This window comes from Dermacentor variabilis, chromosome 3 (assembly GCF_050947875.1).
Source record: "Dermacentor variabilis isolate Ectoservices chromosome 3, ASM5094787v1, whole genome shotgun sequence".
NCBI lineage: Eukaryota > Metazoa > Arthropoda > Arachnida > Ixodida > Ixodidae > Dermacentor > Dermacentor variabilis.
Window position 1 is genome coordinate 130669139 of NC_134570.1, and position 144179 is coordinate 130813317.

Below are 144179 nucleotides of genomic sequence, written 5' to 3' on the forward strand. Positions count from 1 at the left end.
ACCGCGTAGGGTGACCTAGCACACCTCTCCTCCGGGCTTCAGATGTTTTTTTTTTCTTTTCTAGTGCTTCTACACCTCATAGAAGAAATACAGCGCTTGGCACACCTCTCTATCATTTCATTTAATGAGATTAGCATTCACTCTACTTCGGGCGTTTCTAAACTGTCTGTCTGTCTGTCTGTCTGTCTGTCTGTCTGTCTGTCTGTCTGTCTGTCTGTCTGTCTGTCCGTCCGTCCGTCCGTCCTCTCCAGCCGACCCAGTGGCCCATACTGTCTACTCTCTCGGGCCACTAGTTAAGGGCTTGCGGTCGCAGTGCCGTCGTGATCGTTGCATCGTTGCTATTCTAGCTTTGTTGTCCGGCTCACGTCACGTTCTCATCGCCACGCCTTTTAGGCGGACACAGTCGCCAAGTTGTTGAATACCTTCTGCCACTTTAGGTATGCGCTAGTGGTCATGATGCCACCGTGTCCATTGCATCATCCACATTCGAGGTTTGTCATCCGACACCCGTCTTGCCGCCTTCGTCATACAGTGCTTATGCATTAGTTGTCATGCCGTCGTCCCGTGATGATGTCGTAGTCATTCCCCGATTGTCATTCGCAGATTCGTCATACGATTCCAATCATGCCATCGTCGTCGCACCATCTTCGCAATGGTCATACGCATACTGTGGTCGTCACGTTATCGTCGTCATACCTTCGACGCTATCCTATTGTCCTCATGCTGTTATCATGACAGCGCCGTCATTGGTCATCGCTATACACTGGTCGTCATTCATTCGTGGTCGTACTATTGTGTGATGCCGTCTCAGTTGTTCCATGATCGTCATTTTACTTTAGTCGCCCGAATCTCCTCATGCCGTCATCGCCATGCTGTCATAGTCACACATCATACCAATGTCGTCACGCCGTAATCGTCTCTCAATCGCCTTACCTGCGACATCACTCCGCTAACGTCATCCCACTGTCACCATACCATCATCGTCCTACTACATTTGTCATTCCACAGTCGTCATTTGTTCTTCGTCATTTTATTGGAATCACGATGTCGTCAATCAATCGGGATTATGCCCTCGTTGTCAGCTATGTCGTCATTTCATAATCGTCAGACAATCACTATCGCACATTCTTTGTCATACTGTCGTCGTCAAACAATAGCTCGTTCCGTCATCATCGTTCCAGCTTTGTCTTCTGATCGTCGTCATATCATCGTCGTGACGCCTACTCTTCATAAACACTTCCTGAAGCAGTCACCGCGATGCAATTGTCGTCATGCTCTCGTGGTCATCCCATTGTCGTCATGCAATCTTCGCAACCCTGTCCTGGTTATACCATCGTGATTTTTTAAAATTTTTACCTCATTGTCATCCTGCTGTCATCGTCATAAGCCTTCGTCGTACCATCGATGCCGTTCTTGCGTCGTCATTGCTCTTTGTCGTGCAGTCATCGTCATGCCGTCATGCTCGCGGCCGACCTCGGAAAGTGAGTGTCAGCAAAGTCGGCTGGGTATACTAGGTCCTGTGCAGGTGGCATGTAACCGAATCAAGTTAGTCTCAGAATATTAGCTGCAGATTCTAGATAAACGTGTCTTCAGAGATATTGTTTGTCGTTACGTTGCTGGCACGCTAATCGCTTTACAGGGCATCGTTACATGAATCCTGGCAAACTTTTTGTTTGTTGACATTTGTCCAACCAGCCGCCTTATTCTTACCCTATCTCGCGTAATGTGTTAATGCATTTGCTTTCCGACCAACCAACCGATTCTCAAAGCGGTAACCTTGTAGGACTGCGCTGGAAGAAGAAGAAGAAGAAGAGAGAACGGGAGTGAGGCGACCGCTTATTGCATCTCCGCTTTCGGTTCATGCCAGTATCTCCAAAGATCTGCATCTACACCTACGTCTCCGCTGAGATCAACAACATCTCCGCTAGCTACCGCGCCACATCAGTCAGTGCATCGCAAGGTCCGTCAATATATCCCGAAAGAAAGCAAAGCGCACCGAGACACCACTGACACTCGGGATGACCAGTCGAGCAACAAAGGGTCCGAGGCAACCGCGGCAACAACTGGGCGCAGCGCCTAACACGCAGCACGCCGCCCGAAGAGCCAGACCGGAAACGCGACCGCACCATCGGCATGACGCCACGGAACCGATCGCTCCGTTAGGCAACGACGCCGCTGACTACGACGAGCAGCTCGTCCGTGTTCGACCGGATTCGGACGCCGGGAGACGCGCAGATTACGACATTTCCTCGTCGATCTCGGAAACCTATCCCCGGCACCGCAGACGACGCTCCCGCGCGTGCATCGGCACGGTGTCAGCCTTTTGCCTAGTGGGCGCCGTAACGCTCGTTGTGCCCGTGGCCATATTCCTAATCCCTTACATCAGGACCAGCCTCTTCGTCAGCGCGACCTCGGAATATTCCGGCGAAACGCCGGCTGACGTGTCGCCGACGATTTCCTCGATGCCTCCTTTGACGAATAAGATAACAGCGGCGTTGGCGCCGGCGACGAAGCCGATCGAAAACACATCGCCGACTAAGCTAGACACCTGCCAGGGGTCCAGCCCAGACGTGCCCGACGCCGAAAACTTGACGGACGTACTTCACCAGTACCTGGTCAACCAATTTAAGAAACCGCCAGGCCCGCCTCAACCAATATACTGTATTTATAACGTTTCGCGATTTCGACGACCTAACGCGTACGGATTCCTTCCGGCGGACATTCCGATGGCGCTCTGCCCGGGCATTGTGTACTGGTCTTGGAGGCTGTCCGGCGGTACGCTGGCCAGCAGGGCGAAGACATTCGACATAAACTACGGACTCGCCGCATTCAAGAAAGTCGCTCGTCGTCAGCGCGCCAACGTTGACGTCATCCTCACGGTAGGCGGCTTTCGTCAGGACAGCGCCGACTTTCACGAAGTTCAGCGTGACGAAATTACGCGGCACCGATTAATTCAGAGCGCGTACACGACCTCCCAACAGTACAACCTGTCTGGCATCAACCTGCACTGGATTCGAAACGAGGACAGCTGCGAGGACTTACTCGGCGGTCGAGCTCCACATCTGGAGGAGTTCGTCATGCGACTCAGGGCGCTGTTCGAGCTCAACGGGCGCAGCAAGGGGTTCAGCGTCACTGCTATGGTGGACCCCAGAGATGCATCCCAGATGGAGTTCTTTCGAGGGCTCGCAAACCAGCTAAACCTAACCTTCTTCAGGACGCACGATTTGGCGCCACTCAGCGAGTTCGGCGAGTACTGCGGGAACTCGCTGCCCAGATTCCGGTCTCACCTTCAGGCTCTCACGCCTTTCTTTCGCTCCCACGTTCGCCCTTCCGCTAGACCTGCGGCACCACCTCCCCATAACAATAAACTCTGCATTAGCATGTCCCTCGCTTTGTACGCCCGGCAAGGCTACACAATGGATCTCCCGTCGCCCCCGCAAGCAGTGTCTAGAACGCCCGGATACATTGCCCTCTTCGAAGTGTGCGACTCAAAGATTAATTTCGGAGAAAAAGTCCGCCACGTTCCGGGCTGCATCGTGAAAAGAACCACCAGCGTATTACTAGAGGTGACGTTCGCGTTCGAAGACTCGTCGACACTGAGCGCTAAGCTGTCCGCTCTGGGGCCAAAAAATGAATCGTGCGTACTCTTGTATGATGTAGACTTTGACAATTACCGGAGAGGATGTTACGGATCGACGGAGTATCTCATGCTGCAGCACTTCTACAGTGCCAGAGCAAAAAAGAGCACGATGAATATCACTAACTTTCTACCCTGACTAATTTGAGCCTGGAAACTGATCTCAGACTTATAATGGTATTGTTTCATACTTGTAGGACACGACGGCTTTGTTAATGCACTGTGTCTGCTTTGCTTTTTTTTTTACTCTTAGAAGCACTTTTCTTCCGCTGTCTCCCCCAGTAAGTTTCGGTGAGAGCATGAAGGGCTGCGGGGCATTTCAAGAGCTGGGAATTTGCTGTAATAATAAATAATTCACCCTTCCTCATAAGTGCTGCCGTATATGTAGGGCGCTTGCATCTGAATATTGTCACAATTGCCATTTCATACCATAATACATTTGCGTGTACTGAACTCTGTGCCATACAGCGAGTTTCAGTAAAGTCGTACCAACTTAAAATAATTAACGTGTTTCAGGGCGCAGCATTGCTTAAGTCGGAGAAGCACCGACCAACAGACGCCGAAAGGTCGTCTGAGTACGAAATGGTGGACAAGACGGGTATTGACGGCCACTCGGGCCAGCGGCCGAAAATATCGAAGGCAGGTTAACAGCTTATTATTATTTTGTTGTTGTTGTTGTTGTTGTTGTTGTTGTTGGTGGTGGTGGTGGTGGTGGTGGTGGTGGTGGTGGTGGTGGTGGTGGCGCGACCCTGACATCCCGAGAATCTTTTCTAGGAACCCCTGTGCATTATCTGCCCCGCACGTGCATTGGGAAGGTTGCTAAGCCGGGAAAGGTTGCGAATGCCTCGAAATATGTGGTGTCTCCTTTTAATCCCGTGTCCACGAATTGCAAACAGCGTATGTGTTGTCAGGGGGCTTGGCGCCGTATGGCTGGTTGCCGTTGTTTCTTCTGCGTTTGTCAACGGACAATAGAGTTCCGCCTGCCGACTGAAGGGTGTGCGCGTGTGTCGGTGTGGTGCTAAGCAAGGGCGGGACCTCTAAAAGCGCGGGTGTGGGGGCAATCACCAATTCCCGCGCCCCTAATTAAAAGGTGCACGGCCAAGATTTGAGGAAGAGTCGTGCTACATACAATTGGGTGAACTGGATTGGATCGCCACCCAGGGAACTAAGGAAAGGAACAGTTGTTTAAACGAAGGTTTTAGACCGAGCTCCGCAGTCTAAAAGCTGAGCATATAATCTGCTGAGAAGCGTCGAGGTGCTAGTATCGCCTGGGCATCCTAGCCGCGTCATAACTCCGAGTGACTAATTGACGTAAGAGGCGACAAACCAACGCCTGCAACGAAGCTCACAGTTTTCGCCTGAAGTTCAAACGCACTCCAGTATAGGTAATGCCTGCCGTATGCACTCCAACCAATTCTTATTCTTTTATAAATTTGCTTCTCACGGGGGATCAGTGTCCCCTGAGAGTAATTGACCTACGTAAGCGTACTCCTGTACAGATAATGCCTACCGTATGCATTCCAACCCATTTTTACTCTTCTATAAGTGTCCGTTTCGTTATCAGGGTCCGCTGCAAGTAACCTAACTAGATAAACCTACTCCTGTACAGGTAATGCCTGCCGTATGCACTCCAGCCCATTTTAATTCTTCTCTAATTTTCCTTCTCATGATCAGTGTCCCCTGTGAGTAATTGACCTAGATAAACGTACTCCTGCGCAGATTCTAGAGACTGACCGGCGATCCTTGTCTTGTCTTGTCTCGTCTTCCAAATACTGTGCACGTCCACTATGGGGGATTGGCAAAGGGCAGGCTGTTTCCTGGAATCTTGTTCACTTCTTCAGGCTACTGAACATTATCTTTGTCTTCTGCAATCATTTGCTGTTATTCGTCCCCTGTGCTGCTGAACAGGACAATGTTGTCTACAAACCGAAGGCCGCTGAGATATTCGCCGTTGGTTCTCAGTCCTAAGTCTTCCCACTCTAATAGCTGGAAAATTTTTTCTAAACATACAGTGAATAGCGTTGGCGAGATTGTCTCTCCTTGCCTGACACCTTTCGTGATAGATAATTTTTGTTACTTTTCTTGTGGGGAGCCAATTCGTAGCTGTGGAATCTTTTTACATATTTTCGAAGATATTCACGTGTACCTCTTGTACTTCTTGATTACTGAATTATTTCATAATTGCTGATATCTATATGGAATCAAATGCCTTTTCATAATATATGAAAACCATCTAGAGAGGCTTATTGTACTCCGCAGATCGTCAGTTACCCGATTGATGACGTGGATGCGACGCATTGTAGAATATCCCATCCTGAAGCCAGCCCATTATCTTGGTTGATTGAAGTTAAGTGTTTGCCTTGAATTAGTAAAATAATTAGTGGCAATTGATTACCCAAGGTCATAGTAAATATGGTTCAAGTTGCTCATTAGGACAGTAAACAATACTAATTCGGTGCATTTTCGTAACTCGCACGTGATATTTTTAAAGCTTGGCCCGCCTAAGCTTATACACCCTGTTAGGTAGATCTTCAGTACTTGGAAGCACCGAGTTCGGACGTACGTGGCATCCTGTTAAAATTGATATTGCTTCTCTTGCGTAATTATTAATTTTCTAGAAAAACAAGACCCTATGTGCACTTAACTTTTAAAGTACCGCATTAACTCGATTGTAACGCACCACGATTGTAACGCACCACGATTGTAACGTGATGACTTAATCTTCAGTCCTCGCATTAAAAAATGAATATTCAAACCCCGAATGGAAGCCAAGATGAACGGAAAGAAAATTGGTATCTTTATTCAAGGAATCAATCCGAAAACGGAACTCTATTCACTTATCGTCGCCTCAGAAAGAGGCGGAACTTCCCTTGGGCGGTATTCTCGTGCGATCACTTGGGGAGATAGTTTGACGTGCGCGAAATTTTCGCCTGACTCGGTACGAAAGCGACACCGACAAGCATTTCTGGCGCTGAGCCGAGTTCATCAGTGCCAAGAGCGCTGTCGGCCGTATATTTCCGAGGGATTTGGTTGCCGCAACGAGCCAAGTCTCGTGAAATCGAAACAATTTCCGAAAGTGGTCTTCCGAGAATCAAGTCAGCCGTGCTGTTGGGCTCGTTTGAGACTAAGTACTACTTAAAAGACCGCACCATGCAACCGGCCGTCAAAATTACTCGTCTCTAGAAAGGGCCGTCACACCGAAAGTTCTGCGTCACCGTATAACGTTGCGAACGAACGCAGTAGAATCGCGAAAGGCCGCAGGGTAACGCAGCACCGTAACCGTAACACAAGTCCCAAGCACGGCGAAAATGTCGCCGATTCCAACGAAAAAGAAGTTTCGACTTCGGTCCACATGTCTATGGGTTGGATCGAGACACAAAGGTACAGGTTGCCAACGTAACGCTAAATACCGCGGAACCTAGAATATATGTTTAAAAATCGCAAATTTTCACGTTTCAAATGTAACGCGAGGGTCGCGTTCGAACAACGAAACTCATGAGAAAACTCGCGTTACAGTCAAGTAAATATGGTATTGCACGAAGCCACACCGATCGTAATACGCCTACTCATTGCAGTAACTTACTTATAAGGCGGACACATATTGCTGACAATGTTCACGTACGAATTCTAGCCAACTACGCAAGGACAATTCGTGGCCAACAGCGTAGCAGCGCTAGCCAAGCACACTGAAAAACGGCATGCCAAAACTATGTTCATGTAAGTGTCAAGGCCAGAAGCTGGATGTTAAATCCTACTTACCTTTAGAGGTTTCATAACTAGCCACGATAAGGTATATAGCATGTTCACATTAAAAGACGATGGATATACATTACTGAAAAGCAATAATTTCACCGGCGATCTGCCTCATTGAAATTGACTGCATAACTGAACACACCCAGCGGTATATTTTCAAATTTTAGTTTACAGCATTGTAGCAGAAAGCATGTCAAACATGTTGCGCATTGCCAAAATAGAAGTGCGAAGCATGCATGGCCCTGTCAACTAAACCGCTGCCCGATTGTAGCTCAGATTGCGCATAGTGGGTGCATCTTGCAGTAAGTTCAGTTTTATGCTATTTGCGAGCCTCACTTGCCCGTTTCGTTTTCTCAATAACGGTGAGGTGCACGTTAACTTCAATGACGCAACCAAAAATATGCGGATTTTGATGCAACGAATAGCTCCGAGTTGATATGCAATTATTTTTTTTTCTGTTGTGTCGCACAACACGGCGGGCACATGGAAACACCCGTGAGCAAAAGTATACGGACCACAGGGTCGCCGAAAAAGCTAAATTTCTTTGTAACTAACATGCATAAACTGAAATTGTCGAGTACACTGGAAAGTTCGCAATGCCAAGTTTGGACTGCAGTGCTCAAATTCAAGTTGCATTCACAAGCAGAGGAACAAATAGGCTTTGTCGGGCAATCCCTGGTCCGTATACTTTTGCTCAGGGGTGTACATGTGTATTTGGTAGATAAACTTCCATGGAACGTAATATGTTCGAAACATGGCGGTTCATAAACGGTTCGTGGAGCTTAGAGACATCTGCGTTTTGAGGGAGCATTTTCTGCGGAACAATAAGAGGGACATTTTTGTTAACACAGGCGCGATTATTATGTTGGCCTGTCATTGGGACCCGTACGTAGGTCCCGCAACAAGAATTTATTAGGGCATCAAGTGCAGAAGATATTCCTAGCTCGGAAAGTGGTGCCGCGAGACATCCAGCCGGTGTACCCCGAAAGTATCCAGTGTTCAGTCATTTAACTAAACATACGCTTCTAAATACACTATCGCAGCTCTACTTTGCGCTCCATGATCAATGATTAACCTTTGATTGGCCATAAAAATAATGATGCCAGGAACAACGCTTTGTATTCGTGGGAAACATAATAAACGCCGTAATATACACCGATGCAGGCTACGGTAGTCATGCGGATTCCACAGCCTAATCCTTATGGAAGGAAATGAAAGCCCCAACGAGAAACATTTATTTATCTACAAACCATGCTGGCGGGTGATATTTGCTTTAGTGGCCACTTCTTTTGCTACACGATAGTGTAGTCCAATTGAGGTCGGTTCACCGACGGACGGTATCAAGATTGGGCCGTGCTTTGACCTGGTGTCTTCCTGGTAACCCCCACCTGGAATAGAAGACAGATAACAGTTCTTCAACGCATGCAACAGAATGCCTAGTCGGAAAATACCTGGTGATTGGCAGCTGATTCAAACAGTTAGCAGCATTGCTATCGTGTCCCGGTCGTAGACACAAAACACGTAGCAGTTTAGCGGAGCACAGTTGTCACACCACAGTTGTTAGCTCCACCAGCGCCAAGCTGACAATAACGATTTCAGTGTACGTACTGTGGCGCAACGTAATTCTAGCCAAGCGCACGATTAGGCTAAGTTTAGCGAGAGCCCCTTTCCCGTCGTCTAATTCATGTTCTTTCAAGCATCCATCTCTCTAGAAGGATAACAGGACATATGCAGCACGTCAGCGTGGCCCGTCTAGCATAGCGGACTCGTATATGCAGCTGCCCAGCATATACGATGTGCTAAATATAGCTTAAACAAAATCGGAGAACCTTCAAGGATAACTTTATAATTGTGCGCCCAATTTTAGCAAGCAGCTTCAGAACTGACCCAGAAAAGCATGGAGGCCACAAGCAGACTCGCTGCTGACACCTTGTTTCTTGCTGTGGCAGAAACCTTCAGTACCTTTCGTGAAAAAACTACAGATACGTTGTCTGGTGTCTTCTGTTGTGCCGCTCCGAGCGTCCACTTTCTTACAGCGCCCACGACGCCAAGCGCCTCCGACGACTGGGAGCATAAGCCCACCGACGGGCGACATGTGGGCCGAGCCGATGACGTCATACATCACACAATAGCGCACTCGTTGTCCCTCGAGCGCCTGCGCTTTTTTTTTTTTTTTTTTTGTTGATGGGGTCACGTTCTCCGCCACCACCGCACACTGGCTACCGTGCTGCTCACTATGATTTCTGATCGTGGCTACGTCTTACCGAAATTTTGACAGCGCTACACAACAGTGCCTCGTCGTTCGTGTTTAATATTGAATTGTCCCGTCTTGGGCGCTGCCAAAACTTAAGGAGTTACCAAGTTACAAAATTTAACACCTTTGCCGTACGTCTTACCCTCACGAGGTGTTTTTCAAGCCTGACATCGGCGCTTAGAGGAACAAGTGTAAGTGCGTTCAAAGTTTTGCAAAGTTGTCTTGTTTGCAGTGACGCACCAATTTCCAGTATGCGCGGTTGAGAACGCCCGCACGAAGACTTCCTTACGAAATGTCCAGACTAGGCACAGAAGGAAACCTAGCTTTATTTTGTGGTTGTATAGATCGGTATGCCATGATGTTGAGAACCTGGAATGGCATATTTTTCAAAAAGCCAGGACACTGTGAAGTCACCTGAGGAAAGCAAAGTCCCGTCTGTCACAAGACTTCCTTCTTTACAAAAACAGCGTGCAAAATGCCCATCTTCCTATGTCGTTATCTGAAAATAAAACAGAACTTGTGCTGGCATCTCTGATTTTTTTTTTAAGTATAAACGTTAGCGGGAGTCGCTAAGCTTGGAAGGTAAGAAGATCTGCGCTCACTGCGCGTCAGTTTCAATCGTCTCTTTTTGCTTCCATTACTTTCTTGTATCCAGCTTCAGCAATCAATAACGACCGAAAAGAAATTTTACATGATTGCGTTCTATGAAATTACGATATCTGCAGAAATGACCGTTTTAGGCCAAGCCAAAGTCGAGAAGAAGCCTTGCGCGCTGGCACCCCGGAATTTCCATTGGTGGCACTGCGCATGCTGGCTGTTACCAATGCACATTAACGGCGAGACGTTGGAGCGGCCATCTCCCGCGAGTGACGGCAAGGCTAAGACGCCGTTCGCTCTGGCTATATCGGCTGCCGCGGGCGCTCGCGAAGGCTAGGAACCAAGTAGGCGCGGGAGCCATGCTTCCCAAAAGGATGTTCTGGGTGCTTGCTGCTGTCCCGCCAGAAGTGGTTAGATTTTTTTCGATACCGGGCGACTCGCAAACACTTGGAGGCTTAGACATTGGAAGCTTCGCAGAGTTGAAGATGTCTATTGGTCTTGCAATGCACGGGCGCCCCGTGTATGTCGGTAATATTTTGTTTTCTTTATAAAAGAAGGTCCGCAAATCCAGTGCGTAAATATGTGTAAATTATTTTGTCGCACTTGAGAGAAAAGGCAAACTGCAGCAAGTCTTGGAAGCAGAATATTGATTTAGAGCCACGCAAAAAAAGTTACAGGAAATGAGCAAGTTTAGAAATATACGTAGAAACACAATGTTTACTAATCCATAACTCTGCCCGAAAAAGATATATCGCAGTTCTCTTAATATATCCGTTAGACCTTCTTAGGTGGACATACCTTACGACAAGTTTACAGTTTAGATGAAATTGCTGGTCTTTAGTAGCGTTTTCCCCCTACTGACAAATTAACAGTATATTTCAAAGTATGTTATAATACATCTCTTTATAGGCAATATTCCTTAGGATATAGGAAATAGCAGCGTCGAGCTGGGCACGCGCGAGACGCTATGACAGATTTTCGCTTTGTGTCGTTCCGCTGTTTCGGGGAATTTAGCGAGAGAGGCTAACGCTCGCGAGTCGCAAAGAAAGTTTCGCGTGGAAAACATGCGTTATCTGAACATTCTTTCTCGTGGCTTTATTTATTTACGGTGATATTTCATTTGCTTCGAACTCCGTTGATGCCCACTGCCAATGCTGCCTCGTCGCGCGTTCTCTCCTCATTTAGCACTGTTAATCGGTTTCTACGTTTACTCCGGCATCTGCGCTCTTTGATACAACGAACGGGTTTTGTTGCCTCACTACACCATTTCCGGGGTCGGCGGTCAGGCAAACGCCGCCAGCGCAAAGGCGCGCCTTGCGGGTCTTGTTCCTCGCCCAAACTCCAGCTAGCTATTGGGATGCACCTGCTGTCGCAGGTGATCTATGTGGCGTTTGAAGGTTTATGCGCTAGTTAAGCTCCCGGGAAGTACTGCCCTCCTCTCCTCCCGCCGGTCTCTCCCCACGTGCATAGCAGCTATGGCAGAGGACTCCGGCTAGGAGAGGAGGAGAACGACAGTCGCACTCCGCGGCGGCGCTGCGCGAGGGCGGAGACAATACGGCTAAGACGAATCGGCTTATAAGAAAAGCCGCCTGTGCTAGCGCTATATGCGTGGTGGTTCAAGAACCTGCTCTCCACGGAACTGCGCAATGAAAAAAACAAGCGCCGACCAAATGTCATCTCTGTAACGAACATACACGCCAGTGAGCGCTTCATTCAAAAGAACAGCTTTCTGTGTAGAAGCGTTCGCCTATTGGCTTACACTACAAATCATTATCGATGGCTTCTGCCCTCTTGATCTTCGCAAGGTTCCCGCTTCTTGAGAGGCGGGAGTGGCTTACAGTTTTGGATGTCAGAATATGGACACAAATACTGCTTAGAATAGTGGATGATACTTTGTTGCATTTGTCGCAACGATCAAGACGAGTGGCAACTGGACCACATTTATTGCCTCACGACAGGAGAACGAACGTCAGTCATTACATTGCTGGTTTGCTGAAGTGATTACCGATAACGAGCGAATTTTCCTTTGCGCGACCATTCCTTTAGTCAACCAGCGTCAGCAAGAGAAGATTGCTTCAGGAATGCAGGATTTCATGGGCAACATAAATGCCTCCCAAATAAATAAGAAGTGCCCCTCTGTAGGAGCACAAACAATCAAATTGGAAGTGTAAAATCTGGTCACTTTTACTGTGAGGTGGAGAGTTCGCCACACCATAACCCAGGAGTACAAGACAGCTTTGTTTAGGCTGTACTTATGTATAGCGAAGTACCAGGAAGACTCAATAGATGGAGGAGGAAGTACTTGGCAAATTTCTGAACACATATTTTTCTTTACAAGCTTTAGCATTAAGCCAACTGAATGGCTTTAACAGTCGTCAATTCGAGCATCCGTCACTGCAGACCACTCGGAGCATATCTTGACTAGAAGGCAAAGACTGTGCCTTAAGGCAGAACAAGACGAAGTCCCAGATGCCGTCTCTTCTGTGTTTAGCAGAAAAAACATCCCAACGAGAGATAAAATTTGTATGTGTTGCCCGAGAAACTAATATGGCGCGCAGGTGCGTTCCTTCAATACCTACGCGGTGACGAGGGCTCAATGTCATTCCGCGTTAACACAATTTAAGAACGCGGCCTGTGGAACACATCTCATTCCAGACGTATTGTAGGCGTGCAGACGCCAAGCATTGCATGTTATAAGTGCATCAGGCGATGACAGCAGATATGTAGTGCAGCTATCGCGCTGCACGAAATCGGGGCCGGTGGCGCCATGTTGCAGTTGCGCCAGAAAGACATTTCATGAGATTCCCGCTTTAAGGCAATCTTCTCTTACGACACGCCCGGCATGCTGTCATGAAACACAAACGCCAAGTCACACCTACCTGAGCGAAGAGCTTTTGCAAGTATTCGGGTGGCGTTGATGGCGCTCGACGCGCCATTCACCAGCGTTTTGCCCAGGGAGATCACTGGTGGCTCCACCACCAGAACACGACCCGCGTCGACGCTGCGGCGCACCCTGGACCCGCTTTCCACGTCCGCAGCCGAGGCTGACGGCATCTCCGTTGACGGTTCAGAGCCGCCAGCCGTTTCACCGGCAGCACTGGGGTCTGTGACCGGGGCTTCTTTCGCGCTCGGCGCGTGTTCGTCACCGTTGCCTTGTTGAGAGCTCGTTGCCTTCTCGTCAGAGTCTTTTGAGGTATGTTCGCCTCCGTCCGGAGGCGGGGATTCGGCCTTTTCAATTTTTTCGGAATCCTCGGACGACGTCACCGGTGCGTCTTGGGCGTCAACCGCGGCGTTCGCATTGACTTGAGTCGTGGAGTCCTTGACGGCTTCTTTAGGCTCAGTCAATGTTTCACCTTGAGACACCAAGTCTTTGTCGGGGCTCGCCATCGTGTCCGTGGATACATCCGAGGAAATTTCGCCACCGTTCACATCTGTGGAGTCGGGTTTTTCAGAATTCTCTGTACCCGGTGACGATGCTGAAACCACCTCGTCGTCCGTGGACGTAGCGTCCACGTTGACGGACTCCGTCACAGATTCGGCGTTGGTTTCTGCTGTTTCTCCGGAACCTGTCAATTTGGAATCTTCCGACGGCGAGTCTCCATCCGCGACACTCACGCTGCCCGTGTCAGGTTGAGCGCTTGCATCCTCAGTTACGGGCTCGTCTTGGGCAGAAGAGCTCTTCTGCACAGTGCTTTCTGCAACGGGGCTTGAACTTGCGTCGCCTCCGGAGGGATCTGTCGGCTTAGTGGAGTCTTCTCGTGCTCCGTCGTCTGTGCTAAGACCATCTGGATGGTGTGCTGGGCCAGGTAGTGAACGCGGTGCGCTTGCGCTGTCGCTTGGATCCTGTGCATGTCCGCCCTCGGAACCTAAAAAGTAAAATCATTATGTTTCGGTAGCTTTAACACCATAACTTCCTTTTCAGTGTCTCGATGCATGCGTTTCAAGACGCATAGTCGCTTTGAATGCACCTACAAAAGGCCTGGGACGTTAGGATGTTCAATGAGCAGTCATCTTCCATAATGCGGGTAGAGATCTGCGACAACTTTTTCATTGTGATGAAAAATTATGCAGACGCGCAAGGTGCTGTTATCATTGGGGACACCGCCGTCGCCTTGTCACGACATCAACACGCACGTGCTGCCCGCGCGTGCAGGCTTAGAGGGTCTTTAAATATTAGAGACGCGCAACCAAGTGGATGCACCGTTAAACTTGGCCCCCTCGGCTCTGCCGCATCCTTGGCAGCGTTCTGGCTTCGGCTGCTGGCATGAGCGTTGTGTGCACACGTACTAATGAACTGCTGAGCAGCAGCGTGCCTACCACACCGGGCTGCATACACTGGTATGAGCAAACAAACAGTAAACTTCAAGCTAAATAAATCAAGCCCTCGCTTTGGACGCTGACAAACGACGATGGTTTTCCTTCGCTGTAATCTCGTGCACCGTCGGCGTGCGTAGGGAGCCTGCATAGGCCTTCTCTAAAAGGGAGCCGCACGCATATGTAGGTTATCTATGGTCGGTGACAACGTAAGAATTACAAACGTGATCCGCCGTGAAAAACGCTGTGGACCTCCTCTTTAGCTGTGTAAGAGAGCCAAGCTAATTGGGCTTTCCTTTTGTGGTGTAAATGCTGGGCTAATCTAGAAAATAAAAGCTCGTTGTTTCAAGTTAAAATAAAAACTTTGCTTGGGCAGCGATATCAGGATCAGCCATTAAATTCGACAAAACATTTACGTTTCACCTGAAATCATTGCCCCCCCTATGGTGTTGGGCTGCTGAACACGTGGTCGCGGGATCGAAACCGGGCCCCGGCGGCCAAATTTCGATGGGGGCGAAATGCGAAAACACCCGTGTGGTTAGATTTAAGTGCACGTTAAAGAACTCCAGGTGGTCAAAATTTCCGGAGTCCTCCACTACGGCGTGCCTCATAATCAGAAAGTGGTTTTGGCACGTAAAACCCCAAATATTATTATATTATTAAAAGTGACTGACGTAAGAAAGATAAAGGCAGTTGACTTTCCGGTGTCTACATTATAAGGCACATATATTCAACTATGAATTAACCAGCTCAACAAGTGCTGCTGCATTACATTTACCAATTTCAGACCTAGTGAATCCATTCGCAAGAATATGGTTTAGCAGCCTACAAATATGCTCAAATTACGTTTTTCAAAGCAGAACTAATATAATGTTAAAGTTAAGACATTTATTTTGGCATTCTGACAAAGCTTCCGGCACCAGTGGTGTGCCGCCGTGTGTTTATTACAGCAAAAGCTTTACTTCGACGGTATTTTGAGGCCATGCATGCACCACCTCACGCAGTTCTTTTCGTTTTTTTTTTCGTTTTTCTCTATATGGCTAGTTTCCACGGATCGATGTCCGTAGACAGAAATTGGAGGACGCTTAAGCTTCGCCTTCAAGAGTAGGACGTGACAGCGTTATCGAGGGTATTGGGGCATCCTCGCACCGGTCCCCGCTCGGCCCCAATGCGCTCAAACGAGACGAAGGGGAGAAGCGGGCGAGTGGCGCGCCACCTGTCGGGGCAGCGCCGTACATTGCGAGGAGGGGTCTTCTGTGTTTGCCGCAAGATGGCTCTGCGTGTGCGCCAAGCGCAGAAGAAATGTAGCGCAAACGTACTTTGCTACTCGTTTAAATGCGAATTCTGTAATTTACATGCTCATAACTACCGATATACACCACAGTATAACTTTCTACGGCACGTTTCTAACGCAACACCGCATTCACTAGAGGCGCTTTTGTCCCATTTCGAACAATTGAACTCATGGCTGAGTGGTAGCGTCTCCGTCTCACACTCCGGAGACCCTAGTTCGATTCCCACCCAGCTTATCTTGCGATTTGTTTTATTTATCAATTGCCTTCCGGTATTTTTCGCTCTCGGCCAACGCCGCTGACGCCGACGACACCGGCTTTTCTGCGAAACAAGAAGTTTCTTAACACTGTCGTGTTAAAAACCGTGGATCAATCCCGAAGATATTGTAATACTCGGCTGAACGGTGGTGGAGGGGAACCTGGATCCAAGCACTCCGTCATCTTGCGAAAATGCATTTAAAATTTAGGGTCCAAATAGAACCAATATCAGATATTAAGCTGAAAAGAACAGATACTACACTTTGAGACCCGCGTCGGCCATGAATATGTTCGCACCGCCCTCTTATTGTCGACTTTCCAAGCGTCTAGTTTCCTCGGGGGCGGCGTTCCCGTCGTCCACGCGAATTTATATAAAGATCGCGGCAAATGAGTGAGCATTAATGTTCTAAATTCTGTCACACCTGTGTCGCGTGCTAAACAGCTTCGCCGGTCATCCACCTTCAGAGTTGAATTGCTCGTGGTGTTTTCTTTTGAAACTTTAGCTAAGAAAACACTTTCCGAATTTTTCTGCGGATATTTATCCTTACTGAGAGTCCGAGACGGAAGAAAAAAGCAAAAGAAAAATAAACACAGCCGCATTATAAGTATGTTAGAAACAAATACTCGTTGATCTTATTCGAAACGTCTGAAATCAGCGCGATTCTAAATGAAATCATGCTACACAATTTAGCCCGTCTAAGTCCACAGTGAATGGTATTTTACCGATGTTTGACTCAGTAAGGCCTAATCCATAAAAGATATAATCGTAACTGAAAGGGTTACATGGACTCACCATTCCCGTTCTCTGGCATTGCTGGACTACGCTTGAGGACAGGGACTCCATCTGGAAATGGAAGTCATATTGAGCCATCCAGGAGCAACGATACCTTTTTTATGACATGCAATGTTTTAAAATTACAAGGAAATGAGGGGGGGGCGAGAGGCGGTTGCTCTTGCATCAATATCAAAGTTGTGTGTGGACGACGTTTCTCTTGCTTATCAAAATCAAACGTAGACGTAGAACTTAAATATTCTGCGCGTACATCCATTGTATATCTGGTCCGACGGCTGACCTTTGCGAGGTTACGTCGATTTCCCACGTGAACAACACCGCGTAAGCTTTTTAACCGTGCCCGAGCGTAATCACTAAATGTTTGCCTAGGTGCACCTGTTTCGCCTTTTAACGAAATACACCCTCGCCAAACTTCGTCGCGATTATGCTAATCACGTCCGCGCGATCGTTCCAGCACGTAAGGCAATTGAACCTTGATCCGTTTTACCGGCGCCGAAGGCGCAGCGTTATCCCAATAACGGTTGTACGGTTACGCTCTCCGTACTCACACTTTGTAGCTGGGCCATATTTTGCAGCCTTTCCGGGATAACTTGTCCTTACAAGTCATCCGGCACCGCATGACTCACCGGATGACTCACAAAGCTCACTTGTAAAAGCGAAGCCTCACGCTCTTTGCCCCGCATGTGTTCGTCGTTCAAGTTAATTCTCAAATATTGCCCTCAATAGCTAATTGCGTCAATTGCGTCAACATAATGCGTCATGGATTTCTTACCGGGCACACACACCACATTCTCTATAATATGCATTTTTGCGACACTTGCGCGACAAATCCACGAAGTACAAGTATGAAACACACAATTTTTGTGATTTGAGCTTGTTAGTGACGTTCCGTGATGATGGGGATGAAACAACGCAAACACGGGACAACGGCTTGGGGAAACATAACACAGCGTTTTCCAGTATCTTCTCAGCCGTCGTCTCACGCGTACGCTGTTTCTTCACCGCTAAGTAGCATTGATCCCTACTTTTCAAAGCAAGATCAAGATGTGTGAAAATGCGCAGTTACAGCAGGAAACCTGCAGATGAACGCTCGTGCAAAGCATGTGAAAATTGCGCCCCATTGCACACATTCTGCTAGTAGGTCGAAATATTGCGAGAGGTACTGCGATCGATACCCCGCACCTCCACCCCAATGTTACGCGAAGGACGAGTCAGTAAGACGAGTAACTATTTACAGGTTATATTTACAACAGCGGTTGCAGCGCTGATCAGTTAGATTCACAGCGCGCGCCCAGTTCGTTCTTCCTCTTTTTTTCTCGAGTGATGGCACCCACGCGCCACGCTCAAACAATGAAATACCACACGCGCGTAACAATGTCTAGCCAGCGAATAATGGTGAATGAGTAGGCTTGACAAAGGCGTTTGGTTTTGAGGACAGTATGGGGGAAAAGATAAATGTAAGTGGCCGCGAATACTAGTAAGGACGACTGGTAGATAAGTTGCGCAGAAGAAGGGACAAAATTTGAGAAACTCTTTTACCGTTTACACAGTAATGACGTAAATCATTATAATGTTTGCGTGTTAGAGTTTGGAGAATGTGGCTTACAGTGCCCTTCAAATATAGTGGCACCACCAGCTGGCATCAATATTGCTACTCTTAAAGCAGTTTCGGTAAATGAACATTACTACAAAACGCACAAGACAACTAATACATGGGTTCAATGCATGTAGCGATTTCCGTTATAATAAAACGCAATACATATATATATATATATATATATATATATATATATATATATATATATATATATATATATATATATATATATATATATATATATATATATATATATATATATATATATATATATATATATACATGACTACTACTACACAAGAAGCCTCCTTTTTCATTGCTAAGATCGCTGCTAAGCAGACGCGACCGGCAATTTGGTGTCATCACATTTACACTGCTACGGAAGTTCGTTTGATGGCCTACAACGCGTGCGTCATGCTAAAGTATAAAGGTAATGAAATAAATAAATACGACAAATCTTTAACGAACGAGTTTGGTGGCATGTGTCACCGGCCCGACTCAAACCGGGTGTTCATATCAGAGCAATAATGACCATTATTATAAACAGTTATGTGTAAGTGCTCGGCAAAACTTCACCATGTGCGTGGCTAGGGTCGTTGTTTACGTTCCACACGTGCTCAGAACAGCGCCGAATACACGGGTGAGCGAGCAAACGACCGTTGCGTTGAACAATTTTAGCATGAAGCAAGCGACCGCACATAAAAAGGAGAAGATGTCGCAAGTCGCTGATGCCCCAAAAGTGTCTCGCAGGTTAATCGATCTAGCTGTGAGGGACGTTGGGATATGTACCTGTCGACAATGAAGCGACCCACGTTTATTCGACTTTCCTACATATTCAAATGCGGCAAAGCTCACTTGCCTTTACTGTCCGTTGCGTTGTCTTCACCTGCGTAGAGAAACGAGTTTTGTACGTGAATGTCTGGTGCTGCTTCATGATAGCCTTAACAGAGAGGCTGACTATAGTGAGCTTCTTTGTCTTAACCAGGTTGTTGCATTGAAGGGAAGGCGGCGCGATAGCACTTATGCGAGAGCACTGTGGCCAAGCATAGAATTTTGAACTCAGCTGGACACTGGTGCGTATAAGAACAACAACAAGAAAAAAGAAAGCGATAACAAAAGGATAATGGTTTGGATATGCACATACGTTAAACTGACAAGGTGCAGGTAAGGAGGGAAATATTTCGATGTCTTCGGTGCTAGCTGAACATGAACAACTCGATGCCATGCAGTGTAGATATACCTTTCAATAATTTGTTCCTATATTACTACCATGATGTTGTTCTATTTTTCCCTAAAGTGCAATTCAGAGGGCTGCCAAGCAATCAGGACTAAGCTCAGAAGGAATATTTCAAGTATTCGCCTGGGGCATAATTGCGAAAATAGCTCAACAAGTGTATTCAATAAGAAAAGCAGCGGCACATGCTATGTCAGCTTAGATTCAAGTGGCAAAGCCAACGGTAAAAATTAAAATACTGGTCGAATAATTTCAGCACTTGTTCCTGGTGATCACAATGAGGTGCTGCGTGCAATCGCTCCGTTGCCATTATTTTTCAGTATGGCGCGGACAGAACTGCACATTTGGAAGCACGAATGAAGCCACCGTGACACGATGTTACGTATGCAGAGGAAGCTGAAGTGCGGCAAGGCGGCCTAGCCACTGTTGACGTTGGCGCATTTGTATTTATGCCAGTAGCACATAGCTTGAAACGGTGCCACGGAAAGCGAACAATGCTAGAGCTCACTGTGCCTTTCTTTGCTTCATTTCTATGCTTCCCCTATATATCACCGTATCGACTGTAATCGATGTCGGCTCTTTGGAGCATATTAGATATGGCGTCTATAGTGTGATGTTCTCTTACAGAATAAGAACTAACGTTTATTTTTTTTCTGTAAGTGGAAAAGAATCAGTGTTTGTGCGGTAACAACTTTCTGTGGTAGCGCACCCAAAGATGGGTAAACTTCTGTGCATGTGTTACTAGCTCAAGTAGTCGCAACGTTTTGCTGGTGCACTAGCGCAAGCTCTTGGGCCAGTTGGTGCATGATTAATTTGAAAAAGGGGGTACCAGCGAAACACAAAGGACGCGAACACAAGGAAAAGGTGTTAGACACGGACGGACGCTGGACTTTCAACTGCACTTTATTGAAATTTACATTGCCGCACGTAATCTCCAACGCATGTGGTTTAGGTTATGGTTTGCCAGCGTGTTCAGCACTACAACTTTTTTGTAAGTGATCTTTTTTTATATGTATAGGAGCCTGTTTAATGTATCTGTACTGTCTGTGAAAGAGTGCCAAAGTAAATCTGATACGGCAATCCCCGATCAAAAGCGAATGTAAGTATTGACATAATTTATGAATGGTGCGCTGAAAGGACAAATAAATCGAATAGGGTATACTCAAAATGTCAAGTGCGATTCTGTCGACTCGCAGAAAAGCGCCGTCCGCCATTGTGTGAAAACACGGCAAAATGGAACCGTTCCCTCGACAGCATTTCCACGCACATAGCTCTTGCTTTCATGCACGCTCTGCAGTGTCCTTCCACTGCTATTAGATGCTGTCTGCGAAGGAAGGGCTTCGTGCAAAACACTGCCACGAGCTGTACGCTGGAGCTGTAGCTGCACTTAAACAAAGAAAGTCTACGAATAAAATATAATCCGCATGCTACACAGTTGCCAAAGCAGGTGTTTTCCATGTCGTTCCCACGTGTCTTTTTGTTTACTGCGACGTGCGTAAGCCCCCATCACCCCACCCCCCCCGCCGCCACCTATAAAAAAAATAACCTTTTTTCCCCCACATCGGGTTTATTGAACTTAGCACTCAATGGCAACGCTTGCTTCCGTGCGAATAATTGTTTGGGAGCGCGAACGCCTGTTTCACTTATATGAGTGCAGCTATTTGCGATAAATCTTTATGTGAAGGCAACGTTTTATATACGATGAACTTAGATATTTGAAAGCGTTTAAACACATTTGCTGAAAAATAACTTTGCAAAAGAAATAAAAGCACCTCACGAATAGTTGCAGAAGCCATTTCGCTATAAATACTTTCCAAGTCGAAGCAATGATAAAGAAAACTTCTGACAACACAGCGTGATGTTCAAGAAATGCTATTTTGATTCATCCTACAAAAAAATTATGCGGAAATAAAGAACAGTTTGGCACGTTATGTAAGCGTGCAGGTGGAGCATTTATTAATGCAGTTTATTCACTGAAATGTCTTAACAGGTCAAGACTGTTGACCAAAGCCAAACATATGCCGTACCAACAAGGCCCTATAGCTATTATCCTCGATCCCAATGCAGGTTTTACCATACCAGAACAAAAAAAAAGATATCGGAATAACGGGTATGGTAGCGGGTGCACATAGCTCTAGCATACATGTTCACGGCAGTTCGATAACGTCATACGGAAAAGTGACACACACAGCGCTGTGTGTGTGTCACACGTGCCTCTCTGTTGTCCTTGGCGTTCAGCTTGCGCTACAACAAAATAAGATATGCCGTTCAGCACAATGCGTTGGCGGGCTAGTTGGTGCGAATCCACGAATACTTTGTTTAGCGCAAAACGACATGCACAAGAAAGACGACCAGTTCGTCTTTCTTGTGCCTGTCGTTTTGCGCTAAACAAAGTATTCAAAGATATGCCGTACCAACAAGCCCCTATCTTCTAGCTCCAGCTTCTTTACCACGCAGCGCGCTGATGAATCGCATGTGCGTTCGTTTTCCGTACCTCCATTTGGCATTCAAATAGTGTGTGTTTTTTTCGTTTTCTGCTCCAGTAGTTAGACGACAGGTTACATTGTGCACCTAACAGCGCCTTTGCAGGGTTTCTCGTGTTATTGCGGTGTTTGCGAAGACAGAGCGTCTCTAAACAGCGAAGTCCGCAACACTTACCAACGCCTGCAGCACAAAAGTAGTGCGATATATGATTAAGCAGTGCACTAAACACGAGTGAAAGAGAACATGCGCAACGCTCTGTGGTGTGAAAAGTTGGCACTTGCAGAAGCGAACGCGGCCCGAAACAGTGCACGGAACAAGTTGACACCTGACCGTCAACTTGTGGATCACGTTTGCCATTAGCTTTCACAGGACTTGCATGTGCGACCTGACTCGCACAATTTCAGTTAACAGGTTCGAAGCCAAAGAAACCCAAAGCGAACGAAGCAAACGCAGTGCTCATTAGTTGCGTGTGCGGTGATTCATCAGCTTTGACGAACGGCACTAGTACCGGTGCTTCGATTTTTCACAAGGCATGCGTTTGCGTGGGGAGCCAACGAATCCGCGGGAGCCGTAATGCAATGCAATGTGGTTTTAGAGGCGTCAGTCGAAAATGCGAGTGCGCATGAGCAATTGCTTAGGGTACGCAGCTCAGGTTCGAAGCGCACGTCGCCGCGAAAACACACTCGGCAAAGGTTCGATTTTAAAGCCGTGCGCCCCTTGAATGTGCCGTCCGCGTGGACATCCAACGATCGAAAAAAAAAGATGACCAACGAGCATAACTTCATTATTACGTGGGGGCACAGCGAAGCTGACCGTTCATTAGGCGCTACACGATGACGCCTACTGTTGCAGTTTTAGTCTTGAATAGCTACATGGCGACGATCGCTGATCCGCACAAGAGACATGCGCTTAGCAACTACGCCTAAGTACAAATGGTGACACGGCTAGTGTTGCCAGGTTACTATGCATTTTGAAAACCGTCTATTGTTTGGAGAGCTCCTCTGTAGAACACTCACTGGAGTACCATCTGATCTTATGCTTAGCTGGGCGCTATTCAACCACACATGCAAAGGCGCAGAATGCGCTACAATAATGTTCTATGGCAAGCGATACAGCATTTGGTATGGCGCAGTAGCGTAGGAAGAACTTTTGCACAGCTGCTGGGGGGGGGGGGGCAACCTAGGGTAACTTTCCTATACAAATAAGAGGGGGGAGGGGAGTGGTGTACCTTTACTAGTACAAATGTGAATAATGCCCCGCATTGAGCATAAAGATGTAAGAGAAATGTAATAAGGCGTACCTCACAGGTACGCCAGTGTGATACACCTTGACAAATAAGGAACCACATCAAGTGGACTCGCGCAGGAAAGAAGCGCAAGAACAACACTTCCAAAAACAAGTCAACAATCGAAAATGTAAAATAAAGATTTCTAGTACCGTTCTTTTTAATCAGCTCTTGAAGAATTGTTCAGAAACATATATTTGCGGAATAATTACAGTTCTTTTGGAACCCTTGTTTGCAGCTATACCAAGCGCCAAAACCGACTCATATAGTTATTTGGGAAGTTGCGTAACGATGCGTGGCGGCCAGTCCCGTACAACCGCGCAGAGAGCACGACTCAGCGGTTCTAGACGTACTGCGCCCACCACGAAAGGTTAGAAAAACACCTACACAAGCACACCAGAAAAGTGGCTACGTCAGGCGGTTCGACTGATAAATGTAGAAACATCATTCAAAACACACGGAATCATCTTCCGCTTCAGGCGGCGTTTTCTCTACTTGGTTCTAAAATAAAGATATCTTGATCCATAAGTATTTTCACAAACAATGGTTAAATTTGTTAAGTTTCGCTTTTCCTTCCTGTTTAGCTGTTGCCTCGGCTCTTTCCCTCTGTAGATCGCATAACTTCTCATTTCCTTGAGACTCTGGTTTCCAGTTGCCAAACTTGCACGAAAAGTTCTGTGCAGTTCGGGAAAATCGAGAAGAGGTAACGGGTGAAATTGATATTGCCAATGGGTTTAATGGCTATTGCAGGGTTTCATGATGGACGCTGTTTCGCATGATTTTATTTTCCACCTTATCTAACCGATATCGCAGGTATATGTTTCCGAGGATCTGCCAGCATCACGGCGAGCCGTATCTCGAGGAAATTATGGAGCAAAAAGAAAAGCTAAATGCAATTGGCGTTTTCTCTGGCCGCAACTCGTTCCACGTGCATACAGACTAGCTGACCACGAACCGAATCCCTTTCCTGGTCCCTGGACCAGTCTAAACAAAAAAGGTTGAACTAACAAAGGAACAGCGATGCGCGTGGCCGTTTCAATAGATGGTGAGAACTGAACGCATCTCGAGTTCAGTCGCGCAGGAACCGAATCGATAAGAAAATTGGCCTTCACACCCCAGGAGATGCCCATAACTGCCGCCATCTAAACGGAGAAAAAAAGGCAGCAAAATGTTAACCGCCGAATAGCTGTCGTGTCTCAAGATTGAGTTTGCGGCGCTTTAGGAATGTGTGTGAGGAGTAGTGGCGGGGGAGGGTCAGCGAGGGTGGGGGGGGGTATGCCGCTTAATTTCAGGGGGGGGGGGCTTGAGTAGGTATCTGGCTGGACTCGCTGAAGACGGCTAGGTTGCCGGCGCCAAGGTGTTCATCACGACCAGTGACGCACTTGCACTGGTGGCATCAGCTGCATACAACGCAGCTTTTATGTATTACAAAAAATCTCGAAAGAAAATCATTTCTACGGTATCCTTTTCTACGGCGTGGTCTACAGATGTGTACATTCGCGGACCGCGTGCGTGCGTAGTGAACAAACCCTTCCCCTACCGGAAAATGGGGGTAAAACGAAGCTTATCTTGCGTGCACCCAACCTCCGTAACGGTTAAGTAACCCACAAGTAATGGTGCCGGATTTCTTCGGCCTCCCGCTCCCTCAGCTAGGGGTCTTATTCTAGTTGCTGTCCGATTGCCTGGGCTCGAGTGGCTCTAACGGCTGGATCGGCGCGTCGACGGCGAGCCCTTTCACTAGCGAGTTCTCGCTGCCGCTTGTCGAAGACTGCCCGTTCCTCGGGGGAACGTACAACACATGGCAATTGCGTGGCTTTCCGAACTGAACTGAACGGTAACGAGGCCGAGGCAGCACGTGTGATACCCTTTCCTGCCATTTCGCTCTCCGGCGGAAGCGAAATGGCTCTTATTGGTTGCGTGCGTGGCATGAGCGCGCGCCTATGCTGCAAGAATGCTTGCCAATGACTCACGCTTAGGCGCCGCCGCAACTGTAAACTCATCGAACTGCCCTTTCCTGCAGCTGCTCTGTTCTGGGAGCAACTGGGTTTCTTCTTTTTCTGGTGACTATGACAGCGTCACTTGTGAGCCAATACAAGCTTCGATTGAAAAAATGTGCTTCGGCTCCGTGGATTTCTATATACGCCACCACAGAAACTTGTAGGTATAGTTCGAAGAATCTCCACTGAAAAATCCGCGCATGCCCTATCACTACCTTATCTAATAGCATCATATAATATACAAGGAGAACGGGCTTATATATAGCATACTGTATGTTTCATATCAGATCATTGGATATGAGAGTTATGGGGCATATGAGCTTTCTGTCAATAGGGATGGCCCATGAACAAGAGCACACGTTTCAGAACCAGGCCTGTCAGTAGATACTAATGTAATTTAAAGGTGTAACTAAGGTACCGCCGTCTAGAAAAGAGGCCATAAAAATGGCACGACTTATTGAACGGACGCACGCCACTGTCAGCGCCTGTGTCAACGTTTGCTTTAGCCAGATGTATTCGACCAAGCTCTGTCCAAGGTCTTTCGCATTGCGGAAGCACATGCGCTGCTACGCCCTAGTATTGCGGTGCCCAGTAAGGTCAGGAGCTGGACCCGTGCACCTAAAGTGGAACGGTGAATTTTCTGATGCAAAATTTCAGCATGAGGCACTGAAAACTCTTTCCCATTCTTGCTAGGAAACGTGTTATGGCGCTGCTGTTACTCTGATTAATACGCGCTGTGTGACCCTAGGTAGCGTACGCCTCCCCGCAGCGTTTCGAGTTAAAGTGAACAAAAGCATCAAGCAGTCAGCATTCGAGTAACCAAGAGACATTCAGAGCATTGGTAGAAAAAGTAAGAACTAGATTTACACGACCGGATCGGTTACAGGAATAAGTAGCGATACAAGGTAGGCTGATAAGTTTTGAGAAAGAGAACGAAGATTAAGGATGTGTGCACAAAAATGCTAGAATGAAAAGCATCTATAGCATACCTGGGGCGCTATAACGTAAAACTATTCCAAACTTTCCTATTCCAGTTCTGCAATCAGCCCACCGCGATTAGTCAAAAACTTTTTTGCACCACCCCCACTTCACCTGCCTGTCACGCGACGTCACGAAAACCGCCTTAGCTCCCCATCTGATATGACGTATAAAAACTGATTATGTATAATTTTACCGAACAAAAGAAAAATTGTTATTTGTGATTCGACGCCTTTTTGCCTTTAGCTCTCGGCTATTGGTCAAAAGTTTTCGGGCTGCAGCCACTTAACCTGCCTCTCACGCGACGTCACAAAACCGCAAAACCTTACCGTGTCAAAGTGACGCGTGCGCGTTAAAGATTCATTAACATGCCGAACAAAGCTCAATTTTCTTCTGAATAGCCGCAGGCTGCCCCGTTCCGAAAGGAATAAAATATGGCTGCCGCCGATCGCTCCGGCACTGGCTACTCGGCCCTGCCGGAGAGCATGGGTTAATTTGAGTGAAATAAAACTTTTTGCGAACTTTCGGCACGTTTACGACTTCGTTCTGTCAACTCATCTTTGCTTAGGATCCGTTTTAGCGTCATTTTTAAGATTTCGTTGCATGCCGCCGCGATTGTCGACGAGCCACCGCAAGGCAAGCTAGAGAAAGCGGACCAATCGCAGACGCCGGCACAACCTTCTTCATCCGGTTATCGATATTCAGTGCAGCGGCTCGGTCCCAACGGATCCCTCTCCACTTGAGCATGCTCATCGCCTCTTGTGAGCCAATTAGATAAGACAAGCCGCTCAGTGCAGGCAATGTTATTCGTTTTTCAAGCAAACAAAAGTGACCGCCTATGAACGAGGGGAACATTTGATTGGTTTGTTCAGGCAACCTTGCGGGTGACCGCCCGATGCTTGCGTTGACGGTTACGCAAATGTGACGTGAGGAGATTGGAGTAAAAACATATTGGAATAGTTTTACGTTATACGGCCCCTGATTAACTCAACCAGGCAAGGTGCGTATTTTTCGCCGCCCTGTTTCAAATGAGATGCCAATAAATAATGATTGTCGTCATCAGTTTTCCGGCAAAGCTTAAGCGCTGGTTGACTACAGAAGCCATCCATTACCTGCTGTCTTAACTGCTGAAGATTTATCCTGCTCAACGAAGAATTTCTAAGTTTAATTCGTTGAATAGTGTCATGGGAGGTGTCTCGGGTAAATTTCTGAAGAACTGAAGGTTTTGTTGGGGCAAATCGCGGGCGTTGTGTTGAGTTATCCGGGAGAGACATTTGGCGAGAATTCACCGAGGCACCTGAAAACTCTACCGTGCGCCATCGCCATCCTAAAACGACTAGATATTTTGGGCGAAAAAGTATGAAAGAAATGACCAAGAGCGAGCGTGCTTTAAATTCGCAGCATGAATACGGGCTGTTCTGTAAACCCTCACGAGGGCCTCTACTGTTTTTTTTAACGCCTGCGCTCAAAGCAGATGCATCCGCATATTCTTTCTGTGTAGCCTGGTGGAATTCCCAAAATGAAGCTATGAAAAGAAGACGTCCCATAAATTGGAAACTGACAGGTTGCAGCCGTTGGTTGGCAATGTTGCGTCGTGTAACTGATCCCGTTTCGCTTTACACATTTCCGTACACAATTATGTACCGGCAAAATATAAACACAGGAAATGGAAGGTTTTGTGGCAAGTGAATGAGAGTACTGTTGTATTTTGTATACAATCTGCAAAAAAAAAGAAAGAAAAGAAGAGAGTGCCGGTCACTGTTTCAAAACATTTTTTTTTTCATGCCCATAGGCTCACATGTTCAGACTTCACTTACATTTTGGGAACATAGGAGGTGCCATGCATTAAAAGGTTCTTTTCAATTAATCAGTTCTGGGGAAGCTGCCAAGGCGTAGGAAGGTTCAGGAAACGCGAAATTGTGGTCCCTGCGACTGTAGCACGCAGCTACCAAGAAAAAGCATACGGGTTTCCTTTGTAACTTCGTGCTTACACGTGGATGACACTCTTCTCTTTCAATTACGATCCTATACAGTATAGCCCCATTCATGGGTGCCTTGCCGTGCCTTACAGTTTGCGTTTTAATTTGAGGATGATCCTAGTTCAATTCCAGGGTCAATACATTGTCGTCACAGGACATGCGGGCGTACGCATGGCGTCAGCGTATGCATGGTATTGGGGCAAGCTTTCGAAACGATTTCTCTATAGATAGCCGTATCATACAGATGCGACGGGCACAGTGTAGGTCTTACCAAACATATATGAAGATATAATCACGTGATATTATTAGCTTTTATTGTTTTTGCACAATAGACTTCCCGTCACCGAACGTTAGGCGTGCAACATTTCTCTTCGCTCTAACAGAGACTCATATGACGGGTTCTGTCCAATAGACAAGGATACCTTGTCTCCCACGTACAAACCAGTCAGTGAAACACATACAAAATACTTTTTTGTGCCTAATATTTTCCTTCTTTGCACTACAACAACATTTCACGCTGTCTATGTGCTCCCCGCGTGATGAGCTATTGCCCATTGGTAAAAAATGTCGAAATATTGACTAGGCTGGTCATATTTACACGTAGTGCTTAATTCTCATGCAAATAAAGTTCCTGCTTTACACAGTAGAAATCATCCGAGCATAATGTCAGTCTGCACCCCACAAACAACCCAAAAGCTTTTACGAGCATACTACACTGCGGAAGGACAGACAGTAGTTTTGGTCAGAAATACGACAAGGCAATGTAATTCGTGTAGCCAGGTTTGATTATAGCCAAGAATTACACGCAACCTTGTAATCATGATAATGAACCCTTCTGACTATTTGTAGAAACAGCACGACATCACGCTAGAACCGAGCACCCTCGTCAAAACTGCGAGCAAGTATGTAACATATTTTGTTTGATGTCTGTTACACGTTGAAGGATAGGCTCCACATGTAGCAAATGACAACAGAAAAATGTTGCCTCGTCTATATGAGTAAGGTAGATATAAAAGGACAGGATTCGCGAAAACTTTCATTGTTCCAGCCACCCTCTGGCGGTTGGTGCTTCGCAAGCAATAGTTCAGAGAGTACGTAGTTTAATGCACAGGAACCGCTTACCTTTGTCGGCATCGACTTCAAGAGCGCGTCTCACTGAAAATGAAGATAAGCACAAGTTGCACGAAAATCATCCTCATAAACCTTGAGCAGCTTCCTAGCTGTCAAGGCTGCCGCTGCAATAGCTTCACATTTGTGAGACGGCCAGACGACCAGAATCACAAGGCGGTGGCCGGCAGGCTTGGTGCTTTGGAACACTTTCTATGTAATGAAAAGCATGACATTAGGCTCGAAGGCAAGGAGCATCAGGGGAAATTGAGCTCGATGCCCTGCGAAATTCTCTCTCTTCGCATGTACGGTTCAGTGAAACAGCAGACTAAGTATTTTTTTTTATCCTTTCAAAAAAGACGAATTATGCCAAAGGAAATTGCCCTTGGCATGAATGCGTTCTCTCCACATTTCTAGGAGAAAACAACAACGTCAAACGTGATCTAGTCATCGTTGTAGCAACGGTAGCAATAACCGTTAATTCTCTGCGCCCTCATATTTGGTCTGTGATCTAAGATCTGCCACGCTTGTGAAGAAGGGAACGACGCGCACAAGCCCAAAAACAATACGAAGAAAGTTTTACAAAGAGAGAGTTTTTATTGCGATAGCGATTATATGGACACTCCAGGCGCATTTCTGCCGTCAGCGTCGCCGTGAGGTTCCCTATGAGAGAAAGCGTGTGAGGGTGAGTCTATTTCCTACGCCAGTTTCGGTGATGCTTCGACGTCTGCGGGTAGATCGCCTCGGTGGTTCTTTAGCTGATTTAGGTGTCGTTTCCAGGGGCTGTGCTCCACTTCACAAGCCATGATCGGGGATTCAAAAGATTCACGAGGATACACCGGCCCTCGTCAGGGCCCTTTCCGAATTGTTTCACCAAGACGAGTTTTGGCTGGAACCTTCTGTTCTTGGGCAGCTGTTTGTTTTTGTCAGCTGTTTTACATTTTTCGGCAAGAGGAGATCAATGAGCATCCACAGCTCGCGCCCTGACTTAGCTCTAGCTGGTGTAACTCCAGTTGTTTTGGTAGGCCGTAATATGTGGCCGAAGTAAGAATCGCTTAACTCTAGGTTCAGGAATCATGAGGTCTCTCGGGTTATTGCTTTCTTCAGTTCACCAGCAAATCTTTCCGCTTGGCCATTTGTTGCGGTGTGAGAGGGCACACAATTGACGGCCCGGATTCCGTTGTTCCTACAGAGTTATTGAATTTCCCCAGAAATAAATGCTCTCTCGTTAACTGGCATTACCTTGCGATGTATGACAAATGTCGCAAAAAGTGATCGCAGCTCACAAACGATGCTGCTAGGGTGTGTTTGTTTATATAGTGAGATCAAACGTCGTTGACCTGACATGTAGTTGCTGGTAGGCTTGTGCTGTGTTCAAAGCCAATTAATACGCTGCCTCCTGGCAGGATGTTGAACACATCTTCAGTTGTGGGCAGGGTGTAGGAAGCCTTTTAGTACTTTCGTTCACATTCCTGCGGTAGTCACTGCAGGCACGCCGATTTTCATCGTTCTTGCGTCCCCACACGAGCTGAGTAATCTAATCGGAGTTTTGAGTTCTCTCCCAAATCCCATACTCTGCAAACTTCTCGATCAGGGCTTCAACTGCAGAGCGCAGTTCAAATAGGACAGGGAGTGCGTTCAAGAGCTTGAACTTCGCTATTTCGGCTAGTTCCAGCTGCACTCGCGCCAAGGTGTGTTCTGCGATTTCTTCATAGAAGACAAAACGATATTTTTAAATCATCTGTGTCAGGTTGACACTACCGGTTGTACGGTGAGTGACAGTCACTGCCTTTACAGAACTTATAGCCAGCTGCGTCCCAGTAGGTTGCGATGATATCATTGGACTACAAGCGAATGCAACTTGCTTGGCTTGTACTTGAGGCACCCATTCACCGTGGCAGATCCGAGTACACCGGCTAAGCAATTGTTCGGACTATGTGCGAAGATGAACACCTTACGTATCAAGCTGAGGCGGGTTCGTTAGCCTGGTAGCGCAATGTACGTCATATGGCTGGCCACGCTGCAAGCCGCATCTGAGCCGACCTCCAAAGTCACTGCTCTGCCATTCAAACAGACTGACAACGTAATTTTCGGTGCAGTCAACTCCCCTGTTACAGCGTTGAGGTCACGGAGCATGACAGCTGTTGCACGATTTTGTCGTGTCGCCAGCGTTCTTCCAGTCACTTTTGAAAAATATTACACTGGTAGACTTTCTTCGTAGCTCTTTTCATTTTTTATGCACGCCTTCTCCAGGGTCCTTTTCCTGGACAGTGGTTACACGAGACTACCTACAACTTGCATGTGTTTGAACGGCGCCATTAATAACAGCGCCAGGATCGCTCACGAGCTGTCCATTGGCTTGATTGGACAGATTTTATAGCGTTTCCTAAAGCTCCACTCTTGGAAGCCCTGTTAATTCGTGGAAGCCCTGTTAACTTCAGGTAGGCTCACCATCACTTATTGATTAACAGCAAAATCGGCGCGAACGGCGAGATCAAAAGCCTTTTTAAAAGTCAGATCTTTTTCCGCAAATAAATGTTGGCTGGTGGTTTGCGCCACGTAGACGACGCACGAGCCGGTCGCGGATCATCACTTACAATGATGGAACTGTGGAAATCCCCACCAAAGCCCCTCATGTAGTTGTTGACGTCAACGCTGACGCAACATTCCCGTCTCACGTCGGTGTTGTCGTTGCCCGAAGCGTCGTCGTTGCTGTCGTTTGTGGTCGACCGAAGTCCTACAACGTAGTTAGCTTTCATAGCGCTATTACGCAGTTGTTCACAAGATTCATCCAGCCACTTATCATGTTTCTGGAACATTGCTCGAACAGCCTGTGGTGAAAGCGTTCTTCAATTGCTGCGGCAATTCCGTCGTACCTAACCGCGCATGGCGTGCTTGGCTGTACTAGAGCAGACGTAATACCATAATTTTTTTTATTATTTATTTATTTGTTTCCACAAGCAAGGAGGTACATGGTTGTGGCGGAAAAACAAGGGGAAAAAAGCTGCGGAGAAGCAGCTTGACTGGCCCCAGGTTCCGTTTACAGTGGCAGCAGCAGGGCAGGTGGGAAACGGTAAGGGGGAAAAAAAAGAGAAGAAAAGAAGGAAAGAAAAGAGAGAAGAGCAAAAAGCACTAAGGGCAAAAGATCACTAAGTACAACGGTACACAGTCAAGATTGGAGGAACATATCACGCAGATTTTTCGCGGAACAAGTCAACACATCGATATTGCATCTGGTAAGATCATTGAGTAGACTGGGCAGCCAGTAGCATAACATTTGCTGGCCATAATTAGTCCGAAGTTGAGGAACACACCAAGTCTCAGGAGCTCGAGTTGTGTAGGGGGTTTCTCGTTTTGTGAGATTAGCGAGAGAGCTGAGGGCACCAATATTTTTCTCATATCTTCTGTAGGTTGTCAACAAGCGCAGGTTTATTAGGGCAGGCAATTTAAGGGTTTTAAGCGCGCTGAAAAGAGGAGCGGAATGAAAATCACGAGGCTTATTACAAATGACACGAAGAAATTTCTTCTGGATAACAAACAGCTTTTGAATATTTGTGGCTGAAGTTGTCCCCCATACGAGGCAGCCGTAATTTAGATGACTGAAAAAAAGTGAGTTGTAAATCAGCAATTTAACGGATTGCGGGAGGTATCTAAAGGAAAAGAAGTTCTCACCACAAAGCTTCAGCAAGTGGCCCTTGTTTGTGGGGTCGATAATGCCATTCACTTTGAAGAAAAACTGCAGGTGTCCGATCCACGACTCCGACGAAAAGCCGTTGAAATGTGGCATACCGAAAGAGGCGTGCGCAGACATGTAACCCTGACCTACCGCAACGTAAGCTCAGTTTTACCTCGTCGCCAGTATGACTACCGCACCGACCACGCTGGATCACACAGCTCTACTCTTGACTTCTCCCGCCAGAAACCAGACAAGGCGGCTGAATTCCATTGCCATATCAGTCGTCATCTGCCGGCGATTATCAGAAGCATCATCAGGTCTGGAACACCACGGCATGTTCCGCCACCGGCGCGACATCTCGCCCCGTGCACGAGTGTCACGTGACCGTGCACGCAACACTGCCACGAACACACGAACACCACAATTAAACGTATCACTCACCGTGCACCGCAGATGAAGAATGTGTGGCGTCATTTGACCCGGGCGTCGGTGAAGAATTCGAGTGGTCCGGCGTACTTGAGTCCACTGTGCGCGAGATTTCTGCAAAAAAGTACAGCTTGCGTTATTTCACGATTCCTGATTTCAACTACACGTAGAATCACGCTCTACACTTTAGCGATAATGAAAGCATTTGTCGCACTTTTGAACGTACTTGAAGAACCTTGGAAGTGGGGGGGGGGGGGGGGGGGGGGTTGGCCGGAAAGATCACTTCTTGAATAAGTCTGTTAGCCGCAATGTTCCATAGAAGAATTTCACAGCCACAGGCTGTATGCCAGCAGGATACCGCCGACTTCGTGATTTTCAATTGGCACAGCAGCAATGACAAAAACTGTCAGGTGCTCGATTTGTATTGAATTCCAATGCAAGCCTTATCGCCGCTTAGGTAGCAGAAAGAACTCTGTACTGCACAGATAATGCAGCGTTCTGAAGCAAAATTACTGAAGGAAAAACAAAACATATTTCGTCACCTTGCTATGTTTTACAGCATATTCATCTGCGTTGCATACAGCTGTGGTAAATTCAACGCTGTTTCATTGCGACTGACCATCGGCGCTTTCTTATTTACATCATAAGCTTGCATTATTGTGCAAAAGAGATTTGAGGCTTATGTCTTTAATGTCCTTCCCGGGGAGCCGAGTTATTACTTCAAAGTGAGACTACAACTCGCCAGCCACGTACCGGACCTGTTGCTGGGGTAAAGCGGTCGAACAAGAAGCGCGGCTTTATGCCCCGTTAGTGCAACGTCATCATGCCAAGGTGGAACCGCGGCTCGCAGCGACACCTCGCGTTTCGTGCAGAATGTGTACAGGCGTCCGTGATCGCGAGCGGGAACAGCTATCCGGCGCCGTTGTTCGACCACTGAAAATCGGTGTTACAAACCGCAGTCTGAGCCACGAATGGAATTATCGCGGTCGTCGTTCCGCTCTACAATTGTTCAGCCGCCTTGCTCAAGCAATGTGCGTGATTTGAACGGAGATCTACGGAAAGAGTCGGTCCTCGATTGTTTCGGGCCGCCGAGTTGCGGCAAGTGCATTGACGTGATGGAGCTCAGGAACACACTACTCAGGGTCGTCTAAAAAAAAAATATCAGCCAACATAGAAGTAGCGCATGCAGACAAACCAATTGAATTTTTCGATGCCATAACCTTTTATTGTTCACGCAATGAACCCCGTGATACTGGAGTGCTTGCATAGCCATAAAAGAAAATTAAAAATGCCGAATAAGCTACAGGCGTATGTAATGTCGCATCAGTAATGGGAAAAGTGCATCCGATACATTTACTTTGTCTCTGTTTACAAAAACAGATAGATCTCTCGCGACAACGATATGTAGAGCATGCTGTATGGTTGAACACAAAGAAACTCAACCGAGTGCAGAGACTTCATCATTTCGACTCCTCACTTCAAAGGCGCACAATTTACCCGCATCTAATATTAGGGCCCATAGCGCTGTGGACATTTCATAAGAAAACCGTCAAGCATGTCAATAGCCGCCTAATGTTCGTGTATTCATTTTGGAAACAAATGTGACCATACGCTTGTTGAATACCTCGGAAATTTGGCTATATGCTCACTTGTTGCGAAAGAGAATATTCTGCTTTGGGGGACGGACTACAAGGGCATTGCTATTCCTTCGATGGGACATTGTTGTTACGATGGGAATAGTGATGTTTGCTTCACATGTATTCGCGTACTCGCACGTAAAGCTTGTGGACCAGCAAGCAACGGAAACCATCCCTGGGTAGCAGCGCGGAGCAACGTGTTTTTTTTTTTTTTCTTGTGTTGGTGTGTTGGGCCAGGTGTCCTTAAGCTTGCCAGTTTATGATCACGTTAAGGCTCTCAATAAATGAGGAGTTCTTCCTGTGCTTAAACCACACCTCCCGTAAATGAAAATTTCTTCCGTAAATTGTTTCGAAAATTCCACATGGCACAAGAATATTTTGCACACGGCGCCAAGTACGAAATGAGATAAAATGTGAAAGCGACATGCATTCTGCATGTGACCTCTGCATAATGGATGAATCGATTGGCGTGGTTCTGGCCGCGAAGCATGTTGAAGAAGTCACACCGTGTGATTTATTTCGCTATAAGCTGCGACTACATCTATGAGTCTTTCAGCAACTCTCGTTCTGCACATCAAAGCATGACACTCTAAATTCGCTCAACTTCGACTGTAGACGTCGACGATAGCGCCAATTTCTAAGCGTCGTATTATACATTATTGTCATAGGAATTATGTGTGCCACTAAGAAGCAGTCATGTCGTCGGCGCCGGCGCCGTTGTGCTGTCACCGCATTGGCGCGCATGCGCGGTACGCGCATCGAGCGTTACGTTTCCAGAAACATGCAGTGCGTTAGGCTGCGAAAAGAACGGAACTAAGTGTGTGCACCGTCACGATCCACTCAGTAGGCTTTTGTCGACGTTCTGGCTTCCGCTGCTGGCATGAACGCGTGCGTTTCACATACGTTAGTGTTCCTGCCTGACAGGATATATCGGGCTAAATGCACCGAATCCTATCTTCGGGCGCTCACAAACGCCGACGGTGTCCCTTCGGCCTCATCTTGTGCACCATGGAAGTGCGACACCTGCATTAGCATGTACTAGATGGGGAAGTAGGTCCAGCGCGGGCTCCCCGCTGAGGCTTCTTTTATGGAAAAGTTGGTGGCGCCACCGCCGCCTTCAGCTGAATGAGCCGTCTTACGCGCCGGCCACACGCTTGTTGCGTCGGGGACCCTACCGCCGCTGTACGGAGCTTTGACAGGCGTTTCACTATGCTGCATCTACTTTTGATACTCGGTGGCAGAAACACTGATTTTACTCCCCGCCGCTCTGTGGTAAATAAAATGGATAAAGAGCGACGAAAGCAATGTCCACGACGCAACAACGATGGTGCGTCGAGCAAGCACCGGCTCAATTTCAGCGTATTTGAATCGCCCTCGGTGCTTGCTAAGGCATCCGCTGCACCCAGTCCCCCATTCCAGTGCAGTCGGGCTGTAGCGCCGCCAGCGGTGCTCCGCATCACGCCAGCTAACGGCGAGGAATGGCGCGATCAAGGGGCTCCAGCCAGCCTTCTGAGACGTCTCCAACAAAACGCTAAACATTGTCTGCTTTCAATGCTTCGCCTTTGAGAGAAACAGACAATTTTAACAGTAATCTCCGCTTCTTGCCAATATCAGGCCCCTTGAGACGATAGTTAGCGGTGCTACAGAAAAAGAGAGAATAAAAGAAGTATCTCCTTTTAAAAGGACGATGAAATAGCAGCCATCTGGTAGGTACCTACCTACTGGCGCAGATGTCGTGACTGATGGTTGCACATGACCACTTTGAGGAACTGCATATTTAGTGTAGAAGCAAAAAAAAGAAAAGAAAGAATGTTGTAAAGCAGGCAAGAGAAAACACAAGCAAATGATGTGCTGGGCATAAGGGGGGAGGGTTATTTTCTTAGACTCGGAAAACGGTCAGGCTGGTATGAATGTTCAGCGCAATATTTCTAAACTTAAAGCTGCGTGCGCTGGCGCAATGTAGGTAAAATAAGCGATAAAATAATGCTCCTACATGTACATAATTTCCAGTCTAAGGTGCGATTCCCACAAGCTGCTACAAAAAAGATAGGCAAATTAAGCTTCAGTGTTCCCCATGAGAGGGAGCTACAGGTGGCAGCACCGTCGCCGCGTTAGCGGTTGGCGGCACACGATGAAGTATAAACGGCGGAACTTTGGTGTAAAGGATTTAAGTCCAATTTTACGGTAATCAAATGCCTTGATGGCAACATATGAGCCTGCAATGCCGAAATTTCACACGAAGCGCATCGAAAACTTACTCTTACCTGAAAGAAGCTGAACGCTTCATTCAAGCGGCGATGGACACTCAGGCCAAACAATGTGTGTTTCGGTACTTCCTTGGGGCTGTTTGTGCACGTTTCGCTGGCGTTCCCATATTCTACTAAAATTGCTGTACACCATAATTATTACCACATTCTCTGGGAATCTTGTACTGGTTATAAAAATGTCAGTATCTCGGTACAACGAAGTCAAAGCAGCAAGGTAATGCGCACTTCCTCATCATATGCAGGCATACATCTCGGTTTCCTCTTTACTTTAATTCGCAGCGAAATGCAGACGGTTAATGAGTTGAAGTAAACAAGCCAGGTCACTGCGAGTGACAGCACGTCCGCAGGATCTCTACGTTGTTTCAGACGAGAGTATTTTGATAGCAGTAACACTTAAAACGCTTAAGCGCAAAACTAGCCTTGCGTCGTTCAGCGCAAAGTAACACTTCAGAAGCCAATATCATCAGGTTGTTTTATTTTAGGTAATGATGATCGCTGTTTTCTGTCAAGCTAACAAATCCACACTGAAGAGTGACAGCAGGAAATTATAGGAATGACCTTTAAACTAAGTGATATGGCGTCCTCCGTTTAGGGGCTGCTGTCACACATGAACCTCCACTAATACCCTACATATCAACTTTGTTTTGCAACAGCAAGTCAAAGCGCGAAGGTCCCTCATTTACTTGCGAGTCATGCCCTCGTCTCATTACCTTACCTCACCCAACCTTCACCCCCCGCCCAACCACTCATGAAAAGAACACCTCAGGCCACCGCGTAACCACTAAACGAAGGTTATGTAAGGATCGCAATAATCATGGTGCAGTTACCGTTTCACGACGCCATAATAAGTGATCGCTAACAATTCTGTCTTTTCCCTTTTTTTTTTTTACTGATGAGTGATGTTCACGCCACCTTGTTAATGTTGCGTATTATTACAGATATTGCGCAATTGCAACACATCGCGAAAAGTCGCAAAATCGCGGCATTCACGGGTCGCTGCAACCACTTGATTTCTTAAAAACGAAGGAAGATACTTTATGTGGTTTACTCGAAACATGAAGCGACAATAAAATTGGTACGATTGCGGCGAATGGAGGGCGCAACGATCACACATTGCGCGGTCGATGTGTGCAGATACTAGAACTTACAACAGCGGAAAGATGACAGCACACACCTAAATGCTTTTGCGCATCGCCAAAAAATGCGCACCAATATTTGAGGCCGTACTACAACCATGCAAGAAACAGTCTTTAGATACATGGCGCGCCATACCGGCACATATAAACACGCAGGTTGTAGCACATGACGCAAGGCGCAATCCCTAATATCCGTGGTTCAACCAGTGCCCGCCAGGTGGCCTCTTTGCTCCATTTTGCGGCCAATAGCAGATCTCTTTTGCCGTGGCCACTTAAGAACATTTTCCTTTATGCCCTCAATTCTTATAGCCGTGCACCCACATGTACGAGAATTATTTCACCACATGGGTCCAAATTATTGCTCGTGGCCCGCAGGACGACTGTGCGGACATTAATTTGCCCTAATAATTAATCACGTAATGTCTATAGTGTGTCTATAAAGTGCATACGCATAAAAAAAATTTCATATGAATTTATATTTGGCTGTAAGGATATCTGCATTCATAAGACAGTTTACGCACTTACCAGCACTGTGAGTCTGCCTGCCTGTCTACCTGTAACTGTTTTCCCGCGATCCTGGGTCACTGGGTAATCTATAGGCCAATGGTTAGAGCATTGAGCAGCTGTGCTGAGAGAACCTAATTTGAAACCCGCTACTGGACCAATTTGGGTCACTTGGTACGTGGCACTGGGTGTGTGCCGCTCTTCAGTGACGAAGAAAACGGAGAGAACCCCTCTCATGATGAATGCCGACGTTAATTTCCATTAGCGTTCAAGCACTTTGGCGCCGAAGCCTATAGCGGCCGCCGAAACTCTTCCTCTTTGAGACGTGTGCCGATACTGTGGAACTTACTTCGCGAATGCGACTAATTGCGGGAGACTATTGCGGATGGCGCAACGGCCGCGCACGCATGAATCTCGAAAGAACGATGCTCACTCGTCGGGATTTGCTTCAAGACTTAATGTGTGTTTTACAAGATGCATAAGGCGACGGTGAAGTACGCGTTTATAAACAGAAGAGCAAATAAAAAGAATCACCGACCATTATGATACTCGCTGATTCAAAATTTTAGCGCAGCTCAATTCGTGTTTTCATATCGCGTTATATACTGAATGGCATGGAGAGTCTGTCTTGTGCGGTACATTGCAAACGGAGTGACGTTTGGCGCGACTGCCTAGCTAATCGGGAGGTCGCGGGAGGCAGCGCGTGGGTGACGTGTGAACGCGATTCACAGCAAGCCGCCGCAGACAAGCCTCCGCTCATGCAGCGCTTTGTTTTCGTACATGATATCGGACTACGGGCTCGTCGCACGCCAACGGTGAACAGATGACGGTGCGCTACTTTGGCCCCATCTCGTAGAGGTCATCGCCGCAGAGCCCGTCTTGCTCGGCACCACGCTTTTCTTCTCACACTTTCGCCATTAGCCCTGGGAACGACCTATAGGGGCGCTGCGAGCGCCGCTCGCAGCATGACGTCATCATCATGACGTCAGCATCGCGCCTGCCGTCTGCTGCAGTTCGGGTGGTGTCCGGGTGCATTCCGCAGTGTTTCCGTTTGTTCGCCCAAGTTCCCTATGCTTGCATACTTATGCACGGTCGTCTCAAATATATTTTTACACTGTCTTCTTTTGCAAAAATTAAAGTACTTACTTCCTAGACGACAACATATGCATTCCGCAGTGTTTCCGTTTGTTCGCCCAAGTTCCCTATGCTTGCATACTTATGCACGGTCGTCTCAAATATATTTTTACACTGTCTTCTTTTGCAAAAATTAAAGTACTTACTTCCTAGACGACAACATATTTCTCAAAGTTAACGCTGCAGTGCGAGCCGAAGAAGCTCAGACCAGCCCATTGCGAGTTTTTCGTTCGTGGATCTACACTTTACAGTGGTAACTCACGTGAATATTAAAAGCACAACCCCAAAAACAGTACATAAGAATGCAGTTAGCATATCATGCCTGACGTGATGCAAGAAGCACCTCACAAGCGCTGGCTATATATGACTTCCGCAACATTTACCTTGATTTTAATCCGCTAAAAGATGTTTGCTCACGAGAAGTAGTTCATGGTACAATATCGAATTTTGCATTTCTTCACAGTTACACTTGACAGTAACACGAGAACTTAACACTCCAGTTTAGATTTTACCAGCACCAATTGCTTCTTTAACTGCTTCTCAAAATTAGGCTGCTCTTCACCGTTAGCTTTAGGCGGCTGTAATTTCAAGGAAAGGTAATTGAGCCTTAGGAATGTTTGCAGCGTACAGAACGGAATGCACCAATATTTATTCCCTTTTCCGTGCTACACGTTCGACAAGTGGACAATTTACTGGTAATTCTTGATGTCTGAACAGACACGAAAAACCTGTTTGGCGAACTGACACAGGCTGCTCGGCCCAAATGTTTGAGTGAAATATGCCTTTAGACCGTATGGCCTGCAGCCAGAAAGAAGCCGAAGCCTCATTCATTAGTAGTGTTGAAGAATCCAGTTAAGGATATTGTCAACATCCCCTATTGCGTCGATTTCGCACGCAACAGCGGCAATGGGCGCACGCTTCAACGTTGCCTAATTTTTGCCCAACTACTTTGCAGAAGCATCCGCTGTGCTATCACCGTCACCTGACCTACGGACCGGATAAGAAGCTACTGGCTCGGCGAAAGTTGCATGGCACCGACAGCATCGACGACGGACGCTGTGAGCGTATAAAGGAACGGACCACCGGAGGCCCTGACATTTCGCACGCAGCAGCGGCAACGAGCGCACGCTTCAACGTTGCCTAATTTTTGCCCAACTACTTTGCAGGTTGGTTGCTTTTCGGCCCTTCTGTACTATAAGTTATTTCTTGTGCTACCGTTGCTGCTGCTGCTGCCGCTGCCGTTTTCTCTGCAATGTCTAAGGAAAGCTTGATAGAGTGCCTAAAGTGTCATGACCAAGTGTCTGAGGGTGATTTGTTCAAAACGTGTGCTTCCTGTGATTACCCTTATCACCTTGGAGATTGCTCTGGCCTTAGCGCCTCTAAATTCCGCAAACAAAAGGACTCTTTGAAAGCTACTAGGAACTGTGCAACCTGTGTAGTGGCTAGTAGTAGAAGCGCATGGTGTCCCTGGTGAATCAAACGCCTCCAACATTGAGCGCAAACTAACTGAGCTTAACGATAAGTTTTCCATGCTCCTTTCGCTTGTCGCAAAAGTAGACGCCCTTCCTGAACTGGTCACGAAAGTGACCGGCATTGAATCGTCACTCGCTCTTATGTCTGAAAAGTACGACCAAAAAATGGACGAACTTAACAAACAAGAGAAGGATGTTACTTCCCCGAAGAAGTGGGTAGAACGCATTGAATCGGGTACCTCGCCAGTAGTTGAGCAAATGAAGCATCAACTGAATGACCTGGAGCAGTACAGCCGACGCCTGAACATTGAAATTCACGGTATTGTAAAAACTGAGAATGAAAACTTGCTCGAAAAGATTAACAACCTGGCCCGAACACTGGAACTGCCCGAGATAATGAGCTCCGACGTTGACGCCCTTCACCGACTGCCAGCACCGCCCGGTAAAGAATCTGCTGTAATTGTTCGGTTTCGTTCAACCACCCTTAAGGAAGCGTGGTTACAGAGCCGCTCTGTCCTTAAGTTAAAAAAGCCTAACATGCGTATCTTTGAAAACATGACTGCTTTCAACAAGCATCTCCTGTGGCTTGTGCGAAAGAAGGCGGAAGAAAAATGCTACCGTTTTGTGTGGCAAAAGAATGGGCATGTGCTTGTCGGTAAGGACGAGGGCGATGACATCATTCGTATCCGTAACGAACATAACCTCGAAAAAATGGTATAGGTGGTTAAGCCTTTGTTCTTAAATGCGATAGGGATTTCCAATGCCCGTCGCAAAGGATTCCTGCCGTTATCATGATATCGCATCTTTCTGCAACGTTGTATCTGTGCAACCGAAGCAATCAAGTTCTTTTTCTTATTACCATTTAAATGCGCAGAGCTTAAGGAATAAAGAGGACGAACTGCACTCTTTTTGTCTTCTGTACACTACAATTTCGATGTACTGGCGTTTAGTGAAACGTGGTTTACTTGTGACTGGGATGTCTTACATCTCGATGGCTACACTTGCGAGGCACTATGTAGAAAAAACAGGAGGGGTGGTGGCGTGGCGCTTTACATCAAAAATGAATGTTCATATAATGTTATACCCGAATACTCTGTTGTTAATCCAGATTTTGAGTCCCTTTTCATCACAGCTAACGTATTCACACTTGGAGTTATCTACCGCCCGCCCTCTGGATCCTTAGAAGAATTTTACCGCTTTCTTGAACCAATGTTGGAGTATTTTTCATCTTTCACATCGGCAGTAATTATTTTAGGGGATTTCAATATAAACATTTTAAACCAAACGGATTTAGTTACAGAATTTGTCCATATTATATCGCTAAATGGTTTTTCGAATGTTATTCATGTTCCCACACGCGTAACGGCCACTTCTGAGACTCTGATTGACTTATGTCTCACAAATCTTGATAAAAGCGATATTAATGCTGGTGTACTTACTACTGCTATCAGTGACCATATGTCTCTTTATTGTTTTGCTCCGAAACGCTCGGTGCATAGGGTGACACCCATAGCTACAAGCATTACTGTTAGGCCTATATCGTCGAGTTGTATTGATAATTTTCGACAACATGTATCGTTGATAGACTGGTGTAGATTAATGCAAGAGACTAATCCTAATGACCTCTATGATGGATTTATTGATAAAATTATTGGAACATATCATCGCGCGTTTCCGATCAAGATGGTTAAGAAATGTAAGACAGCAAGAAATCCTTGGATAACCCGAGAGCTATTGTGTCGAATAAAAGAAAAAAATAAACTCTTCCATAAATTTGTAAAACACAGAGACTTGGCAATGCTTGCAGAATTTAAAAATATCAGAAATAAGCTGAGCTCAGATATTAAGAAGTCCCAAAATTTTTAATTATGCTAGTAAATTTGCCGAAATATATTATGACCCTCGGAAAACCTGGCGCACTATCAAAGACTTACTACGGAAAACGCGAACTGACGTCCCTCAAGAAATGAAAATAGATGGGCAGAGATGGGCAAGGCTCTCGCTAACGAGTTTAACCACCACTTTTTGACTTTTGGAGCGTCGGAAGGGACCACCTGTGAGGATTTTCAAACATATATGGAACACAATTTGCCACAAACTTTATTTCTTTACCCGGCTACCGAAGTTGAAATTGCTGCTATAATTAACAGTCTTAAAAGTAATGTTTCGTGTGGTTTCAATGGTATTAAAGCAGCCCCAATTAAAGCGGTCTCAGATTTGCTATCCGACCGTAGTTTGCCACTTAATGAATACTATTTTGTTGACAGGAATATTTCCGGATAAAATGAAAGTTGCTAGGGTTTCAGTTCTGCATAAAGGTGGTCCTTTTGACTGTACTTCTAACTACAGACCAATATCAGTACTTCCGCTATTTTCCAAAATAGCAGAGAAAGTTATACATTCTAGAATTTCTCAGCATTTATGTAAGCACAACCTAATATCCGAATATCAGTACGGATTTCAATAAGGTAAATCGACTGAGTCAGCATTGTTAAACATCAGAGAAAAAATTGTAACTAATATAGAAAATCAACTGTATACAATAGGCATTTTCCTAGATTTTAACAAACGCTTAGATTCTATTAAACATCCCATACTGCTTGCAAAGTTGCCTTATTATGGAATAAGAGGACTTGGATCCACTTAAGTTACTCCGTATTTACCTGACTAACCGTACTCAGTTCGTTGTAATTAAGAATGTACAGTCGTATACGGAATTCATAAGTTATGGAGTTCCGCAAGGATCTATATTAGGAGCAACAATATTCTTGCTCGACATAAACAATATTGTCAACATCTCCCTGACCACAGACATTGTCCTTTACGCAGATGATACAAATGTTTTCTTCCCATCTAATAACCTCTCGTCTCTCACTCGTACTGTTAATTTATGGCTTCAAGATTTGTCCTGCTGGTTAGATGCAAATAAAATTTTATTGAATGTTAGGAAAACCAAATACATTGTCTTCTCATCCGTTAATAAACCAGTTCACCTTGATAGCTCTATAACGTTTAAATCATGTACATTAGAGCAGGCTTCAAAATACAAGTGTTTAGGGGTAATATTTTATGAAAATCTTCGATGGACAAGTCACGTGAATTTTATAAAAGGTATCATTGCTAAATCAATTGGAATGCTAAATAGATTTCGGACGTTGTTGCCAATAAGATTAAAACGGCAACTTTATTTTAGTACTGTACATTCCCGTATACAATATTGTCTACTAGTTTGGGGGGTTACATCAAAGTATAATTTGGAACGACTATACATAATGCAGAAGAAAAGTATAGGATTCATTCAAAACCTATCTAGTCGTGATCATACATCCCCATACTTTGCGGAGAACCGGATACTTCACATAGAAATGTTTATAAACAGCGTTTGTAGGAATTGGTATTTCTCGAATTAAAAGCAAATCGTGAGCTGTTTTTTCATACATATACAAATACGGAGACACCATATTATTTCAGAAATAAAAACTTTGTAAAGATTAAAACGAGAACTAGATACGGTGTGCAATTATGAAAATGGCAAATTCCGAACCTACTGAATTGTTATCCATCGTTTTTAGATACAATCGAGAGTTCTCCGTCCTTGCTTGCCTTCAGAAAACTAACTAAAATGTATTTCCTCCAACAGTTGTAATTTTGTTGTACATTTGTTTTGTTCTCTTCAAATCCAATTGTAGTCCATTGGCCTTAATAGTTCTGTGTCTTGTTGATGATGACTGTGTTAACAACTAATTCTGTCATTCTTTCTTATCTTGCTTTATCGTGTTTGATACTCTGCACATAAATTTTTATTTGTATGTGTTTGACATTTTGCAGTGTGTTTTGAAGAAAGTTGCGCTCATGTTGTGTGCTGCGCGTGCTGTCTGGTGTCAAAGGCCTAGTCAGGTGGCTTTTAGTGCCGCCTTTTGCTTTGGCACCAAGACAAACCGCTCTTGAGCGTTGTTTTGTCAATAAACAGATGAACAAACAAACAAAACGAACATCATTATTCCTCAGTTGAGTTCAATAATAAAGTGAAGTCGTGTGAGGTTTGTGGTGTGTTTTTTATGAGGCGGGTATGCGAGGTCTCCTTTTAAGTACTGACGAAGCGAATAGTGCTCACTTTGCATAATTAAACAACGCAGAATCGAGACGTGGTGAGGAAGAAGGTGTTGGAATTTTCCTTACGAAGGCGGCAATTGCAATGCCTAAGTGTACCGTAGGCGTTGCAATTGCCGCTGTGACAAACTCCATCATGATTTCAATTCGAAGTTACAGAGCAGATGCGGGGTTTCAGCCTTTCACGCTGGTTGTGTGGAGCCGTTGAATTGCGTTTCCGGGGGCTCCGTGTCCCTCTCCTTCTTGCTTGGAAGGGGTGACAGCGGGTCATAAAACACTGTCGCCCTGCTGTCATCCCGCCCACGGGAAGGTTAATGGGCTTCACCCATTGGCGGACATTTTGGAGGGATTCGGGCCCTGCTTGCGTGCGCTCCGGGAACGCGCGCGCAATACGGGGGCCCGGGGACACAACATCGGGGCGTCTGAAGGTGCGAGGCGTTCCTCTCTGCCGGCGGCGGGCCCATTTGTCTGCCGCCGGCCGATGGTTACATCGGCTCGTCGGGGTCCCTGCCTCGGCGGGAGCAGGCACTGTTCCGTCATCTCGATGTCCCGAGGCAGCGTCTTCCGATCGTGCCCCCGTCTGTTCGTCTGTCGTTTCTTTCTATTTCCATTTTCTATGCCGTGGGGCGCGCGATGGCAGACGCTGACCGAAGGATAGGCAGCCTCTTTTACTGCTGGGGTTCTTTGTTCTTTGTTCTCTCTGTCGCGGTGCGCCGTTAGCAGCTACCGGCGACCATTTGGCCATGTTTTATGTCTTAATTAGCTTCAGATTCGGACGCGATGTTAAAACGTGTGTTTGTAATGAGTCCCAGCTTAATAAATGTTCTTTGTGGCTTCTAGGGAGCCTTGCCTAGGGTCTCTCTTGCTGCACGCGTGGTCTCGCCTTCCCCTATGCTGGGGCCGACGGGGCGCGCACGCGCGCAGCGGCGTGTCGGCACACGCAGCGGGCTGGAGCAGGCGCGCACGCGGCGCCCTGTATATGCATAGCGGCTCGGAGTGCTCGAACCCGCGGTGGTCGTCCGGCGCGCGCGATATCAGAGCGTGAGCGCCGTCAGCGTAGCGAGGAGACCACACAGTAAACAACAGATCGGCTTCGAGAACAATGCGTGCCTCGCCATAACGACAGTCGGTTGCTGCCATTGCGCGAGGCGTATGCCATATTGCCGATAAAAGCTGCTGAGCGTCACTATGAGACCCACAGTGATAGGATATACCTAGCGCCCATTGATTGGCTCTCGATCTTAATTACGAATCTTTTCTTTCAGGTGATTGCTGTTATGGTATTCGTGAAGCATATACATACTATACATGGCGCGCTATCGTGTTATCAGCCATTAGCAATGCACGTTCTACGTGCTTGTTTCAGAGAACAGTAAAAGTATAGTTGCAAACTTTTTCATACAGAACGCCTAACTCTTCCTTCTACGCATTAAGAAAATGGCCGTATTTGTCTGTAAAAGCTCACCAGAATAATACGGATCATGATCAAAGCTTCGGTGGGCATGTGCTAACACAGATTTATAATGTTGATACCATATAGCAAGATTTTTCTTCTGTGCAAAATGTAATGTCTCCCATAGCTAAGTACTAAAGGAATTTTAAGCGTTTAACGCAGCATCGCACACAACATCCCGTGTGGAATTTGCAGACACTCTATTTACGCAATATTTATGGACAGACACGGCGCATATATGCATTGAAAAACCAGTAGACCCCTTCAATACTACATAGCTTGCGATATGCAAACCGCAAATTTTCTCGGCTCACGCGGTTTTGAAGAAGAAACTGTGGTTCGGGCATGACAACATAAAGAGGACGACATATCTCTCAATAAGTACGGCTCGAGACACCAATACGCCAATCATGCAAGGGAGCACGCACGCGCGGCTGCCGAGCGAGCCGGAGCGAACGGCGTCCTGGCCGTGACGTCACTCGCGAGGGGGGACCACTCCAACTTATGGCCGCTTTTTTTTACTCCTCCGCTTTCCGCCTCCGCTTCCATCGTCGCGCTCTCTTCGATATCAGCGTTTTTCTTTCCTCGCTACGCTCTGCGTTCGCCCTTTCATCATTCGCTATGCTCGTTCGCTCGGTTACGCCGAGGAAGAACGCCAAGCGACGATGACGGCGCGAAACGCATCAACGGGCGCCTACGGGCGAAGCTATAAAACGCGGAATGGCAAGTTCTAGTTTGCCGCACCTAGGAGCTAGTCTTTAAGCCAGTTCACAAAGGTTCTTTGGGAACAGCAACCAGACGCTTTAGCAGATTGCTCCACAAGTGCACTGGGTATGTGTCGCTTTTCAATAAGCGTCTTTCACGTCACGGCTTTAGCCACCAGGGCTAAGAATGCACTGGATATGGGGCGCTCTTAAACGAGCGTCTCGCCAAATTGCGTCACTGAGTGTGTGCCAGCTGAGTGCGCAGCAAGCGAGGGAACGATTTTGTCTGGTCGTAGGCACCGTCGCGCCACACTTCTCAGAGTTGACGCGTGGACTTCAAGGGAGCGCCACTAGATGGTGTAGCGTGTTCAGGAAGAAGCGCCAGAGAAGAGCCGCTTCGCGGCAGCGCTGCTAGATGGCGCCAAGTGTTTTTAGGGAAGCGCGAGAGATGAGTCCCGCTGCAGTACACGCCTCATACATAACTTGCTTCGACGGTGGCAATACTTAATTGTGTCGCTGTATTGACTCAATGCTAAACGTATTACCATCGACAGTCATCGTTGGGTGCCAAATTTTTAACGCGCTTTGCATTCTATACTTCAGTCATTTTCAATCTATCTATCTATCTATCTATCTATCTATCTATCTATCTATCTATCTATCTATCTATCTATCTATCTATCTATCTATCTATCTATCTATCTATCTATCTTACGCCGGCCCAGTGGATCAAGCTGCCAACCAGCTTGGGCCACTAGTTACCTGCATGTTGTAGTATGTGGCAATTTTATCGCAGGCATTCGAGCTTCGTTATTTGACTCTCAATGCGTCGTCGTAATGCCTTCTACGCCGACCTAGCGGCCCAGTTTGTCCAGTAGCTTGGGCAACTAATTATATTTTAGTGGTGACGACACCCTCGTCGGAGCTTTCTAACCTGACTACCGTCGTGATCACGTCGTCGTCGTCAAACATTCGTCATGCGTCGGTTGTCATACTTTCTTCGTGATACCATCGTGGTAACTCCATTGTCGTCATTCTGCCTTGTGATCCGACTGTCGTCCTGCGGTCGTCATCACGCTATCGTCCTTATTCGTGACGCATTCATTGTTGTATCGCCGTCGTGACATAATTGTGGTAGTTCGATTGTCTTGATTCCAGCTTCGTGATCCACCTCCCGTCATGGAGCAGTGGTCACGTCATTATCGTCATGCAGTCGTCATTCATTCATTGTCATACCGTTGTCGTCATGCCACTGAGGTAGTTCCATCTTGGTTATTTCAACTTCACAATCTGACTCTCTTCATGCAGTCGTCGTCAAGCCATTGTTGTTACGCTATCGTTGTCGTACTGTCTTTCCGATACAGTTGCCGTGAAGCCATCGTCGTCATACATTCGTCGTTACCTCACTGTCCGCACACCATTTTCATGACCTCCATGTCACTACATTGTCGACATACATTCGTCATGCTGCAGTTGTCATACCATTCGACTCTCGTCATGACGACGTCGTTATGCCGTCGTCGCCATAACATTATCGTCGTCCCGTCGTCGTCATGCTGTCGTTTTACCACCATCATCGCTTAAGAAACATAATCAAATTCTGGTCATACCGTCGTCGTCCTACCAACTTCGTCCTTCCATTGACGTCATATTTTCTGTGTCATTCTAACGTAATCACGCTGTCCTAATTCAATAGCGATTTGCCAGTGTTGTCTTTCTATAGTCGTCAGACAGTCGCTATCATGCATTCGTTGTCATGCCATCGTCGTCATGCCGTAGTGGTCATGCCATCGTTGTCATTACAGCTTGGTCGTACAGTTGCTGTCATACCATCGTGATACACTCGTCGTCATCACAGTGTCCTAGTGCCATCGTCATTATTCCATCGTTGTCGTACCATTGTTGTCGTCCCGTCGTCGTCATGCTGTCGTTTTACCACCATCATCGCTTAAGAAACATAATCAAATTGTGGTCATACCGTCGTCGTCCTACCAACTTCGTCCTTCCATCGACGTCATATTTTCTGTGTCATTCTAACGTAATGACGCTGTCCTAATTCAATAGCGATTTGCCAGTGTTGTCTTTCTATCGTCGTCAGACAGTCGCTATCATGTATTCGCTGTCATGCCATCGTCGTCATGCCATAGTGGTCATGCCATTGTTGTCATTACAGCTTGGTCGTCCAGTTGCTGTCACGCCGTCGCCATACACTCGTCGTCATCACAGTGTCCTAGTGCCGTCCTCGTAATTCCATCGTCATCATTCAGAACCGCCATCTAATGGCAGTTCTGCCGTCGACGTCCAACCACTTTTCTCGTTCAATTCACATTCATCGCTTCTTTGTCATACGATCGTCGTCCCTGCGTCGTGGTCATGTGGTCATTTGCATGGCTGACCTCGTCAATCGAGTGTCATATCAAAACGGGTCGATACTTGAGACTGTGTACATATGCCACATATAGCCGAGGCGACGGAAGTCTCAGAATGACCACTACAAATTTTAAGAAAACGCGATTTGAGCAATACGGTGTGTCGCTACATTGCTTGAACGCTAATCTCATTACCATCGGCAGTCAGGCGATGTGATTTGTCGCAATTGATTTTCACTGAAGAGTGGCACATACCCTGTGACGCAAGTTAGCGCCTAATTTGAACCCAGCTCCCCTATCGCTGCAGCCCGAAGTCTCTTTCCGATCACACCATGGACATCCATTGACTCATGTTGGTAGGAAAATTGTTAGATACATAGATAGCTGCGTAGACCGAGGCACCAGAAATTGCATGAAGTATCTTAAAAATGCAAATCTACGTGATACATATTCAGCCAATGCCTGAAATAAAGGTTATTTCTACGAAGACATTATTTCGGCGACCTGCCGGGAGAGTTGGCCACCACCGGAGGACGGGCGATACATGGAAATTAGTCGTTAATTAAGAAAAAATTGTGTATTACTTTTAAATATTTTAGTTTCAGCGGGCTCATCATGATTGGGAAATTGAAGCTGCGGCTCCGTGCTCCTCGTTGTCGCAGTGCGCTAGCTGTCCGCTGCTAGGTGACGTAAGCAGAACGAGAATTACGATGTGTCTGCGAAAAGTAAAAGTTTAGAAGCTAAATAGTGAATTCTTGTTAATTAGCGACTAATTACCACGCATCATCCGCGACCGCGTGGTCCCCACCATTGATGACATGTGTCCGAAGGAACCGTACTTGTAGTTCATAACGTCTATACTTAAATTTAATGTCTTCGTAGAAACACCCGGTATATTCACAAACGCACCACGCGTGGACATCGCGGCTTCGTGGCTAGGTGGAGCACGAGTGCAGAGGGAAACGCGAACTAGGAGCGCGGCTGCATACACGCCTCAGAAATGACGCGTCCCTGCGCTGGTAATACAGTGTGTCATCACACTCTTCCAATGCTAATCGCTTTAGGGTAAAAATTTGGGAGGTGGGTTCCGGTTATTATTTTATATTGACCAGCTAAAGAAAGCCTTAGTCATTATAATGGTTCAGGAAAATGAACGCTGCGTGACTGTTCAGATACTTGAGTCCACAAGTTATCATTCGGTTGGAATACAAGCCAAGGCGTGCGACTAAGTCAGCACCCGCCACACGTCGCATCTGCGCGGTGAACGAGAAGAGGGGAACCGTTGGTATAGATTGTTTGTAAAACACGACCACGTGAACCAGACAGACAATGAAGCAACAAACATCCCGTATCTCCGTTAAGCGCTTTGTTAACAATGGCTGGTAAAATTTAGCGTTCTTGCGGCATCACTTAAGGTTTTAATGTCTCTATTTCCTGAGAAAAAAGAAAACCCCGTTCTGTCCACCATCATCCTATTATTGAGGGCTAATTTGGTTGCGAGGCTATCTGGCGAGAAAATAATTCAGTCTTGTCTCCCGTAAGATTATTTCTGCGGAAGCGCGCATTCTCGTCTCGTTCTTAAGTCCAAATTGCAATGAGGGATTACCAAGGCCAGCGCCGTGCGCGTTCACCTTTGTTTTTTACCCCTCACTACGAGGTTATTGTTGCTCAATATAGCAGCTGCGCCAACCTAACCATGGTTCTCGTCGAATATTTATACCTCATTATTAAACGAGGCTTAGCAATCCTGAGTAACACAGGATCATCCGAACGTCATCGAAGTGGATTATTGTTGATTTTGATCACCTGTGATTCTTCAACTATAACACGCCCGTGGGTCTTGTGCGCTGGCGCTTACTTATATTCCGCCCTCACGGGGTTGCTTACTCTCACGACCCAATGAACTCATTCGAATCTGCGCCTTCCTACTCGGAAGCTGGCACGCCATATACACTGAGCCGCCGGGTCCGCCTGTCTCCTGACGTATCGTTGTACACGTCTTACTGGCTCTTTGGTCGCTCGTTTGCAAGGTCTAAGTGACGGCCCGACATTCGCCGGTACATTTGCGTTAACTGCGAGTGAGCGATTTACCCCTGACGTTAAGTGCTTACCGCAGGTGCACGGAGACATGAGGCATCCGTCGGATTCTATCGGCGTGTTCAGGTCGCAGATCTCCCCTCCAGGACATGGGTCGCGGCAAGAGTCGCGAACTGCGCGTGATAGACGAGTAAATCAGACAAGGTGAGACCCATTGCGAGCTGCTGTTGTGCTTCAATTGCGCATATTTGGTACAAACGGCGATGGCCTTTCCACTGTATCTTTCTTCAGAAGCAATGAAAGTACAACACCGTGGCCTTCATTGACGATCTGACAAATAAACGAATGCACAAAGACCCCACGGGAACGTCGCTGAAGTAGTGCATGGTCTGGCTTCCGCTACTAGCATGCTATGAGGCGTTTCCTTTGTTAAGGTCGCTTCGCTGACTGGCCCCACCAAACTGAACCATGAAACTACCCGCTACTTCGCACGTGGCAGAAGCACTTGCAAAAGATCCTTTTATCTGGAAGATCTCCATTCATTTCAAAGTATTTTGCGGAAAACATCTATTTCAATGTTACAATATTTGAACATTCTTTCCCAATTATTTCTTTGCATTTGGCTCACAACACGCACCTCATTTGCAAAGTATTATAGGCACTATTCTCCCCAAATTATTTACACTTGCACGTCAGCATTTGCTCATCTGCTCTCTTGCACTGGCCCTTGTGGCCTGCGATGTCCCAAACCCTGTGAAAATGGGCCAACTCGCCAATTTGGTGCCTCTTTTCTACACTAAAGTGTTGCTTCCCTTCACTGCAATGTCCTTCTAGGCAATCAGCGTAGACATTTAACATGCAGCGTCTTTCTAAGTTATGCAATGGCAAAGGTGTTTTCCGCGCTATGCCAATCAAACAAAATGGCGAAAATTTCCACTGCTTTTCGAGACATTAAAAAAATCTAATAAGCTTAGGTGCCGTACGTAAAAAAAAATAGTGGTAATCCTTCCTTCGTGAGCGTTGAGCAACTCGGAATGTTAAGTAGCTGTACTCACCGCAGGGGCAAGGAGCCACGTAGCACCGCGATTCGTCGAGTGGTTGCATTTTGTGGCACGAGAAGTTTGCAGGACAGAGCACTGGGCATGGCTTGAGAGTTCCTGCAGTAGTCAGAAAGAAGAAGCACGTGCTAAACACATCAGCAAGTATTGGTCGCACCGCAGTACGAAGACTTATGAACATGAAAACATATTGCAACTTGCACTGCGTAAGTTAAAAATACAAAAGCGATTGCTACCAAGTTTACTTAAAATGTTTAATACGACAACTACATTAAAAACAGGGCGAGCTTTTTTTTTCTGGTGAGGCTGTCCATTTATGCTATTTTTCGGGAATATTTCGACCTCAACTGCAGACTATAGCACGGTTTAATTTGAGATTTTTCTCAGTTCACAAAGAGCGCTCGACGACAGGCCGAGGTTCCCGTCTGTCCGTGGAGTTGTAAACTATCAATGTTGTTAATAATGACATAATAACAAACATTATAAAATTTTAATCATCGCAAACTTCGAACGAATATCCCGCAATGATTTTCGTGGGACTAAGGGTCTTTTGTACCGCAGGATAGCTCACCACACCAATGTCAGCTCCACAATCCTTGAAATTTGCATGCACGTTAAGTTTACGGTGAACGTCAAAATAACTTGCCACGTATTTGTTGTTACTTTTGTTTATCTCTTTATCGGCCTCTGTCTTCGTCTGTCTGTCTGTCTGTCTGTCTGTCTGTCTGTCTGTCTGTCTGTCGTCTGTCTGTCTGTCTGTTATTTCATTGATAGATGGACTAATGGATTGTTTTTTTTATTTGTTTCTTTATTATTTCATGCTACCGGATGAGAGGCATGTTGTATATGCAGAATAAACAAACTGCTAGCGTTCACAAGCCATACTGTTGCTGTTGATGTGTTACCGGATCGACTGTGTTACAAAGTGGAATGCGAATATGTTATACAATAGGTGCATTGAATCGGACCCATTCCAAAACGCGGGCCCATTCCACCGCTGTAGGCAGCAGCGAACCGACACCTCGATTCGCGCTGAGAATTGTGCAGAAGCGCTGAGCCATTAACGTGCTAACTTGGTCCATGCTTTGTGGTCACTTCGTCCGCGCGCCTTGTTAAACCTATCATCGCATTATTTCTATGTCCACCACAGTTTATCTGACAATAGCCAACGGCACATGTTTGCTGCTGCTGCAACCGACGTCTACAAGTATCATTGTATCTTCGGCACCATCCAAAGGTGAACACATTTTTCACTTGACCAAACAGTTGAACAGGTGCAAGGATCGGCAGTGGTCCAGGACAACAGCCTTTTCTGAATCGACTAGATAGCTAGACATAGCTTTCTTGTAGCACCGAAGTGGTATCAGGGAGCTATGGTAGCACAAAAGTACGGAAATATAGCACGGAAATGATACCAGGAAGGCTGCAGTGCACGACATCCATAATGCATACTGATAACATCTCCACTCCAGGTATCAAGTCGCCCGTCGAGAAGATTACTCCTGCTGCCACATGACTCCAAATATTGCATTGTGTAAAACCCTAACGTGACTTTTCATAGTCGCCACACAAAAAGGAAGTCATTCTCAGTGCAAATGTTTCCTCGTTTTACAATATCTCCATCGAAGTCGCACCCGCCGCTGTGACTACACCATCGGCATGCTCTACTTCATTTCAGTCATGGGTTAGCAGGGTTTCTGCATAGATCCGTGTGTCTGACTGATGAGTCGTCAATGAAACCGGTAACCATGTATAATGTTATTATCACTGGTCCTCTTCTCCTCTCTTGTGCCGTTAGCTCTCTTGTGAACATGTGGCGGTCACTCCTGTAATTTGCTGCCACCACCAGAGAAAAAACAGCGGCATTTGGCAACCGTGCAACAGTTATATCGACTCTCAGACGTCGATAATTTGCCCACCCAGTCTTTTTATCCCCTTACACAGGGATTTATGACCAAGTTGTCTCGTGTTCAAAACACGCAGATCAGCCATGTTGGAACATGCCCTCAGATTCCTGTAGAGCCTACTTGTATAGTGAAGATGACTCTCACAAACACATCAAGACTATTGATCTATCAAACTAGCGTTCACGTGAGGATGCCCAGCCTTTTCAGCGCACCTTACTAGAGTAATTCGAGGCCTCACAATCGGTTTAGATATTGTCAGTTGAATTTGCGTCATAACGTAAGCGTGAGCGCTTCTTGGGAACAATGTTCCACCACCTCTATTACTTACTGTTATTTTTTTTACCCTTAACAAGTAGGCGTACTGCATTGTGGCCCCAGAGTTCTTAACAACTTTGTGCCTCCACAGAGCTGCAAGGCACTCAGTGCAAGAGTGCCTTTTGTTTTTTTCCTCACTCATGATCACATTATATTTTCACGTCTAGCTGCACATGCGTATACAGCTCCTCTATACCATCTTCGGTACAGAACAAATTGCATGTCCTTGGTGAAGCCCCTGACACAGTGACTGGCCACCAAGCGAGACACGACGGTTTGACCTAAATTGGACAATGACCCTTTTGGATCTTTGTGGGGAGAACTGGAGAGCATGTATACTACCTAGCCGTGCCCAAGATCTCTTCTGGCGACGTTGTTGTTTTTATAATGCGAGGCATTCTGTGGTAGGTAGGTAGGTAGGTAGGTAGGTAGGTAGGTAGGTAGGTAGGTAGGTAGGTAGGTAGGTAGGTAGGTAGGTAGGTAGGTAGGTGGGTGGGTGGGTGGGTGGGTAGGTAGGTAGGTAGGTAGGTAGGTAGGTAGGTAGGTAGGTAGGTAGGTAGGTAGGTAGGTAGGTAGGTAGGTAGGTAGGGAGGTAGGTAGGTAGGTAGGGAGGTAGGTAGGTAGGTAGGTAGGTACGTAGGTAGGTAGGTAGGTAGGTAGGTAGGTAGGTAGGTAGGTACGTAGGTAGGTAGGTAGGTAGGTAGGTAGGTAGGTAGGTAGGTAGGTAGGTAGGTAGGTAGGTAGGTAGGTAGGTAGGTAGGTAGGTAGGTAGGGTTATGTAAGTAGGTAGGTTAGGTTAGGTAGGTGGGTGGGTAGGTAGAGGTACGTACGGACGTACTTACGTCGGTAGGTAGGTAGGTAGGTAGATTTCTATCGAACCTAGCTTTCATAACAAGAAGAAATGCGTGACCGATGGCGTAATTGAACCCCGGCCGTCGAGCACAGCAGCCCAGTCCTCCAAAAGCTAGGTGACGGTCGCTTTTTTAATTTTCCGTCGTGGTGTTTGGTACAAATATCAAACGTACGTGCTCAATCTTACTTAGCAGCCAAAACAACCATAGCTGCGTCCAGAAGCACAAAATAAACACTTCGCAGTAAAATTATTACGGTAACACATATCGAAACAATACGTCGCAAAGCTGCGCGCTCACTCGGGTATCTACAAAGAAATTTAAAGAAGGCATCCTCAGAAGTAAAGAAGTTGGCGTACGTGACATTTGTCCGTGCGTAACTTGAATTGGCTTCCGCTGTCTGGCATCCATCTCCAAAATACCTAAACGTATCACTGGAATCCGTTCAAAACAGAGCCACCCGCTTCGCCCCTTCCCATTATTCACGGTACACTAGTGTCACTTCTTTGAAGCAAACAATAGGTCTGCCAACACTGAAGTCACGCCGCATCATATCACGTCTTTGTTTGCTGCACTCTTTCTTTTTACAATCCACGCTCAAGGCACCACCTTCTTAAACCACCATTGCGAACTTCCTATCGAATAAGTCACAGCTCTGCCATAGCACGCTTACGCGGCCGCTCATCTGCCGTGACCACTTCCTTCTTTCCTGACGCAATCGTTTATTTGAATGCGCTCCCTCACAACTTCGTTACCTGTACTGACCGCAAAAAATTTCGTGAATACCTAACAAATCACTTTGAATAACTTTCTGTTCCCAGGGTACATCGTTCATGAACGAATCATAAACCATTCGGAATAGTCTACCCTTATCACCCCTTCCACCTAGTCTTTTTTTATGCGAATGTATTGCCGTGTTACCTCTCTAAATTCGAAATTTCTCTTTGATTGCTTAAATTCATACAAAATCAGCGATATTTCTTTTTTTCGTTGTTTTGTACGTAACCACTCTTACACGTTTGTAGTGCCCCCCCCCCCCCCCCCCTGTGTAATGCCTTCGGGCCTTCAAGGTGATAATAAACGAATTGAAATGAAACAAATGAATAAATAGTTGTCTAAAAGGGAGGCGATAGGTCATAACTTCCGCATACCACTCTCGTTACACAGGCAGTCACCTCTTAGAAACATTCGGCGCGTGTGCCACTGGCCACTGCCGCGTCTTCTTTCCCTGTAACCGATCGCGCTTTGAGGTGCCGTGCTAAACTGCGCTATCTCCAGCACCGGCCTACTGTCCTGCTACTTTCCTTGTAGTAGCTTACGCTGCGTAGAAGCTGCGTGACACTGGACAAATTTCCTGATCGCCCTAGTTAATCGTGTTTGAACATTTCTTCATCGGAGTACAAATGCCATCATAACGTTAACTCATGCCACGTGACGTTGCCACTGGTAGGTACGATTGTATAACACGTAGTCGTTGATGACATCACAATCGACGTTTCTCTCGCTTACGCTCGTCCACTACCCATGCAGGACCCACCAATCGTCATGTAGTAAGCTCCCACTGGATCGACATACAAATGATGCCGGCATAGAAATCATGCCTTCGCTGCCATACGATCGTCTTCGACGCACTCGTCGTCCTGCTGCTGCCATCACACAAACAAGTACTCAATTCACACTCGGCACGTTACTTCACGGGGTAGCGGTTTCCGGAACCTCTAAGAAGGCTGGATAGCCAATTAGCTGCAAAATGTTGCGAACATCGATTCCCACAGTGCGTGGCGTCTGCACATTTTTTCCCCTAGAAAGCGTCGTCATTTATCGGGTGCAAATTACGTGATAAAATGGCTTTTTTTTTTCTGCAGGCAGCACACTCCGGTGCTCCAATGAAGCACGGTTTATCATTATCGTTCAATGTAATCGAGTCACAGACTAGCGCTCTATGAGTGAGTCCTTAACAAAGTCGTGTTATATATCGTAAAAGCTCGTGTATTGTTGATGGTTACTAAGGTAACGATGCTGAAGGGCGATAGACTGCGCACAAAATGTGCAAGACCGCGGGAAGACACACTAAATGGATGTGTGCACACGTAGTGCCGACGAGAGTAATCATAGTCCTTCTTTGGTGGTTAATATTGTGAAGAACGAAATCCATGTACATTTCTTGCTCAGCCGCCCGTTTGCGAACTGTGATGGCTCAATGGCTGCAGCATAAGAACGTCTTGTCATTGTGCATTCAGTTAAGAGGGTAGCATTCGAATGAGGTAAGGTGTGCATATCACCCGGCGCAAGCAACGCGTGCGGAAAACTTAGCAACACAGGTTCAGATCTTCGAGGGAAAAAATACTTCATCACATGGATTGCATCCTCTGAGTTTGAATGTGAGTACCGTTCGCCGCTATGCCGCGGCATCCGCTCATGCTGGAAATGGCGGATGTTTTCTGCGATGAACACTGCCAGAACTGGTAGTACTGCTCTTTGCGTAAAATTCCAACAGATATCACTGTCAGCTACAGTCCTACTTGCAACAGAAAGTTTTACCAGAACCTTTTCTGCTCCCCGCTCGCTCGCGTACACCCGATCCTCCCCCGCGCTTGGACGGATAAAGAATCTGGGCCGCTGTCTTGTACACGTTCGAAAAGCCGACGTTCGATTTCTCCTCACGCGATTGGACTAGATTGGCCTAGGCCGCGATATCGGCGCAGCCTGGACGATCGCGTGAGGTGAAATCGAACGTCGGCTTTTCGAACGTGTACAAGATAGCGGCCTTGCTTTAACTGAGCGTTCACAGGTTCGTTCGGCGTACAGATGCATGCTGCAATTTTTAAAACAATTATTAACGTTTTTGTTTCCTTTCTTTTTTTTCACATGGATGGGTGCGTCGTTACACGAACGAATTGAGGATGCGAGGCTGCAGTCGAAGGCGCTTGATGTGCCACTTATGTGCTCGTCAACAAATCGTCGCATTCACAACTGTGCTCTGGCGCCGGGTTTTCACCGTCACTCGATTCGACAGCACTCTTTCAAAGATACAAAGTTTCTCCCACGAGAATCAGCCGACCTGCGGCTAGGCTAGCCATCCCACCGCGGCAGTGGCGGCAGCCATGTTATATTTTCGTTCGTCTCGCTCACCGCGCTCCACTCGGCGAGCATTGTAGCGGAACGGAGGCGCCCGGTCGCTCACGCGCTGGCGGCGGAGCGTTCGGCGTATGCGTGTGGCTGAGCGGAGCAGGGCGAAGGAAACGCTCTGCTAAAAATGCCTAATGCGTCAATACGGGATCATCGTCTCAAGAGAACCATCCTGGGGTGCTATGCAGCATAGAGTTTTCTGCAATAATTACCATAGAGAACTCTGGCGTTGCAATGGTTCAGCCGCCACGGGAATGATGGGAATCACATGAATTTGTCTAATCTTCGTGCTTGTGACTTTGCTTACAGCGCTTTTTATGCCTGCATTGTCGTAAATTTCAGAGAAATCTATACTTTTCGAAGTGCAGATGACGCTGCAAACACGCACAATTGCTACCAATTGCAATCATTCAGCTTGTCGAGGTGGCCAAATAGAAAAGCGCCAAGAGTCTGAAGGCACTGGCTTGCCCGTGATGAACTCATAAGGGAGTTTTATGTCGCTTGTCAATGCATGCATCCCTGGCGTAATGGTTTCAATATCGAGGTTCTGTGCTGAGTGGTCCTGCGTTCGAATCCTGCCTTCGGCCAATTTTAATAATGCTTTTTAAAATTATTTACGGCGCAGTACTTCCATCTAAATGACAAGTTTAAAGTCACGAAGCTTCTTCAAGACAGAAGGACGAAGTTCAGACAAATCCATGCACTTCCCATAATTCCCATGCTGGCTGAGCCGCCCACATTGCAGCTCCGGCAGACGCTAGCGCCAGAGTTGCCTCTAGTAATGGCTGTATAAAACTCTATGCTATGCCGGCTGCCCCGAGCTCCTCGCTCGCCTATGTTTGCTCGACGGCAATCAGTGAAGAAAGATACGGCGGGACACGCGAAAGCAGCCGACAAAAAAATTGGCTATGGTTCAACGTGCCCTTTTAGCTAGTTAAGCTAACAGAAAAACTCTGTTAAGCATGGTTAGACAGGGTTCTTCGGTGCTTCTTCCCCGCGATCTGTATCGGCAGGGTGCTTAGACTCAGCCTGCTGCCTGCGGCGAAGAGTTGACGCGCTCGCACCGGCGCGTGCTTAATCCATGGGGAGACTGAGCGGCCAAGCGCCGCCGAAGCGACTGCTTAAACCCTCGCCTATAGTCACGTGGTACACAAGGCGAGGCTCGAGCGTGAGCAGCTGCGATGCGTCTCTGCAGTGGATCACATGACGTGACGTCACACCTTCACACTTGCACGCCGGCGGCTGAAGGTCAAACGCGCGACGAGATTAACCTTGGGGGTTGTACCGCGAGAAGAGCTCTCGCTCTAAAAATTTCGAGGTAAAGTCAGACACTCATGTCAACAGGAGCGCACCCAGCGCACGCCGCTTCTTCGTTTCAAACACAGTTGACTCGGCAAAGTTACGCGCCAGCGCCGCTTATAGTTATTAAACGAATGTTGCCATACACTGACTGCGCTGTCTGCACACTCCGCGCAAGGCGCCTGCCACACCTTTCTGGGGCGCGTCAAGGGCACGTCTCCTGTTTCGGACATTATCTCTACATCCACCGTCGAATGCGAACAGTGCAGGCGTGGCGCATTCTCGCGGCAACCCGTTCCTTTCTTTCGAATACGCTAAAGCATAACACATTTTCTATAACTTGCACTGGTAATGCACTCAGTGGGACGATAAACAATTGAAAGATGGCACCGATGGTCTGACCATGTGACTCCTTTTTCGGGCGCTCATGAGGTAAAGTAAAGTGAAGATAACCCAAGAGTGAACCCACACTCGAGAACTATTGACTCTTGGTACTGGAACTAGATTCGAGAACCAGAGGCGTGGCGAGGGTGGACGTTTATGTCTAGATACATTTAGCTCATTCATCTCAGGGCGTTGCCAGAGCTTGCGGTGATTCCGAACTTTGCCAAACTTGGACTACCACTTTACCATACCAAGGTGAAGCTCGCTAGTTGTTTTTGCCTTTCTTCTGCTATTTTATATTGTACCCTAGCTTCGCCCAGAAATATTTATTTTCGTTACTTTCTTTCAAAAGAAAGGAAATGCAATTAAATTCAACTTTTGTCAGAAATAGGCCCTCTTTTGAATCCTTCTTATCGTCCGATGTCGTCGGCACCATTACATGATGCTTCCGTACCATGCAGTTTACCTAGCTTAGATTGTATTGACTGTTGGAAACTATAACTAATGTGTCTTTATTTTGGTGAATCAACGATTAAGGAAGAAGGATCGCGGGCTGATGAATATAACAGTTAAGGGCAACGCAAACTTCGTACTACAGTTTAGCCTTTCAACTTTAGAGAGATAGCTTATATATTTAGTGGGCGAGACGTTTTAGAGCGCATTTATAAGGTGCGATTTCTGCGCACGGGCACGGTGGAATAAAAGACTGACTGAAGATCAGTAGAGCACTTCTTGGGTGAAAATGGCTTAAAAGAGTTCCAGATACGATTTCATATCCAGCAAAGCAGGCTCTCAAACCGAAATTTGTCACTTCTGAGTGAGCAGACCAAAGTCCATACAATGACCTAAACTGAATCAGAAGTACTTGTACTGGAATATATCTTTCAGTTTGTGCTTCATTACGGTCTGAAAGTCCGTCATGCGAACCGTGGCCAAAGAATATTGTTATTAGAAGTTCCGTTTCGGGCCGAATCAACGGAGAGCTAAACAGGATTTAGTGACCCCCCCCCCCCCCTCTCAATATGCATGAGCGCTGCCATCACCTTGTAATATTCATTTATCGACAGCGAACTCTCTAGTGTACAAACTCCAGCAACCAAAATTGCAAGAAAGCAGCTGGTTGAAACACCGCAATTGTTTGAAACAAAACAAACGTACAGTGGAACTAAAAACGCACGTGAACACCTCAGCGTGAAGCCCGAGAGCATTGTCGCGTTCTCTGCATGCCCAAGTGTGGCTAAGACTTATTGTTTTATAAGCCGCTGCACGCAACATTTTATTGCTGCAGGCAGATATCAGGCCAATGTTGCCAATGTACTCACGTCGCACGCTACGTCGTTCGCGCTTGTTTAGTCCCGTGTACGTTATGCGCAAATTTCATGATCCAACACCTCATTAATAGCTAGTGCATACAAAAAGAAGAACTTGACACTGCGCCCACGCGCAAAAGCGGTCAATTCTTATAGCACTCCCGGCAACGTTCTCTTTAACGCAAGACTAATGTAGAACTGAGTGATTATGTTGCAAGGTGGGACAGCCAACAGCTATAGGTGCCCATTAAAGAGCTCCAGGTGATGAAATTTAATCCGCAACGGACCACAACGGTGTACCTTATATGAGATCATGATTTTCGCGCCTAGAACCCTATAATAACGTTGGCAATCAATAAGTATAACCCATAAGTATAATGAATAACGAGCCTGTTAGCTGAATTATCTTAAAGATGCACTGAGTAATACTGATGCCTTTTCTATAATCTTTTTTACCGATATCTATGCCGTAATATATCAACCTTGCATTCTAAGGAAACATGGATGAAAGCCAAGAAAATGAAAATTATGATAGAGAGGCACAAATGTACGTAAATGTGGCGCATACGCGGTGAAAGGAAGTGTGCAGTTATAAAACTTGGCACATTTCTCATTGAGCAGCACCTAAAAATCTCAGCAAATAATTTTCGAGAAGCATCTGCTATATTTAACCGGGATGCGCACAATTGCCCTGTAGGATGCTTGTGCTGTACTTTTGCGCCAACACAATCGGTCTATGAGAACGAAAGCGCACCTGGAAAAGAAAACAGGTTTGACCGTTCTTAATCGTGCCGAGACGTGAGTGCTATTTCATCAGACCTTTGCTTGCAACGTGCTGTGGGCCTCATTTTAAACCCGTTCACGCTCATGCTTAAGGAAAGCAAAATTTATAAGCGACTAATTACCCAAAAAAGAGAGATTTGGTTATGGTAATATTGCGACTTTTGCATCAGAAAAGGCCGTCTACTCAGCATTTGTGGCTCTTATCCGACATCATCAGCAACACTCACAGCATACTTTTAAAAGAAAATGAGGCGAGCAAGGAAATCCTAATCACAAGAAGAAAAAAATCTGGCAGGTCTATTTTGATAAATACTTATTGATGCGAAAGAATCAACTCGCTAATTGAGCGACAAAGGCGGCGGCGTCTGTCGTCGGGCAGGCGAAGAACGGCCCTTAAATTCCCATTGGCTGCGACGCCATATGACGAGCGCGCCTCGATGGAGCAGAGCGGCCGAAAGCGAACATCTGCTGCCGCGATAGCGCGCGAGGTGTGTGAGGGGAGAGGCGATCGCTGCGACGCACGTCACCCTCGATTTCAGAAGCCTCTGTGTTATCTGTGCGTCCCATGTCGGTGCAAGCTCTCGCTTGCGTTCTAACTACACCTCAGTAATCACTATAAATAAATTAATGTATAAAAATACAGAATAAATTCGAAAGGAAAAACGCTGGTGGCAGTAAGCGTTGGAAAAGCGCGTCAACGCACTTGATTGCCCACGAGAATTCCATAACTTCAAGAATGGCCCAGCGGCATTCAATTGGACATTAATGTTTTCGCATGTAGAACTCATAAAAAGTGGTTAGGTGTCCTCAGACTTTATTTTAGTGCGACAGCAATTACATAGACTTTCCAGGCGCGTCTTTACTGAAGCAGGGTTTCGAGTACGGGCTAGTTGGTATTCCACTGCAAATGTGCTTTACTGGGCACACATAAAGGGACAGAAAGAACGACGAAGACAAGCGCGTCTTTACTGTCGCCGTCGCCGTGATGTTCCTCATAAACTGCAAGGGTGATAAGACCGTTGCCGCACGCTGCAGGGGCGAGTGAAAGTGCGCGAGGGTAGCCGACGATCGCAGTTCAATCTCGCGCGCGCAGTCGAGGAGTGCAGGGAGGAAACGCGCCGTCTTCCGCGGCGCGCATAGCGCCGGGGGGGGGGGGGGGGGTGGAGGGGCCGGCGTTGTACTACGGCAGCAACTGCCCATTCCGAGTCCGCACGCGGCTTATCTTGAAAGCTATCTGCATGGGGGGGGGGGGGGGCTGTGTCTCGATGCGACGATGGCTGATATCTTTGTCCGTGCAGCGTTGTCGCAGCTAAGTTTGCGTTGAAGGTCACTACACTTGCTGTCGTTATCCGCGCTTCCGCTTCCTCACGTCAGCGTTTCGACAGCGAGTGTCCGTGGTCATCAAGTGTGATGAATTCACGTTTGCCTGTGCGCGTTGACACCATGCTTGTTAATCTAGATAGTAAACGAATTTTCGCAAGTTCATATGGCCGATAAAATTACTATCCTAAGTTCGCATAGCTGTCTATGCATTTGCTATCGCAATGGATGGTTCGCCTTTCGGAAGGAGCTGCGACGTTTTTATAGTAATGTGTTCTATGGTGACTAAAACTATACTGGAAAATAATTTCACTTCCCAATATGGATTGACGTATTTAGTGTATCAACGGGGACGAAAAGGAATTGGCATTCCACCGCCACTTACCGTCAGGATGAGGCATCCATGGTTGGGGTGTAGCCAGCGATACCGCCACTGCGGCAGTAAGGAAAGACGGAAGCACCACGACGAATTATTATCACGCAGTTTCACCGTTGGAGACATATATATATATATATATATATATATATATATATATATATATATATATATATATATATATAAATATATATATATATATATATAATACAATAGGGTTCCTGGCAATTGTATGTTTATTTCAAGGAATACACGTTCAAAAGATAAGTAAAATTACTTTCGACGCACAGTACTTCCGGAGCGGTCGATGAGTGCAGAGTGATCAGAAAGTCTAGACCAAGTATCAGGTCCTGGGGGCAGTGGGCAGTGGACGAGCCCGGTGAAAAGGACGACATTATGGCGACTACCAATGCTTCCGCGGGCAGTACACATTCCCACTTCTCCAACCGTTATGCCGTCGGCGATGCGTACGACCCGAGTGATGGCAGGTGTGAGAGCTTTCTTTAGGTTACGGCGAAAGGGGGAGGTGGGCGCTCATAATGGAAATGTGTGCGCCGGTATCGATGAGTGCAGTGTCAGGTGTGCCATCTACTTGAACATTTCAGATGTTGTGCGTTGTTAATAGCGTCAGTGGAGGATTTTAGGGCAAATCCGACAGTGCAGCACCACCCCGAGGTGCCGCATCGTCTAGTTTATTGGCACAGTGGATCCTGAGTAGGGTGGCGTAGTAGAGCAGAGAAGTTAGAATAAGTTCATCCAGTTAAAGAATACCATGACATTTGAAGGTAAAAAAAATAGAAATAGTTCACAGTGATAAAATTATTGGGGTTTATTTCTCTTCGCACCTATCTTGGGACATGCACGTAAATTATCTCTGTAGAATGCTTTCTTGCGTGACAGGGGTTGTATCGCTCTGTCGGAATATACTTCCTATTAGAGCCAAAGTGCAGATTCGTAATGCATTATTTAATGCAAACTTACATTATAGCGCTTTAGTGTGGTGTACAACCACTAAAACTAACATACACAGAGTTATGTTACAGAAGAAGATAATTCGATATGTTGGAAATATAGGTTAATATTCAAGCACCATAAAGGCGTTCCCTAAGTATAACATTATACGAATTGATAAGCTATACACTTTTCGTTTATTGCATACTGTACGATATTCTTCAGAATTTGCTAGGAGCTACATAAAACAATTAGCCTCCTTAGAGCGTCCTCACATAAATGCGAACACGAGAAATTCTGAGTTATATTCAAATCCATATTTCAGAACACTGTATAAACATCAGTCCTTAATATATAACCTACCATCCACTTCGAACAAATATAAGCATATTGAGAATTTCAGTAGGAAAGAACTCCGCTCATTACTTTGTTCATTTGTAACATATCCGATGTGATAATCATTGTGCCTTTGTGTATCTTTACCACTGTATACTGTACAACGTGTTTAGTTTTCTCAGCAGATGCTAATCTTCGAAAATCATTCTCATGCTGCGTTGTCCAGCTGCTGTTAAATTGCCTTGTATATGTAGTCTTGCTTATGGTAGTGTCGTGTGAAATCCGTCGTGCTGAAACTATTTCATATGCGGGTAACCCGCCATGATGTAAAGTATGTTTCAATATTTCCGTTCATGATGAACTCCAACTCTCGCGGGAATTATATGCGAATTCTTGTAAATGTGCATACAGTGTTTACTGCGCAACTGCCTTGTCTGGTCTTTTGGGTCACGCCAAGCTATGTATGTAGCTTTTAGGCCCAGAATGGCCATCCAGTATGTAAACTGGAGAATAAAATTGATTTGATTTGAAGATTTGATTTGAAGTTGGCGGCGGACGTGGCTGACAATGTGGTGGTGAGGGCGACCGAGCGTAACGGTGGTCAGCACCAGAGGCGTCGGAAGCGCCGAGGAAGTAGCGGGGTGAAACGCTTCGGGACGAAGGCGCCCAACGACTGCGGCAGTGATGGGAATCGTGGCCAACTCGACCGGAGCAAAAACAGATCGGCTTATCGCCCAGCGTGCGCCAATCACGTGGATTCCGATAACGGGAAGTAAAGGGCGGGCTGCGGTAGGGCATGATCATAGGAGGAGTCATTGTGGCGTCAGGGCGATTGACAGAGCAGCCGGTGGGGCAGCCAAGGCTAGCGGCTTCCTGGCGAAACAAGCACCGGATTAAGATTATTGTTGTGCCGGAGTTGTCCTGTGGCGTCTGCTGGGGTGAGGCGGGAAACGCAGCCTCGAGTTCGCGATGCACAATACGAATCACGTTGTCAAATGAGGGTGGCGGGTTGTCTTGGTCGATGCAAGATAAAGTCGCGGCGGTATTCGGCAGGCGGGAAAATTGATGGGGGACACGGCGGTTCTTTGTTAGCTTGAAGTAGCGGCATTCCTTTATGATGGCGGCGACACTAGAAACGTTGCTGAAAACTAGGAGATTAAATGCATCATCCGCAATGTCCTTGAGCATATGTCCAGCCTTTCCTGACTGCCATGGACGTGTCGATTTATTGACAAAGGGCGAGGATGCCTTGAATATAGGAGACGTATGACTCGGTGGCACTTTGGGCATGGGTGGCGAGGTGCCTTTTGATGGCTAGCTGTTGACGAGGGGGATCGCCAAAAACGTTCGACAGCTTCTGCTTTGTGTCTGAAACCAAACGCGCGGAGTTCCGTCTAGACAGAATACGACATTGGCTAGCACTAAGGTCGGGTCCCACCTGTTCCCCTTTCTTACACGTTCGTTCATGCTGAGCCATTCTTCTACGTCCATACCATCGAGACTAGAGGATGTGTCGGGGTCATGCGGATTGTCGGGGTCATGCGGACGCACTCGGTCTGGTCAGCCGACGGGGCCGGTGCAGGCGCAGACGACGTATCGTCCTCAGGAGGCATTGTCACAAGCTGGATGTGACGTCCGTTGTGGAGCGCCATTGCAAAGAAGACGGGTACGCCGCACCTCCACCAAATGTTACGCGTATAAAACTATTCGCAATATATTTACAAAAAGCGAACGTTGGCGAAGACTGAAGAGAGCCCAGCCAGGCTGTGTCAACCTGTCGTCGTCTTCCGGACCGTCGTTGTTCTCTTCTTCACGGTCATCATGACAATATATTTTTTGTACGACCTTGTTCTCATCCATAATTAGTGGCCTGTGCTATGTAAATTTTCCTTATGGATGGCTAGCCCCATTTTCCTACACCTGTGTGACAGTGCTTTTAGAGCTACACGACTTTCGGGCTACGTGGAATTCGATGTACGGGTTGCGGCGCTGCATAGTTATTGCGCAGTGGGACGAGAGACCAAGCGAACGTGCTACGCAAGTGAGGACCGTGTTTTAACTAGGGTAATTTTAGAAGCACTTAATTCGCACATACTCAACGTTCACATGTAGGCTATCGTATATACGCGCGTCATGACAAGTAGGTAAAGCCGGAGACTGCAGCATATGTCGTGCTGCATCTGATATCGTAGCCACCATAGCTTTTCGCTGAATGCTCGTTGAAGCTGAGACATCCGGCTTCTAGAGTGGCTCGGGATACGATTCGGCGGAACCGAATTCTGTCGGAAAGACCCTCTCCACGCCGATCGGTTTCATACCGCTTTCAGCCAACACTGTCACCGGAATCCTTCGCCGCGGAGCTATGGGAGCGCGAGCCACAGAGTGAGTCGTCCTTAGCGGCACTTCGCAACACGGTCTAGTTCGGAATCTTGCCGTCGTATCAAAAGGCTGGTTTGTCTCCGTTGACAACGGTAATGTCGATATCGACAGTGAAATATTACCCAGTCCTGTAGGAGCGACACGCTAAGCACAAGTGTAATGTCCCGAAGGACAAACTGATGCTAAAACGAATAGCAGAATGAATGATTGAATGATCATTTTTTGTCAGGATGACTCATTATCGTGAGTGCGAAAGTGGGTAGCACGATTATAAAGAAACGAAATAACTAATTAAATATTACAAGACCAAAAAATAATAGAAATGATGAATAAGGAGTAGCGGTTACAAAAAAGTTTTAAAAAATCGCAAGGAGCGTCAAGGGAAATCGGCCATGCGGTGTCATATCGTACGTGTTATTCCCGTATCTTTTCTGAACTCCTAGAGGGCTAGGAGATGTTACTGTGTATCTACTTGCGGATAGACCCAGGATACATTCGTCTAGTGTCGGTATTGTGCGATTGCACATTTAGTTGCAATATAAAATGCAGCGCATTCCATAGTAAATGGCGTATCTGTGGCCTCGCTGTTGCCTTGCACGGAGGGCAGCCAAGTACAAATTCGTCGATCGGACCACTGTTGTCACCTTCTCCGTTCCTCTTCGTTCATTTGTGCGGCTGCCAACGTGCAATACCATACGGTGTAAAGCCGAAACCGATGCGGGCTTTGCGAACCCCTCGGCAAGCCTGGAGGCACAGGCTTACTGGGAACGGGCGTTACTGGGAATGTTGTCCTTCATGTGCCTGCGCGGCCCATGCCGCATGCTGTGGAGGATGGAAGTTGATTGCGTCTCTGGTGGTAGAGAGAGAGAGAGAGAGAGAGAGAGAGAGAGGTATTGCAGACGTAAATAGGCTGCAGGTGGAAGACAATGTATCTCACGCCACCCGGTATGCGTCATCGTTACCAGAGATCTGGCAGTGGTCGGCAATCCACTTCGTTGTGGTTAGGATATCGTGATCGGGTTAGCGAGGTAATGAGATCGGTTGGGATTCTCTTGACGATGGGCGCTTGTTCAGGGTGATTCGTTTGTTGTAGTGGGCGGATCACCTGCTTGCAGTCGGTGAGCCTATCCAATGGAGAAGCGAGATGGTGGCTGTCATGGCTGCTAGCTAGCCGGCAAGTTTCTGAAATGGCTAGGAGCTCGAAAATCGTGACCTCTGAAACGCTTTCTTGCAGCGCTAAAACAAAGACGCGCAGAAAGTGCTAAAATGTGGGCAGGAGGGAAAAGTGGGCGCGACTCAGTAGGCCACTCTAGTAGTGAAATATCGTTCGCTTTTCTTGTTCTCGCGGTATCTCGTGAGCTGGCAGCAGCAATGGTGCTATGAGCGTGTAATGGGGACGACGCAGGCGTTTCGCAGGCAGGCGATTTCGTGTTGCTTTAGAAGCTGAGTGCCCCAGTGTGAATGAGCTGCAAGAACGCGCAGATATACATTCTGCCATCGCTCACAAGAAAGCTTTGCCCCTTGGTATAAGAGCTGTCAACGGAAAGCATACAACCAGACCACAGTCTTTCTTTGACTCCATCCCCCGTTTTCGATGAGGTTGACATCCGATGACAACAAGACGCTTCTGGAAAAGGCGCGTGCTCTCGCGCAGCTGAGTTGCGGGCTATGTTCGTCACCAAACGCCAACAGCGCTTTGACACACATGTGCTGTCCATTTACACTACCGCTAAAAATGTACCGGTTGACGCCCCCACTTTTACAGAATTATGCAAGGAACCAACGCACGCAACCTCACATCCTCACCACAGTGAACGCTTGCCTTAAAGAGCATGATTACTGAATAACGGGAATAGCTTTCTAGAGGCGTTTGGCTGTGTGCTGTATTGATAACCATCGTCGATAGTTTCTGAACAGTTTTCTTTTCCTGATGTTGTAGTACACGTTGCAAGAGTAATTTTACTCAAAGTGTCATCGCTGTACCTCATTCTCCATCCCCCCCCCACCAAAAAAAAAAAAAAGAAACGCCGAATTTACTTCTATCTGCAGCGCAGCTGCGCAAGTCGTGCTCGTGAAAGCTTTTGCTGAGGCACCGACCCACCTTGGACAGCGCCAGAAAATAGCGAGGCCTTTCGAATAATGCCACAGTGTGAACAATTAGAAAACTTCATTTGTTTGAAACAACTGAACAATCCAGGCATACTTCATGGAACGTCTGCGGAACACCGGAACGAGAGCGTGACCAACGTCGGTAAAAAATCGAGACGACATCGGTCTTTCCCATTTTCACAGCGAGGCAGATCAGTGAACCACTCACCGCATTGACAGTCCACTTCGAAGCAACCATGGATGTCTGTCGGAGCGTCCGGCGCGCATTGCTTTCCCGGGGGGCACCTGGCTGGGCACATCATCGGCACTGCGCAGCGAAAAAATAGGTGGTGTGGAAAACATCGAGGCCACGGCGCATTTCCTAATCAATTATTCCTGATGCTTTACATGCCAAAACTACGAACTGGTTATGATGGCAGTGGAATGAGAAAAGTTTTCTGCCAAGGTAAATAAAAGTCAAAGGCAAAGCCGCTCGTGAATAAAATTCAGCGACAATTACGACGCTCCCTAACGCGAAATGTGAACGCAGCTCTATAGGTGTTTTCATTTCGCGATATATTGGCCGGCGCGGACAATCTGTCTCGTGCGGCCCGTTGTAAACGAACGAAGTATGGCGTGACTGCCTCGCCAATCTGGAGATCGCGGGAGGCAGCACTTGGGTGACGCGTAGGCGCGACTCGCAGCATCCGCCGGAGACAGGCCCCTCTGACGACGCGCGCTTTTCTGGCGCCATCTCGTAGCAATCTTCGCCGCACTACGCTTTTCTTCCCGCGCTTTCTCCATACCTTCCTCCTCCGCTTGCATCCTCGCGTCTTTCGCCCCCCGCTGCGCTCCGCGTTCGCTCTTTCACGCTACGCTCCGCTAGTTCGCTCGGTTACGCCGACGCTCGCCGGAGGAACTGGCACCTAAAGGCTGCGCTACAAAACAAGATTCTACTGTATGCAAACAAATAAGAGGATCACGCCCGGTGGTTTCAACAAGAACAATCAGGGGAACTCGTATTAACCTACGTTAGTCGGAAAGAAGCGTATTTAGCCATCGCGTGCCAATAATTATTGAGCGTTCACATGCGCCGAAACGCTCCGTCATTGCTCGGTGGCTATGAGGTTCTGCTGCTCGGCGTTTCCCGCGGGTTCGAATTTCTGCCACGTTCCAATTTAGGCGTAACGGAGAAGCGCTTGTGCACTCAGATTTATGTGCATGTTAAGCCCTTCAGTTCACCAGCCGGCGCTGAGCCGGCTGCGTAAGAAAACACCAAAGTGCAGGTGGGCGGCGGTGCGGCGGCCGCCTTTAAACAGGATGTTTTGACAACTTTTCATTTATGGCAGCACATGGCAAGCTATCTTTTAGTTGTTTGGGGTTTCGCCCACTACATGGACATCTCTGTCTACACGTTCAGCTGTGGTTCTTAGTAAAACAATGGAAAGCTTCCCGCTCGCCATACTTCACTATGTTATAGCCGTTGCAGCCAGATCGTACCAGGCTCAAAAGAAGCAAGCGTACAAGATTCCAAGTGGGCTCTTTTTTTTCGGCAGATACCACCGAAAGCTGTGTAGCAGAGCCATTCTAGAGTGTTTAGTTTTCAAGAACCAAGTTCAAAACTCCAAGAGGCGTTCTGAACGCAATAAAGGAAAAGGAAAATCAAAAGTGCGCTCCGCGTTCCAGCTCGTATTAAAGTTTTTTTTTATAATCGCTTTCCAATTTTCTTACTGAATATGACATGGAAATCTTTTGTGAACAAAATAAATCAGACATTTCGCAAATGTAATCTTAGTTGCATACTTCAAAGCAATATTACTACAATGCGGAATCCACTAAATGAAGCAGGAAAATGTGCCGCCGAACACCAGGTGCGGTGGAGCGCCGAAAGGAGGGGAGCGAAAGGGATTAAACAAGCCAAGATGCTCGAACTTCATGCTCATACCCCACAATGGCGTCCATCATAAGCATCATCACCACCGAAGCGAGACACGGCTATGATGCTACTATATCGACAAATCAATTTCTATCATCATCATTGTCATCAGCGTAGCCCATTTGCCGTTTCAGGATGTTGAACCTGCGATAGGATTGATTCACAGACAGGCTTTGCACCTTGAGAAACGTTATTTATTTATCACTCTCTAATTGCTTGCGGTACAAGCATCCTACTGCGATAGATGTGGTCTGTCTTTTCCGAACGCTTCTTTCTTTCTGTCTTTTTCTTCCTACAACGGCGGCGTTTAGAACCTTACCCACGGGCTTGGCCGCATCAGTCCTTATACTGTGCAGTCTTCACACGTTTCACACGTTTCCAGATTGAGACATTGTAGGCACTGAGTAGATCTGGTGTAGATACAGGTGAGTCCCTTAATTGTAGTATATCTGTTAAATTCTTGAAGCTTATAATTGAAAATAAACGTTACAAGGAACACTGAAACTGAGAACGGGCGCTCGCCCTCCTTTCCGTATTGCTACAGATCTTGAGGGGCAATGTATTCAATGTATAGAGGCAGAAGCTTTGCATAGTACTTGATAGTTTGTACAAGCTTTCGCATAGTAGACGGGCACTGTGGCCACCGACAGAGAGGCCAGCAAGACGTTCTGTCTAGCTTAACGAAAACTTCTGCACACTTGAGCGATCTCTCGAGGACTAAAATACGCATTAGCCGAACGCTGCGTCTGGAAACGTTTATGGTCCAAAAGGCCTTCCTTCTCAGCTTAAGCAATTCTCCTTATATTCGTGCTAAGCGTCTGTCCAAATTTTTGTTGGGAAGGTAAGCTTCACACTAATTTCTAATACATGCTGCTATAATAGCTTAAGTGAATTACGTTTAGTCAAACTCAGTCAATACACGTCGTTTCTGCGTGTTCTATCGTAATCCAGGCGTAATCTATCCAGCACTAACTTCCTGCGGCGAAGCTACTGAGTTGTCGATGTCCGCCGACGATCTATAGCTGGGCGTATTGCAACATACCGCAGGTGCAGCCTGGCATCGGGCAGCCGTCCGGTCCCGTCGGCGTGTTTGGGTCACACTTCTTGTCCATCGGGCACTCGTGCTTGCACGTGACTGCGAGCGCGGTTGAAAGCAAGGCGATTCATGCGAAGAGAGAGAAAAACGATATGCACCGCCAATCAATCTCTCCCAAACGGCGTCGCCCACTTCAGCTAGTCAAATCGCACGAATCTTACTAGTGCTGCGGCTATGATTCAAACATTAAATCCAAGAGTTCTTGCATTGCGTGAAAACATATTTCACCTTTATACGTTTTCATGAAGTTTAACACACCAACACTGTTTCAAAATGCAAGTTTTCACCACCTTGCTGCACATCAACATTAATTGGTTATCGGAACGGATTAGTCATGTTGTCCCAATTTGTATAACGATTCTTTCATATCCGCAGACTCCAAGAAATGGAACTGCCTCCCCCTATTCCACTGCTTTCACCACAGACGTAGGCTAAATCAAAGGCGCCTGGACAATTGTCTCTTTGTCTATAGTTGGCGTGAGTTTTTTGTGGCACATTGATCTTACCCCCTCTATCGATTTCCGTAGTGACATTGTACTCAGCAAATGCGTTTCACAAAATTTGTAAGGAGCAAGTTATCGCCTTGCAAAATAAAACTATGGCGCTATCGTGTAATTTTTATTTCGTCTGCGCTTTTAATCTTTAAAGGACTTTACCCCACAACGTGAACGTACAAGTTGCTTGAAAACTAGCAACTTTCAGTCCACAAGAGATGAACTTTCAAGAGCCAGGAAAGCGTCTGTACTTCTTCTTGCAAATCTTGCCATGAATCTTTCCTTTATAGGCCGCTGCTTTAATGGAAACCTCTGCTTAGCTCCAGAGTTACCATCGCCAACCAACAGTCTTCTCGTCGCATTTTGCCTGTTTGCATACTAAGTAAATTATTTTGGTAGAAACGTGGTTGCAGAATTATACTGCCTTATACCGTATGCCACTATAATCAACAAAACCTGAGCTCCCCCCCCCCCCCCCATTATATTGCCTTCAGCCTAGGGGGCGTTTCTAAAGTAAACAAGAATGATCTGACCTGCCCTAAATACTTTTAGACTAAGGGGTGATGTTGGATTCAACATTTTTCCTTCTTAGTGCGCCGCAAGCATTTCATGCCAGCATGGCTTAGCAAACAGCGCAGATGCGAAAGTCACATGTCTGTTCAAGTCCGCGTACTCTACTGTTGCTTCGCCTTCCCTGAAAAACTTGTCCTATTTTATCGACCACCTGTGCACCAGCAGACTGTAATAACAGTTTCGATATGCAACGTGCCTATAATCTGTCGCAATATTCGGTGCATCCAAAGTTTTTCGAAAGTTCGCGTTTCTGACACGTCTTTAAAATCTATCTCTCTTCTATACATAATTTTTCCTGCCCGTTTTCTTTATTATGTGCTCCTGTTTTTCCCACTTAATGAGGCTTAAGGAAGTTATTTTTTCAGAAAAAAGATGACAATATATCGCGTAGCGATTCTCGACTTTGCCAGGAGTGGCGTCGTGGCTTCGGTGGTCAACACAAGGCATCGTGTGCCGATGTCTGCCATGCAATTTACGATCAATGGCTTTCTCGAACTTGGGACAACGAGGGAGAGAAAAAGAAGCGGCTGACCGCGTTATGCCGTCAATGACGAAAAAGTGAAACTGATTCGATGACGCATCCGACACAAAGCCCAGCGAAACATGGACCAAATTGGCAAAAACCTGAAAATTGGTCAGCCATCCGCGCGACGAATGTGTCACGATGTCTTGGGCATAAATAGCTACTAGGTGCCAAAGTGTGATGACCTGACAGAGAAAGTAGAAGAAATATCACTGCAAAGATCACCTGGCGCTTTGCCGCGGTCCGCAGTGACCGCATCGTGTACTCCGACGAGAAAATGTCCACAATAACGCAAAGTGCGAACAGACAAATTGACCGCACGATCATTCGAAGTGAACAGGAGGCGAACCAGTGGGGAAGAATTGTGCAGAGGTCCGGTCAATCCAAAGCAAGGGACGGTCTCCGCCACCATGATACTTGATGCAGAATCTGCATTTGTTTACATTCCAGAAGGAGCGAAAGTGAACCAGGAAATTTACATGGAGGGCCATCCTAATGCGCTTCACCTATGGACGGCGCTTCATCTATGGACCAACAAGCGATTTGGAATCAAACATTTCTTATTCCACAAGACTCTGCGCCCTCCCACAATGCCAGGACCTTGCTGGAGTGGTGCAGAAACACGTTTCCTGCCTTCATCGCTGCCCAGGATTTGCCGTCAAACTCACCTGACTTCAATCCAATGGACTACTCTGTCTGGAGGTACTTGGACAGCAAGGCCTGCGCACCCCTCAGCAAATCTTCAGTCCCTCAGCGTTCACTCGTGACGGAATGGTCCAAAATTCCCCACGACTACTTGCGTGATGCAGTGGATTCCTTCCCCTAGCGTACAATGGCTTTCGTTCACCTTAACGGGAATTTTTTTAAAAGTAACATGCACTTATCTTAATTTTTTATGTTGAACGCACATCCATAAGATCTTTGGTTTTTTTTTCTTTCAAAAACGCTCTGTGCCATTCCACTCTGTGAAGGAGGATGACCAGCGAAGATGTGTATATGGGCCCCTTCTATGTCGGCCCAGCATTGCACTATCTTCAGGATCGGCTAACGTATGGGGAGCTTTGTCTCTACACACGGACACGATCCTGGGAGAACTAGCCCTTCACAGCTTCGCTGTAATTCGCGGTAAAATTGGTTACTCTCTCGTGTTCCTTAATTAGTTAATGACGACAACGAACGAGGGAGCAGTGCCACCATCGAGCGCGTTCGCGTGGTGGCGCCGAGGGCGCCAACAGGCCAGCTGAGGAAGACGACAACGACGATGGAGCCAATCCTGATGACGATAGTTTTGCATTATCAGACGGACACCAATCCTGGGGAAACTAGGTCTTAACAGCTTCGCTGTAACAGTAGTGTTTCTGATGGCTCATTAAAGCTATACAAGTAGTTTTGACGCAGAGACGGGTGGCATTACTCCACATTCTCCCGCTGTGCACAAGCATGCCGTTACAAAATGCAAGTAAAACGTCAGTACATTTTCTAGCACACTTAGACCACCGTCATCTGGAAATTTGAGCCCGTCCCAGGACTTCTGCCAGGTAGACATTAAATCAACCTCCTGCTAGCTTAGATTTCATATTGTAACACAGGTCCTAATAATGTTGGTAATGTCGAGTTTATTAGCTGATGATTGATAATTAGAGTATTACACTTCTCGACAGTAGCGCAACAAGTTTGTATCTATAAACAAGTCCCCTGAAGCGATGAAATCACGCTGGCCTTGCTACAGACAATATTGTTCACAGCTCACCAAAAAATATATATAACACCAGGTGGCACATACACATCCCACGCCACTATATTATTCACGCCTGCAGCATTGTCAAATCAAAACCTAGGCTTATGCCGGCTTCCATTCACGCACCCGCATTAGCACTAAGAACTTGGACTGAGTTTGAGACAAAGAGTGACAGTAAATGCCATTGATGAACAACCGCACCATGACGGGCTCTCTCTGTCTCTCGCTCGCACGGCACCAGCCACCGCGTTACCACGGGGCTATTCTCTTGGCAGCCGGGATTGCGTCCTATTGCCCCATCGTTCGTAATTTATCGTAAACTGCAGCAGCGTGTACTGACCGCATCGACAAGATGGCGTGTAGCATCCGTGCTCGTCCAAAGGCGAGCCGAAGTGGCACACCTGGCCAGTGGCGTTGCACGGGTTGTTGCACATATGCGCGGCCTCCGGCGAGTCTGTGAGGACAAAGGAAGCAGCGAAGTGAAAAGGTGTCACAGTTTAATTGGGGCAAGTGCCGCGCGGACGCTGTTTACACGAAAATCTTTCAAACCTGGGTGTGTTCCTGACTAGGTGCGTTCCTGTCCTGCCTTGATTTATGTTTCACGCTCGAAACCCGTCGACCGACTGCGTGGCTTTTCATTGGTTTTATTAGCCGGTTTCTGATGAACTCGCCATTAGCTAAGTTTGGCATTGGTGGCATTAAGTTCGTAATTAAAGGTTATTTCGCTGATTTTATTGACTTCCGATGCTTAGTGCCACAGTTAGCTTTCTTTTTACCGCCTTTGTTCCGAATCTTGTCCTGCGAAGTAACATTATTGTTTCTCAAGTTCCCTATCTTTCGTAATTAGATACAGCCAGGCGTGAAACACGCGAAATTGCTCGATTTTCTGGAGGGCCATTATGCGGGAGGTGAGTTAACCTATTCCTAGGAAGGGAAGCCGAACTGCTGTGTGCCGAAAAGCTTTCAACTAGCTTTATACGAAAATAAACAGCGCACGGCAATACACGGGGCACTGTGCGCTGCGACGTATGCGACTTACAATCTCGGCGCGGATGTCTCATACGGCCTGAGTTGTTGGCAGCTAGGTTGGTGTAAGAATGTACCCTCCTTATTAACGCTGTTAGCGAGGTAAAAATAAAAAAACGCAAGGCTGCGCGCAAACCGCGCTTGTGGCCTGTCTACCAAAAATTTCCAAAATGGAACGGCGTCGCCATCTGCCGATGACGAACGGTACAACTAACGGGGTCACCAGCTTCCGCATTTTTATCTCCGTTCTGTTCAAGCAGATGGCGGCTGCTCCGTTTGGCGGTTGGCTTATTGCTAGATATCGCGGAACTAATACGGTAATTACTGTACTGTGCGCGCTTACAGCCGTTCGCTAGCCCTGAGCTATAATAATCGAAGTGTTGAGCATGACAAATCGAAGGAGGTCTTCTAAGCTACACGCACTACACAGAATACGTAAGAACCCTTTAAGAGTAAATTAAGATAAAATTTCTGCTGCCTATGATGCACGCTTCAAACACTATGGGGTATGTATGAGTACCCAAAACGTTTGGAATTATAATATCCATACGCAAGCGTAGGCGCCTTCATTGAAGATAAGGCATTGAATGCATGTATAATAATAATAATTGACAGAAAGCTTCAATTCTATTTCCCTTTTCCTATTTGGTGTCCACCACGAACTAATCATGTAGATGTACTATTTTAACATATAAGGACTAAGCTTAACTACTGAGCACGAAAAGGGGAAAATAAAATAAACGTCGTACTATTAATACTTTTGCATATTTTGTGACAGCACTCTCATTTTTTCTGACGACCAAACACTGATTCCGGTACCAAAAGAGTTGAAATTCGACTAGTAAATTAAACAAATATCTCGCCATGAAAAAGAGCACTAAGGATTACCTTAATCGACACATCGCCATCGCTATGTTAGGCAGACGCAAAGAGCTTTGTAATGCCAGAGCTTTTACTCTCACCGCCAGGCACAAACAGTATAGCGCACTTTCATCAAACCGTCGTCATTACGGGCAATGGTAACGCTCTGAAACCGGCACACATAGCGTTTGAGCCTAGACGGACAGTAGGAAAACCTGCAAGTACTTTCTCAGTGAATCTTAACGAAATTATTTTAAAAGATACTTGAGCTTAGCAGTAATTAGAATAATAGAAATGAAAGCAAAGGAACAAGTGCACCATGAAATCAAGTACTACCTTTACGCTGGCGAACTGCTGCCGTACCAGGTTCCCTAAGTACGTAATAATAGAATGAAACTTCGTCATTATGTGTATGCCAAAAAGCTACCGCCCAAGCACTCCGCACAGATGGTTAACCAGCGAAGCTGAAACGTGCGGCCCCGGTGTATATCACTGGGTTAATCCCGATGGTTCATTAAAGTCTTTCTCAATGATTGGTGATTTCCTTGTGTTTCTTGATGAGCTAATACACACGTTCGGCTGCAACGGAGAAAACGAAGTCTGTGATGGTATGCCCATAGTATGCCGTTGTCGCTTGCGTTCGATGTCTCGAGTTTATTCGGCGCCTTGGTTTGCAGCATCCACCCGCCATTGCTGCTTGCAATTCCTCAAAATTAAATTGCGTCAAAATTAAATCTCCCTAACGTAAGGCAATGAATGGCTCATATCCTCTTAAGCAATGGCTCACACCCGTAAACCCGGCCTCCCCATTTCGAGGGCAGAACAGAAGTTAAATTCTACGCTGGAATGATGAGCGGCAATGGAGCTGCAGCTGGGGAAGAAGAAGACTACGACGAACGCGGAAGCTGTGGCACGAGTGCGTTCACGCGGTAGCGCCGATGGGCGCCAACGCGCAGCTGTGGAAGAAGACGCCGATGCTCGATCCATTCTTGTTAATGATAGTTTTCTGTACACAGGCGAGGACACACATGTTTTTTGTTTCGCCTAGCCATATAATGTTCCGCTTTAAAGAGAGCGCCGGCGCTGAGCATAGTCCTTGCATAATTGACGCATCGAGAAAGTTCATGTATCCTGCAGCTACTTGATGCCTGTCATTCGGTTTGTGACGGCGTTCCCTACTGCGCCATACACGCAGTAGTGCTATTAATGCATTGAACGAACGTGTCCGTTTTTCCCAAAGCGGTAGCTCATGATACTTAACAGTCACGTTCATGGCCTGTCGTTTTTGATCACATTCCAAAGTGTGGCGCGCACAAGCTTACGCAGCCTCGAAGGCCGCTTTAAAACACGCCATTGTGTGCCCCTGACGAGAAGCAGCACTTCTCGTCAGAGACGCCAGTCCTTCGCGACAGAACGCTTCTCTTGCGTTTGAATGAAGCCTCCGAAACAGGCAGGCAACCAAACCCACACGAATCTTGCTCTGTTTCTTCTATCAGGCTGAGTTGATGAGTGTCCCCTCATAACGTGACGTCAGCCTTCAGTAATCGCCAGGCAGTCAGACGAAGGCGGTAGTTTATCCCGTGGCCTTGCTTACATCGCTGCAGCAGCAACGTTTGCACATCATTGGCGGCCGGTTCCCTCAGGCAGCATATTCTCAGGTGTTAAGCTGGCTTGCGCCAGCAGGCCACGCCGCAACACACCACTCCCACGCTATTGAAAGCTGTTATGACGGCTATGCTTGCATTTACTCAAAGTGTACGATTATTTGATGCTGAAATTGCCGCTGCTCTTTCTCTACAAAAGGGGGTGTGACAGATATAGACGTAAACGGCAAACATAGCAAAGTGCATATGGCTACCTCAATGCGAGAGCCCGCTGGCAGAGCAGTATACGTACAGCAATGACAGTCCTGCACGAAGCACCCATCGGCGTCCTTCTTGGAGTCTGGATGGCATACCTTCCCGGCCCCCATGCACGGGTTGGTGCACTTGCTCCATGCAGTCGTGCTCTTCATCGCTGGCTCTGACAACAAAGGGGACCACGAGATACACTTTCTAGATTCTTGCGATAAATTGCCTCGCGTTAATGAAGCGAAAGATGTGTCTTAACTGATGCTAGCTATAAAAATAACTGTGATACCCAAATCTGTATTGACATTGCACTCGTAGTTACTACTTTTTCTATGCGCTACTCCGTAGATGTGAGTATAATGGCGCCGAATTACATGTGGACACCAGGCGATAGTTGATAGCGACGCATGCCACAAAAAAAGTTTTATCATGACATTTATGGTTATCTAACATTTATGACAGGTGCATGAATAGTTAGCTGTTATCTGACATTCTTGCGTGAATTTCTGCGTTGCTGGAATTATTCGGAGAGAATTCTTCCGAAAAATTGGCTTCACCACTACTGGTAAATTTATACACTATCTAGCCAGTTGTATTCAGTGTGCGCACCTTTGTGTCATTTTATAGGTTATGGAAGCAATACTTGGTTCTTTCAGCTTCCACAATTGTATGCAACGACCTTACCTGCCTCATAATGCTAGTGCGAAATTCAAACTTACACGTGCTCTGCCGAGGGCTGCTACAATGCCATAGATGGCAGCGCATGGCAAGTTACAGCGTAGCATTACCGTAAAATTGAATTTTTCGAAGCCATTGTAGTTCTTCTATTGCACTGTTACCTTCGTTGACAGAAGTTTGTAATGACAATTGTTGACAGTACATTTGACTGCTGGCTTTCGCGCTCTCCCGCATCGCTCTAGTTTCCGCTGGTCCAACTCGAGCACTACAAAAACATTCCCTCCATGCATTTAAAGCGGCGCCTTCCAGCTCAAAGATATCATTTTGAAAGTTGGACTGTGAATTCTATTTTCTTCAACATATGGAATAACATAAGTATGGTTTTACGTTTACTCTTGCCAGCTTTCCCTGAGTTCTCAGCTGAACGTCGCAGAAATACGTGATTACTTTCGCAGCTATTCCCCCAACCTCTTGTTGCAAAGCATTCCTGTCAGTTTTATTGCGAAAGCAATACTACGCCAGGTCTAACCGCTCGTCGGGTATGCCGTGGACCTAAAGCCCCTGAAACTTCGTAAAGTAGTGCCACTCTCCTCCTCCGCCTTCACTCCTCCGCGTTTCTCCTCTCTTTCACGCTCCCTCCTCGACCATGGCGCCGCCTACGATGCTCGAGCGCAGCAGACGACCTTTCGCAGAGTGAATGCAAGGCAGTGCTCTTTAGACGTTCACGTTGGCTTTCCAGCTCCGCGTAACTTCGTGTACACCATAGAATTTCTAGTCGGATGCTTGTAAAAATTCGGTAACGGCAGCTTTTGTTTTTTTAATAACTATTTCTTTAAAAAGTATCTGAAGGAGTGTTAACGCTGTGTGTTGACGACTGCGAATGTATCGCGTGCCCTACAATTAGGTACACAACATTTGTCAAGGGCGTGTCACAAGATCTTGTTGCGAATGGTTGTAAATAACACGTTTACCATCGAATGACAACCTCTTGGCTTCCAGCAAGCCCTCAGCCTAAAGAATCCGCGCCGCCCTTACCATGTGAATTCGCGGCGCGTATGAGCTATGACCTACAAAGGCTGACGGAGATCACTGCTCTGGAGGTTCGAAAGTGTATTACAAGCTACAGTGCCGCCAACGTGCGTGCTTGCCAATCTAAGCGCGCGCAAAGCCTCAGAGGTGGGCGCTGGTGCTATTATGTTTCTCGTGTCTCAACGCCGACAGAAATACCGCGGCCGATCATCGAGTCGGGACTGTGCGTACACAAGAAAATGAAATGAGTTTTTAGCATTCGTGCGCGAAGCGGGAGCGCGATAACAATGCTTGACTCAATCTCAAACAAGACCACTGTGGCCTTCAGTAATTTTTTCAGGTTAATGACTTATCACGAATAACACTTCATCGTGCGTTGGTTCGTCCGTTTACTAAGTGACGTACTTGTCGCGAACCGAGTTGCACTGAGGTGCATACATTCAGGACGGTTGCACTCCCTTCGAAGTAACATTTGCGAGACATGACTTTATTAGTGAAGTCATGATCGCGCAAAGAATCCCCCCGCCATGACGCGGTCGAAATTGCGGCAAGTGAAATGATGTTTTATCCATAGGTTAAAATGATATGAAACGGCATTCGAGTTGCAAGTTAACAGTTTATTTTCACATAGATGCATTACAGATTTGCCTTTGCAGTTAGAAGTCCGTGTGCACCATTTATTGTCTCATTTCGTAAATAAACGCACCAGCCTAAGAGTCCTACAGCAAGCGCGTCTCAATTAGGCATAATGACTGTAGAAATTAATAGTAACATAGACGAGCAAGCGAACGACTATATGAGCGCGCGAACTAAACGAGCGAGCAAAGGACTAAACGAGCGTGCGAACGAACGAGCAGACGACTAAGCACGAACGACGACTAAACCAGCCAGGGAACGGGCGGGCGACCGCACGTTTTCTTTGCGAGTGCTCCACCGCCGCATCTTAAGCTTCGCACACTTTAAAGCTCACGCGAATTAGCACATACGTCTCAAATACCTATGATGCGGTCGCTCGACGACGAACGCACCGCGTAACATGGTTTCGGGAGAGCACGCACGCTTTTCATCGGTGCCCCTGTATCGCAAATCCACCGGGCGACCGCCAACGAGGAACACGAACAAATGTGGCAAACAAAGCTAGTCTATCTAAAGAAGGCTAGTAAGTAACCACAAAAGGCAGAGAGTTGCTCTCCTGAGGCGCTTTCATGATCGAGACTGAAATTTTATCAAAAGGACTGCGCTGAATCTTAAAAATTTCGTAATCGCGTTATCGCAAGCAACCTCGCGTGCCCGCGAACTCAAGCCGGTTGGCGTTCAAAACGATTAAGCGCACCAAATATGACTAACACGACCACGTAGTGCGCATATAAGCAAAGCAGACGTTGCGTACAAATCATGTTAAAGCGTGCGTACAAATGACAACATGCACAGTGAACTGTGCAATATCTACTACGTTATTGCCCGCAGCATAATGCGCAAGCCTGGCACATACAGTACTCTGAGAGAGCCACAACTTACATCACATAGTTGCGCGGAAGAAGTTGGTCGGAAGTTCTCCCTCCCGATTCGGTAACGCCATGTCTTTCTTCTTAACGCGTTGCGCTTACCGGACGGTATCGCGAACATATTCTTTCTTGCCTTTGCTAAAACTATATTGGCATCCAAACGCGCAGCAGGTCATGGTAACTGAACATGACGTGAAGCGACGTCGCACTTGCCACAAAACATCCTTCAAGGCGTTCACAAGATAAAAACAACACAGAATAGGAAGGGAAGGAATGCCGTCAACAAGCGCCGCTTCTCGAGCAAAGATGGCACTGAAGCGCGACGGTAAACAAACGAAGCCGGCGCAAGGGGCCACGTGATGCCATTAGGCCAATAGCGACGCGGCGTCGGCTTCGGCCAGAGCGCTGTAGGAGGAGGCGGCGTTCTTCAAAGCGTGGCACTACTTTACGAAGTTTAAGGGGCTTTACGTGTACCCCCCTCCCCCTCCGAGCCGGCGCTGCGCTTAGCACGTGGTGCGACATCAGCTCTCTCCGTTGCTATGACGACGTGTGACGTCAGCGTTCTCCCCGCCGCAGCTAGAAGGGAGCCGCTCGTCGCGTGTGCCGTGGCCCCCGAGCCGGCGCCGCGCTTACGGCCGATGTACGCTCGTGCCGCCCATCGCCGCAAGCCGCACGAGAAATTGCACGTATCCAGCACTTGTGCACAAATTACCATTTAAACTGTGTGCACAGTGTATGCCTTAAACATTGTAAACCGAAATCTGTGCACAAGTGTTTGATACGTGCAATCTTTCGCGCGACCGCACGCGTGCCGTGAGGCTTGCGGCGATGGGCGGCTCGAGCGTAAATCGGCCCTTAACAGGTGATCTCTCCGTTGATATGACGACCTCCTCACTTTGCGCTCGCTCCGGGGCGGCTTCACTGGGATATATAGCGGTGCGCTGCGCGTTGGTTGGTCATTCTCGCCATGGAAGTTACCGACGAAGAGTCTATATACGAATCTAGTTGCTCTACTGCTTCGGAACAGTTAAATTCTAAGGCGAAAGCTAAGCAAGCTGGGAAGAATGAGAGAAAGAGGTTGCAACGTGCCCAGGAAACAGAGGAACAACGAGAGGAACGATTGCAAAAATGACTAGAAGCCGAAGCGGCTAAGCGAGCTGCTTTAGAAGGTGAGTGTAGTCGTGCTAGACGAAATGAAACTATGAGACGATGACATGCCCAGGAAGCAGAAGAACAACGGGTCGAACGTCTTGAAAAGCGGAGGAGGAAAAACGTGTGTGTTTCTACTGAAGAACGTGCTTTCGCAATTCAACCAGGTTTAACCAGAGCTAAACCACAGCCAATTTTTTCGCGTGTTTCTGGCCGTTTGCGTGGGCCGCGCCCCAAGAAAGTGCAGTCTAATAAATGCAAAGAAACCGCCGTTCGAATACCCATCGTACATGACTTCCGTCAAAATTCAATTAGAAGCTCTGTGCCTCAGAAAGAATTGCCTAGAAATGCACAATTAACTTAGTCTTCACTGCGCCTCTTGAGAAATTACCGTGCATGAAAAGCTGGGCGCCCCTTGCCCTAGATATGCAGTTGCATATAAAGATGCAAAGATCCGCCTTTTTTCGAATTGCGTGCAGTGTTTTCTTTGAATAAACGAGATCTGTAGTCGAAATTGTTAAGGTGAAGTACAGACTTAAATACAGGCAGCATCAAGTGTGTCTGCTACGTGTATAAGTATTGGTAGTAAATTTGGGAATTTTCTTGTGATTGTAGGTGTGTGCTTCGTAATGCGCTTCAGCATGTCCCCGTAACATCTTTGATAGAAGCGTGGGGTATATACGAAGGACAGACAACGCGTAACTTTGCAACGGACATCTTGCGGGTCCTACAACCATATTGACTGTAGGCCCGCTGGCTCAATCTCGGCTACCGCAACATCGGTTGTCCTGACCCAACTCCAACACCTTGCTACATTCTGCGGTACTGACGCCATGGATGTCGAGGACTGTTTAATCGAACACCAGAGAGCCAGCAAAAATGACTGGTGGGACCCAGCCATCAAGCTGGCCAACCTCACCTACTACCTCAAGGGAACGGCCGGCATTTCCAAACATACGAGGAGTAACTGACCAATTGCGACACCTGCAAGCGAAAACTACAGTATCTCTTCGGGAAGCTAGTCGGGCGCTAGCGAGTCGCCAAAAAGGAGCGTACGTTCCGACCTCAAACATCAACTGAACAGTTCGTCATGTATAATCAGGATGTATTAGCTCTGTGTTGGTCTGCTGACTACAAAATGCCCGTAGCTTACAAAGTCAACCACATTCTCAAGGGCGTCGCCGAGATGTGTTCAGTCTACCTATACAGGACTGCTGGACCATCGACTACAGCATAAGACTGCCGATGCTTTCATGGAGCGAAGAGCTTTCGGGTCACACAACGATTCCTGTGGCTCCCTAACACTGCCGCTGCCTCAACGTGTGAGGACGTCCAGCCACCTGGTACTGAAAACTTGCCGCGTCTTGTGCGGCGTGAGATCCAGGCCGCGTCTCCGTCTATTCCTCAGGTCCGTTCTTACGAGGAGTCTCGCTTGGCAGTATCGTTCATCGAAGCAGTCGTACCCGAAGAGTTGGCGAACGTGCCGTAATCCGTGCTGTAATTCACCCTGCGATCTCTAATTTCTTTCGGTCTCCCCGCCCACAATCGACCTATCCCGGATACCGCAATCCAAACCAGGGGCGGACGTGAGACAGAAGGCCAGTTATGTTTCGACTGCAATGGTAAGGGTCTTATTTCCCGCCATTGTGGCTATCGCCGGTCTTCGTCTCGCCGTCGTGCGCTCACATAGCGCCCAGAACGCAGTTGGTCGTTCTCATTTCATGCTGGCAGTGATCCACCGACCCCTGACGTTCGTTGCCTGACTCCACACTACAGCCCATCGCCGTCTCCGCTGAACCGGCGTTCTCGCACTCCGCTGCCCCGTCGCTCACCGTCGCCACACCCTCGTCGTCTATCTTCGAGAAACTGACCAGTGCAGCTCCCAGAGGTGACGCTGCATTGGCCAATCGACCTGAAAATGCTTTCGTGACCCTGCCTACCCGAGAAAACTATTTGGACGTAGAAGTAAACTGAGTACCTGTTTTGGCACTCATAGACACGGGCGCGCGGCTAGGTGTCATGAGTGCACGTCTTGCTCGTCGTCTCCGCAAGCCTCTCACGTCCATTATGTCACATGTCGTTCGCACTGCCGACGGCAGTGCACCTTGCGTCGTTCGCATGTGTACTGCGTGGGTCAGCTTCGCTGGTCACCAGACCTCAACTTATTCGTCGTTCTGCAGCAATGTCCCTGTGACGTCACCCTCAGCCATGACTTCCTCAGCACCCATTCCGCGCTCCTTGATTGCTCATGTGGCCTTCTAAAGTTGGAAATCCCGTCTGTGCCCAACCTCAGCACCAAGACACCACCACGTGTGCACGCCGTCGAGTTTCTTCGCCTGTGACCAGCTACACCGACTTAGGTCACATTGACCCCGGAGCCAGCGGTTTGTGACGGTGACTCCGTGATCTCCCATTCCCTAGACGTTTATTTGACGCGATGTGTTGCTCTCCTTCACTCTGTTGTGAGCATTGTATTGAACCGGGCATGTATACCTATTCTCAACTTCGGCAGCACCCCATAGTGGCTTCGAGAAAGCATAACGATGGGCAGTGTATAACCTTTACACGCACACGACCCTCTGGCCCTGACTATCGATGCTCCACAGTCGTCACCCGCAAGCCCGGGCAGAAGTACTGCGCTTGACGACACTTTTCACGGTATGATCGCACCTGACTTCTCCCCTTCCGAGTCCGAAGACTTCACCTCTTATTAGCATATTACCGCGATGTTTTCGATTTTGCTTCGTCCCATCTTGGCCAGACATCACTTGTAACCTACCCATCAATACTGAAGTCGCTAGACCCATCCATAGGCGCCTTTGCGGAGTGTCTGCGACCGAACACCGTGTCATACAAACAGAAGTTGAGAAAAGTCTCACTAAATGCATGATTCAACCATCTGCGAGCCGTTGGAAATCCCCTGTGGTGCTTGTCAGAAAAAGCTGACAACACCTGGCGGTTCAGCATCGACTATCGGCACATTAACAAGGTTACAAAAAAAGGACGTCTACCATTTTCCGCGAATAGACGAAGCATGCGACTCCCTTCATGGCGCCAAGTACTTTTCTTCCATAGATCTTCGGCCCCGCTATTGCCTCATTGCCGTTGAAAAGCAGGATGGCGGGAGGGCCACCTTTGTCATATCCGATATGATCTAACAGATTAAAGTTTTGGCCTTTGAGTTTATTACATCCCAGCAACATTTTAAAGAAGGATGGACTCCCTCCTTCGTAGTTTCAAGGCGTTTACTTGCCTATGCTACCTTTACGACGTCTTCGTTTTTTCGCCTACAATTCCCAGTCATCTGCGACGACTATGGGCTATTTTGCAACTACTTCTAAACGTCCGGCTTTAACTATACTCCTCCAAATGCCGTTTCGGTCGCCGACAGATCACCGTACTTGGCCATCTTGTTGATGCTGCTGGTATTGCTCCTTACTCAGCCAAAGTACGCGCTGCTGCCAACATTCGAGCTTCCCATTCTTCTGAAGACGTCCACTCATTTTTTGACCTCTGCTGTTACTTCCGACGGTTTGTGAAAAACGCAGAGCTAGCACGGCCTCTCACGTGCTGGCTCAAGGAAAACACTCGTTTACCTGTGGTCTTCCTCAAGCGTCTGCATTTCCCAGCTCATCGCACTACGCATTACGCCACCTGTGTTGGCTTCCTTTGACGATTCTGCTCCCACGAAAGTCCGCAGAGTCGCCAGTGGCCATGGCATCAGCGCTGTTCTGTCCCAATGTCAACGTGGTCCGGATGGTGTTATTGCGTATGCCCACCAACTCCTATATGGCACTGAGCGGAATTATTCCATTACTGAGAGAGAGTGCATCGCTCTTATTTGGGCGGTTGCAAAGTTGCGCCCTTATCTGTATGGTAGGCGTTTTACCGTCGTCACTGACCGCCACGCTCTCTGCTGCCTAGCTTCCCTCAAAGACCCCATGGGTCACCTTGGACGCTGAGCATTATGGCTTCTAGAATACACATACACAATCTTCTACAAGTGTGGCCGTTTGCATCGGGATGCCGACTGCCTTTCCCGGTACCTTGTCGATCAACCAGAACCTGCATCCAGCAGCTCCAGTCCTTGTGCGCTTGCCATGTCTGAACCCGTCAACATTGCTGATGAATAACGCTGTGACCCGTCCCTACTCAAGATTTACGACCATCTCGACTCCAAGGCACCTGATGGCTCCCTCTGCCTCTTTGTGCTGCACGAAGACAATTTATATCATCGCAGTTTCCTTCCTGAGGGTCCTGACCAATTACTTGTGATTCGGGCAAACCTCGGCTCGACTATTCTGGCTCAGCTTCATGAAGCGAGAGGCACGACACCTCGGTTCTTCACACAGATATGATCGCGCACGACGTCGGTTCTTCTCGCCAGGCATGTCTCACTCGGTGCGCCGTTACGTGGCCTCTTATTAGCTTTTTCAGCGCCTCCAAAAGCTGCCACTCCCGCATGGTGGCCATCTTCAGCCTCTCGACGTTCCATATGAGCTCCATATGGCCAATCTCCTCTGTCTGTCTCAGGAAATCGATGGGTCACCGTTGCTCCAGAATATGCGACACAATTTGTAATAACCTGTGCACTTCCCACCAGCTGCGCGACCGACATTGCGTACTTCTTACTCTGTAATGTCATTCTCCAGCACAGGGCACCTCGGTAACTCCTGAACGACCGGGGCAGACAGTTTCTTTCGAAGGTGATCGGCGACACTCTACGGACTTGTTCGACGCAACACGAACCGACCACGGCCTGCCATCCACAAACGAATGGCTCGACGTAGCGTCTGAATCGAACGACAGCCGACATGCTGGCAATGTATGCATCCGCAAAACACCAGGATTGGAACATTGCATTGCCCTTTGTGACATTCGTGCATAACACGTCAAGACATGCGACCAGTGGTTATTCACCTTTCCTTCTCTTATTGGGCCGAAATCCTACGTTACCAATTGACACGCATGTGGCTTCTTCCACGAGCCCGGTTACCGAATATGCTCGAGCGGCTATTGCCTGCGCGGACTATGCACATCGTGTTGCCCGTGCTCAATTTTTCCAGCCGCAGATCCACCAGCAATCTGCGTACAATAGTCATCACAGGACTAAACACTTTGCCCCTAGGTTGCTTGTACCCCTCTGGCGTCCAGCGCACCGTGTCGTACTTTCTGTAAAGCTGTTCCCGGACACCAGGCAATACGCAGTGTGCCGGCAAGTGACCGACGTAACATACGAAATCGCCGCCTTGACTTCGTCCCCATCAGCCCAAAACTCCGCACCGATGTAGTACACGTCGTCCGGCTGAAACCCTATCATGTCCCAGCGATTGATTAACTCTGTGTGCAGTGAAACATTACCGTGCCGTCATTTTTCGACTGCACAGTCAGGAATTTCAGCGCCGCAGGGTAATGAGCCACCTATCCTGAGCACGTAGAGGAAGGGGCTGTATAGCGGATGAGAAAGGGGACGAGACGTGCCCCGGCCCGCCATCGTTGTTGTGGGCGCCTGTCACTGTCGCTGTGTATTTATTGTATATAAATCCATTTCGACACATCCCCCGTAAAGTACACACACACACACACACACACACACACACACACACACACACACACACACACACACACACACACACACACACACACATACACACACACACACACACACACACATACATACATACATACATACATACATACATACATACATACATACATACATACATACATACATACATACATACATACATACATACATACATACATACATACATACATACATACATACATACATACATACATACAGGATGTTTCTGCGAATACTTTCAAATTTTTTGAACGGCTGCCTATGGCAGATAGCTCAATTCTAGTTCATAAGCCGGTCTAGTCGTAGCGGGGGACACTACTTGCACAAAAAGTTGAAATGCAAAATCGACCAATTAACAAGAATTCATTAATGAACTTTTAAGCTAATTATCTTATGACCCATATTGCAATTCACGAATTCTAGCGCGGCGAACCCACTTGGAACGAATTCTCAGGGCAACACCAGTTTCGAGATAAAAATTCCCGAAATTTGCGGAGATATGCACCAATGCATATCTCCGCGAAGTTCAGGAATTTACATCTCGAAACTGGTGTAGTCCTGAGAATTCGTTCCAAGTGCATGCGCCTTGCGCTTTCGCTCAAGCACTTCGGCATGAAATCCTGTAATATCACATGCTTATTAACAGTCAGTCATAATTCGCGACTGATTTGTGTAAGCCCACGGACGCAATTTCAGTGCACTTTTCACGGAAGCATACGGACGGTACGCATCTGCTTACCAGCGGTATTTGCCGGGCTTCTGTTCATGAGGAACACAACCAGAAGGACAACTACCACGATAACCACGATGGAGATGAGGCCAAAGACGAGGTACATGACGCCGTCTGCCTTCGCTCCGCTGTACTCCACGCTCTCGCTGGACGCGCAAGCAATCACATGGTACACATAAATTACGAGTATAGTGCCTACAGGGTTACCATATAATCAAATTATACAACTTCGGCGGATGGTAGAACACTCGTTTTATTCTAGAGCAGCGTACTAAATTGTGAATGCGTTCTTGTCTGTGCGCTTGTACTGTGTGTGCGTGTGCATGTTTTCATGCGAACATTTTAGAATGATTCTTTAGCTGCATATACAACATGCATTTTCCGACTGTCCGTAACTGCTACGTTATGAATATTCCCTTAATTGGTGGCATCAGTGACGGATTTCTCATGAACGATGCCTTCTACGCAAAGATCTTCAAACAATGTAAATATGATCACTACGTTTGAAGTGAACTTTTCTTTGCGTGTGTGTTTTACGACGAATAGTAACAGAAGATATTAAAAGGACCCTGGTAATGGTAAGATGTGTAGCAGGTAAAATAGGGAGCTTGTCCTTGAAGAAATAAATGTAAACAGGAATATTATGTAGTTCAGCATTAATAAAAATAATTACGTTGAATAAGCAGGAAACGGACAATGTTACCGTCAAAGTGGTCGTTTTGTATGGTGCGCAATTAGTGGTAGTGAAGTCGTAAAGGGTGCACAGACCAATAACTACATAACAGCGATGAGGTTCTGTAGCTGCTTGATGAGCTTTCCGTTACGCATGTCGCGGACTTTTACTGCGCAAAGTCACAGCTACGTGTAGTTTATTGCTTACCAGCAAACAAGCAATAAATTGTATTTCAGCGAATGAAAAGACGCAACCGATCAAGCTTCACGTACGTTTTGCGTAACGTAAGGATCAAAATACAAGACAATGTATCGCTATTCATGGCGCCATACTCATGTACAAGCGCTCAGGTTCCGGCGTGAACTTTAAGCTATTAAGCAGAATCTGTCCTTCATTTTCAGTGGTGTATTATGTCGAATCAGTTAACTTGAGTTAAGAAACAAGAATATACAAATTTTAACCAATATAGTTGCTGTTTAGTGTTAGTTAATTGAATTATAAAAAAATTGCGCAAAATAAAAGGCTTTCTTACTCTGGCTGTTCATCTGTGGAAGAGAAAAAGACACGCGCAAATCAGATAATGAGTCGACAATAAAACAATACATGACTTGTTCATAACCTTCAAACAGGAACTGCTTTATCTTGAGGGTATAAGCGTAACAAGCTGCACTTTTTGGTTTAAAACTACGCTTGACGTTTGTTGCAAATATAACGGGGTTTATTACAGGCACTTTAGTGTAACGAGCAAATCACGGCACGGGTCTTCTTCTTTCTCAACGTGCCACGCAAAACACAGCTAGGCGATCGCTCCTGCTTCATTACAAAATGCCTCATGATTTCTATAATTCTGCCGAAAATTCATTGCGCGAGAAAAATACCTCTTGGACGTTTAGTTTGTGAGTTCTCCAACGTATACTGCTCGTACGTGGCGTGTTACCTTTTTGGCTTTGTCGAGGCCATAGGCGTGCACTAAGACAGCTTCGCCCACGCATGATAATTGAGAGCCCTCGCGTCTCTGTGACGACCTTCGCCCTCTCACTGACTGAAAAAAAGCGCCCACCCACCGCGTCATTCGCGTCCTGCTTCCCCTCACTTTCCCTTTACTTTCACATCTGCGAGGCACTCGGCTTGCTTTCATGTAAAAGAGAATAGAACATTGCGCGGCGTTCAAGACCCAACGCTCTTGAAACAGGTGACACAGCGCCGTTTCAGCCTTTAATGGGAACTCTTCTTCGGTGTTCCTTGTACTGCTATAAGCAAGATCATAGGTTTTCCGGGTTTTTTTTTTCTTTCGGGATTTATGCTGTCGCGCACGGCACACGTAGGGCATCTCGGCTGACGCCTTGTGATTTTGGCTGAAAGCATGACTGTACGTCTCCGGCTAAAATTTTCCTCTCTACAGTTACACTCTCAGAAAAAATTTACACCCTTTGAGTCGTATCTTGCCACACAACAATAAACGCCATCTGTCTTGTCGGCAGTTCCTATCTTTAACACTGCGAGCGTGGCACTCCCCAGTAACGAACGGCATGCGCGTTATCAGCATGACATAGCATTGCCGACAGGAAAGTAGCGGGTGCGGCGTTTTCAAGAAAGGAAACGCCAGCCAGGCAGATGACGATTATTCTTGTGTGGCAGGTATACACCCCAAAGGGTGTAAACATTTTTAGAGTGTAGACATAATTTCCAGACGACAGGCGTAGAAAAGTAACAAAAACATGAATTCAGTTCAGATGGCGCCTTACGGGCGTTCTCCTGGTAAAAAAACAAACTAAACAAAATAACAGCAGCGTTAAGTGCACCAAACAAGAACTGCAACATTGCTGCGAACCGTCACCGTAACGTACCCTCCCCCGCCCCCCCAAATAAAAAAAAAATCTGAACACTCATTCATTCGCTGCTAATTTCCATACGGCTCCTCAAAGGGACACTAAAGAGGAACTTTCAATCAGCTCGTACCCATAAATTATTCTTTCATACTCTGCCTTAGTTTTGAATATAGAGTTTCAAGGTTGATTATTGGATGAAGACCTCAACGCAAAACTTCACGGAAGGTTTATGTTGTTGTTTATTTTTTAATTCGCGCCAAGTTGTCGAATCCCAGCACGTCAGTCTGACATCACGGATGCCAACTAGTTTCCCGTATTTCAGCAGTTGTAAAACACTCAATGTAATCGAAATGTGCTAAGTGTACTATTTGGCTTCATTATGACGCAATATGGTCAATACAGGCCGAAGAGAAGCCGACAAAATTTGTACGTTGCCGGCGAGTTACTGCCCAAACGTCGAGATTGCTGTGGCCACTCGTCTTCGTTATTTGCGCAATTCCTGATTTCGCAGGCCTCCCGCGAAGAATGGAGCCATTCCCGGAACGAATGGTTCTCTCGGTACCGTAGAAGCGTAATTTACTAAATACACCCTAAGCTTATGTTTTTTTTTTTTTTCTCTTCAGAGTCCCTCCAAAGGCCCTGTAGGGTAGCTGCATGCCAGCTCGGGCTTCCCGACGCGCCTAGTTGCGCTCAGCGCGACAACAGCTAGACCCTTCGTACGCCAGGCCGAGCGCGCCGCGGACTCACCGCTGCTGCCACCGCCGCCGCCTTCGGAGGAAGACATCGTGGTCGTCGACTAGCGGAGCTTCTTCCTCCTCTTCCTCAGGTGGAACTTGGGCAGCGCGGGGCCCGACGCCGGGCGCCCCTGCGTTTCGCGGCCCCGGTGAGGCGAGGCGACGAGCGGGGCCCGGCTTCTTCGGCCTCTTCTTTGCCGTCCCCGCTCATTCGGTCCCGGCGGAAGAGAGTGCTGTGATCAGCCGCGACTGTGTTTGCCGAGAGCAGATTGCCGTGCCGTCTGGTGCCGCGGTAATACTCGCACTTCTCTGGAGCCTCGATTATTAATTTTATCGAGCGCGTCCTTTTCGACCTCTCGGAGACAGCTGCTTTAGATTGCTATGGCGTTGCATTCGTATTTTTGGCCTAAAGAATAGTAAACTAAAATTTCTGAAAGTATGGGAAAAGTGGATGAAAAATGCCCAAGAACGTTCTGAGAAAATAGGAAGAACAGAAATATTGGAAGACGAGGTCGCGGGTTTGATTTACGGCTGTGTTTTGATGGCGGCGGAAAGCAAGAAAACGCCAGGGCACTTTGGCTGTAGGTGAAAGATAAAGAAATCTACATTATCAAGAAAAAGCAGCCGCGCGCTACTACGACATCACTCATAACTCGCTCTGAAAATAGGACACGTTAAACCAGGCATTCTAAAATATTTAGAGTTTACGCGTGTAGGTTGGACTTAAAAGGCGCACAGCGCGTACCCCACAAGCAGCAATGCACCTTTCAATGTCAGGCTACATTGTTAGACCAGAAATTATCTCGTACATTGCGTAGATTGAGCCTTCGAAATAGTTTGTAATAAAGCGCAGACATGGGTCAAAGAGAAACAGCAACGTTTCGACAAAATCTTTAGTGCCACTACAAAAAACCTCCGATACTTTTAAGGGACAACTGTCACAATATTTTCCTTGCTTTGTATTTTGGGCCGAGGGGCGGGGGGGGGGGCGCTGGGCTGGGGTTGTGCCATATATGAAATCACAAAGCATATATATGGCAGAAAAAATATTTTAGCAAATTTAAACGCTATCGCGCCATATAAATTTTGCGATAACCTATTTCTCTGCAAACTATTTTCGGTTTCGCAACCCAGAAGCCAGTTGCGTCATGACCCACTGGCTCGCTGCGTTCCTGCGATTGCTATGAATGCCTCCCATACGCGACCACAGCTCTAAAAAAAGCGCGCACCATCTAATTTATTTCAAAGCGACGCGTTCTTTGCGAGCCCTCGCTGCTGGCTAGGTGGATGCTGCTGCTGATGTCGTGCCGAATAGATGGTAGGCAGCACAGTGATACCGTCTTTGCTGCCCTTTATATGTCCAGGCTTCCTCCGTTCCTGAGAATTCAACATGCTCTCAGGAACGGAGGAAGCCTAAAAGCAGTGAAGAAGAAACCAGGAATAAGCTAGAATCAGATGTATGCGGTAAGACACAAAGCCGGCAATATCATTATTAATATGGATGAGATAGTTAAGGTGGCTGAGGACTTCTATAGAGATTTATACAGTACCAGTGGCACCCACGACGATGATGCAAGAGAGAATAGTCTAGAGGAATTTGAAATCCCACAAGTAACGCAAGAAGTAAAGAAAGCCTTGGGAGCTACGCAAAGTGGGAAGGCAGCTAAGGAGGATCAGGTAACGGCAGATTTGTTGAAGGATGGTGGGCAGATTGTTCTAGAAAAACTGGCCACCCTGTATACGCAATGCCTTATGACCTCGAGCGTACCGGACTCTTGGAAGAACGCTAACATAATCCTAATCCATAAGAAAGGGGACGCCAAAGACTTGAAAAATTATAGACCGATCAGCTTACTGTCCGTTGCCTACAAACTATTTACTAAGGTAATCGCAAATAGAATCAGGAACACCTTAGACTTCTGTCAAGCAAAGGACCAGGCAGGATTCCGTAAAGGCTACTCAACAATAGATCATATTCACACTATCAATCATGTGATAGAGAAATGTGCGGAATATAACCAACCCTTATATATAGCTTTCATTGATTACGAGAAAGCGTTTCATTCAGCCGAAACCTCAGCAGTCGTGGAGGCATTATGGAATCAGGGTGCAGACGAGCCGTATGTAAAAATACTGAAAGATATCTATAGCGGCTCCACAGGCACCATAGCCCTCCATAAAGAAAGCAACAAAATCCCTATAAAGAAAGGCGTCAGGCAGGGAGATACGATCTCTCCAATGCTATTCACAGCGTGTTTACAGGAGGTATTCAGAGACCTGGATTGGGAAGAATTGGGGATAAGAGTTAATGGAGAATACCTTAGTAACTTGCGATTCGCTGATGATATTGCCTTGCTTAGTAATTCAGGGGGCCAACTGCAATGCATGCTCACTAACCTGGAGAGGCAAAGCCGAAGGGTGGGTCTAAAAATTAATCTGCAGAAAACTAAAGTAATGTTTAACAGTCTCGGAAGAGAACAGAAATTTACAATAGGTAGCGAGGCACTGGAAGTGGTAAGGGAATACATCTACTTAGGGCAGGTAGTGACGGCGGATCCGGATCATGAGACTGAAATAATCACAAGAATAGGAATGGGCTTGGTTGCGTTTGGCAGGCATTCTCAGATCATGAACAGCAGGTTGCCATTATCCCTCAAGAGAAAAGTGTATAACAGCTGTGTCTTAGCAGTACTCACGTACGGGGCAGCAACCTGGAGGATTACGAAGAGGGTTCTACTTAAATTGAGGACGACGCAACGAGGTATGAAAAGAAGAATGTTAGGTGCAACGTTAAGGGATAAGAAAAGAGCAGATTGGGTGAGGGAACAAACTAGAGTTAATGACATCTTAGTTGAAATCAAGAAAAAAAATGGGCATGGGCAGGACATGTAATGAGGAGGGAAGATAACCGATGGTCATTAATGGTCACGGACTGGATTCCAAGGAAAGGGAAGGGAAGCGTAGCAAGGTGCGGCAGAAAGTTAGGTGGGCGGATGAGATTAAGAAGTTTGCATGGACAACATGGACACAATTAGTACATGACCGGGACAGTTGGAGAGTTATGGGGGAGGCCTTTGCCCAGCATTCGGCGTAACCAGGCGGATGGTGATGATAATGATGCTGATATGTCCAGGCTATTGGCCTTGTTTTCATAGGAATTGCTCAGCGATAAAACAAGTGATACCTCAATACCATCATTGCAAAAAATAGACGTCGTCGAGAACACAGATAAAGTACACCTTTTTTTTTAACTTTTGCGTGCCTACCTTATTAACCATTGGGCCATAATCGCAGGTATACTTCTATCGGGCCAACACCAACTCCCTCTTTGGGATGGCCGCCGTGTGCTCATGACGATGATGATTCCCATACTAGGACACCCACCAACAACTGGGATTAGCCGAGTAGCGGGCGGCACACTTATATGATAAATTAGAAGAAATTAATAAATGCGAGGCAATATAAGAGTATTCACACTGTGTAGCACGGGTACGCAAGAGATGCTGCATAAGCGCGTCAGTTCCCTTTACGCCAAGGAGGCAAAAGGGAAATGGACAAATTTACTGCATTTCAACGTTGTCACGTCAAGATAACGGTAGTGATTCCATGTCCAGCATATCGAGACCGACTTACAGTTAGTTATGCTTTCTATAATTTGTTTCCAACCTTCATAGATGTTATTAATAATCGTTCAAAGAGCGACAACAGTGTGGTAGAGTTCCTACAGCCTCGAAAGTAAACGCAGGCGCTCTTTAGTGAACTGAGGTTAAGATCCCCCGATTATGGTGCCTGAAGGCCCTGGCACTTTTGGAAATCTTCGTGCGAACTTTTTGTTGTGGCTCGCGAAGAGCGCCTACGAAGTCCTGGGTAATGCTACAAGGGCTTTCCGCTACCTGAGGAAGGACGCGTCAGAGAAAGACCAGCATGCTCGCGCCGTCTACAACGCCATCCGTCGGAAAGTCGGGGGTGCAACATATACCCGACTAGTGCGCACTCCGCGAGGTGGCCGGTTTTGCATACCGCTGCAATTCGATAGTGTTTCCCACAAGCGTTACTAGAGGGAACATTGGCGATAGTGGCTACGGGCCCACAATTTTGGTGGTTCATCCAGCATGGACAGTACATGGATGTGCCTAAACTTTGTTCTCATGATTTGAAGCGGCTCTGGGGCTTCGCAAACTTCTGACTTTCAACACACAGTCGTGTAACAAAGCAACTTTCCGTGATGAAAGTGCATGTGCGCAAAATCTTATTTCCCTGATTTACCTGGCATGCATAGAGAACTGAGCGCTCTGATACTTAGAAAGATAAATTGTAAAAAACAATAACGCTACAATAATGTGTCAAGCCACGCGTATGAAGAATAGATAAACTAGAATAGAAGATAGACAGCGCCACATCTCCTCCCTCGCGCAATCTTTGTCTCAAACTCGATGATCACTATTAGCCTCGTCCCCGCCAGGTGGCGGGGCTAAGAACGGCGCTCCAGTGACGTCAGTCAGAGGACCCACCTTTGTCGTCTGCTACGCTAGACGACAATAGCGTCATTTTCATGCGTTTTCTGGCGCTCTGACTGCGTCTCGCGAACCACGGCGCGCTCCAATTACTCTCTGTATTTTTTTTCTAGATTTAATTCTATAAATGACAGCATTAGCAAGAAAACAACCGTAGCATATTTAATTTACCTGCTATATCACCGCCCGATGTGGTAGACCGGTGACTATGGAGTTAAGCTGCTAAGGTGGAGGTCACTGATTTGAGGCCGGCCGCTGCGGCCGCATTTATAAGGTGACCGAATTTCGGTGCACCTTAAGGAAGCACAGGGGGTCAAAATGCCTCCGGAGTGCTCCACTACTGCCTGCCTCATAATCATATGTTTTGGCACGTAAAATCACAGAATTTTTCCTTTTTTATTAAAGAAAACTTCATATAACTACAGCCATCCCGATCAGGGTCAAGATCTTGTCTCTCAGTCATAAAATATCGCGCCGAGCAAGTAAATGAGATTCTACGCAGTTTTTGAAATGAAGCTCGATCGCAGGACTCATCCGCGAGATTTCGCATCGGCTAAGTGTCCTTGTACTTTAACACAAATTTTCAATTACGCTCACAATTCTAGTCACTCGGTGTTGCATACATAAAACATTTTCTGGCCGGAAAAATTAATCTTTTTTACTGATAAGCGGTTTATCTTGAAGATTATTTGCACGACTCATGATTTAGGCTATTCGTTTGCAAGTAAATCCCATTACCACTTTCTAATGCAAATATATTGTTTGTTTAGATTCATATTGGACTTTTTGTGTTCAACGCGCATTCAGACTACCGTAGAGCACCCGGACGAGGTCACTTTATCAGCGCAGAAATAAAACATTCTTATAAAAAAACGAAAACGCAGGAACGCCTGGTAACATTTATTGCCCCTTTGGACCTCTGCCTTTGTAACTCTGTACCTCTACCTTTTCCATCTTTGTGCAGCGGTGAGTGCAAGCGATTTATGTCATCGTTTGTTGCCTTTTTTCGGTCATTCTCACGGTAATTTCCTTTCTTCTATATTTTAGGTCTTGTTCATTACGTCTTATACTGCAGCCGAGAGTGAGCGGGTCTATACTAATCCAGGTACAACCAAATTAGAAAGGGCCACTAAGCTTGAACAAACACAGTGTCTCACCAGAACAGCGATTGGCCTCCCTGGTGCGGTATTGGCCACAACCTCCCTAATGAAATGATCTCAATGAACCAATGGCCCTCGGTTCCCAGCGGCTGTGGAGCACCTGACCAAGGCGGCGGTCAGACATGCAACGCAGCAGAGGGTGCTAAGGATATCTGGATCCGGACATGCCGCCAGTGGAAACTGACCCTGGCAACGGTTAACACCCGAACCCTTTCGAGTGAGGCTAGCTTAGCGGGACTCTTCAAAGAACTGTCAGACATTGCTTGGGATGTTATGGGCCTTAGTGAGATCAGAAGAACTGCTGAGGCTTACACATTGCTGAATAACGGCCATGTCCTCTGCTATTGAGGTCTCCTTGATAATCAGCAATACGGGGTAGGATTGCTAATCCATAAGGACACAGAAGGCAATATTGACGAACTCTACAGCATCAACGATAGGGTAGCAGTAGTCGTAATGAAACTAAAAAAAGAGGCATAGATTAAAGGTAGTACATACCTACGCTCCAACGTCCAGTCACGACGATGAGGAAGTAGATCAGTTTAATGAAGACGTTGAATTAGCGATGAGAAAAGTGCAAACGCGGTATACAGTAGTAATGGGGGACTTCAATGCAAAAGTGGGATAAAAGCAGGCGGGTGATCAGGCAATTGGCAACTATGGTGTTGATTCTAGAAACGCTAGAGGAGAGATGCTGGTAGAATTCACTGCAAGGAATAAGCTGAAAATAATGAACATCCTTTTCAGGAAACGTAGCAACAGGAAATGGACCTGGAAAAGCCCTAATGTTGAAACAAGAAATTAAATTGATTTCATACATTCTTCCGATGACAGCATAATGCAGGATGTAGAAGGGATGTGTAGGGTAAAGTGCAGTGACCATAGGTTAGTGAGGGCCAGGATTCACCTCAATTTGAACAGAGAAAGAGTAAAATTGGTCAAAAAAAAACAGGTCAACTTAGAGGCAGTAAGGGCAAAAGCAGACAAATTTAGGCTGGTACTTGCAAACAAATATGCAGTCTGAGAACAGAGAGATGATGATGATGACATAGAATTAATGAATAAAACCGTGAGGCACCAATTGAAGTGGGAGGCAGGGCACCAAGGCAACCAGGAGGCAAGCGCTCCAAGTAACAAAGAACCTAATAAAGGAACGACAAAGAATAAAAGTGTCCAACTCAATAGATAGAATTTGCGGAACTGCCAAAAACTGACCAACAAAGCGAAAATAAGTGATATTAGAAATTATAACTTGAGAAAGACCGAAGAAGCCGTTAAGAATGGGCGCAGCCTGAGATGAGCGAGGAGGAAACTTCTAATGGGACAAACCAAGACTTATGCATTGAAAAATAAGCAGGGTAATATCATCAGCAATCTCAAAGGCATAATAAAAGCAGCGGAAGAGTTCTAAACTCACCTTTACAGTACCCAGAGGACTCAGGAGCACTCTATTCGAAACAATAATTAACAGTATACTGAAACTCCTCCTATAAATAGAAATGAGGTCAGAAGGGCCTTGCAAGGCATGAAACGGGGAAAAGCGGCAGGAGAGGATGGAATAACAGTCGATTTAATCAAATATGGAGGAGACATTATGCTAGGAAAAGAGGCGGCTCTCTATACGAAATGCCTATCGACTGCAAGGGTCCCAGAAAACTGGAAGAATGCAAACATTATACTAATTCACAAAAAGGGCGACGTTAAAGAACTGAAAAATTATAAGCCCATTAGCTTACTCCCAGTATTATATAAAATTTTTAAGAAACGAATCTCCAATAGAATAAGGGCAACATTGGACATTAGTCATCCAAGGGAGCAGGTTGGCTTCAGGAAAGGTTACTCTACAATGGATGCATCAGTGTCATTAATCAGGTTATCAGGAAATCCGCAGAGTACAATAAGCCTCTCTACATGGCTTTCATAGATTACGAAAAAGCAGTTGATTCAGTAGAGATACCAGCAGTCATAGAGGCATAATCAAGGAGTACAGACGGCTTACGTAAATACAGTGGAAAATATCTACAGAGATTCCACAGCCACCTTAATTTTACACAAGAAAGGGCAGAAGATACCTATAAGAAACGGGTCAGAGAAGGAGACACAATCTCTCCAATGCTATTCACTGCGTGCTTGGAAGAAGTATTCAAGCTATTAAATTGGAATGTTTAGGAGTGAGGATTGACGGCGAATACCTCAGCAACCTTCGGTTTGCCGATGACATTGTTCTGGTCAACAACACTGCAGACGAGTTACAACAAATGATTGAGGATCTTAACAGGGAGAATGTAAGAGAGGGGCTGAAGATTAATATGCACAAGACAAAGGTAATGATAAATAACCTGGCAAGGGAACAAGATATCAGGTTCGCAAGTCAGCCTCTAGAGTCTGTGGAGGAGTACGTTTACCTACGTCAACTAATCACAGGGAACCCGGAGCATGAGAAGCAAATTCACAGAATAAAAATGGCTTGGATCGCATACGGCAGACATCGTGAGCTCCTGACTGGCAGCTTACCGTTATCACTTAAAAGGAAAGAATACAATCAGTGCATTTTACCGGTGTTAACATACGGAGCAGAGACTTGGAGACTGACAAAGAAGCTTGAGAACAAGTTGAGGACCGCGCAAACAGCGATGGAACGAAGAATGATAGGCTTAACTTTAAGAGACAGAACGAGAGCGGTTTGGATCAGAGAGCAAACGGGTATAGACGATATTTTAATAGACATTAAGAGAAATAAATGACGCTGGGCAGGTCATGTAATGTGCAGATTAGATAACCGTTGTACCATTAGGGTGACAGAATGGGTACCAAGAGAAGAGGACGGCAGAAGACGAGATGGTGCGACGAAATTAGGAAAATTGCGCGTGCTAGTTGAAATCGGTTGGCGCAGGGCAGGGATAATTGGAGATCCCTGGGAGAGGCGTTCGTCCTGCAGTGGACATAAAAAGACTGATGAGGATAATTATGATGATGATGATGATGATGATGATGATGATGATTGCAGCTTTTTGCACTTCACCTCACGTTCTTGAAGTTCACTTCACATTCTCTTTACCTGTATTCTTACGTTTCCTCCTTTCCGTTTTGCGGCATGAAGCTTGCCTCCGTTATTTGAATATGCGTTAACCACGGAAGGATTCTTCGATGCCAGTAACAATGGCCCATATGAGGCTTCAAGCACAGTGGCCATATTTCGCGGCCATCTGGAGCCTTCTTAATGATGCGTCAAGGAGCCTCGCCGATGCATACGATCAAGGGGTGCGTGCGCTTGAGGCGAGTTCTACGCGAGCGGCGCGCTAGCCGCCTTACGGTGATCAGCGCAAGTCTCGGCTACCATTAGTTACTACTTCCCTGTGTAGATGGCGCAGGCGCAACATGTAAGAATATTGCTCATTTCTGAACCCAAGCGTTTCGTGGAAACTCGCAGTGCGCAACGATGAAGAGACTAAAGCATTTCTAGCGTGTTTTTTTTTTACTTTTGAAAACAAGATGATACGCGTGCAGACAGATGTTTGACTTTCAATACCCTGGGTGGATTCAGGAACTGTGTTCGAATTTCCCGGACCATATATATTAAGGGTGAGATAATTTGGCGATATCCTCGAGATTTCGCTCACCAGGGTGGAACACAATAACATCACTAGACGTTTTACAAATAAATATAAAAATAAGCGAGTTAGCTTTTTTTCGATACGAAAGTCTGGTGACTGATTCTGATGGGGCTTTTTAAGCCTGTCGCCTGGAGGGATTACGTAACTTCCAGAATCGCATTAAGCTGGCGCTACTAGCTCCTGCGCGGTAATGGATTCAGCCCCATTTCTCTGCGCAAACCGAGTATAAAATTTGGAAGCGTGCGACCTTCACGCATGCCCGCCGGCCAGTGGCTATGGCACTGCGCTGCTCATCTCCAGGTGCCGGGTTTCGTTCCGGCCACGGCGACCGCATTTCGATGGCGGTGAAATACACTTATGTAAGTTACACATTAAAGAACCGCAAACGGTAAGATTATTCCGGATTCCCCCAGCACGACGCGCTTCCTAATGTGATGATGGTTTTGCCACGTAATACATCGCAATTTAGGCGAACAAGTTCGGTTAACTGTCCCGTCCATAGCGGACGCCCATTAGTGACGGCATTCCGCCTGACCTTTGGGCTCGAATGAAGTGAGGGAGATCACGGCTTTATCAAAACGCCGAGTCAAACTTGCGCTCGTTGATAACGTCGCTCGGTCGTGCTTAAAGAAAAAACGCTTTTAAGCGCATTACTTGAAGCTGTGCGTGCAGTACTGATTGTATATGAAAAGGCTGTGATAAGCATACGTTTGTCCTACTATATTATCAATCCTTATTTGCGGGGGGGAGACGGGACGGAGGGAGGGTTCCCGTCAAATTCACTATACGTACAGCTATGATTAGCAAATATTTCTGGTACTCCGATTGTGCACTTCATTTGTCCGTATTACAATTGGCGGTCGGTGTCTCTTACGATGCAAGCCGGCGCCGCCCATTCTTGAGCGTGACGTAACAGAAAAAGTCGTTGTGAATTCTAAGGTTTCAGTTATAAAGCGATCATTTCAACATTGCTACCAATTGAGACTGCACAAGCGAAGAGTCAACTTGGAACCTGATTTCCATGCTGATAAATTAAACTTTCCTATGCAGGAAAAGGTCTTCCGGGTTTATCGCTCCCAAATAAATCTGCCCTCAAATGTGCTCAGATATTTACTAGCACATAACTTTAAGAAAACTGTGTTAGTAACTACAAAAATCACTGGTTCAGTGACATCATTTTCGATGTTTTGTTGTGCTCTGCTAGCATCTTCGGCCATAAAGCTGAAAGGAACTTCCTGCGCGATCACCGTTAACTACTGACTAGTACATCACTGATAAAAATTACTGCTGTGCTGGTGACTTCCAAATTGCGCATCATTAGCAAAAATTGCTTGTACATCTTGATAATGACGGTGATGTGAATTCTTTGTGGAAGAAGCTTGAGTCCTTGCGTCACTTCTGTATTTCAAAATTCATTCCAGATGAAGCAAGAAACGGTGGGATGACAGCATTCTTGGGCAAATACAGACATTACTAACTTCAAATGCAAAATAAAACGAAGCCAAAGGTCGAAAGACTATGACCGGACGCTTGTTAGTACGATAGCAAATGATTTAACTTTAAATTCGGAAACGCTAGTGAACACGGAAGCCCTCGCTCAGTTTGCGTTTGCGATGGTGACGAAACAATTTAAAGAAAAATAACTGTGGAAAAGTTCCATTCATACTTTCACAGTTGCTACCAGGTCAGTCACTAGTGTCAATGAGAAACAGGTGTCGTACAGTACACATATGTTCATTGAAACTGTTGAAGGTGTAATTGAGCCTCTTTGGCGGCTGGATGTAAAAAAAAAAGCATCAAGGTCAGAATACGTTCAGTTGGCGTTCCTTAAAACATATTCAGAAGTATTGGAGAGTTTTAGAATAGGGACCCCAAAGGTTTTGGGGCCCCATAGAAATAGCGTTGAAGCCTCTGCGCATGCGCGAGACGCTAACTGCGTTTGGGTTTTGCCTTGGGAACGCTATTTCGCCGATTTAGCGGGAGCCTAAATAGCGGCCCCAAAAACTTTGCGTAAGCAAACATGGCGGCACCCATCGAAGCGACGGCTCTAACCTAGCACTAAACTGGATTCAATTCGTGGTAACGCGTGAAGTTCGCAAGCTAAGAGAAGTGACTGCGGTTATCGATTTCTCTCAACTAGCGTGTGGTATGAAGAATGATTCATTAGACGCCGCTGATTCCAAATTCGCTTGTGAATTTTATGGCTCGTAGGCCTAACACGGGTAAGCTTGGCTGGTGAAGGCACGTAAAGTTGCTTTGCACAAAACTAAGCGCAACTAATTGTTTGCTGCTTACAGAAGAACCTCCAAAGTGTAATTTAACGCGAATACACGGAAGTCAAAATTACTATTCCTATCATAAAATGGTATATTTTTAAAATTATTTCTAATAGCTTTTATTTGACGCCGTAGTGGCGCTGTCAGCGCAAGACGCTATCCGCAAACGTAAAACCCTATTCTAAAGCTCTTCACTCCTTCGTGCCCCAACGCTAACACCCGCAAAGCTCTTTGGGGCCCCAAACTATTGGAGTCCCTATTCTAAAACTCTCTATTAGTTTGAGTATCGGTTAGCATTTTTTACTAAATCTCCAGCCTGTGGTGCTGCCGCTGAGGATTGACGCTTAGCACTGGTAAACCAGTTTTTAAGACGGTGCCCGAGCAAATGTTAATAATAAGCGGCCGCATCCCTCACCTGTTGCTGTTGTAATGCGCTAGAGCACATCATACTCAATTACGTTAATGATTTCTATGAGGGAAACAATGTACTTACTGCTATGCAGAATGGTTTTACACGGGGATGCTCCAAAACTACCCACCTAATAGTCATATTCCACGAGGTCGCTTCAGTTGTTCCAGTTCACGTTATTTTCCTATACTATATTAAGGCTCTCGACAGAGTCTCTCACTCGAAGCTTATACGCAAAATGAAAACATCGAAATATATATGCAGAGTTTGGCGACTAAAGTTCTTCTGTCAGCTTGTAAAAAGGTATAACATAGATTCATCACATATTATCACTTACTCCCAAGGCTATGCTACCAGACAATGACATTCCTTTACAATAAGACCTTTAGTTCCGCGTATTAACTGCTTTAGGTGCTCTTTTATTCCCAGAACCATTGTAGAATGCAATAACGTTGTGACCCAGGATTCATTATCTTTATTTGAGAAATACTTACAATAATTCTTTGAGCTGTTTTACTTATGTATGCGCGTGCCTTTCTTCTTGTGCTATTTAAGGTTTGCTACGCGTGGAGTGTTATCTGATCTTGTTCTGCATTTTCGGTTTCATTTAGAGTTTACTGCTATGTCTCTCAATGATTTCTGTTATCCATAAATTACCTACTTTTGACATTTTACAAATTCTTATGTTCGTTCACTATAAGCACAGTTTTTATTTTAACAGGTCTGTGGATTTTTATGTAAACACTTTTTTATGCATCACATCTGCTATGATCTCTCTTTGAGATGAGATCGCAGAATCCATAAAAAAATATAAATAAATATATCAATAAAATCGTTAACTGAGTAATGTTATATCTCGCTGGCCTTGCGCACTCTGTACAAGTAAACTGATCATGCTTTAGGCTTTTCCAGGTAGCTTAAGGTGTACCTCTGGGATCGCTTCTGCGTCGAGTGCAATTTAATATATATGATAACGATCTAGTTAACATTGTAAAATCATCAGAGCGCGTCCAAATGCTTGCCGATGATTGTAATATATTCAGTGCCATCTGATCCGTGTCAGATCAACTCATACTTGAACCCCTTTCAATAAGTTAGCCGTATGGTGTTATGAAATAAATTTGGTTATTAATTTCATTGCAAAATATTGCATATGTGTCATGCAAATAAATAACGAAAACTAGAAAATTTGTACAAGATAAAAAGAATGAGTGAGATTACAAACGTAGGAAGTTGTAAGCATTTCAGAATAGCTTTACCGTCCTGTCTATCCTGGATGCCTCACCACAGGCAGCATAACCTCGGAAGCCCGTAAAAAGCTAGAATTTCGAAAATTTATAATCGGGTGACCGACTTGAAATCGTCATTACAATCAGCCACTTATAAAACATCATCAATCTCTTGCTTGTATAGTCTAGAACTGTAAAATAAATTCACATATTAGTTGCTCGTTTTCCTTATCAACGCTGTAACCGACGCGATTCTATACTTGCACGATGATAAACTGCGAACTTTGAGCCACTAACCTACAGAAGAAAAATTGCGAGGGTAAATTTTTTTGCTACCTTTTGTTCGGAAAACTTGGAACACAACTACGCGACTACATTATTGACACCTCATTTAGGATTTCCTCCCACAAACGGAGCCAGTAAGTTTATAACAAGTATTTGCACAAACTCACATTTAAAATGCTCATTTAAACACTCCTTCTAACCCGGAAATCCCCACTGGTTGGAACCACCAGCGCGAAATATTTTATTGACTGCGTTATTATCCGCCCCACTCCCCTCTTTTTTAGCGCTTCAGAAATTTATTTGGCTCATTTTTTTGTCGTATGTGCTCATGTCGCAACTCTCTCCAGCTGGGACATAAGTCCACAGTGTTGCGAAAATAAAATAAAATTAATAGGCAAATAAATAAATCAATAAGCGCGACTGGTGAGGCCCGATGAGTAGTGAAAGCCCCGATTTTCCTTTGCTATTACTGTGAGCTTTGAATGCCCCAATTTGATTATGAGGCACGCTGTAGTGGGTAACAATTTCGACCACTATAACTTGCACCTAAGGCCCCTGCACACGAGCCTACTTGCATTCGAACCTGTGACCTCGAACTCGGCACCGGGCAACGCCATAGCCACTGAGCTACTGCAGCGAATGAAAACCACATTTTTTTTTCACTATAAAAGTTGGTGGTAGCTCCGGCAAACCATACGCAAGCACAATCAGCCTGCAAATGAAGAGCATTAGGTAAGACGTCCTTTCAAGCATTTAGTTTCAGCATTTGAAAGAGTAAATAACGGAACTACATGTGGTCACATTTTAGTGGAACACGAAACTGCTTTCTCTGCATTATGGTACAAGAAATAACTTTCCAGTTTCCGTTGCCTCTCAGTTTTTCTAAGTAGCATCTAGATCTTTTAGACCTTGTAAATGTCCTAAACATGTGATACGTTGGGGAGTCTGGATTGTGTGCGCATTTTACGACCTACAAACGCCGCACGTGTGATATCATACTTAAACGAGGAAAATCTAAACGTTCGCAATTTTATCCATATTTATACAAATTGTTTAAGCGCTCCGTGTTGCAGAAAATCCGTCGTCGGCGGAGTTGTCCTTGAATGAAAATTTTCATACATAATTATGTATAGGTATATATCACCCCTTGCTGTGTGAGATGCGGTTTATGCGGGTTATATTTCCACAACATTCTATCACTAAAGTGGCTCGTACCTTGTCTTACGTTCTTGACAAAGTTATTCCTCGCGATTGTTTTCCTTTATCAGATAGCTAAGATATGTATAATTCCGTTATGTAACTCGAAATTATCAATCATCTATTAATAAGTTTGCTCTCGTGATCTCAAAACCAGTCAGTAGCATTGGTGGATCCATGCAACTGCTTGGGGTGACGCTGGATGTGGACAATGGGGAAGCGAGAGCAAGCGATTTTTCGCTGCGTCTGACATAAGAATGTGAATTCCCTGCTGGATGCAGTGCAGTAATATTTGGCTCACGTGTTCGCAGCAGCCTCTACAGCAGAGAGAGAGAGAGAGAGAACAACTTTAGTGAAAATGCCTGCAGAGTCGGTTAGGCTCCCTGCACGCAGGGAGGACAAGCTTTTACCGCGACGCGGCCACTACCCCTACTAGAAAATCCTATTTGTTTTCAAACGGGTTTCATCAAATAGGGTTATGGAACGGGACCCCGTTTGATCCTGTTCAATCCTGACCTGTTTAAATCCTGTTTAAACCTGGCCCGTTAAATCCTGTTTAATCCTGACCCGTTTAAATCCTGTTTAATCCTGACCCGTTTAATTCCGTCCTATCTAACCCAGACCTGTTTGCCCCTGTTCAGACCTATATTTTGCTACATTCATACCAGGTCCTTTCAGAATGGATTGATGTTGCTTAATATAATTTACTGTTTAAACCTATTATGTACACTTGTGTATTTGCGATCAGCATTGAAGAGAAGTAGATCTGAATTATGTTTGCAACAAGAATGCCACTTTCACATGTAGGTTTGCCTGGTAGATTGCTTGACACGAAGATGAACACAATTTTCGGCATAAATTGATTAGCACTACCAACACTGATGTGATACATCATGAACAAGTTTTGTATGACCCACGAGTACGTTCTCTGTGTATGACCTACAAGAAAATGCACCCTGAAGAAGACTGTACCTCATTTTCATATTTACTACAAGTATGCAAATGTAATTCTTGCAAGTTTAGTCTATTTTCGATTACTTGTACTCGTCTTAATGCAGTGCTTTTTGCTGTAATGGTTTGTTCACAAATCCACAGTAAAGCGTAATTTTGGGGTGAAAAATGTCAGGCAAAGTATTGGCATGTACTTGTAAGTGAAAAAGACAAGTATACTTTACGTAGGTATTTCTGTACACCCACTTGAGCTTTCATTAAGCCTGAAGTCCTCCGGCTTAAGTAAAAGCATGTCATAAATGTCCCAAGCACTGTTTATTGGACCTTCTAACGGTATTTCGATGCATCCAGTCTGCCGAGAGAAGACCGCTGGAGTGGGTTGCTTGGGTGAGAGCGAGCAGGGCACCTGAAAAAGCAAAGCCAATAATTTATCTTGACTCATGCAACAGGTTGGCACATAGGCAAATTTGCCTATGTTCCCACAGATAAGAAAGGTTCAGCATTCCGGTCATAGGAGATAATGAATAAATCTTATTGAAAAATATGTGGTTTCATGCAATGCCTATTTTTCAAGGGAACATGGATTACTGTGGGAGAATAAGCTGTCATAATTAGCAGGCGATTGAAGCAAGTGTTATAGGAAAAAGATGGACACATCGTTTGATTTACAATAATTACTAGTATTGAAGCAACAGAATACAAACATGAAATACCTTTAAAAACAACACCGACAGGTTGAGATAATAAATTATTCAGAAACTAAACCCTTCTGCCAGCAAAATACCGTAGTGTACTGGCTTTGACATTGCGCTGCTCAGGCAGAGGGCATGGGATTGAATCCCAGCCACAATGGCTGCATTTAGATGGCAGGGAAATGCCAAAACCCCTATGTAAGGCCTATTCGGTACACGTTAAAGGAGACTAGGGATCCCGCCAACTTGAAGTTATAAAAACCGGGGTAAATTTCAAGATAAGCAAACTCACAAAAGTAGAACGCCCTGGCCATGCGAAGACCATATAAAGCCTTTTAAGGTAGGTGCCAGCAGCCGCAAAATTTCTTGCAAAAGCGAAATATAGCAGAAGCGGTATTTTTCTGTAGATCACTTTTGCAAGGTATTTTACAATTTGACACCCGACATGTTGGGCATCTACGGGCAACAGCAATTCTTGCACAGATCATAGCAAATACTGTTGCACCTAGGTATACATAGACACATAGGTATAGGTACAGTCACCGACTGACTTTCCGGACTCCGAAAATTCGGACATGATTACTCGGTCTGCTTCACGGCACCGCCATTCTCCCCATGCACCATAATGTATAACAACTTCCGAAAGTTCGGACGCCTTGCAACCTCTCATCTGATTTTCGGACACTCCTTGAGCCAACTTGATTGAGAGCACCATGCACCGACTCTGACCGTTACATGGTTCTACTTGCTGAACGCCATTTTTGTTTTGAACGGAGCCTCCTTGCTGCCCCACGAAGTGGCGCTACTGCAAATCCCTGCTCATCATCCATCGTTTCTGCCTGGTTTGTAGCTACAGCAGTTCCGGTCTCAGCTTAGTATGCCATGTCAAGACAATCCAGCAGCTGATTTGTTTGTTTCTTCGTGCACGACGCTGCGAGTAGGCCAGGTTTTTGTTTGTGCAACTGATGTCGGCGTGACGATGTTTGACGAAGCAAGATGGGCCAATTCATTTCACTAATATCTAGAATAGCTACCTGTAAGCACCATCTACCTTTCAACAACATTTGCAAAGCAAAAAACCTCATCCTGAAAAGTCTGCTCATGAAGACATCAGTAGCATCATCAGCGTGGGGCCTCAAGATAATTCGGCAAGCCAAGAAATTACTGATAGCACGAGTGCAAGCATGCCAACAGGAAATCGGTGGCTGAATAATGCACCTTCTACCAATTGGTAGACAGTGCATTTTCGCAAAGCCCTAACTACAGCAGATCATTGTTCAGGAGTTCCCGAATGCACAACTCTATGCCATTTTCACGCCGACTCTAGGGAAGCACCTCTGCACAGTTGCAAGAAAAAAAGCTAGATGCCCCAAGAGAAATGAGCCCACTCAAGCCATGGAAGTTATGTTTACCTTGTCTTCCTACAACTACTCAAAACCTAGGACTGCTGTTTTGCACAAGGGAACAAACGTCAACATTGGTGCCTCGCCCAACACAAGTGGTCTGCGCCGTAGAAGGTGCCATCAGTCAGCCCACAGATGAGGCCCACATCAGTGCTGTCAGTGTGCTGTACAAATTGCAGAAGCACAGCCTACAAGCTTGTCTGCCTTAGTGTGATCGCACCAATGAACGAAAACCAACGAATCAAATTTGTTTCGTGCCGAGAACAGTTGTCTCATGCTGGATTTTCCTACAATTCTTTCTAAGCACAGATAATGCTTGGTTTGTTGTGTAGGCATGTAAATAATGAAAAGGCCTGCATCACTATCTCTGAAAAAAATCATGTAACAAAGCACGTACAGTACACAGGTGCAGTGTCTATCACATACCATTTCGTGCAGTAGAGGCTACATCGGATAAACCGGCCAATGTATAAATGACTGGCAGCATGACCAAGCAAACTTGATGCGTGGGTCAGTTAGCAGTGGCAGTGCACTGCTCTCGGCGCACATGCACCTATGTTTGAAAGCTGCTTGATTGTGACAAAATATAAGGAGAAAAGCGCTGGAGAGATATCTGAGGCTTTTCTTATATGTATGACGAGGAACCTAGCACTAGCTCCCCAAGCAGAGAATTACTAGACAGTGAGACTGCTTCTTATCATTGTAAAACAAGTGTCACGCTCACCATGTGACGCATCCTTTTCGTTTCTGTGCGAACAGCATGTATTCAGATCTATTCTCCCCCTTTCACCTTTTGCACAATATCACTGTGCGAGCAATAATACTGAACTGTTAGTAGCAGTCTGTCATGTTGCCTCCTTTCTTTCCTTGTGAATTGTGTGCTAACTAAGGCTTTTTTTGGTGAAAGAGTGTTAGTTTAACGCATAAACTAGCGCCATGGCACTTTGCAATAAAGGAGTTATAATTATCTAAAAATATGTCCATGCAGAACAGTGTCAAAAGAACACCTTAAAGAAAGAACATGAGCGTATCTATCATAAAGACCAATCCTTGTCTTTTTTCCTTAACGTAATTTTCAATACCGATATTGAAGTACAAGCTCACCATATTATATCACCTTGTCAATGAAGCAAGGCACAATGGTGCCCAACTGTCGCGGGACCAACTTGGATGTGGAGATCAGCGCAGATCAGCAACATAGCGTGGTCTGTTTACGCTTCTTCTCCAGGTCCCGCAATACCTATAGCAGCTATAAAACAAGTGAGCTTAGAATTAGAAGCGAAAAAATATAAAATGTGACACTGAACAAAGCAACTTTCGTTGAGCATAAATAGGATCGAAATGCTGACATTATGCCCATAAGTAACTTCACTTTGAGCAACAAAGCATCCAATTTAAGAAAGATTATATGTATGAGCTATCTATGTGAGAAAGATTAATCGAACGCCCTCCATTTGCCATACCCCTCCCCTTATGCATAGATGTCTCCCTGACTGAGTTAGCTGGGCTGATCCCAGGTATAGTGTAATTAAAGGTTGTCACTTGGTGGGCCGATCCCGATACCATTGCATGACTTGTACAATAATTTTAATGTGTATTGTAATGCTGGCCATCCTGCAGGCACTGCAACATTATAGCACCCATAAGGCTAATGGTATTACCTGATAAGGTTAACTAATAAGTGTCCCCAGAAGCATAACTCGGCACGTATACTCGGAGGCCATTATTATAAGAGAAGCAATAGCAGAGGTGAAGCTTTATCCTGTGCCATATGCAAAATGGCCGAGCACGCCCAGCTTTTTGGTTACATTCTCACTTGTGACCACTGCAACAGGCTGACTGACATGCGTAACCAGCAGTTTGTAGGACCACATTATCATAACCTGCAATTTTTTTTACATCTGAAGAGATCAGCCTCAAGCTCCACGATGCGCTGCACTCTAGAAGCATTATAAACTGGCAACATTTAAATGCTATGCTGCATGGTTTGTTGCATGCTTTAGGAATTTACTTATTTATTATACACATAGCTCATAGGCTCCAGTTGGAGTATTGCATGAGGTGGCAAGAAAACAAATTCTGAACTAACAAGGAGAACATTCAACAAAACAAGTCAGAACAAAGAAGAAAAAATAACATACTCTCATAATAGGACTATGTATCTGGCAGCTAGCTTATAAAAAAGACAATTAGGAATGTTTTACTACTGGTAGCGCTTTAGGGGATGGAATGTAGAATTCCAAGCTTCGTACACTTTTAAGCCACCTTTCGTGGCTTTTTGTTTTGAAGTCCTATTCTCTGTACTATTATAGAAATGAATACCCCCCTCCAAAATTAAACGAAGAAAAACATGTAATGCACAGTAATGTAACACAATAATGTAATGCACAACAGTGAATACATAGAAAAATGTAATTAAGAACATGGAGTCTATGTGGGCACAGATGTTAGAAGTCTACATGAAAGCATAATAATAAAGGTGGGCAAAGCATTTATGCTTTTGTCGGGCAACCTGCAGCAAGACATGCAGGTAAAAGGATATGCATGCCTCACAACACAGTCCCTAAAAATATCTGTCACAATACAGTGAGTAGGTATATCATGCATATCTACAATAGCCCCTAATTATATTTAACTTAGAGGGGGCTACCTATGTAACTTGATCAAACTGAAGGTGGGCCAAATTCTAAATATACGATTCAAGTAGACAGAAAATGGACATATGAAAATGCATCTACAGCAAAAGTGTTGTACATAATGTCATACCTGCCAACCTGTGAACATAATATTTTGTAAAAATGCTGCAGACACTAAATTCTTTGTTGGGGACATAGCACACATTATTTTAAAGCTTGCTCTCAGCACCCCCATTGTTGCATACACACACACATTATTAATAAAGGGAAAATCGCACATCTACCCGCTCGTAGCAATTGCTACAAAAGAAACCCGTACGGATTCCTCGAAAGGAAAGCCTCACATTTGAAACAAAGAAACCGTCCAGGTCTGGGACTCAAACCCGGGACCACCGCCTTTCCGGGACAGCCGCTTTACCATCTAAGATAACCAGGCGGCTAGCAGATGGCCCGGCGAAGTCGAATTTGTCGCCAACATGAAGCAAAGGCAAGGGTCTGACGTAATAGTTCTGCGGAAACGCGCAAGGTGTAGAGAAGTAATGAATAAATGGGAAAAAAATATTACGTCAAACCCTTGCCTTTGCTTCGTGTTGTCAACTAATTCGACTTCGCCCTGCCATGTGCTAGCCACCTGGTTATCTCAGATGGTAGAGTGGCTGCCTCGGAAAGGCGGTAGTCCCGGGTTCGAGTCCCGGACCAGGACGAATTTTTCTTCAACTGTGCGGCTTTCCTTTTGAGGAACACATACGGGTTTCCTTTGTAGCAAATGGTACGAGCGGGTGGCTGTCTGATTTTCCCTTTATTAATTACTTCTCTCCACCTCGTGTGTTTGCGCAGAACTATTATGTCACACACACATTATCAACCATTATTTAACTTGTCGTGCAGCACAAAAAGCAGCAGCGAACTTGAAACCAGTAACTGACAACATTGTTTTTTTTTAGATTACAGAGCTTTACGCTGCTTCAGGAATTTATCTGACCTAACTTCCCAAAAGCAAGTGCCCCTCTGATGTTCTCGTTAGAGATATTGCATCGTTAATAATAAAGCAGTAGAAGTACCATTACAATTAATTTTTTACATGCATTTTAACAATGTCATGCCATCAATCTCTCAACAGCTTTAAGATATCTTAACCAACACAACTTCATTGTCTTTCTAAAGTGACATTCATAAAATTGTAAAATGAGCCCACATTTGTAAACCCACGAAAAATTCAGGAGAGTTTCCAAACATGGATGACACCAACAAAATCTGCAGCTCGTGTAAGTGGCAGCAACGGCTTTGCACACACCTTGTCACAGCATGCACATCAGGTACTTTTCCGTGCTGTTGAGGCTGCAGAAGTGCCGCAGGTGCATATGTGGAGGTGCCTCTGGTTCACAAAATCTTGCCATCCCTAAAGAATAATAAATGCTTAATTTATTGTAATCCCTGCTGAAACTGCAAACTTGTGATATAAAAAGATCACGTCGCATTTTGAAAAAAGTCTCATACAACCAGTTACATGAAGCTGCAACTGGTTGTGCAAATATCTGATTGTAACATCACAGGCGGTTAAATAACGCGTAAATCGAACTGTAGCAAACATGAATCTACTATGAAAAGGTTTACACAAACGTACAGCTGTATAACGTGAAATGTGAATTGTACTATCAAAAAATTCCGTAGGACATGAAAAGCGTTCCAAAACCTAATTTGTTTATGCGGCGCAACAAAGCACTGCTCCCAAAGGACGATGCGCTCAAAATTACAACAGACCACCTCTTTTTCTGGAGAGACAATACAGAAAAGAGAAAGATTTTTCGATTTAAAAGAAACATTGCTTATGTAATTTCGGCTTCTCTGCAAGATCGGAACCCTTTACAAGTACACGAAAACACACAGGACACTAATACATGTCATCTGACGACACTCTATAAACAGAAGAATTTCCATACAAGCTAAAAATCTGGCCATGCGTCGACGAAGGAATCGGGTGCTATCTCGCGCAGCTGTTAGCTGTGAAGACGACACATCGACGTACTACTTCTAGAAATGCCTATACCATTTCTCAATGAAAAATTATGTACACAAACAGTAACTTTCTTTGCTTGAATTTTTGTGCCCATTTATATCAAAGAACCACCCGCGCTAGCGTGCTTCATAGGTGAAAGTAAATAAACCACAGATAGAGCTGTTGGTAACATGAATACGTTTTAGGGCAATTTCCATGGAACTTTTTGCTAAATGTGCACTGCGGCATGAAGAACAACCATTTGAAAAGCACATTTATAATTCTTGCTGCTTTACAAATCCGGATTCGGTTGTTGTACGGATCTTGCGATACGTACAACAGCGCACACTTCACGAACCATAGACAGGAAGAATGCGCGCAAGCGCCGGACTTACCTTTCTCGGCGTACTCGGAAAACGCGGCATCGACTGCACCAACGGTTCTTCCGGCGCACGCACTGTTGAATTGCGGATCAACTACAGGACGTAAGAGCACAACTTTCACCAAATTCTTCCGTACAGTGCGATACGATGCGACAGTGCCAGAGGAGGTGATCCTTTTCATGAGCCCGGAACAAAGGATGCGCGAAGGGTCATATCTTCGACATCGGCGCACCACACGAAGGATACTGCGGGCTACATTACGCGGTCCCAGGGGTTTTGTGATTCTCAATGCATACAAAATGCACCACAATTTCTCTCGGCACAGCGTACACACGATTAAACAACTACATCGGACGGCGTCAATACACAGCAAGCACTCACATGTAGCGACAACTGCAGACGGCAAAATAATATCACCTGTAACTTTACCGGCGCTACCTGTGGTGCCATCTGTAGGCCGCCACCGAAAGCGACCGTGCTTTCGGTGAGCTCATGGATGGTGACGGCGTTGTATTTCGATGTTATGCGAGTCGTACAGCGTCTTGTACGACGTGTTTCAGCAACGTTGCTTTTAATAGAGAGGACAGCAATCTGCGTATACGCGGTATAAACGTCTCACCCACTTGAAAAACACAACAGGAAATTTTCAGTCTGTCGTATTTTGGGACGTTGTGACTGTCGTTCTGTTCTCTGTAGTGTGACGTCCTGTAGTCGAAAATTCTGTAGTTCCTGATCAATATTTGATTAAAAATTGACAGAGACCACTTTAAGGATATGTAAAATTATTAATACGAAAAAAAAATAAAAAAAGGAAGTAGAGAAAAAAATACATTACGCCTAGGATTCGAACTTCGGATCTATCGGTCCCGAGACAAGCATCTTACCACTGCACCACGCCGAACATAACTGCTATCGGAATGTTTAAGCTATGCCAACAGTGTAAATCGCTGTCTGAGTTGCTATTTACATTTACATTTTAAAAGCCAAGATGCGCTTTCAATTCGTCGCGTCAACTGCCGCATCTCTAGATGAGCAAAAGTGTTGTTACCATCGACAGGTACATCGTGGAGTGCTAGACCATCGATTTTGCTGTAACGATATCCACATTTGAAAGAAATTCAGAAGTAGACAACGGTGACCGGGGACACTGAGGGTTGTTACTGCTAATTTCGGCAGTTGTCTCTTGCTCTTTACACTTTTGAGCTCGCATATAATTCGTATTCAATGCTATATAGCTACATAAACACTCGTGGGTGAGTCTTCATCCCGACAGAATACTGGCTTCTCACGGCAGCGCTGTACCAGATTAATGAGACCAGAGCGAGACAGCTTTTCACGCAACTTTGTGGAACAATCCAAAACTTCCTTTTCGCTTCGCATAAGCTTGTGCAATATTTCTGGGAAATTAACTAATGTGTCAGTGTAACCGTACATGTAAGTCCACAGGCCTGTGTGCCCCATCTTACCAAATAAAACAAAGCGGATACGCAGCCATTCCCGCAGATGGTATGATTTTGATCAGCGGCCGATTTTGAGGAGGCCGGTAGGGCGTTGCTGGTGCCGCTTCGTCACGGCACAATTATAACAATTGGCCACGTCGACTTTAATACCGGTGTCGGTGCTATCAATATTGCCGCCTTCAGAGAAGCACGATTGAATACCGCGCAAGAGAAAAGTACAGTGTACACCACCGATGCGAAGCTGACATTTTAAAGGGCCGCGACGGAAAGTGCTTCTGTTGCGACTTCAGAACTCTTGGCCGTCGCGACCGAATGTTTCTGTTGCGACGTCAGAATTGCTGTCGTAACGCCAGAAATGTCTGTCGCAACTACAAAAACGTTAGGAACTTCTGTCGTACAACAGAAATTTCTGTAGTTGCAGCAGGAATTCCTGTTGTCTTTTTCAACTGGGCAGGACCGGGAATCGGTTTGAAATTCGCAGCTAGCATATCGCAGTTTGGTCTGTGAATGTTCCGAGGTGGTCACGCAATTTCTGTGGAGCTTGATAATGGCCCCAATTTAGCACTAGGGGCTAAATTGTCAGGATGTCGAACAATAAAAAAGTTCCTCCCCAGTTCTATTCAAGCATTAAGCTGGTATGCATGATACCATCCAGTGTGGCCAGGTTGCCACAAAGCTCCAGATTAAACCAGCTTTTGTGCCAAACAGGCGACCCTATATGGTGCCACTGCGTCCAGTATAAGCCAGTTTAGTTGCGAACAGGGCCCCTGTTAAGACCCATTTCTGCGTGAACTGGTCGTGCCTATACCTGCTTGCATGCCAAACGGGACCCCGCTCAGACCTGTTCGTGTGTGAACTGGTCCTGTTTATACCTCTTTGCATGCCAAACGGGACCCCGTTCAGACCTGTTCGTGTGTAAACTGGTCCAGTTTATACCTGTTTGCATGCCAAACGGGACCCCGTGCAGACCTGTTCGTGTGTAAACTGGTCCTGTTTATACCTGTTTGTTGCTAAACAGGTCCCTGTTAAAACCAGTTTAAACCTGTATAACCCAGTTTGAATTTAAATAGGATTTTCCAATAGGGACGTCAGTCTCGTGCATTGTGCTCCTCGAGGTCTTGGTTCCTCGGTACTTCCGCGGATCCGAGAGGGCCGCCGCCCCCTTCCTGGGGGTGCTGCCCCCCTTCTCGGTTTCGCGAGGTCGCTGCCTCTCTAGAGCTGCCGAGACCTGCTGGACGGCCTTGAGTTGTGTATCTTGGTCATAGGTCCTCGTTGCAGCCTCTAGCTGCGGTGGGATCGTCGTCTTCTCGCTGACTTCTCCTGGATTTATACTACAGTCCCAAAGGATGTGAGCCGCGGTGGCTCTCTCCTTAGTGCACAGTCTACACACGTCACTCGCGTACACGCTCGGAGACACGTGCTTAGCAAGCGCCGGGGTGAGCACGGACCCCGTCTGTAATTGCCTGTATAACACTGCCTCCTTCCGGGTAAGCCCCGGGTGAGGTGGCGGCATAGTCTCTCTGTTAAGTCTGTACCACGTCACTATTTCGTTGAAGGTGGTCATCTTGTCCTTGGCACTGCACCGCGACCAACACTCCGAGTCGGCCGTGCTTGCAGCTGCGCGGTTGGTTAGTCCTCGCGCGGACGAGTTGGCCGTCTCGTTGTGGTTCACGTTCCCGCGTTCCGACACGTCACTGCCCATGTGGGCCGGAAACCACTTGATCACTACAGCGCTTTTGCGTCCGATGTCTTCGGCCTTGCGCGGTATGCGCGCAGCCTCACTACATACCCTACCCTTGGCGTAGTTCTTCACTGCCGTTCTAGAGTCACACAACACTGTAGTGCATCCGGGGTCGGAGACGGCCAAGGCGATGGCCACCTCCTCCGCCCGGTGCGCCTCTCGAGTCCGGACGCTCGCCACGGTCTTCGTTGCACCCGTCGATGCCCCGACAGCCACCTCCGCGTATGCGTCGCTGCTCCCTCGATACTCCGCCGCGTCCACGTAGATGGCGCCTTCTTCTCTGGCGTGGAGGTCCACGAGGGCCCTGGCCCTCGCCAACCTCCGCTCCTTGTTGTGCTCGGGGTTCACGTTCCTCGGGATCGGGCAGACCCTGAGCTTTCTGTTGATGCTATCCGGTATAGGTACGTCTTTCTGCTGCTCGCCTTCCTTCGGCTCGAGGCCAAGGTCCCGCAGTATCTTTCTTCCGGTTCTCGTTTCAGAGAGACGCTCGAGTTGCGCCGTTCTTTGTGCTTCGGCTATCTCGTCCAGCGTGTTGTGGACTCCCAGCGCCATGAATTTTTCGGTGCTCGTGCTCCCGAGGAGGCCGAGTGCTGCCTTATACGCCTTGCGTATGGTGGCGTTTATCTTCTTACGTTCGCTCGGCCTCCAGTTTTGGAAGGCAGCCACGTACGTTATGTGGCTAACTGCGAAGGATTGAACGAGCCTAGTCAGGCTCTCCTCCTTCATCCCCGCTCTTCTGTTGGACACCCTCTTCATGAGCCTCATTGCCGCGGCCGCTTTGCCCGCGAGCTTGTTGACCGTTTCACCGTTGACTCGGTTTCGCTGGATGAGCAGCCCGAGCACTCGAATCTTCTCGACCTCCGGTATTACTTGTCCTCCCGCTGTCGTGACCGTGATCTTGGGCCACTCGTACTTGACTTCCATATTCTTTATTTTCCTGCCCGCTCCTGTCAGTGGAATCACCAGCAGTTCTGACTTGGCCGGAGAGCAAACGAGTCCAGACCCGCCCAGCTGCTCCTCGATGGCGTTGACCGCTTCTTGCAGCGTTGTCTCGATATGTCCGTCGCTTCCTCCCGGTACCCATAGCGTAACGTCGTCGGCGTAGATGGTGTGCCGGACTCCTGCTACTCTCTCTAGCCGGTTGGCCACCCCGATCATCACGAGGTTGAAGAGAAGCGGGGAGATCGCCGAGCCCTGCGGAGTTCCGACGCTGCCCAGCTTCTTCTCTTCGAGCTGCAGGTCTCCCGCACAGATTTCGGTGGTCCGTTCCGTCAGGAAGTCTTTGATGTACTGGTATGTCCTTCTGCCCATGTTTAGTCTGGATACTTGGGCCAGGATAGCCGAGTGCCTCAATTTATCGAAGGCGCTCTGCAAGTCCAGCCCGAGTATGGCTCTGTTGTCCTTGGTGCCCGTCGTATCGTCGATGATCTCATTCTTCAGTAAGTAAGATCATGGCGTCTTGCGTCCCGAGCTTCTTCCGAAACCCTATGATGGAATTAGGGTAAAGCTCCGATTCTTCCAGGTAACGCTGCCACCTGTGCATGAGAACGTGCTCGAGGACCTTTCCCACGCACGAAGTCAGCGAGATCGGCCTGAGGTTCTCTATGTGGGGCGGCTTGCCAGGCTTGGGGATGAGGATCGCCTTGGCTGCTTTCCATTGCTTGGGCAGCCTTCCTTCTTGCCAGCACTTGTTGTAGAAGTTCATGGCCCCTTCGTTGAGGTTCTTGAGCGCTCTGTTGGTCACTCGATCGGGACCCGCGGCGGACTTGCCATTGAGATCCTGCAGGGCAACTCTGACTTCCCATGTCTGGATGTCTCGATCTAGCGTCTCGTTCTCGTTGCCTTGGTAATCCGGGTGTCTTTCCGTGGGGGTGGTCGGTAGGTACTTGGCGTCCAAGCGCCCCTTGACCTCGTCCTCCCCGTGTTCACAGATTGCCTTGTGTAGGATTCTGGCCAAGATGTTGTGTTGGTGGCCCTTGGTCTTGGTTTCGTCGAGGAGGTGCCGCAGCATGTTCCACGTCTTGCCCTTGTGCATCTGTCCGTCGGCTTCGTTGCAGGCCTCGTTCCACTGTTGGGTGCATAGTACCCTGCAGTGGACCTCGATCTGCCTGTTGAGCTCGGCGATCTTCTTCCTTAGACTTCGGTTGGTTCGTCGCTTTTGCCACCTCGCCTTTATGGACTGCTTGGCTTCTATCAGGTGGGCCAGCCGACTGTCCATCTTGTCTATCTGTTCGTCCGTCTCCAGCTCTTTGGTGGCTCCTTCCATCGTCTCAACGACGTTGGCCACCCATTGCTCGATGTCCGTAATGTCCAGTTTCACCGCGGGTAGCGCATTTCGAAAGGCGTCCCAGTCCGTAATGCGATGCTTCCTTATGCCGTTGTTGCCTTGGCCTTCGAGCGGTACGACGACCCCCACGATGTAGTGATCGCTTCCCAGCTCTTGGCCCGTGTTTCTCCATTTTGCTTCTCTCGATCCTCCGTCGGTTTTGACGAAGGTAAGGTCCGGAGTGGTGTCTCTCGTAACCGATGTGCCGATCCTGGTGGGAAAGGCCGGATCCGTGATTAGGTTCAGTCCCACGTTGGTGGCGTCTTGCATGAGCTCTCTCCCCTTGACCGTCGTTCTGTGGTAGCCCCAGTCTTCGCTCGGAGCGTTGAAGTCTCCGCACACTACGAGCGTATTGCTTCCCGCGACTGAACTCGCTTTGTGGAAGAGCAGATGGGCAGCGTTTTCTAACTGTATGTGAAAAGATTTTCAGGGCCCCTTTGAAAGCTTCCGGCTTTTCATCCTTGATAAGTCATAGGGAGCAAGCAACTCCGAGGACAAAATTTGTACAACTAACGTCACTCGTGAGGAGAATGGCGCAGTGCCACCTACACAATTGGAGCGATAGTCTTCTCTTTTTTTTTCTCTTATACATTTGCGAGGCTAGTATATTGAGCACTTCGTTGCTGCTAATCCTGCGAGATACGATGTGGGAAATTGTGTGGCGTAATTGTTGCGACATCGCTGTTGGAAGTGACGCCGTTGATCCTTTCTTTGTTGTGCTGCACTAACCGGCTGATTCTGGGCGCATCCTCAGTTTTGAGTATGTGTTTGCTTTAAGGTGGGTGATCATTATCGAATCTTCACCTCTTCTGTGCCGTCGACTCTTCTTTCACGAGCATGAAAAAAAAATTGCTCTCCAACTTATCGTGGTCTCGTCAAGAACAATGTCTATGAGGTGCACATATTGTCAGCCTCATACAGTATTGTTTGTACGGGTACTGTATTGTTTTTTTCTATCCTTCAAAATACATGCACAGACTCCACCACGCTCTTGGAGTCTGTATGGAACAAAAAAAACTTGGAATGATTGTCGAGCGCTGTTGTTTTACGATAGATCAGTGATTAAAGCACCCAGCGGGGGTAAATGTGATTTTTCAGCACCATTGGCGATGGTGAAACGGAGTATGACTAGGCGGCCTGACGACAAGAAAAACACATCGATGACGGCAAACAGTCGTCGTCTGCGTAACGGAATATATGGACGGAGGGACGCACAAGGCTAACCCAGTTTCATGCACTTAACTGGTGTCATAGTAAAAGCCCTTGCAGATGTGTGCACATCTGAGAAATTTCGGAATTCGGAATTCCTGTTGGTTTGATAGCTTGGTACGTCTACCCTCTCCGATATATCCGACGCATGTTTCTCTATCCGGTGCTTGCCCTGATGACGGCGGTGCATCGCGACGGCCTTTAAGGGCTGCGTTGTTGGCTATCCTTAGTGACCACTCGTCACTGGTGCCGGAATCCGGCGGCACGTTGTCACAGACGCCGCAGTCATACGACTATATCGGAGCTCCGACGCAGGTTGCGTGTCTGGCGATGGAGCTTCCTTTAAAAACTTAGCTGCAAAATAAGATCGGTTGGATCTGGTCTGTATGCGCGTCCTTCAGGAACCCCTGTGACGTGAGTAGGATTCCACTCATCATCGGAGGAGTTTCAAGGATCGTATTCGTCATTGTATAGCGGCCCATTTCAAGTCGCACCTACCTAGTTAGCCAAGTTGGTGTCAAACGCGTTCATTGAAGCGAGGCACACACGACTATTTGCCCTTACATGGTGACCCAAGTTAACATCAAAGAGGTTCACTGGAAACCAGCACAGACAGAGGGGCACATGCCTTCAAGTCGGCGTCATAGAGTTTCTTCCAGCAGCGGTACCTGCCCAGTCCCGTGCCTACAGTGACCCATGCCGGCGTTAAAGAGGTTCGTTGAAGAGTTGCACGTATGCACACATTTCCACATACTCAGTGACCCAAGTTAGTCGGACGGTTTGTTTCGAACCCTGTTACACCAGCAGAGTTGCTCGATGTGCAACCGATTCCACCACTGAATACTCAGTGACCTAGGTAGGCGGGAAAATGGTTAGACATATATGTATGTTTGTATGTGTGCATTAACACACATACAAACATAGCCTTCGAAAAGTGCGTGAAGTACCGTAAAAATGCTAACACATTAAAACTTGGATAATTGGGTAGTCCACGGTCTAATGGTTAGCGCATAGGGCTGCTGTGTAGAGGGAAGAAGGTTCAAAACCAACTATCGGAACATCTTGGGGCACTCGGTATGTGGCCCTGGGTATGAGCCACTCTTTAGTGAACATCTTTGGGTCATTGAGTACACTGGCTCATTAAAACTTCCTTCTGGGCGAGTTCATGCATACTTGATTAAGTAACAGCACAAACACATGCAACCACAAAAGAACAAGGACGGGACACAAGCGCTGTGTCTCGTCCTTGCTCCGTTGTGGTTGCATGTGTTAGCGCTGTTACATTTGTCAAATCGGGTATATATGTCATTGGGTATGTGGCACTAGGTATCTGCACCTGTTCAAAAAACCCGTTTGATGTCAACTTGGAGCACGGGTATCGGCCATTTGGTCTGCGCCGCTCGTCGACGAAGTTTGACAAAAACTTTTGTCACTGGGTATTGCCACTATTGAAGCGCCACTATATGCGGCTCTTCAATGAACCTCTTTGATGGCTGCTACGGTAACTGGCTATGTGCCACTACGCGTGTTCCGCTCTTCTACTAAAAAAGAAACATCCGCTCAAATTTCTCCGTTACTCTGCCGAACCAAACCCGTACCACACACGGACTTCGTGGCGACCCTCTAGATGGCGCAGCGTGTGCAGTGGTATTTGGGAGTTGGAGCCCAGCTGTGGTACTTGTTTTGACGTTGGCAGTATGGTATGTCGCTACACTGCATCAATGATCACGCATTAACGTCAACATTCGTCGGAAGATGGGTTGTGCTGGAATTTTTTTTTTATATCTGTAGTGCCCCATCCGCAACAGAGGCATATGCGTCGAACGCGGCCGCTTGATACCAGGGATATTGGGAGTTTGCTACGTTGATTCAAGTGGGCTGTTGGGAATAAAACATTATGCATAATATATCGAGGTATCGCGTGGCATTGTGGTTGGCAGTAAGAGTGTCACTTCGTGTTTCTGCTGATGTATCCGTAACGCTTCGGGATTCATGGATGGCATGCGGATTGCGCAGCAGGTCTAACAAGGAGGCTATCACTAACAGTGACATCGTTATCAATGGTTTCTGCAGTAATTCATTTTTTTGAATGAAAGTACACTAAGTAATATTGACATGACACCAGGAGGAGCCAACTTCAGCTCGTAGAGGCTTGTAAGGTGCCTATGGGGGTGCAAAATAGGATTGAAATTAAATTCTGGAGTTTCAGTGCAAAACCATGCTCTGCTTATGACGTGCCCCGTAGTGCGGGACTGCGGATCAATTTTCATCATCTGTGGTTCTTTACCGATCACTCAATGGACAGTTCCATGGTCATTGCACTTTGCCCCTTTCGAAATGCGGTGGGATTCGGGTCTGCGACCTCTTACTTAGCAACACAATGCCATATCCACTAAGCTCCCGTGGTGGGTAAAGACATGCACTAGCCTCTGAGCTGTGCAGAAGCCGTATTGCGGCTTTCCATAGTTTAGACTCTTTTACGTAGACGCCTCACCAATAACTTGTCTTTATTCCCGGGCTATCTGCTCATTTGCAAGGCCAAAGTACAGCGCCTCTCAGGGTTCAAAGAAATAGGCCAACAGATACGTGAGAGGTGTCCTATTAAAAAAAAAGTAAAGCACATACTCGAAGAAATTCGCGTCGATACTACAAGTAGGGAACCCTCTTTGTAATCACGACCTTCAGGACGGTGCCGGTGCCTAAGCGGCGAATTCCTCACGTAATGATGCTCGGGTGGCCGGGCGGTAGGCATTCGAAGAGGTGCAATTATGGAAAGTTGTAAGACAAACGCTCTATAAGGCCCACAACACTCTTGCACACCAGCTCGCTTGCCAACGTTCAGCTGCGTTCAACTAAACAAACAAAAGCAAAGAAAGAATAAAGAATAAAAGTAGTGAAAGACAGGCGGGAGCCCGTAGCGGAGAAAGTTCAACATTGCTGGCGCTCTCCTGTAATAAATGATGGCGAGCTTGTCGACATGCCTTGGCGCTTAATGACTGCCACGGCTCACGGAAAGCATGGCAAAATACCTTGCTGCTTTCATGCTGGTGCATCCAATAATCGACATTTAAGTTATTCAAATCTAACGAAGGCATCTTTGAGGGACGACTGAAGACAAGCCGCCAGGGAGAAAAGTGATGCCTTTGCCACACCAGCTCGCACAAATTTGCACGTGAAATCTGTGTAGTTATAAAGTGCACTCGTAAGTCTCTCAAACGTTTAGTACGAAAATGTATCACCTTGTTTTGATTTGCTAATATCGCCTGTTTCTATAGCCGACAGACAGAGATCTATCTGAGAATATTTTTATCGTTGCATTCCAGCAGGTAGACGGATATCTCGGTACACTTCTAAAGGCTGCATTCTCTTATACACGCACTACTCTTATTTTTTCTTCGTTTAATACACCTGCGGTGGATTACGGTAGACCACTTTTGCACACAAGCTTTCCTGAGAGAGGAATGCTCACAACGATGGGCATGCGCCCACATGTATGCCCTGAACTAAACAGCTACATAGGTAATTTAGTGAATTGCCTTGATATGATTAGTTTAAACGTTTGTATTGCTTCGTTACGAAAGCACACTTATGAGTTTTCACAAGAGCGATTTCTAAATAAGTACGTCATTGAGGAAACATAATTAAATTGTTTGAACTGTAAAATTGTCGAAATGGCCACGCAGTCCTGAGAGTGCCTTGAACGTCTACCTTGACATCGTTGAAAACAGATAACAAGGCAGCCACTATTAGGTAAGAGCTCAATGGGGGAGCCCTGGTGTACTTGGGTGTGACCTGTGCGCCCACGTTTTCTTGGGAGTGTCCAATGTCCAGGAGGAAATGATTGACTTAACGTACTCTAGTCCATGAGTTAGCGGTGTGCGTGATTGTTCAATAAGTTGCTTGCGTGCACTGACAAAATCGAGTAAATGTTGTCGAGACATTGGCACGAGCGACGTTCCTTAGCTATTAATGTAGACAAAAAAAATCCTCGACACCGTATATTTTGATATATATTAGGTCGGACGGAAGAAATAAAGAAGGCATCTAAAATTGCAATTTTCAGATGTCGATCCCGATGATAGTGCTGCTTGAAAGCGTGGTCCCTTGCCGTGGATATGGGCCACATTTAGGTATGTGCCGCTCTAGAATGAACCTCTTTCCTACCAACTTGGACAACTGCTATGCGTAAGGGCCCCTTGGGTCACCGGTTATGTGTAACTGCATATGTCACACTGGAGCCACTGGGTATATGTCACTGAGACAGCTGAGTATCTGCCGCTAAAGTCACTACCAGGCCCAAGGTATTCGACACTGAGTATACCTCTCGGTATATGCAACTGGGTATATGACGTCAGCTTATGTCACAGGACCTCACAAGAATAAACGGCTACGTACTTGCACGTATATGTCAACTAGAGCTGACTGATTTTTTTCTGTTTAGATGTCGATTGCTAGAAGCTTTTTTTTTTTTTGAACGCCATGAGAGCTTCAGCGTTCTCAGTAAAACTTTATTAGCCCTTTACACACGCACACGCACACACGCACACACACACACGCGCGTGCGCGCGCGCACGCGCAAATAACGGCTGCCTAAAATTACTTCGCTATCTTTTATTAAGGCGAAAGCATTAAGTATCGAATACCTCCAATGGTCTGGAACAGCGTGCGGTACAGAACGTCATGTGAGCTCGCCTCGCGCAGACACGCGCTCGTTCCACTGCTCGCGTGTTCGTCGTCGTCTTCTTCCACAGATGGATCCGATGCTGCTCAGCATGCCAGAAAAAAAGGCACAGGCAAATCACATAGAGTAAATTCAGGCATTCGAAGCGACACCTTAAGGTGGGGGTGGAATGCACGACCTTTGGTGCTAACTAAAGCGAAGTTAATTAAGGTAGAGTCAACTAAGGCACTCGAACCCATAATCTTTGATGGGAGAAAACAAACAATAAGCAGTAACAACGCATTCGAATGAGAATTTCAAGTAATTGAAACAATGTCTTGAGCGCGCAGGCTTTTGCCTTCACCCTCTTTGGCGAATCCTAAAGTGACTGTCAACTTTATCGTTGTATGACATTCGTTTTCTTTTCTTTTAATTTACTCACAATGTGATTTCGGGTCTCTGTGTGTGCCTATTGTCGTTATTTGTCTCGCCAAATGTTGTTCGGAGACCTTGGACTTGGAACACGAGCACGCCAGTTTTAAAGGCATAAGCCGCCACCATCACAGCATATTCACTGATTATATTAAGCAAGCAAAGAGAACAAACGCCATCAATTCGTTGAAGCGTTTTAGGGAGAGAGGTGGTTACATGGTACGCACAGGACAGATCTGAACCCCCCCCCCCGTCCTTTTTTTTTACCATTAAACCCTTTTTCTCTTATTGTTTCCCGTAGGCTCAAAAACGAAAAAAAATAAGTACAGTAGCGAAATCATAAATCTCATGTTTCTTGCGCCTTAGCACGGAAAGCGCTACCATCTAAGCTCTCTCGGCGACGTACGCAAAGTTACAATTACACGCCTTTCTCGCATAGACGTGAACGAAGAACTCGCGATTACCTTCGCAAACGGTAGAGACGCATCGACAGTTCCTCAATTCCAATTCTAGAGCTCAACAACAAGATCCCGCTCCAAGGACTGACTATACCGTCGATAGCTACCCGACTGTCGCGACTTTGTTCGGCGAATACGCTTCTTTTCCTTTATTTTTTTCGGCCGTCATTTAGACGCCAATTGGCCTTCGAGGTGCCAACCGCGATTACCCTCCCGCTCAGCCACGCAGCTCAACGCCCTCGAAAACCACCAACTTCGCCATATAATGCAGCTTGGCGCGTACCAGTGCATCGCCGAGCGAGTCGAGAATGTACGCGTACGTACAAGAAAACGAAAACTTCAGTTTCCGTTTTCCAACAGCATTCGATTGTAATCTGCGCACTGCCTCGGGCTACACTCTACCATCTCGTCCATCCCTAGCGGTAAGCCGAGTCGTTCCAGATTCCGGCCGTGCGATGAAGCGTCACTTCGCCGTCCTCCCCGGGGCGCATCGACGCAGTGTGGCTCGAAGAGGACGCGCTGGAACGTCCGCTTCGCGCCTTCGCCGTTCCCTTGTCTCAGAGTCTGGGGCCACCGCCGCCAGCCTTGGCTACGAAGGCGCCCTCGAGCGTTGGCGACACAAAACAAGTCAGGAACGTCTTTGAAAAAAAAACAACAACAACAAAGAAAAGGCGGGGAACGAAACAAATGCAGGACGTCGCCAAAAGGGATGGGGGAAATGAGAGAGGACGAAAGTGTGCTTAGGAGACAAATGAGATATGTGTGCGGGGCGACAAAAATAAGAAGTAACTGCCACGCGGCTCCGCGAGGACGTCGGTCGCCGTCGCATTTATCCTTTTCTTTCGCGCAGAACGATCGCGGTGCGCCTCTTGCATATTTTCGACGACGTTTATCTCGCTGGCGCCGGCAGCCTGCTCCTGTGTAGTTCTGCGCCACGGCACGTATACCCATTTGGAGTGTCGGTGTACCTGAAAGGAGAATGACTTCTTTCTCTATCACTTTTTTTTTCTTTGTGAGTGGCACGCTGTTCGTGCGAAGATATAATTCGCTATAACGCAACTAAATGCGCGTGCTACGCGGTTCTTGCTACTGCAGCGATTCTGCATGCCTAGCGATTATTTGAAGCTGCCTACGTGAGTGGTTCAGAGCAGACTGCTCTTTTTTTTTCCTACCTCGGCGCCTTGCGTAACAGAATCGACATTGATTTTGCGACGCCCAAGGGATAACTTAAAGGCTAAGAATTCAAGGAAAATGCGTTCTTAACCTTCGTCTTCAAACGTAGTTGCCAGTTAATCAATTGCCGGTTGCGTGGATGAATTTTTCTGCTTACATTACACCTTCAAGGGCGAACATTAACTACCGCTGTTATTAGAAATCTCCGATCACTCTGCACTAGTGGATGCCCCAAAGCCACACTATTCTGTGCTAAATTGAAAGGCGACAGACTTGCTAATGCTATTTTGATTTCTTTTTCTTTTTTTTTTCATCTATGGGAGTCCCCCTGACAGTGTCTAACTTTTGGGGCTTCCTGTGTAGTACTAATTTTGTATACAATTCTTTGGAAAACTGACATCCTTAATGAATAAACATGAGCTTAAACTTGAATATGCGTCTCCAACGCAACGAGATGCCTATCCGAGAGAGTGAACTAGACCAATATGAGAGAGAGAGAAAGAGAAAAAGTCAGCTTTTACTGACACCACCCTGAGAAGCAGGGTGTCCCAGTGCTTGCAGTATTGAATTCTGCGGCCCTCGAAGGGAGTCGCCTTGGGGCATGCCCATAGGATACGTGGCGGAAATTATGCAACGGCAGATCCGCTCTACCCTTGCATAACTCGCATTGATCGTCGTATTGCCCTGGACAGAACCTCCTGCAGGCCATCGGGTTCTGATACATGTTTGTTTTCAGGAGGCGCCAGGCCACCACTTGTCTCTTGGTTATCTCGGCATGAGCTGGCGCGTAGCGGGCCCTTCCCCGCGGATGGTGATCGGGGGATTTCTTTGTACTTAACCATGCAGTCTGTTATTTATTTATTTATTATTTATTATTTATTATTACCTCAAAGGCCCCAGTGTGGGGTATTACATGAGGGATGGGTGACCACTTCAGTGGAATGTGGACTCAATGGCAGCCTTGAAATGATGTGGATTGGAGTGGTGCACGGCGTGGGCGGGAAGGTCATTCCAGTCCCGGGCAGTCTTCACAAAGAAAGAATGTAGGTGCGCAGTGGTCCGGGCAGGCGGAGGATACACAGATTTTTCATGACATAATCGGCAAGACTGGCGGTGTGCTGGAATGACGGCTGGAGTACTAGGAGCAGAATGATAAAATTTGTGATAAAGGCACAGTCTGAAAACATGACGCCTTATATCTAGATTGGAAATTCCTGCTTTTAATTTTAGCTGAGAGACACTAGTGTGGTAAGAATAATAAGAATAAATATAGCGAGCTGCACGATTCTGAACTGCTTCTAGAGTGTTAGAAAGGGTGGTTTGGTGTGGGTCCCAAACAGAGCATGCGTATTCTAGCTTAGGTCTGACAAAAGTAAGATAAGTTAGTATCTTTAGGGATGGTGGTACGAAGCGCAAGTTGCGGCGGAAATAACGAAGCGTGCGATTGGCTTCGTTAGTGATGTTCGTAATATGAGGGGACCAAGAAAAGTTATTTGAGAGTGTAAGGCCTAGGTACTTGCATGACTCCACTGATGATATTTCCGAGTTGCAGAGAACGTACTTAGGAGTATGGTGAATGTTCCGTCGATGAAAAGGTATTAGTAAAGTCTTTGTAGTGTTCAGTGACATTAGCCACATGCTGCACCACAAGGTAACTTTGTCTAGATCATCTTGCAATGCGTGGTTGTCGGTATCAGCTAGGATTGGGCGATAAATGACACAATCGTCAGCAAAAAGGCGAATGTTAGATGTGAGATTAGCCGGTAAATCATTAATATATATAAGGAATAGGAGGGGCCCGAGAACTGTGCCTTGGGGTACACCGGAGAGAACAGGGCTTTTAGAGGAGGAGTGGTTGTTAGCATACACAAACTGTTGTCTGTTAGTTAAGAAATTTCGTATGCAGTTCAAAACAAGGGGATTAAGGTGCAAGCGAGAAAGTTTAAGGAGTAGTCGTTGATGCGGAACTTTGTCAAACGCCTTTTCGAAATCTAAAAAGAGGGCATCAACTGGAATGTTTTGATCAAGGTTAGAGCTTATGTCATTTATAAAGAGTGCTAATTGGCTATCACAAGATAAACCTTTACGGAAGCCATACTGGTTAGGGTGGAAGAAACTGACAGATGTTAGGAATGAAGCAATGTGGGAGTAAAGCACATGTTCCATCAATTTCGAACAGACGCTAGTTAGAGAAATTGGGCGGTAGCTACTACATGATGATGAAGGACCTTTCTTTGGGACTGGAATAACCTTACCCACTTTCCAGTCATCCGGCACCACTCCTGATGATAAGGATTGCTGAAAAATGTGACATAATATCTCGCTTGTTACATATTTAGTATTTTTTAAGACTTTAGAATTAATACCATCGATGCCAGGTGAAGACGACAGCTTTAAGGAATCAATGCATTTCCTGATTCCATCAGAACTGAAGGTGATTGCGGGCATGGTATGGTAACTGAAAAGTGGGAATTCAGGAAGTTCACCTTTAGGCTCATTCGTAAACACGGAAGAGAATGCATGATTAAGCGCTTCGGCGATTTCCTGATCAGGAATAGGCTTATTTTTCTCGTCGCACAGAGCAAGTGGTTGCGAACGCTTTGGATTTATAATATTACAGAATTTTTTGGAGTTATTTCGCAGGATGTTTGGTAGGGTAGTCGAAGAAAAGGAGCGTTTTGCTTGACTAGCAAGGGATAGGTACGTTTTTTCAGCGGTGTAGTATTTCTGCCATGCGCACTCAGAGTTGGAATGCCTAGCAGCGCGGTAAAGCCTTTTCTTTTTATTGTTGAGACGCTTTAGTGTCGTATTAAACCAGGGTGATGAGTGCTTTTCAGTTACAGTGATAGTAGGTATGTAAGTTTTTATCAGCTCATGCATTTTATTTTTGAAAAGAAGCCAGTTAATTTCAACAGAACGTTCTAAGAAACCGGTAAAGAACGAGCTGGCAAATTCCGCTAGTTTAATATTCATATCAGTATAGTTGCCTTTGTCGTAAAGCGTAATAGTCTTTCTAGTTTTAGTGAAGGCAGGGATGTCGCTTTGGAACGAGGTATGTAGCACTGAATGATCGCTAAGGCCAGGTAAGTGCGTCAGTGGTGAAACATTATCGGAGTGAGAAGTAAGGATGAGGTCTAATATGTTAGAAGACTTATCATTGTGCCGCGTGGGGTTACTGACAATTTGTGTTAAGCCAAACGTAAGGCACGTATTAAGAAAATCACTTTCGACATTGTTTTTTGACGTTGTTTCAGCTATATTGAACCAATTGATGGCAGGGAAGTTGAAATCGCCGAACAGCATGATGGGTGATTTGGGATAAAGTACTGTTACGGTGTGAAGCACCTCATGGAAGTCAGCTACGAAAGAGCTGTTTGCGTCGGGTGGACGATAGCATGTACCGATAACAACGGCTGGGCGGGAAGCGTTGCTTATCACAAAGACAATTTCTAAGGGCGTTGTTACTGTTATTTCAGCACACTGAAGACATTCGTGTGCGCATATCAGTACGCCGCCCCCCCTTTTTGTGGGATCTGTCGCGTCGGAATATAGAAAAATTTGGAAAATGTGAAAGAATTTCTGCATTATTAATAGACGGATTAAGCCAAGTTTCAGTAAGAAGGACTATGTTCGATGCCGTTGTACTGAGCAGGCTTTGAAGGGCATCAAGTTTGGGAAGAATTTATTTATTTATTTGTAAAATACCTTACAAGGCCCCTTCTTGGGGATTGAGTAAGGGGGGCATACAATCAAGTACATACAATTAACAACAATAACAAGTGAGAACAGCAGCCAAGTGCACAGCCTAAAAGTCATGAAACATATTAGCTACAGAATACTGCGAATATTGGTGTAAAGAAATGAAAGGGAGTTATAGGGATGGTTATTGGGATGGTTGTTGCGACGGTCGGATGCTAGGAACCCGGTGATCGAGCGACTACCTTATCGGAACTATGGTCGTATGTGTAAGGTGTACTTCCCATTAGTAATTTGTCGTGGCGTAGTTTGAAGGGTCTATTTTGCGCTTTGGCAAACTGAACTAGGTGTCTTCTAGCAGTTAGCGTGTTAGAAGAGTAGTCTTCCGAGATCCGATATTCAGTTCCTTTTAGTTTTTTAGCGCATGACAACACGCGTTCTTTTTCTGTTACTATTAAAGCGACCTAATCTGTGTGCTCTTTCTATGTCTAAAGGTTCAACGGTGGTGTTAAGTTGTGTACTGCAGTGTTGAATCACTAGGGCTTCGGACGCAGCCCATCTTTCATTTTCAGTGTCTTTCAAACCAAAAAATACTAGATTTGATCTTCGCGCTCTATCTTCCGAGTCATTAAGTTTAGCCTGAATAGACGCAATCTGATTTGCACTCTGTTCGGCGAGCGTCCTGAGCTCGTCGACCTCTTTTTTTACCGCGATAAGTGTTGAGCAGTCTTCTTCTATCTTAGTTAGTCGTTTTTTTATCTCATCAAAAGATTTGTCGCTCTGGGACAACTTTTGCTTGATCGACTTCATATCATTTAATAATGAAGTTTGGCCAGTACGGATTTCGATCAGTGCTTCCAATATATCACTAGGTTCTTCATTGCCGCGGGTGGTAGGTCCGGGGTTAAGCTCAATGTCACCGGATAAAATTAGAAGTTGCCGAAGAACATGAAAACAATCGAAAAGAATAGCAAAACAACAACTTGGGTTTGGCAGCACCAATAAAGCAGCATAGCGAGTACGTCGAGACGCGAATAAGGAATAGTGATAGTTTACCTGCGTGACAAATAAGCGTCGAAGCTTAGCGTTCATCGCCATGGCTGTGGTGCTGCCAAACCCATGAAAGGCCGCGCGGGTTCCGAGCGGCCCTATATGGCAGAGGTGCGGAGAGGGTGTAGATGTCTCCCGATTAAACGTGGCCGGTATCACAAGGGCATGCGCGGCCCAGGGCGGAGGCAGGTTAAGCGCAGCCGTGCGCTGGATTTGTTTTGGTGTCCCGAGGGCGCTGGAAGGCGTGTGATCCGGCTGTACAAGCGGTGGTGCAGCAGGAATGGTCGATTGGATGAAGTTACTCGGAACGTCGACGGCATACCCACTGCTTGGTTCTTGCGGCGGCAACACTGGGCAGGAACTCAGCCGGGCTGAGTGCATCGTGCTAAACGGTGGATGGCATGGCCAGCCGGCGAAGAGCACTTCGGCGGTGGGGTTCCAGGACGTGGGGCCGGCAGTTCCATCGGTGACACCAGGAATTTCCTCACTGTGATGCTGGAGGTAAGACAGCAGGAACATCTGCGTGACAAATAAGCGTCGAAGCTTAGCGTTCATCGCCATGGCTGTGGTGCTGCCAAACCGTTCCCGGCTGAGCAGGCTCACTTGCTCGGCGAGTAAGCGCTCGACCGATGTTGTGAGCCGCCTATTTGCCGGCAAGAGAGAAGTGCTCGGCCACCCACATAATTCGGGTCGTACCGCGAAGGTGGTCGCCGACATTATTTAAAATTTTGAGCTCTGACGAGATGCGTTCTTTGGCGAAATTATAAACTGCGATATTTTGGGCCATTTGATTATCATGTGTGACAATAAAACAAGTTCGTAGTGGCCCCTGTGCCCCGAAACGTCCATCTCGTCCACAACGAGGGCAGACGCAAGGCCAGAGCAGGAGCCACTTTCAAACAGATCAAGCAACACGACAGTAGAGCAAGCTTCGCCGACGCCGCGGAGTACAGTGACGGGAAGACCTTTGCCCGTCGTTGTGGTCGACTCGAGCGCCACGATTTCCAATAGCGCCTCGATTCGCACTTCAGACACCGGAGTCGCCGAGCAAGTCGCCATCGCCCTCGCCCTGCGAGATGGTCGTGGGTCTGAAATCTATAGTGATTCCAAACGGCAGTTAGGGCTTTCAAGAAGGGTTGCATCGCCAAGGAAGCTGTTCGTCTTCTTAGCGGCTCGACTCCATATGCACTCATAAACCATTCAGTTCACTGGTTTTCCGCTCACGTAGGGTCGGTGGAGGGTGCTCCACCGAAAGTCAATGAGTCTGCTCACGAGGCTGCGCGTGACCTCACCGACCGCGCTTCCTCTATAAGGAGCACTAACTCCCCTCCTCTCTATGGTCACAAGGACGCTCCCGCTACTCACAACGAGATTATTAAATATTTCTACATGTCCAGAAGGGTCTTTCCACCCCCTCACCCCAAGTTGAATAGGGCGCAAGCCATTTCGCTTAGGCTTCTACAGACCAGCACATATCCATGTCTGTCCGCTCTCCACGAGGCTTACCCTGACGTGCATCGCGACGACGCCTGCCCGTCCTGCGGCGAGACCTCCACTCTACCTCACATGATCTGGGAGTGCGGGTCGACATACCCCAAGTTCATCAAGGAGGAGTGGGACTCGCTTCTGCGTAGCCCCGCTCTAGAAAAGCAAATCCTGGCCGTCCGGCGTGCCCGCGACCGGTCGGGTGGGCTAGACCTGGGGGTCCCGACGGGGGACTAGCCGGGTGCGCGACGAGTTCACTCACTCACTCACTCACTCACTCACTCACTCACTCACTCACTCACTCACTCACTCACTCACTCACTCACTCACTCACTCACTCACTCACTCACTCACTCACTCACTCACTCACTCACTCACTCACTCACTCACTCACTCACTCACTCACTCACTCATTGTCATGTGTGAAGGGGACAGCAATCACTAATGCTTTTGACGTCGTTCAGGCTATGTAAACAACGGCTGGGTATTACATAAGGTATATGCTGCCAATCAAATGTGGTTTCCTTTGTTTGTTTGTTTTTATTTTTTCTATCCTTTGACCATATTGGTTACATGCCCAACTCTTATCTGTCGGTAATCATTGGCGATTCTTAGAACTACGACTTGAATTGTTAGGGGTTCATGTGAACTTTCCCGTTCATTTTGACTGGTGTGCACATTGAAGGGGGAAATACACAGCGGCTTATGTGCACGAAGCACTGCTGCGTCCACCAGAAGAGGGAGCTCGAGCGATTCGTGCTTACCCACATTGCAGGAGCTTTCGGCCTAGCACGACCGAGTGGCGTGAAATCTGGGATCTTAGCCGACAACGGGGCCGCACTTTTGTACACACTACGCACCATTCTTTGCAAAGTAATAATTGCATCAGGTGCGAAGCAATACAGGTCACCACGGATGCTTAAGGTAGCACCTTCAGGTTCCCAGGTCGTGCTTCAATAAAGAAGAGTCGTGGAAGAGACAGTGGAGCACTTTTCTTTTTGGCTGTGATCGTGTTCGGCAGCAGAAATGTAGGCGTTGTTTGGAAGTTATCATTATTAATTTCTTGTCTTTTTTCGATATCGTTTTCATTACCACAATCAAAAATAACGAGTCGTGAACGTAGCAGGACGGGGACTTTCCGCTTTCGTTATACCACTTTTCTCGAACAGCGCAGAGTTTCTGAGCAGCTTACACCTGTGGCGTTTCCAGAAGAACGCACGTTCAACACCTTTGTGGCAAGCCAGTTGGTCCATATTTGGTGGGATATATATAAAGAACAGCGCAAATGAAATGAAACGTACAGAATACACTGCCGTTCTTCTTGTGGTTTTATGTGCCTCTCAGAGGGGGTAATTTCCCTTGTGCGCAGTGAGTAACTTTTCCTGAAACACGACCAACCTGTTATTAAGAAGAATGAGACGCCTCTGCGATGTAGTTCGACACATGGCGAACAGACGTTTCATACGTGTCGTAGTAGGCAGAGTTCTAGTGGCGCATTTATGGTCCGTGCTTGTCAGGCTTGAATCAACACATTACAGTTGCCGTTTTGATATCTTCCTTCCAGTCGGAATGACACAGTCATATAGGACTAACTTGAGCAAGGAAGAAGTTTAGGCGAAATTGGAGGCTTCAAGTGATCAATAGTTGTGGAAGAAAGAATGTCACTTGCTGAAACGACGGGGCCTTGTTCAATTTTTGTGGACCACTTATATTGCGCTAGGGCAAAGAAACTGAGCACTGGACTTAGTTTTCGTGCAACAAGGGTGCTCGATCAGGAGTGAATTAGGTTGAATCGTCCTAAACTCGAGTTCGCGAATCGTGGTTGCACTTTACCTTTAATTTAACGAGCACAGATTTAGGGAAGTAGGGCAGGGCGGATGCATCCTTTGTGTTTTTAAAGAAAAACAACTTTAGAAATGCTGGCATTGAATTCTATTCGTTTGGCTAATGGTAGCAATTGCTGTGAATTGCGTTTTTTCCTCCCATATTTAGTCTCACAAAATCCATTAAACGAGACCACAAGAAGTGTTTCCGCAATAAAGAAATGCAAAGGTGCAGCTGCAGTCCTCGGAACAGTGGACTATTTTGATTGAAAAAAATTTACTCGCCTCTTTCGGCAAAGCAATCACCGGTTCTTGGCTTTTTTGGGCTGTTCCACCAAGCGAGGTCGCATAAAAAAACAAAGGCGACCTTATCTGCTTTGGCAGCAAAGAGGCATCTTCTATTTAGAGAGCGCGCCGCAGCACAGTCATGTCCCAGGCGGCAGTATTCTCTCCAAGCACACGCAAGGACTCAGAACCAACAAAACCATTCCTTAGCTGATCTTTCATGCGAATTGAATCACAAGTGCAGTTCCACCCACTCTTGTATGTCGTCTGTGTAGCTGGCATCACAAACGCGTACTGGACCTCCCAGGGCGAGCGATAAAAAGAGAACGCGACTTCGTGATGAATCCATGCCGATTAAGACACGCTATGCATGCTACACGCGATGAAGCGGCGGGGTGTGAGCATACACAAGTACGTGCAATTCCCACTGCCGACTCCGTAAGGCTGCGCGCAAAGCGTGCTTTGCAGAATGACGCATCCGTATGGAAGCGGCATGCAGAGTACAACGGCCGAGATGCCAGGGCCAATAACATTGTTGCAAGCAAGGAAGCGAGGTACAAATTGCTATATTATAGCTCCGAACCCCGCGGCGCGTAACCTTGGTGGGCTTCGCAAGCCGCAATCTGGCCATGACGCCACGAAAACAAGAGAGGCGTGTGTACGCGCTAGCGGCCGTTTGCCGAGGAGAGTGGAGACGGGTTACACTTTGAATTAAGCGCGCACATATCGTCGCAGAGTGTGCCGAGATAGTTGAGTCTATTATCCATTGTGATCTGTGGCCGGTTGCCCTTCGATATTTAGGGTCGCCTCGGGTGAACAAGCAATTCACGCTCGAGGCAAGTCTCATGGGCTCCGCCTGGGAAAGCGTTGCCGGCTCGTCGATTCTCATACTTGATAGTCTGTGAAACGGGGTTGAGAGGTCGAACAGTATACATCAGCTTTCTATAAGAGCGTGCTCTGTGGCCGCTTTGTCCCATAAATGTCATAGCTTTCTTTTCACAATGTCTGTAGTGTGATATCTAGTCTGAAGGCAAACGATTTAACAATATCTTTTGGCCGTACTGCTAACAAATGTAACAGTGAGAGATTTGTAGTGCAATTTCAAAAAGAATTATCTCCAATTCTGCAAGTTACCGAAAGGAAAAGAAAAAGTTAATATGCGTAAATACCCCTTTATGTACCTCTATGTTTGCAGTGTAGAAGTTTTAGAGACCAGGTAGCAGCGTCCCCTGGCGATACTCCTTGTAGTGTCTCTAGGCACGCAGCAATAGATAACAATCAATACATTGGACCGCCAGCTAGTGTACAAGAGCACGTGTAAGCATCGTGTACAGCATGGTTGCATATCGTCGTGTTTGTGCCTATGATGAAATACAATCTCGCTCAGCACTTCAATCAATTATGGGGTTTTACGTGCCAAAACCACTTTCCGATTATGAGGCACGCCGTAGTTGAGGACTCCGGAAATTTCCACCACCACGGGTTCTTTAATATGCACCTAATTCTAGGTACACCGGTGTATTCGCATTTCGGCCCAATTGAAATACGGCCGCCATGGCCGGGATTCGATCTCGCGACCTCGTGCTCAGCAGCCGAACACGCTCACCCCTTCCACTCGGAAGGTAACATGTATATAGGAAGAATTCTCATTAGCGCCTACACTATTGCTTCCGGCGCACCTTTAGGCGCATGAGGAAAACTAGAATACTGAGAGCTACAGGTGGACGTCTTTATGACAATGGCATGATCGTTACGTTACGTTATCAGTTTTCGTTTGAGATAACAACTCCATACTTGGTAAAAAGAGCACGCTGTATGTGTACCATGCTTGTTCGTTGAACGTTAAAATAGCCTAAATACATGTGGGAAAATTTCGTGTCCGAGTGCTGCATTTCAAGGCGTCTAGTTCAGCATACATCCCTGCGATAGCACAAAGATAATCTAGAAGCTAGGCAGGAAGCAGCTGGACTAAGGCAGAAAAAGTGGAGGTTGCTTGCCCGTGCTATCTTAGCTGGGCTTGCGGCGGGAACATTTTCACTTCACCCATTTGTTTTGGATTATGCCAAAGATCATGCGAAGCTCAGCAGTTCCGCGTCACTCCAAAAGTTCAGGAAGGGGCGAAACGCCGGCAATCGACAGAGGCTGTACGTTCTTGTTCACTTATGGCTTCTGGTTCTCCGGCACTCGCGGCGTCTCTAACGCAACTGAGGAGGCCGTGGAAATTCCCACAGCTAAACAAAATAGGTCGCTTTCTCTTCTGGAATAGCCTCCTTTACGAGTACTAAGTATCGGAACCAGTCAGATTTCCCCACGGCTCTGCTTTATATCCTGTGACTCCTCTGTATTTCAATCGTCTTATAGAGGTAGCACATAGCCTCAAATGCACAAGAAAGCGTGTGATTCATTCTTACTTTTTTTTTCTTTCTTGCTCTTACATAGGGTCACGCCGTCAACTTTCTTATCGAAAGTCAGAGGGATACCATACATTTTCAATTCACAAGTCATGCCCGATATCAGCTATATAATTGAGAGCAATGCAAAGAAGGAAAAAAATAATTTAGAACGAATACAGGGCACCTTACGCTTAGAATTTTTTTCTCCTAGCATTTTGACTTGGAAACTGCAGTGGCTTTTCCTGTCAAAAATGAAAATATCCAACAATTTATCGGGACCCGGGAGCCTGGGAGCTAGTGTTCGATGAAGCCGTCTTTTCCATGCCACAATATTTATACTGCTCTGACCCTCGGCCGTCACCGGCGCAAGTCACGCGGAAGTGAACGAAGTCAAATAGAGCGGGGATACTCACAAATATGAGTAATGGAGTAGTTGCTGAAATGGGAGGTGGGCGAGGGGGAGCGATGTATTTCTTCAGAACATACACGCGTCCGGCTCCACCAAAGGAAGCAAGGGAGCAAAGCCGTTCCTGTGTACACCTGTTGGTACAATGATGAATGTAACCCGAAAGAAAACCACTCAATAATTCCAAGGACAGGGACTGAGCGGTGGTGCCTTTTCTTCGATGAAGTACCCGCTTAAAATTGAAAACTGCCGTCACGATACCCACGCGCCGTAACCTCCTCCCCCCCTTCCCCCTCCCACTCCCGGGTCTGCTTATATTCCAGTGGCTTTATACATCGGTCCTAGCAGTATCCTTCGCGAGGCGTCGGTTTGGCGTAGCCAAGTCGCCTTTCGTTGCCTTGGCCGAGGTCAGATGGTCAAGCAACGTGGCCGAAGAGCACTCTTGCTGCAACCACTAGAGACGCTCGACACGTTTGGCTTTGCTCTGATATGCACGCCATCGGGCGGAAGACATTCCTTCATTGTGAAAATAAGTCTTTATTGCCGTATGCTGAATATGGCTACTCCCTTTCACTCAATTGCAATCTTTCTTTCTTGTTTAGTAATAAGGAAAATACGCATACATTGCTGCCAGAATTATTAATTTTCAGAAGTAGTGAATGCAATGTGGTCACTGTCTTGGCAATCGGAAAAAAAAGACGACGCAGGTAAGGTAATGTTGGTCCGTGTTCTAGCCGTTATATGTCGTCAGTTTGGGACTCACGATGGACACGTGGCATATGTTTTCGTTCTCGTGGCCCCATAAATATGCCGCAGAGGAAACTAAACACTGCTGAACTAGAAAAAAAGAAGAGCTTGGGTAGAGCATGACATTCGTGTCATTTTCAGCGTCCGTTGGAAGAAAATACTCTTGAAGAGAGACAAAAGAACGATTGGACAACAAGGTAGCTAGTGCGGACCATCTTGCAGATCACGGTGCAAGGAATGTGCGAATGCGCGCCTTTCCTGACAGCGCACGTGTCCGAGTGAAGAGCAAATAAGAAAAATGGAGATATATTCACAATGTGCACCGTATGAAAAGAAGACGGCGATAAATGCGTGAGCCGCCAATCGATCGCATTGACCAAGAAAGAATTTGACTGCCTGACCGCGTGCTACGCACAGTGTAGAATGGGGGAGCTGGTGCGCAATGACAGAGCCATTCTGTCTGTTCCCGTGTTACCGATGTCAGTAATTTTCATGCAGTAAGATTTGTTGCAGACTGGCGCTATTCCTGTACATTCGTCCTGTATTTGTTCTTTTTTGTTCTTGTTTTTTTTTTGCTTTCACCAAATGTTTCTTTTTCCCAAAAGCGCTGTGAATGTAACGAATGCCCAGCTTTCAGCTACAACTACTTGGTTCAAGCACTTACGAGAGGCAAATGTGCGCCACTGTTCCGATGCACCACAGAAGCTGTGTGATGGGATGCATGCGGTGCACGCTCCTCTTTTATCACCTCTTTATCAGCTCCTTCGTCTCCTTTCCTTTTATTTTCCCCTCTTCAAATTTCCGGGCGTGGCGACTCGCTTCGGAGACAAGTACTACGCCACTTCTCTTTCACTATGCCTGTTGAAGGCTGCCAATGGCGCACTCTGAGACACCACGATGATACATACATTTTCGTAAAAGTAATGCAACGCTGAACATCGTGATAAAACCTGACAAATAATCTGGCGAACATCAGCGGATACCTTCCTGGCCAAGCTGAGCAAAGCTGGCACTTACATAGGCTCTGCAGATTCATATCATAAAGGTCAATTCTTTTGTAGAGAATCCAAGTAGCAGTACACAGCAGCGATGTTCCAACAGCTGTTCGA

At 46.6% G+C, this 144179-nt stretch overlaps 2 protein-coding genes, 1 long non-coding RNA gene and 1 other non-coding gene across 4 annotated transcripts; 1 reads left to right on the top strand and 3 right to left on the bottom strand.

The window, feature by feature from the left end:
* The first annotated feature begins 2726 nt into the window (after positions 1-2726).
* Positions 2727-3776, top strand: LOC142574756 (uncharacterized). Its single transcript, XM_075683773.1, has one exon. It carries the CDS (start codon positions 2727-2729, stop codon positions 3774-3776), a length of 1050 nt encoding a protein of 349 aa, XP_075539888.1.
* A 4831-nt stretch (positions 3777-8607) lies between these two features.
* LOC142574183 (uncharacterized) lies at positions 8608-95177 on the bottom strand. The gene is made up of 16 exons (XM_075683333.1): positions 94995-95177; positions 91755-91891; positions 81114-81239; positions 77671-77784; positions 73949-74041; positions 71200-71298; positions 65226-65273; positions 53540-53641; positions 52559-52657; positions 37017-37067; positions 33677-33775; positions 29575-29607; positions 19355-19381; positions 16899-16949; positions 13121-14107; positions 8608-8778 (listed from the first exon to the last, which is right to left on the bottom strand). Exons 2-16 carry the CDS (start codon positions 91849-91851, stop codon positions 8633-8635), a joined length of 2172 nt encoding a protein of 723 aa, XP_075539448.1. The 5' UTR covers positions 91852-91891; positions 94995-95177; the 3' UTR covers positions 8608-8632.
* Positions 16207-16392, bottom strand: LOC142576936 (U2 spliceosomal RNA). The gene has a single exon (XR_012827030.1). It is a non-coding gene; the product is annotated as a U2 spliceosomal RNA (small nuclear RNA).
* Positions 95178-110912: 15735 nt separating the features above from the next.
* LOC142574184 (uncharacterized) lies at positions 110913-118148 on the bottom strand. Its single transcript, XR_012826447.1, has 4 exons — positions 117739-118148; positions 116642-116746; positions 113816-113960; positions 110913-111022 (listed from the first exon to the last, which is right to left on the bottom strand). It is a non-coding gene; the product is annotated as an uncharacterized LOC142574184 (long non-coding RNA).
* Positions 118149-144179: the final 26031 nt, after the last annotated feature.

Excerpts from the sequence above, each read along its gene's own strand:
- LOC142574756 (XM_075683773.1), top strand. The coding sequence starts at position 2,727 with ATGGCGCTCTGCCCGGGCATTGTGTACTGGTCTTGGAGGCTGTCCGGC.
- LOC142574183 (XM_075683333.1), bottom strand. The coding sequence starts at position 91,851 with ATGTACCTCGTCTTTGGCCTCATCTCCATCGTGGTTATCGTGGTAGTT. Across the intron at positions 74,042-77,670 it reads CACGCCATCTTGTCGATGCG|TCACGTGCAAGCACGAGTGC; the intron begins GTCAGTACACGC and ends CCGCGCTCGCAG. Across the intron at positions 16,950-19,354 it reads CAACGCAACGGACAGTAAAG|ATGGAGTCCCTGTCCTCAAG; the intron begins GCAAGTGAGCTT and ends TTCCATTTCCAG.